Consider the following 144179-nt stretch of genomic DNA (forward strand, 5'->3'; position numbering starts at 1 on the left):
CTCTTTTACCTCCTTCATGCTTTTCCTTTGATTGTCTGTCCATGACTATGTCTCTCTCTTTCTAACTGTCTCTTCTACGTGCATAGAAGTAAATTATAGAAACAGACTAGACTTATTTAACTCAAGGAATAGATGCCCTAACAATAACAGAATGCAGGTTGCACATGTTCGATGTGCCTAAGTTAATTAAAATTATTCAAATAAACAAAAGTGGTTATGTTCACCAAACAAAAAATAAAAATTAAGTTTTCTTATCATTAAGAGATAAGTTGAAAGAACCCCAAACTCATTCACTTCTAATTGATATAATTTACATAGCAATTATCTCAACAGTGACAGTTAAAAATATTTTCTCTTTCACTGAACTTTTGCCCTAAGAATTAAAAATCAATTTAAAATTAATTTTAAATATAATAAAAACAAATCAAATGCATAATAAAAAGGGAAAATAAAATTAAGATGTAACTTTATAAAATGTGGACAATATGAACAATTATACTACCATTGACAACAAATATTAGACAACAAATGGGCAGGCAGACAATATAATAAAGTTGTCATATTCCTTCACAATAATTTATACATACAATAAAATTGAAAAATAGTTTGTATTTTAATGAATTTTGATAAATTGATTTTAAATCACATTTGGACCTATAAATATGGAAGGAATTTAGGAAATTGTTAAAGACAAGCAGCAGCTTGGCCAATGTGGCTCAGTGGTTGAGCATTGACCTCTTAACAGGGAGGTTATGGTTCAATTGCCAGTCAGAGCATGTGCCCAGGTTATAGGCTTGATTCCCAGTAGGGGGCAAGCAAGAGGCAGCCTATCAGTGATTCTCATCATTAATGTTTCTTTCTTTCTCTCCCTCTCCCTTCCTCTCTGAAATAAATAAAAATATATTTGTGTAAAAAGTCAAGCAACAAAAAGAGATTTTCCTGTTACAAAAGCATGAATTAAAGCTACCAAAATTTAATAATATATTAGTAGAAAAATATGCACTCAGCTTAATGGGACATAACAGGGAAAACACTAAAGTACGAGAGAATAAATTATATAGTAAATATAACATTTAAATTAGTAAAAATAAAATTTGATAAATGGTATTAAGAAATGTGGCTAACCCTTTATTAAAAATGAAATGAAGTCCCTCACAGACAGAATGAGCTCCTGAAGACTTTTGTTTTACTGACTAGTTGTTTTTATTAGTGTTACGGTCTCTGTGAATTATTACATAAACCATGATTCCTTTTATGCCTTTAGCATTAAATCCTCAGAGACAAGTTCACCTACTTTTAAAATGTATGCAAGAAACTCAGGCTTTGCATTTTTCTATTAGTATCATTCCTGTCTCTATTTTGTGTCTCAGCTCTTTATTTACTTTTCTTTTTATAATGTATTATATATATATATTTGTCTAATATAGACAAAGCTTTTAAATCTCTCTTTTTACAAGTGATATGCAAATTAAAGTAGGTAAGTAATAAGTACCTACCAAATGTTATACATGCTTTATATTTACTTCATGTGTTGTTGTGTGTTTTTTAAGAAAATCTTGAGATCTATATTATTTTCTATTTTATCAAATGAGGATATGGGTCCTCATAGGTGTTAAGCAGCTTGTTCAAGGAGGCAGAAGATTCTGCTGGGTGCATGCCAAAAGGTCTCTCTCATTGTGCGAATTCTAAATTGGCCAACTCTTTACCATTATGTGAGGTTCATTATATCTGAAGGTCAGTAGTAGTCATAACCTCATATTATTATAAATTACAATGATGAGGTACCTTTCAGCATGTTTTGTTGGATTTCTTTGCAGTCCATGCCATATTGTGTCTTTAAATGAAAGCCTTTTAACATCACATGCAACCCATCATTAGCTCTTCACAAAAACCAAAGCTTCTTGGGCACTGCTATCATGCATTCCCAGGGCTTTGATCACTAAATTTCAAAGCCATGCCAACTTTCTCTCTCATTGCATGGCATTCAGCTCTTAGTAGCTTTTCATTTTTGCCTTTATGCAAATAAACAAATGACTGGAACAGAAAAGCAAGTCAAAGATGAAAGTCTGTTTATAAGAATGCCAAAACAACGTGTTTATCTTTGTTCCTATCACTCCCCTTAATTCTTCAAAATGGCACTGAATAGGAGTAATTTAATCTGAGTATTAGAAATAACAAGCAGATAGATGGCTCTGCAGAATAAACATGCATAAATCTTAGGGAGTCTAACACTTGATTAATTTAAACCAAATTAATAGCAAGCATTCACTAAGGTTATGGATGTCAGTCATTTAACTGAGTAAAATTACACACACACATATATATATATATATATATATATATATATATATATATATATATATATATATTCCACTTCATTCTTTTTTTTATAACAGTATAAAACAGCTACTACTATTATGAACATCTTATAAATGAGAAAACAAAGGGAGAGTAAATTGTTACCTGTGTAAAATAATGCTGCTAGGATATGGCATCATCAGAACTCAAGCATAGACATACCTGAATCTATATTATTGTGATATCCAATTCATTAGTATTTTTGGAAAATACCTTATTGGTACTCCTGTGCATTACCAAGGGGAAATATTATTGTCGCAAGATGCAGTGAATTAAATAATGTGCTTATTACCTACCTCTACTTTGTCATATTTTGTTTCAAATTTTTAATATTCCTAGACTGTTCAGATTTACCTTGTTTCTCCATACCATAATAAATCTATCATTCTTTTGTTCCCCCCCACCAAAAAACAAACAAACACATCATTACATTTATCAGTTCTTTGATAAACATGCAGGTATACATCCAGAGATTCAAATTTCTTTAGATCCTTGATGTGAAAATCGAAATTCAAAGTCTTCCTCATATGAAATAGTCAAGTATCCGCCGAGACCCGTTTGGCTCAATGGATAGAGCATCGGCTTGGGGACTGAAGGGACCCAGGTTCGATTCCGGTCAAGGTCATGTACCTTGGTTGCGGGCATATCCCCAGTAGGGGGTGTGCAAGAGGCAGCTGATCGATGACTCTCTCTCATCGATGTTTCTAGCTTTCTATCTCTCTCCCTTCCTCTCTGTACAAAATCAACAAAATATATTAAAAAAAAAAAAAAAGAAATAGTCAAGTATCCTATCTAATAAAGAGGGGGATGCTAATTGACCATCATGCCATCACAAAGATGAAGGCACCCACAGGCAATAAGGAGGGAATATGCTAATTAATTGTCACACCCTCAAAGATGGCGGCACCCACAGCCACAAGATGGTGTCAACCAGTCCCCTCAGCCCCTCCAAAGTGGCAGATGCCTGGCAAGGCTGGGCCCACCCCCAGGCAGGCCCAGCCGCTACACATGCCTGCCTCCAGAGTCTCCAAGTCCCCTCAGCCCCCCAGCTGCCCAAGGCTGCCAGAGGCTCAGGTAACCAGGGCTGGCCAAGGTTTGTGCTGTAGGCAGGGGCAGCAGCAGAGGTTTGATGAGGCATAAGCTTCCCCTGATCTCTGGGTCGCCTCCCACTCCTGAGGGCTCCCAGACTGTGAGAGGGGGCAGCCCAGGCTGAGGGCCCACCTCTCCAGTGCATGAATTTTTCATGCATTGGGCCTCTAGTTTTAAAATAATTATTCATTAAAGCAGATATAATTTCTCATTTTTTATTTGTAATTTTAAAATTAATCAAATAAAAAGTAATTGTGTGTTCACTGCTATTTGTTTGGTGGTTCAGTAGCTATTTCCTCATCATTCATTTCATTTTGTTCATATTGTGTAGCTGCCCTGAAGTGGGGTAGTATTGACTGTACTCCCAAATCAAGAGATGGACACTTCCTGGTCTAAAACAATCAGGATAACCCACCTGTCTTTCCAGTGATTCATTCAGGTTTTTTGTTGTTTTGTGTGTGGGTTTTTTTGTGTGTGTGTTGTTGTTTTTTTTTGCATGTTTTTTTTTTTTATTAATTTCCAAGAGGAAGGGAGATAGGGAGAGGGAGAGAGAGAGAAGCATCAATGATGACAGATAATGACAGATAATAATTGATTGGCTGCCTCCTGCATGCCCCCTACTGGGGATTGAGTCTAGGACCCTTCAGTCTGCATGCTGACACTCTATTGACTGAGCCAAACCAGGTAGGGCTGTTCAGGTTTCTTGAACTAAGATAATCAGTAACCTGTATGTTCTTTGCTATAAAAATGTGTTAAGCCTATTCAAGCAACAGACAACTGAAGACTTTTATGGAGTGGTGGTAGAAACATAGTCTCTCTATCTCTGCCTCTCTATCTTTGAAAACCCTTAGTGTTGATTACGGCTGTCAATCATTCTACAAACACAAGGAGAGAAAAATAGATTTGTGGCAATTGAACAAAGAGGGAGAAAGACACTGGATCCTTGATGATATCCCTAAGTCTGTAGTATCTACTAATCATGTAGATACCTACCTCAAGAGCCCTAGTTTGTAGAATCAATAAACTCCCTAATGTATATGTTAGTTTGAGGTAGGTCTTCACTCAGATTCAAATGAAAACATCTAATTTGTACTTCTACCAAAGTGATGGCTGTAGATGGTTATAGAATTTAAGCTAAAATCTTAGCTCTCTTATTTCAAGATGTATGATCTTGAAAAAGTGACTTAACTTCCCTGAGTTTTACTTTGATTACCTATAAAGGAATGCTTACTCTGGTTATTGTGGGAATTAAACAAACTACCATGTGTAAAGTCACTTGCACTACACAAGTTGCACAATAAATGGCTATCATATTTAATGGGGAAAGAAGCAATTTCATCTCCATTAATCTCTTCAAAGTAAGTTCATCTGGTTCCAGATACTTTGGTTTTCTGGCATTCCTTTTTTGTACTACAAAGCCATATTTGGTTGTATTTTTTCTTAGCTAGTATTTTTGAGGACTAAGTTTGTTTTTCCTTCTCTAAAATATTATTCTTTTTGAGAGGAACTTGGTCTTCCCTGTGCTGTAACTGCTCATGGCACTCAAAACAGTGTTCTTTATAGACTGGAGACTTGATAAATCACTGTTCCTTTCACATGTAAACATATAATGTGAGAACTCTGAGTTTAAGGGTAAAGCAAGCACTGAACAGACATTCAGAAAAAATATACACAGTGCCCAGAAGTGTTTATTAATTTCAAATTATTAACTAGGATGCACATGAAATCCTATTTTCAAATTGAGACTTTTCTGGGCATTGTAAAACTATACAGAAAGAAAAAGAGGTTAAATATAAAATACATTTTCAGCAATTGCAATGTACTGGACACTGATACCATACATATTTACATTTATTAACTCTCAGAACATTTGTTTATTTCTTCATTTATACAACTATTTGACATACTCTTATTGAGCCATAGGCATTGTGCTAGATGCTGATGAGTTGGTATTTTTAAGTTTTTATGTGATTTTCATAAACAAGTAATTATAAGAGATCTTTAGGAAGGTAAAACATATTTCTACTCACCTAAAGAAAAGTGGAAACCTTTGCCTTAGCTAATACAGGCCATAAATAGTAAAGTATTTGAATGCAGGATATTAGAAGGATACAATGGAAAACAATATGTAATCTTTTTCCTTGTAGCATAGATTTATATTACGGTACTTAACACATACTTGATGGATATTTGTTGAAAATATAAATGATTTGGAACCCAGGGCCATGTTCCTTCAATTTCTATGTTGTTTCACTATGCTAGGCTACATTCTAGTAATTCGCATTTTAGTCATTATTCTGTTAATATTAAGTAACCTACCATAGATGAATTATATATTTTGGCATGTTTAAGTTCTATTCTATTAATATATCCATTTAAATTAAAAATCTTCTTTTTAGAGTCCTGTATTTGTATATAAACCCGTTCAAAAGTATTTGAATGTTATTTAACTGTTTTAATTTGTTCCTGAAAGTATACCAGAATTTAGCTTACATATTTTCTATGTAAGAATAAATTGATGAATCACATCAAATAAAAAATAACATAAATCAAATAGTAATCAAATCATCGTAAAAGAGTAAATCAGAGTTCTGTCCTATCCCATCAGATCACTAACTATTATATTGACTCAAATTAAGAATAATCAGTTATACAAAGAATATTTGAGAAAATGAATTGAAAAAGGAGGAGAAATTATAGAGCAAACAAACAACAAAACCAGTCTGAATATCTCCCTAGCCCATTGAAGAGTATTGAGTAATTCAAGTGTCTTTCCCTAGACATACCTCCAAAGCTTTTATGCTTCTGCTACATACTAATCTACTTCAATTTTGTGGTGTGATTTTTTTATCTGACACCATTTATTTAATCATGCTTTAAAAAAGTTAAATCAGTGATTCTTTTTTTAAAAAATATATTTTTATTGATTTTTTACAGAGAGGACGAGAGAGAGATAAAGAGTCAGAAACATCAATGAGAGAGAGACATCGACCAGCTGCCTCTTGCACACCCCCCAATGAGGATGTGCCTGCAACCAAGGTACATGCCCTTGACCAGAATCGAACCCGGGACCCTTCAGTCCACAGGCCGATGCTCTATCCACTGAGCCAAACCGGTTTCAGCTAAATCAGTAATTCTTAATCTAGTGTCCACTGGATGCTTTACGGGATTGGCAATGCTCTGGATTTATGGATATGTGTGTATACATTCTCATGAGTATATATAGATTTTGTAGCTTTCTTTGGATTCCTAAGTGAGCCCGTTAACAAAAATATTTAAGAAACATCAATTTGCTTTCTTAGTTTATTCTTGCCTTTATGAAACTTCAATTTGAGTTCTCGCTACAGATTAAATCCATAAACTCTGCAGCCAGACTGCTTGGGATGCCAATTCCTATTCTAACATTAACTGTGATATAGCGTATGGTACCAACTGTGGGTATGTTATTAAGTATATTAGATGGATGTATTAATATTATTTATCTCACAAGATCATTGAAAAGATTAAACGATATGATGAGAGTAAAATGACTAGAACTATGCCTAGAATAAAGCATGAATTAATGTAAGAGTTAGTGTATGTATTATAAAAGAGGAGAAAGAATTATGTTAGAGAAAGTATTATGTCATTGTTACTGTGAAAGCCCATGATAACACCAATCATTAGAATGCTACTTCCAAACTATGCTTCCTAGAGTTATTTTCATCTCATGGCACATGTAAACTAATTACTAAAATTCTGCCAAAAATGTATTTATTTTCGAGCTGACAAAAAAATAGGTATAATTTTTATTCATTCACACTGGATGTTATTGTTGATCGGCTGTCGTCATTTTTTTATTTGACCAATCTAAGGAAAAGAGGTACAGTGCACCTGACTAAATAGTCAGGTATTGCATGTTTTAAAAATTGTATCATCCTGGTTGAATATTACTGCTGCAGAGCACTCATGCTCAGAGTTGCTATATTCTGTGAAAATTGTGTAAAAGGGCAAATAAGTTCGAGAAATAGTGCACATTTTTTTTCTAAATAAAGATTCATGATACATACTAGTGTCTTAAAAATAGGATTCCCTACAGAAACATTTAAATTTATTTAACTATATACTTTCTTGTGGAGTTTACAATGTAAGTAATGTTATTCTACTGGATGGTGGTTACTTCACTGCAGATAATGAGATGGTACGAAAGTCCAGTTTCTTCTTCAATTAGTATCATATAAGGATGCACTTAGCTATAGTATTTGATATAGTAATTTTAAGTTTAGTGGATCAACTTAAAGAGTTCTTTATTCTTAGAAAGCTGGGAAAAGTAGAGCAGCTTTTCTCACACAGAAAATGCCCACACGTAACAATTCCATTTTGAAGTTGCCTGTAATTAAGGTTCTGATCATATGTTATTTGAGGGAAGAACCAAGAGTCAAAGGTAATTGAATGGCAATCTGGACATTTTCATAAGTTCACTATAGGCACTTCAGCTATAGAATCAGCCAAACATCAGATATTTATCAAAACTCAACATCAAAATACGTGGTCAGAATGTTCTATTGTTTATTCTTTAGTTAGAGATATTTATACTTGCTTTACGTTTTGTCATAAGAAATAGATTTTGTAAATGATTCATAAAGATTTGTTAATATACAAGTTTATGAAAAAATTGTTTAAAACTTATCTATGCTAGTTTCCAAGGGCTTACTCAACAGATGACCACACCTTGGTGGCTTGTAACAATAGAAATTTATTATTTCAAGGTTCAGGTGGCTAGGCCTTATGATCAAAAGCTTTAAAAAGAATTATTCCTTGTCTCTACCAGCTCCTTGTGTTCCTAGTTATTCTTTGGCTTGTGAGTTAATAACTGATTTTTATTTTTATTTAATTTTAACAAAAGTTTTATTAATATATAGTCATATTCTTGGGATATAAGAGTCCTTCAAACACTGCCTCACAATAAAGACACTAAAAGTACTCATGTACTTGTCCTTCAATCTAGTTGTATAAAACCAGGTTTGTTGTGTCTCATCACATCCACATCCCCATGTGGAAAAGGGTTCCCCCTCAGTCAGATTCGGACGGTGACACTCATTGCCTCTGAAAGGTCAGGAGCTTCTTTTGATTAAACCAGAACAGAAAAAACTTAATATCAGCTGATCAAAGGAGATTCAGGATTTATTTTTCAATGTCACTCATTCCACTTCCCTCCAGGAAGGGCTGGAATGTCTTCAGGATGAACATAAACACACACACCCCCATAGTAATAATAATATGCTCATTATTATTTTTAATTAAATGTATTGGAGTGACATTGGTCAATGTGATCATATAGGTTCCAGGTATGGATTTCTATGTTACAATATCTGTATATTGCCCTGTGTGCCCACCACCCAAAATCAAATAATCTCCTGTCAACATATATAAGGACATCTTTCTCTCCCCACCCCCTTTCCTCTGTCAACCACCACACTGTGTTCATAAGTTTCAGCTTTATATCCCACATATGAGTGAAATCATATGGATCTTAGCTTTTTCTGACTGATTTATTTCACTTAGTATAATATTCTCAAGGTCCATCCATGCTGTTACAAATGGAGCTAAAACTTGATAACTTCAGGGATAATTTTATAATACTTCCAGATAATTTTATTATGTTCTAAATGTAATATACATATACAACATTACAGTTATATGCAGTAAAGTGAGATTATCTTGATAACAACTTGACATTTAGAGACACTAACATTTCAAAAAGTACAATAATGAGCCAGAAGATGAAAAAGAGGAAGAAAGAGGAGGAGGAGCAGAGAAAGATGAGAAGAAGAAGGAGGGAGAAGAAGGGGAGGAAGAGAAGGAGGAGGAGAAGGGGGAGAGCAGAAGAAGGAGGAGGAGGAGAATTATTATTGCAATGATTGAGGTTGCATTGGAGAATTTGGAGAATTTAGAAACCTAACCATCTTTTCTCCTCTCCTCCGTTAACCTAAGGACTTCACTAAATAAATTTAAACTGAAGAGAAGAACATTTATTAGATTGTTATGAGTCCAAAAATGTCATAGCTAGTCATGACACACATAAAGCCAAGAAATACCAAGAAAATTAATACAACATGGACAATCCCAATGGTAGTCCAAAAAACAGACAATCTTCAAAAGTCCATATGTTTTTCTTAGCTGAGAATACTATATTTTCCTTTTACTGGGGTAAAAAGTGGTTTTTGTTATAAAATAATTTATCTTAAACAAATAAAACTAACTTCTATTTTAAAAACATGCCCTATATTCATAAATACATTTGGCTTTAACCAAAATTTGAAGGTGTTGAAAGCAGAAGCTTATTTCTAAGGCATTAAAAATCATATTGAGTTTTAAATATCAAACAGGACCAAACATTAGGCAACAAAGACTGGGTGGTCTTCAGGCAAATATTTAGAGTCATTGTCTACAGATGAGGGACCATGGTTTTCATGTTCAGGGTGCCAAATATACTAACCAAGTACATACAGTTTTAATTTAGTATGAATCTATATGGCAGTTTCTGTTTTAAATTATGTTGAAGTTACTAGAACTGGGAAACTAGAAGACTGAAAAAAATTATTTGAGAACCTGCTTTCAGATAAACGATAATAATCAACACAAAACTGACTTCTTTGGAAGGGGAACAGATAAGTAAGCTTATTTTTTCCCCAGAGACACTTGTTCCATACTATTCGTGGAAGAATAAAAACACAAATATCATGGAAAGAAGTCTCACTGAGCGGAGAAGCAAAGTGTTCAGAGAAAACAACAGCCTTGGAATTTGTGGGCCAACATACTGAAGATAAAGGAGCTAGCTACTCAGAGAAAGAGTTCCCTAGAACTGCAGGGTCTATTTCTGAATACTAAACTGCACATGCTTAAAGAAAATCCATGGGACTGGGCAAAACTAGCCAACCAACCTATGTTCTGAAAAATCTCCAGAACATAGCTAGGGCTGGAAGACATTTGAATTCCAGCTAACCATAGCAGAGAGACTACAGCTAACATTTAGATAATTCAAGAGAGATCCCAGAGGTCTCATGTTGGTGGTAAGTCTAAAGGAGCAGGAGAGTAAAAGCTATACTAGAAGTATTTAATAGAGTTTAAAATCAAACTTCATAAGAATCAAGGTGATCTGTAAGTAATTTGAGAATCTACAAAAAAAAGAAAAAGAAAAAAGAACCTTTCAACATGCTTTGAAGGAACAACATAGTTCTTATATTCATCAACATAAACACAATGTCTGTCATTCACCAACATGTATTAAATCAGCAACAAAACAAGAAAATGTGACCATAGTAAAAAAAAAAAAAAAAAAAAAAAAAAAGAAAAAAAGAAAAGAAAGAAAAGAAAAGAAAAAAAACAGTTACAGAAACAAAACTGGAAATTGGAATTGACAGAGACAATGGAACTACCAGGAAAAGGCTTTAAACTGTTATAAATATTGTATGTTTAAGGAAGACTAGAAAACATATTGCAAGAAGAAAAATGGAAACTATAAAAAGAAGCAAATTATAGTTCTAGAAGAAAGAATATAATATCTGAGATTTATAAGAAAATTTGGGAAATGGGCTTAAAAGCAAATAAAACAATACTGAGAAGAAAATAAATTAACATGAGTACAAAGAATTAGAAACTACTTTTTAAGGGAGATAGAAGGAAAACAATGGAGTCTAGTGAATGGAAATCAGATTCTTGTGGGAAAATATTGAGCGGTCAAATATACATGGAATTGGAGTCCCAAAGTAAAATTGCAAGTGATAGGAAGTGTATAATAATAATTTGAAGAAACAATGGCTGGATTTATTTCCAAGTTTGAAGAAAACTATAAACTAACAGGTCTCAGAAGTTTAGTAAAGCCTATGCAGTATAAATACAAAAATACCACAATAAGGCATGTTATAAGTTGCTGAAAACTAGTAATCAAAACAAAAATCTGAAAAGCAATCAGGTGTGGGGGAACATTATAAAGAACACCAACAATAAAAATGATGGTAAACCTTTCATTGAAATAAATGGAAGCCAGAAACATTTAAAGTACTGAATGAATATAAAAATCAACCTAAAATCTTTATAGCCAACAAAAATATATTTTATACTCTAAAGTACAATGAAGGCCTTTTCAGGCAAACAAAAGCAAAAAAGATTTTATCACTGGTAGCTAACCTGAATATAGAAAAAGTAAAGGAAAATCTTCAGACAGAGAAAAATTCTTCATGATGGAAACTCAGAGCTTCAGAAATAAGAGAAGAGCAGCAAAATGTTAAATGTGATGGTAGCTATATTTTCTTTTGAATTCTAATTCCAATAAAATAATTGATTAAAACAATAATAATGGTGATGACTTGCACAGTTTATAAGATATCTACAAGTTAAATGTATACAAGCATTAAATACAAGCATTAAAACAAAGAATAGGAGAGGGAAGTCAATATATACTGTTGTTAGGTTTTATATTATATTGATATATGAAATGGTATGATATTATTTGATAGCTTAAAAATCTTGTATGTGTGTATATAAATAGTTGAGAATAAATTAGAGAAATTGTTTATTCTTCTGAGAACAGAACTCTTTCAAAACAATAATTAATTTATTAAAATGTAAAATTTGACATTGAAAAATACTCTTTTTTTAATATATTTTATTGATTTTTTTACAGAGAGGAAGGGAGAGAGATAGAGAGCTAGAAAGGTCAGTGAGAGAGAAACATCGACCAGCTGCCTCTTGCACACCCCCTACCGGGGATGTGCCTGCAACCAATGTACATGCCCTTGACCTGAATGGAACCTGGGACCTTTCAGTCCGCAGACAGACGCTCTACCACTGAGCCAAACCGGCTTCGGCAAAAAATACTCTTGAATAACTAGAGTTGATATTACAATTCATTCTTTGCCGATGTATAGCTATTTCCTTCCCTCTGGTTCAGGATGTTATCTAAGATCATGCCTTTTGTTTAGCTATAATATCTCATTAGTCTCTATTATGGATCACTTCTTCATGTTTTATTTTTCATCAGCTTGATATTCCTTGAGATTACTGGTTGGTTATTTTATAGAATGTTTCATATTTTAAACTTGCCTAATGTTTTCTCAAGATGAAATTCAAGAAATGCATTTTTGGAAGAAATGCCACAAAAGTTATACTTTCTTCTCAGTGCATAATAGCAGGAGGAATAAGATTGTTTCGTTCCCATGGTGGTGATGATAATTTTGATAATGTAGTTAATAAGGTGTCTGCAAATTTTCTCCACTGTATAGATACTGATTTTCTCATTGTATTAATATGTAATGCATAAAGATCACACAACTATGTAATTATCCTCGTTCTCATTAATCTTTTGCCAACAAATTTTAGCATCAAGTGATTATTTTCTAATTCATCATGCCCTCTCTATTAATAGCATTGCACTATAAGAAACTATTCAATTTCCTCAATTTCATTTTTATATTCATTTATTTCTCATGTAAAGATAGGCTTATAGATTTTGTTTTTATACAATGAGTTATATTTATTATGACAATGCTTCACTTAGCTCCTAGTGACAAATTCATTCAATATTCACTTATCTGGAGAAGTCTTTTTTTCCACCATCACTTTAAAAGGACTTATATAGAACTTAATGTTGATAATATTTTTCCATAACTTTAAAGATGTCATTCCATTCTCTTCTGAAACAAATTCTGTTTGAGAAGTGAACCATAATTTTCACTTTTTTTTTTTTTTGCCAGTGTTCTTGTTGCTTTTCTGGAGTAAATATTTGAAGTCCTTACAATGATTTGTCAGAGTACTTCTTGTCCATCCAATCTTGCATTCCATTTAAAAAGGAAAGTTACACCTGCCTTCCCTCCCCCCCCCCCAGACAGGACTTGTTGAAACTGACCAGAATGTAGGACAAGCAGAAGGAAGAAGGCATAAGTATAGTTTAGCAACATGAATTAGTTAATGATAATTAAATGTAATTATTTAATTCACAAAGATTTTCTAAGGTGGTGGCCTTACCTGAGACTCAAATCACTGAAGAATACAGAGTTAAATATAAGAGGGTGATTGTGCCCTGCCAGTTATGGCACGGTGGTTGAGCATTATCCTATGAACCAGATTGTGGGCTTGATCCCCAGTGTGGGGAATGCAGGAGGCAACTGATCAATGATTCTCTATCATCATTGATGTTTCTATCTCTCTCTCCCTCTCCATAACTCTCTGAAATAATATATATTTTTTAATAAATAAATACATATATACATAAATAAATAAAAGAGGGAGATTGTCCTGTGGAACATTATAGTCTTATTAAAGATATTTAGAAAGAACAAATAGACTTCTGGTTACTGGTTCTTCATATAAGAAGCTTGCAAGTTGCCACTCCATCCTAACAGCAAATAAAAAAAAAAAAAACTGAACTGAAAAATCAACAACCGGAAAGATGGACATGTAAATATGAGGAGTTGACGCTTACTGGAGCAGAGACCCCTGAGCAGAAGCCTCCATGGGAAACAATGATGGGATAGGAAGGTCTGAATGTAATTGATAAATTGCAAGAGACTGAGCATGGGCAACTCAGAGAGTTGACAACTCCAGTGGGGTTAAGAAGGGCACTGTATAAGGGTAAAGGAGTCAATTACCTTTATACAATAACTAGAAGCCTGATGCACAAAATTGAGCACAGGGGTGGGGGCGTTCCCCTCAGCCCAGCCTGCATCCTCTCCAATCTGGGGCTCCTCAGGAGATGTCCAACTGCCTCTTGCAATCTGGGACAGCTGGCTCCTAACTGCTCACCTGCTGGCCTTCCTAATCACCCCTAACCCCTCTGCCTGCCTGCCTGATTGCCTCTAACCAACTCTGCCTGCCTGATCACCCCTAACTACCTCTGCCTCCCTGATTGCCCCTAATTGCTCCCCTGCTGGCCTGATCACCCCTAACTGCCTCTGTCTCACCACATACCCAGGACCCAAGATTTCCTCCTATGACTGGTCACAGGCACCCAGGACCTGAGCTTCCCTCCCTCTAGCCAGCTGCAGGCACCCAGGATCTGGGCTGGCTTGAGCAGGCTGGCCACAGCTACAGGTGACCGAGAATGGGTGGCTTGTTTCTCAGGCAGCAGCTGCAGGCACTGGTGTCTGAGACCATGGATTAGGCGGCTTGTCCCTCTCCTGGGTCTCATCCTGGCTAGTCCTCATTCTTCTCTCCCAGTGTTAAGCTCCTGAGCAATTATGGCATGAATGTGTTAGGGTGTGATGACCATTTGCATATTAGCTCTTTATTATATAGGATAGTATGCTTAATGTGTATGTGCTTAACAATGGAGCATCAGAATACATGAGAGAGAAACTGATAAAACTGCAAGGAGAAACAGAGGAGTCCACTCTTATAGTTTGACACAGCAACACAATCTTTCAAAAATAGACAGATTCAGCAGGTAGAATAACAATTGCAAAAAAAAAAAAAAAAATACCCTGCAGTGGGTGTTAGGAGAGGGATGTGGAAGTAATAAAAAATACAGCTATTCTGGGAGGCAGGATATATGCCACCTGTGGCCCATTTTTATTTAGGGGGTAGCTCTGTTTCCTTAAATAATCTTTTCAGAGTTTAACTGAAAAGTAGTTCTTTGTAACTTTTATCCAATACATTATTCAGTCACAAAGAAAAAAATTGAACCTAGTAGAAGATGCCAATGTTGGGGTTAAAATGAAGCAGTAAATACTATATTTGCTTCACCTGTTTATGCATCTATCTGTTTCACTCAGATGACTACCTTAAACTTCACCTTCTTTAAGTGGTAAACTCTATGGCAGACTCAGAGCACATGCATGCATATCCATTATTACATCACCATCACCAGAACCACTTTCTGATTTTCTAATATAATAACAAGGCTCACATCTTATTTTTGGAAAAATATATCCATGATCTTATAAGAAAATGGCCAAAAGAATTCTCTATAAATTTACCCAACTAAATGATTATATAAGGAACACATTTTCTCAGCTTTTCTACAGTCAATGAATGTATATAATTCTTTAAGTTTCTGCAATGAAAATCAAAAGTAGCTTTTAGGCCCTAAGATGAGTTTTAATAGCAGGGTGACTTCTATAATATATACAGTTGCTTCACCACATTTAAATAGAATATCATGTTAAAATACATTTCATAGAATTTGCTATGAAAAGTTCTAGGTAGCCGAGACCGGTTTGGCTCAATGGGTAGAGCGTCGGCTTGGGGACTGAAGGGTCCAGGGTTCGATTCCAGTCAAGGGCATGTACCTTGGTTGCGGGCATATCCCCAGTAGGGGGTGTGCAAGAGGCAGCTGATCGATGACTCTCTCTCATCCATGTTTCTAACTCTCTATCTCTCTCCCTTCCTCTCTGTACAAAATCAATAAAAATATATTTAAAAAAAAGAAGAAAAGAAAAGTTCTAGGTAAATAATTTTACCAATTGAATTCCTTTGGCTCCTTACCAGTAATCTCCATTCCAGATTTATGATCTGGTATGTCTTACTGATAAATTTAATAATGGATTTTTTTTCAACATTAAGATATTAATCTTTTATAAAGAAGATTCATGTTTTAATGTGACAGTCAGGACACTGAATTGATCGCATTTTGATGCTATCACAAAGGACTTAAAATCATGTAAAGAAGCATACAATTTTACTAATAGGTGATCTTTTACATGTTTCTAATATAAGTGAACTAAAGTACAATGCAGATTGAACCAAATCAAACTAACTTATTTTTAAAATAAATTAGAGAATAATAGTGTCCATATGCCAGCAAGAATAAAAAAAATATCAAATATTCTAAAATCCCTGACTTTGCAATTCAGGAGAATTCTGTCTCCAGCACCTAATTAAACAAGGAAAACACATAACCTCTCAATGCCTTAAATTTCTCATTTGTATACTATAAACAATTATTCTTAATTCTCAAAATTGTGTGAAAATTGCCTGACTGGTGTGGCTCAGTGGTTGAGCATTGACCTATGAATGAGGAAGTCACAATTTGATTCCAGGTCAGGACATATGCCAGGGTTGCTGGCTCCATCCCCAGTAGGGGCATACAGGAGGCAGCCAATCAATGATTCTCTTTCATCATTGATGTTTCTGTCTCTCTTCCTCTCCCTTCCCCTCAGATCAATAAACTACATATATTTAAAAGTATGTGAAAATTAGAAATATGTATATTAAAAATACCATGGGTGGTTTTCATTAAGTATTAGATGTTATTTTCCCTGTAACATTTATTTAGTACTAATGAGTGCAACATAAGTAGTGGAGGAAATATATTATGGAATGAACCTATTATTTATGTACGTTGTATACTCATTATTCTCTTGACATTTTCTTCAAGGATGATTATTTTTGTCGATGCTGAACATGTATAGTATTCTCTCTATCCTTGATCTTCCATGCTCTTGTTATCACGACTATACAGTTTTTAGAATAGAGGAAGAAATCTGCTTTGTCAAAAGCAGCATACACACACACAGGTACACAGAGATGTACACAACTTGATGAAATCAACCTGAAGTTAAATACTTTGATTTGTTTACTCTTAGCAAAAAACACAGATTCCTATGTTTAAGGGGGAGAAGGGGAAGTAATTTATACTGAATGTCAAATATCTTATGTAGAGCCACTCATTGATGTGTTAAGTGGAAAGGAATGAAGAGCATAAGGATTGAATTTCCCTGAAAAATGTCTGGGTTTCAAAATAAGGAAGGAAAAGAGCTGAGAGGACCATGTGCTATATCTTGCCAAACCTGAAAGATTTGAAAAATCGCATGATATAAACAGAAACATGGCTACATTTTTTTTCCACTCTTATTACATCAACATTTTTATAAAAACAAAGAAATGGTGTTCTACCGGCTTTTTCCAATGTGCCTAATTTCCTTATAATTCTGAATTCTGTAATGGAAAAGGGAAATGTCATTTAAGGATAAGGATAAAGCATTTCAACTTCTCCTCCACACCTTGGAAAGTAATTCTGTCTTCAGCTTTGAAAGCCCCATTGAAGCCAGACCACAACTCTCAGAATATAGCTCAGAGCTTATCACAGTTGGTGATTTATTAACATTTTTTGTTAAGTAAACACAATATTGTTTTATAACATACATTTTAATAAAGAAATCAACCTGATATTGACTAGGCATTTATTTTTCTTAACCTTCGTATATTTTCCATAGCTATTTAACAATAAAAATCTGATTTTTAAATGAGTAGGTCTTTAAAATATATTTCTATGTTAAATTTTAAATCAAACCTTTAACATTGCATAATATTCAGTGTAGTTAATACAACGTACAAATATCTATAGTCCAGCCTTTTAGCAATTTCTATATAAAGCTGAATTTCACTCACAACTGGAAAATTATTAAAAGCATTGCAAAATACAGAAGTTTCTTTGAAGTTATAAACAGAAGAGGGTTATAAAGTTGTATGCAAAATCAACAAAATATTTACTGTAGAGTTTTCTAAACTTTCATTATTTTTATAGGGCAGAAAGTAATATAGATAGTTTTAAAGTTCTTGTAGCAGTAGTCACACTTGTTATTACTCTCTTGATCTGTTTTTCAGATGGTTACCATATGTTTGGCTTAGATACATAGGCATTTTGTTTTATTTACTACTCTGGCATATTAACTGTTTTGTGATAGAAAAATTTATCTTAGAACATACATTAGGTCCATTCAATGATCAAAAATATATGCCCCAAAATGTGAGATACTACATGGAAATGGGTAATGTGGTTCAAACGAATCAAGGCAAAATTTAAGGAGTCAGGTCCAAAGTAAACTGTTTTGAAATTCACAATTAGTCTAATAAACACATATCTGGTCCATTTCAGAGTAAACTGTATAAACAAAACAATTTAGGGTCCTGTGTATTTGATCTTTAATTTGTAACTATTTCTCAGACTTCTGTTTATGACATGAAATTTAACACTTGAAGAATGCAAGCAATATTTTTGTTTTGTTTTGTTTTGCTTTGCTTCATTTTGTAGAATATTTCTTAGTTTGAGTTTGTCTGATGCTTCCTTGTGATAACATCCAGGTTGTGCCTACTGGACCAGTCATGTGTAAGTGTTTTACTGTTTTCCTTCTTAGTGCATCTTATAAATAAATATAAAAAGCACAATATAGGTTTCACCCATTATTGGTAAAGTTGACCTTGATTGCCTAATATAGATGGTGTTTTTCAGGTTTCTTCACTCTAGTATCATTTTACCATTTGCAATAGTCAAAACATTTATGGAAAAACATATGGAAATTATTTAAGTACTAGAGGCCCAGTGCATGAAATTCATGCACAGGGGTGTGTGCCCTTCAGCCCAGCCTGCACCCTCTCCAAACTGGGACCTCTCAAGGGATGTCCAACTGCACGTTTAGGCCCGAATCATCTGGATTGGGCCTAAATGGGCAGTTGGACATCTCTCTCAAAATCCAGGACTGCTGGCTCCTAACTGCTCATCTGCCTGCCTTCCTGATTGCCCTTAGTCACTCTGCCTGCCAGCCTGATCACCCTCTAACCATTCCCCTGCTAGCCTGATTGATGCCTAACTGCTCCCCTACCAGAATGTTTGCCCCTAACTGCCCTCCTCTGCAAGCCTGGTCTCTCAAAACTGCTATCCTCTGCAAGCCTGGGTTATCCCCAACTTCCCTCATCTGCTGGCCTGGTCATCCCTAACTGCCCTCCCTGCAGGCTTGACCTCTCCCAACTGCCCTCCCTTGCAGGCCTGCTCCCTCCCAACTGCCCTCCCCTGTGGCCCATCTTGTAGCATCCATTTTGTGTCCACATGGGGGCAGTCATCTTTGACCACATGGAGACAGTCATCTTGTGTGTTGCAGTGATGGTCAATTTGTATATTACTCTTTTATTAGATAGGATTAGATAGGATAGAGGCCTGGTGCATGGGTGGGGCTGGCTGGCTTGCCCTGAAGGGTGTCCTGAATTAGGGTGGGGGTTGCCTTGGAGTGTGGGGCAGCCTTGGGCAAGGGGCCTATGGTGGTTTGCAGGCTGGTCATGCCCTCCACACACACACACCCCTCGGCAACCCAAGCACAGGCTTTAGTAGCTGGGATTTATTTATCTTCAAAGATTGAAACTTTGTAGTCTTTTTTTTTTTCTTACATTTTTTTAATTAAATTATTATCTGTGTACATATTTTAACATTGCCCCCTATCCCATACATACCCTCCCTCCCCAGAGTTTTGTGTCCATTGGTTGTATTTATATGTATGCATACAAGTCCTTTGGTTGATCTATTATCTCCCCCAGATCTCCCTACCATCCCTGCTGTAATTCAACAGTCTGCTTGTTGTTTTACTGTCTCTATATCTATCTTTTGGTTCATCAGTCTATAATGTTTTCTTTTTTATCCATAAATGAGTGAGGTCATTTGGTGTTTCTCTTTCATTGACTGGCTTATTTCAAAGCCATGGTTCTCAAAACAGCCTGGTACTATCACAAGAACAGACATATAGATCAATGGAATCGAATTGAGAACCCAGATATCAACCCAATTCACTATGCTCAATTAATATTTGACAAAGGAGGCACAAATATACAATGGAGTCAAGACAGTCTCTTTAATAAATGGTGTTGGGAAAATTGGACAGATACATGCAAAAGAATGAAACTAGATCACCAACTTACACCATACACAAAAATAAACTCAAAATGGATACAGGACTTAAACATAAGACGGGAAACCATAAAAATACTAGAAGCATCCACAGGCAGCAAAATCTCAGACATATGCCAAAAGAACTTCTTCACTGATACTGCCCCTAGGGCAATGGAAGCTAAGGAGAAAATAAACAAATGGGACTACATCAAAAGAAACTTTGTAGTCTTTAGTGGAGGCCTGGACCCACCAGGGCAGGCGGAAAGCTTGGCTTCCTCCATTGCCAGGAACACTCAAGCCTCTTGCTTTCTCCATGGCCTCAGCCATCTTGGTTGGGATAATTTGCATACTCACTCCTGATTGGCTGGTGGGCGTGACTTATTGATGCAGGTGAGGTACAGTCCATTTGCATATTACTCTTTTATTAGATAGGATCTTGTTCCTTTTCAATCTTTGACTACAGGCTTTAGTATCCATCTCTGATTATTTATTCTGAATAGTTTAAAAATAATCAATATATGAACTCCACAATTTCTTCTGTATTTATTGGTTGGCATTTCAATATATAAAAAAAGAGATAACCTTTTCTCTTTATTTTTTCTTTCTTTCTCATTGTTTTCCTTTTTTTTTCTTTCTTTCTACTTTAGTTCTCTATTTCTTTCCATTTCTTTTTATTTCTATCTTTATTTTTATTGATTTCAGAGAGAGGAAGGGAGAAGAAGAGAGATAGAAACATCAATGGTGAGAGAGAATCATTAATCAGCTGCTTCCTGACGCCCACACTAGGAATCAAGCCGTTGACCAGAATTCAGTTCAGAGGATGATACTATCCACTGTGTCAAACTGAGTAGGGCTTTGTTTCTGTCTTTTAATATGCACACAATGAACCCTAACTGGTTTGGCTCAGTGAATAGAGTGTTGGTCTGCAGACAGAATGGTCCTGGTTTCAATTTCAGTCAAGGGCATATACCTTGGTTTCTGGCTGGATCCCTAATAGGGGGCATGCAGGAGGCAGCTGATCAATTTTTTCTCTCATTGATGTTTCTAACTCTCTAACCCTCTCCCTTCCCCTCTGTAAATATATATAGATTAAAAAAATTATATAGATAAAAAATATGCACACACTAATTTTGTAATGTATTTCTCCATTATTTTTGGTTCTCAAATTATCCTAGACTTATCCATTCAAGCTGCCTCCTTTATCCTAATGATACCTCTTTAAGCACTTTCTTAAAAAGTGATAATAAAGAGCCAGCCACTCAAATATATGTGGCAAGAATGATATTGAGGCCAGATAATAAAAAAGATAGTAAAAAATTGCTTATAGCAGGAAAAATCTTGGTATTTTTAAGATATCACAAGAATTGAAGTGCTACTAAAAGATATCAATGAGGTGCTTAGAGAATAATAGAGAAATAGGTCCTTGAAGACTCTGAAAGAGTTTAAATTCATTCCAGTTGAAGTAAGAAGGCAATGGAAGCATTTAAGCATTTGAAAAAGATGATCAGATTGACCTTCCTGAGGGATCACTCCGACTGCTACTTGGAAATACGAAAATGTGATGAATGAAAACAGGAGAACAATGAAGGTCCAATTGCCAAAGCTTAGGGATATAGCATGGTGGTTTGGACTAGAGGGATATCAATAAAATGGGAAAGAATGTTAAATTCAGGAGCTATTTTATAAGTATACCCAATAATGGCTTTACTGAACTGGGTGATGTAGTGGATGAGGGAAAGGTAGGATTAAAAATGAGCCTTAAACGTTTGACCTGAGTTATTAGTTGGGTGATTCTGCCAATAATACAATGAGCCAAAGCTGGTTTAGCTCAGTGGATTGAGCGTCGGTCTGCAGTCTGAAAGGTCCCAGGTTCATTTCGGTCAAGGGCATGTACATTGGTTGTGGGCATATCCCCGGTGGAGGGTGTGCAGGAGGCAGCTGGTCAATGTTTCTTTCTCATTGGTGTTTCTAGCTCTCTATCCTTCTCCCTTCCTCTCTGTGTAAAAAATCAATAAAATATATTTAAAAAAATAATACAATGAATATTACTTCTGAAGGAATAAGCCTTTTTGAGGATGGATTCAGAAATTCTACTTGGGGAAGGTTTCAATTTGAAGTACTTAAGTATAAATGTTGGGTTTGGGATATAGCAATCTGAAGCACAAGGCAGTGTTAGTGGTGGGATTACAAACTTGAGAAATACAATCCGTATGTATTAAATTGGGGAACTAGATTAACTATGAGAAAGTTATGCTATCTCCAAAACACAGTAAATATTTACTGATTATCATGAAAATGTCAAAATGTTATTATTTGCTTGATAAGTTGATCCTTAACTAAGTCAATAATAATAAAAATTTGACTCTGTTACATTTAAACCCATCTTAAGTCTTTTAAATTTGTTCTCAAGACTGCTCCTGACTAATATCCCTTCTGATCTGAGAGTTGGAATGTAGTGGTGGTGCATCCTCATATTAATGTAGGCATGTCATCTGGTTCTTTTCTAAGGTGTGTCCCTAGCCTTTGTCTCTGGACTCAGCCTCTGTTTTGTAAGTAGGTCCAGTCTATGTTTTGTAACTAGTCCTTCTGGTCCTCTAGAGGCCTGGGAGCGGTATTGGCTGAGGCATGGTCATCCCCCTGATCATTTAGCAATTGTGCTAATACCTAAGCTTGACTGTGGATCTTGCCTCTGCTGTGTGAGCAGCTTTCTTCCTGACCCCAGACCTCTTCCCAGTCATTGTTTCTCAAAGAATATCTGACTCGGCACTCTCAGGAATAAAGAAATATCTGATTCATTACTGCAGGGGATGGTGTGCACTCTTCCCTGTGCAGAAGCTTGGGGGTCCCAACTCTAAGCCTTTCTCCAGCCATGGCAAGGAGACCTGGTCAGTGTTGTGGTAAATTCCTCCACTTTAAAAGCTGGTATTTCCCCCAAACTCTTGTCTTACTCTTAGGTTAATCCTCTAAATTATGGTTATTGATATGTAAAAACCTATCTCTAGGATATCCAAGAAATCCCTCTTTTTGGATTTGAAAACATGGCTGAAAACTTGGCAGTTGAGGTGTCCTAAAAGTCATGTGTGTGATTCAGGTGTGCTGTCAGATTCCTCTTCAAGAACAGACTTATCACCACAGCTGTCAGCAGCTGCCTCACCATCATGGGTCGGCCTGTGTCAAAACCATTGTGAGGGCTTTATAGCCACAGCTCCCTGGTGGTTGACTTATCCTAGGCTTTCTCTGACCTTCATAGCAAGCCCATTCTCCCTCTCCTGATCCTGCTTCTGCTCTCTCTTTTCCAAAGGTGTGAATCCCTAATAAATTTCTCACATGCTAAACTCGCTCTCTCAACATCTTCCAGAGAACTCAACCTGGGGCATTTAGTTTGAAGTTCAAAGCTGAGCACTGATTTTTTATTTTGGTAGGAAGTACCTGCCATATATGGCAATAAACCTAATCCCCCGGCCCATATTTAATTGCAAGATCATTTCAGGGAGAAAACATGAATGTTTTTAAGTTAAAAGTACTTTGGATGATATTTCAAAACCTTAGCCTTTCTACTCCTTTACTCGGCTACATTGACCTCAAGGGGATCAAGGTCTGAGATATGACTTTTCGTCATGAAACTTCTGTGGTAATTAGTGACTTTCAGGAGTGTATGAGAATCAAAATAACAGAATGTAAATGTGTTCAGCCATGTTCCTCATAGCCTTAAGCTCACCAAGAGCCATAGCTAAGACAAGTTTTGATCATTTCACTTAACATTTTCCCCAATCATGTATTAATTATGAAGGATAGTAGTAACATTTCAGCAATCACGACATTTTCCCTTCATACCCAAAGATTGTTACCCTGGAGAAACCTGAGTAGGTTTTTATGATTCCCTTTCATTTACTTGTTCAGGACTTTGGGATGATTTCTGCATGTAAATTCTCCGGTTTGGGTAATGCAGCACTCATGATGTATCTTACCAGGAGGAAGTGCAAAAGTCAGCGATACCTCATGCTTCTGTTGTGATATACCCCCATCTTACAGAGGACGCCTCTTAACGGCTGGTGGCATATGAGGGAGCAAAAGTGTTTCAGACCTCCCAGCCCCAAACAGCTTGCAATGTCTGGCTTATATTGGCAGAATATCACACAAGTATTGATTACATCTTTGGGTCTGGAATGAGGATCCTGTTTCACAGTTTTACAGAAGTGAAACAGAGCAAGTTAGTTATCTAAAGTATCTATGAATCACTGAATCAACAGAAACCCATTATCTGGGACCACCTGAACAATTTAGAATAATTGTGCTGTCTAGATTCTGGGATCATTGAGTCAATAGTAATGCACTATCTGTAACTCCTGAGGCAATTTAGGGTCTGTTCTGATTCTGGGACCACTGAGTCAACCGAAACATGGTATCTGTAGCTACTGAGACAATTTAGGATAATTGTTCTGTCCTGGGCCCAGAAGAATATGCTTCAATGACCAGTGAGATCACAATTAATGGGACATTCAAACCATCATCAATGGAGTATTGGGATAGCATACATAATCAGAAAATCAAAATAACTTTCTATTTTTTTAGCAAATAAGTAGGTACAGAACCCAAACAGTACTTTCTACCTGAGATGATTGCTACCATACTTCACTTCTAGCACTTCCAGGGAATGACAGTTTCATGTCATGTATTATCCAAATTTCCAAAGGCATATTTTCAAGTGTGAAAATTTGTGAAATCATCTTAGATGAAAACAACTCTAAAAAGCATTTGGACTTTCTCTCTCTCTAGTCTAGAGTGTAACATTTAGAAGGTTAATAATAGTCAGGATTTTCAGACTATTTGCTCAAACTGAAGCCATCCCAAGGCTGTCTACCTAGTCTTACACTCCTTAATGCTCCTATTTTATATGTTTTCTGATCAAATGCATGTCTATTTTTTTAAATTTAATCAATGTATTTTGACATACAAGAAGCTGTGTATATTTAATGTGTGCAACTGAACAAGTTTGGAGATACATATACAAATGTAAAGCCATAAACATATCACCTCCTCTAAAAGCTTCCGTCTTACTTATAATTTTTATCATTTTTTGGTATAAAAACATTTAACATTCTATTCTCTGAGCACTAAGTATCCACTATAATATAGTTAATTATGGACCTCTGATATAGATATCTAGGACATTCATTTTGCATAACCAAACTTTATCCTTTTACTAATATTTCCCCATTTTCTGTCCTCACACACAGCGTTTTTCAACCTCTGTTCCGTGGCACACTAGTGTGCCACGAGATGTTGCCTGGTGTGCTGTAGGTGCAGACAAGACAAGAATTTTATAATTTTTCACTATTTTGTTTACTTAATATTTATAATAAAGTAATTATAAAATACTTTCTTTGTGTTTATTTGATTCCTATTCAAGAGAATTACTTTATATATAGTCAATATAGGCACAGAGTTAAATTTTTTAACATTTTCTAATGGTGGTGTGCCTCGTGATTTTTTTCATGAAACAAGTGTGCTTTTGCCCAAAAAAGGTTGAAAAACACTGCTCACACAAGCTTTGGCAATCCCCAGTTTTACTCTCAAATCCTCTGAGTTTAACTATTTTATAATCCTCATGTAAGTTATATCATGCAGCATTTCTTCTTCTGTGTCTGAGTTATTGCACTTAGCATAATATCCTCCAGGTTCATCCATGTTATCACAGTGATAGGACTTTATTTTTTAAGGCTGAATAATATTCCTTTGTATGTGTATGAACACTATAGTTTCTTTATCCATCTATAAGTTGATGAACATTTAAGTTTTTTTCCATGTCTTGGCTACCATGAATAAGGAGACAGATAAGAGTAATGTGCAAAATGTTTTAAAATAATCTACACTCGTGTTTATGCCTTTCTTTGATCAGGCTACTTCTGATTTCTAGCTTTTTCTAAATTTGATAAGCACATACTCTAATATCTTCTCTAATACTAAATTCAGTCTTCCTTCACCACTCCCTCCATGCCCTTTCCTATCTACCCCAAAGCCAGAGGAATGGGGCACTGCAGTTGCCACTCATTAACAAGTAATTTACCAGATATACATATGCTTCTAACTATTGTTATTGAGTCTACTCTCTGGTCTCCCAATTCCCATGATTTTATCATTTTATGATTTTTCTGATCATCGGTAAAGTTTCAGGAAAGCAAAATTAGATGCTTTATCTTCCATACTTTAATTTTCTCTCACATAACTATCTTCTTTTATTCTTTATTGTTTAAATTACATATAGTATTACATATGTCTCCTTTTCTACCATTGGCCTCCTCCACCCCCCAGCACATACCCCTAACCCCCTAGTATCTGTGTCCATTTGTTATGCTTATATGCATGCATACAAGTCCTTCAGTTGATCTCTTACCCCCCAACCCTACCCTCCCTTGCCTTCTTTTGACATGTTAAGAAAACGTGTTATTACTCCCTTGATTAATGGGTTCTTGTATCATATTTTCTTATACTTTACTCCCCACAGTGTACCTTTCCAGTTCTGTGAGTTTGGGAGCAAAAGCAATAGGACAAAAGAAAACAATAATATATAGCCATATGAAGGCAAAACTCACATCTCTAGAATAATGTAACTGGATGCCAACATGGTCCACATCTATTCACATGCCTACTTCTGCCACTCTGGTATGTGTTACTTTATATACTTGAGGGAGTATTTACTCTTGTTTTCAGCATGGCTGACTTCTACATGTTTCTGATTCGGCATTCTTTATCAAGAGACTCTTTATTCTTTATTCTCAAATATTTTTTATACCCATTTTTAACTCTGTAGCCAAAGATATACATTTTTTTACATAAGCTTTCTGTGGAAAATCACATTTTGTAAACTTAATTTCTCTGAAGTTCTAGTATGTAACCAGGCTGTTTTATGCTCTAGAATTTCTCTCGTAATATCCTGTAGTTCTCTTTTCTTAGACTTTCAACTTTTTTTCTGTTGTGTGGCTTAAAGACAAGCCTTCAGTCTTCAGTTCTTCAAGTACTACCAATATTGGTTACTGATTATCTTTTATTTCTTTATTGATCACCTTGAACACTCTACATAGGTACCATGCTGATTATTCTGTCCAACTTTCAGTACTAGTTAAGTCTGGCCATTTTATTCCTTTAATTTTGTTTGGTGTGTTTTATCCTTCCCCCTCCCCCCCACTAGTTTCACACTCATGTGTTTTGTGATTGTTGTTTTGTTTGTTTTTGTTTTTTGTTTTTTTGGTCTACAGTTTTTGTATGGCATGCAGCTTTGGGGCATAATTTTTAGAAAAAATAGCCCTTGTAAAAACATATTGCCCTTTGTTCCCCTTTGTTCATGAAAATGTATTAGATTGGTTTTCAAAAAAAAAGAAAGGCCTTTTTTTGTTTAAACCTATTCCTCGTTAAATTAATCATTTTTTCTTCTTATTTACACCAAAATGGTACAAAGTGTAAAAGTATGTAGGATACAAGATACAAACCTTCCCTATTTGTCATTGTTGTCTCCAAAAGCACTAGAATCAAATGATTGCATATATTTATTCCCCTTTGACTAATAAACAAGAGTTGAAGATCTATTGTGCAGGAGTTATCACTCTAGGTTCTGGGAATTCAAAGAGAAAACTTCCTCTGAAGGAAGATCACTGTGCAGAAGGGAAAGAAGGTGTGAGGGACAATTATTGCCATAGACAGCGTGACTGTCTTGCAGTGGTGAGAACAATTAGCAGGTAAGTCTGGTATTGGAGGGTCATCTGAACCAGAAGATGAATGTCTCCTATTCTTTCTGAATGGACTGCCACCTGCTCTCCTTCCATTTTGCCTTTTTGTTGAAAGATCAGAGTTTCAGAAGAAAAAGGAGTTCTGCCTCTCACTCAGCGATCCAAACAGTGACATCGCAACCCATTCACAAATGTGCTCTGACTGCTTTTGTTCCCCTCTCCTCCTCATTTTCATTTCCTGGACAGCAGCGTCAATGCAACGGCAAGCTCACAGCTTGGGTGGACGTGTTGCCTTCTGCCACCCCCAAGGCCTGCCTGATTTCAAGGCGCTTTTCCATGTGTTATTTGCTCAGGCAATGGATGTCCCACAAGCCACATGTCGTAAAATGAAAGCCCATTATATCTTTCATGATAAGAAGTAAACAATGCTTACCATGTTTCATATTCATCGGCATAATTTCCTTATGTTTCCATCATGTGGCCACGGGGGATTTCTTTCACGCTGAAGCCTGTTCTCTGGCTTCGCATACACTGTCTAGCTCCCAGACCCTTCTGACCTCAGCAGTCTGTTCCGTCGCTGCTGAAGCAGGGCTTTTCAAGGAAGAAAATATGTTCTGCTTTATTCTTCCCCTGTTCCTTGTATGAAGTTCTAATTATACATAATGGAAATGATGCACATATATAGTAGGGGGAGAGAACTTTCCCTGCTATCGTCTGTTTCTTTTCTACCCTCTTGTCAGTCTAACAAACATGTTTTCAGAATGCGAACTTGGTGCTAATGAGATGCTAGCAGAGACTGCAGGATATTGCCAGTTCAGTTTCATTGACCTCTCCTGGGATGAGGTTTGGAGGCAGTTTTATCTTTTCAAACCCAGCACATCATGTGATAAGGAGCTTGATTTTTGTGAACCATCCTGAATGGATTTTGTCTCCTCCCAAGAGGCTTTAAAAAGTTATCAACTCCACTTATCAATCTAGCCTTGCTATTTCAAAATCCTTTGTGATTTGAAACACTTTGCATGTGATGTACACTGCATATTTGCAAGGCAAACCCTGTACAATAGAAGTTACCACCAAATAACTTAGAAATGTCAGTGGCATAATATGCCTATTCTCTGGCAGGTCTTTCCATAATGCATATATGTGAATTAGTTACCTTATTGGCAGGGCCTGAAAAAGACTATAATTTTGAGGTTAGACATGTCTTGCATTGTAGACTTTGGAATAGCATGCAGTGAGGTGAACAGTGTATTATGAGGTTTTAACAGAGTTATTAAGCATTCAGAAGACTGATTCCTTTCATGCCCTTGATAATAAATTCACTTTTCTCATGAAGTCAATTCACTGGAGATTCATCGTCTCCTCGTAAACCTGGTAGTAAATGTTAACCTCAGATTTCAAACGCTATAGTACTTTTTATGATAATAAATATTGTCCCTTTGGGGTTGTGAATTTGGTGATCAGACATAGTGCTCCAGTTAGAGATCTGACCGCCCACATACACTAGATGAAGGTCTTGTGAGAGTGTTTGATTACTTAAATGTATCAAGATTATTTTTAACTACACATATTCGCCCTGCATTTCTGTGCTTGTGGATGGGTTTTTTCTTACCCTCAATATGATTAACTCTTAAAGATAGTCATGGTTGAAAAAAAAATTGGAATATGGCCTTTGCTGTTTCATGAATTGAGGCTCAACTTCACTGTGGAATATTTTAACATCTAATAAATGCTGGGAACATTTAAGAGTATTTTCATTTGAAATAAAGTTGTAGCTTTCTTTTTCTTATTTCTTAAAAAAAAAAAAAAAATCACCATTCTGGATTCTAATACAAAACCGCAAGCTTCAGATGAGCTTTTTAGTTAACATGGCAAGGAGGTAGTAACCAAAAAAATGCCTGGGTAACATTCTTCTACCTGCTATGACTTCCATGTATGTGCCTACATCAAAGAAGTTAATATATAGTCTATGTTATTCAAAAGGAATCCTTTTAATGCTGATAGTATTCATAAAGTGTACAAAACAATTGCCCTAAAATTTACTACATGCATGACCTAACTAATAAATAGCAATTATAAAATGTGACAAAATTCAACTCAAAATATACCTTGAATAATTAGCATATTGGGTAATCTTTGATTTCACTCTGATACAACTGATGAAATGTTGTATCAGAGTGAAATCAAAGGTTACCCAATATGTCAGAATAGCTTAAACAATGGAAATGATGGGGTTTGATAAAAACACAAAAGTAAAAAAAAAAAAACAAAAAAAAAAAAACGCAGTAAAATACAGGTTTTTATCTTGCTCTTTCTTTTGTCTCAGGTAGATTTCCAGGGGGATTCTATGTGTCAGACCCAGTCAGGGATTTCTGATTGCTATTCCAGCCCCATATAACCGTCCATGACAGCTGGGAGAGAGAGGGCTGAAGTGTCTCATACTTGTGATTAAATACTCTGGCCCAGAAATGACATATGTCATTTCCACCTAAAACTCACTGGCTAAAATAATCCCATGGCCACTCCTAACTTAATAGGAACAGGGGCCATTCAATCTTCTGATGAACTGAGAAGGAGAAAAACACCAGTGAGCACTGGGAACATCTGCCAGACACACAGAATCAATCGCCTCCATCCTGAAGGTTAATCGATACAGGCAAACATGGACATGGAAGCAATCACTAAGTCATTCATGTGAGGATGCACTTTTTAATGCTAGTAAAAGGTACAGGGAGACAGTTCACATGGAGCTTAACCCTCACAAGAGATAACAATTTTGCTAGAAAAGGTAAGCTTGAGGTGAAAATACACATTCCAGGTGGAGACAAGGATTGCTTGAATGTTCATGGTCTTATTGTTGTCCGGGAGAGGTATCTTTTTTCCTTTCTAAGGAAAACACTCTGCTATGTCACAGAACCTCTTTTGCTTAAAAGTTGGTCTTTTCCTTTCCTGGCATCAGTGGTATATTTTACTTTATCAAAAATGATGCACAATTCTCATGTAGAATGACTATTTCAATCAGTAGCTTTTGGATGAAACAAATATTGGGGAATCAATAAGTTATAATTGGGTGCTGAAAATGCAAAAATGTTGGGATTCTTGATGGCCATGGTTCTATTGTGCTATTAGTCATTTTCTGGAAATTAAAACTATTGAGATGGATAGTAAAGAATTTTAACACAAACTGAATCAGACTCACCGCAAGCAATATGTGAACTGTATGATTTGTCTCTTCAAGAGATCAGCATTTCCTTTTGAGTATCTTATTAGCAACAAATATAAATGTAAGACATTTGACTTCAGAGACTGAATGTTAGTGTTGGAAATGTCTAGGGAGATACAGTCCCTTTGTCATCACAAAGCAGCAGAGCAAGAAAGAAAATCTGAAATATGGTGGACAGGGTTGTGGCCAGCTATATGAAGTACCACATTTGGAGAGTAAGATGCAGTCAGAAACGATTGTAGAAGAAGGATTGGGAGGCCCCACAGTATAGGGGATAAGAGTATGGACTGTAAGTTTGTTTCTCAGCTGTTCTGACTCTGTCTGTCTCACTTCCTTCATCTGTAAAATGAGGACAGAATGATAGTCAAAAACAGGAGTGAGTTTATGTAAAACCACCTGCATGCTATGGTGCTTTCAAGTTCAATGGTATCTCCAGAAATCTATGTCATTTTGCTCCTTGCTGCCTAGAATGTTTCCACATTAAGCTTAAGACTTTAATACCCATTAGGATGTCCTTCTCTGCCAATAAATGAAGTCATTTTTAGTCACTGATAAATGAGTCTTTCACTTTCATGAGAGGGATTTAGATAAGAATAGAACAAAAGACACAGGATGTAGAGGATGAGAGAAAAGTTCACCCAAATGCTACTAAAAATAGAAATAAGATAAAACAAACAAATAAAATCCAATGGTCTCAAGAGAAGAGTTAGTTGGTGCAAGTTAGAAAATGAGGATAAGAGTACAAATTTTGCTAACAGCTATTCTAAAGGCAATTGAAACAAAGCAGTTCAACTGTAACATAATATGCCATGCTGGTATTTTTATACATTGCTATCCAGGTAACTATTTTTAGACTATTATATTTTTTCTGCTTACTCATTAATATAAATATCATTGTTATGAATCTCCTGATGTATAAAGGCTTGCTTGCCTGCCTTCATGATTATTGTCTTAGGATGGATGGTTACTTTTTCTCTTATTGCCCTCTTGGGCTGATGTATAATATAAACATCTTTCTCTACTGCACCTTTTCCCTCTGAGTGATGTAATTATTCTGCACTAATGTGAGTTTGGGGGCCTCTATGTGCTTCCATCTTCTAGTCTTCATCATCCAGGGTCAGAGTGCCTCCCTGATGGGGTCTGTGGGGTCTCCCTCATATGACCATATAGCACAGCAGTTAGACCTCAGATCAGGAGCAACCTTTCATTTGACTTTTGATTTGGTTTGTGTGATATTTCAAACAACCACATTATGAAATACATATGAATCTTAATTTGCTAAAATATTCTTGGCAACTAGGTTACTTTATGCATTTGTGTTATCTTGCTTGACACCTATAGACACTGGAATTTCTGACCTTCCTGTCAGTAAACTTAGCATTACAGTACCTACTCATGGTTCTTTTGTGCACAGACTAAACTGTAAGTTTCATGAGAATGGCAGACATACTTGCTTTATCCATCACTGAATGGCCTCTAGTACAATATCTATCACATGATGAAAACTAAATAAATATTTGTTGAATAATTTAATTAATTAATTTAGCTGATTCTTCTTTATTTCATATATATATGTGTGTGTGTGTGTTCTTAAATTCTGGACAGATGTGTATATGTTTCCTATTTTCATCCTCATATGCTAAGTATAAATAAAAAGTAGAAGAAAGGATCCTAGGAACCGATTTTTTTTGGCCATAATATTGTTCAGAAAGCTCTTATAAGATGCTAAATAGTGGAAGTAATGCTATGCTTAAAAATGTGTTGAGCCTGGCTGGCATGGCTCAATAGTTGAGTGTCCATCTATGAATCAGAAGGTCACAGTTTTATTCCTGGTCCGGGCACATGCCCTGGCTGTAGTCTCAGTCCCCAGTGGGGAGTGTGTAAGAGGCAACTGGTCTATGATTCTTCCTCATCATTGATGTTTCTATCTCTCTCTCCCTCTGCTTTCTCTTTGAAATTAATAAAATATATATTTTTAACAATGCTAAAATGTCCCAAAGTAACCCAATGAATTCCTTTCTAACTTACACTCACTGCAGTCATTATTACCTTTGGGATCATGGTCCCGTAGAACCTGCATAACAATATCTTCTCCATTGCTATCAGCAAACACTAACTCCTTATGGGTTGTTCCAGTCATGCAGATATTACCTTAAAATATCAAATTTCCTCTTATCTATGTTCCCCAGACATATCTTCTCCTTAACTAGATTAATTTTTCCATCCCTTCTCACTGAGCTAACTTCTAAGTACTATTTACAACTTGGTGTAGGTAGTTATGTATAGAGCTAGAACTCAAGCTAGTTGACTTTCTAACTCCCAACAATCATACTGCACACACTAGTTTTCACTTTTAGATATATTTGTTTTTCTCCCCAGTTGGTCTAGATGAGTAATGAGGGTGTTAGCCATTATTACATTCCTGACACCTAGCATAGCACCTGATATTTATAATCCCAATAAATATCAAATGACAATGAGCACATTGATGTTCTATGTTGTATTACCTCCAGAGGCACACTATCACTTAATTCAAATGCTCATCCTGTGATTTATAATCATTGTTAATCAATGCCATTCTACTGGGTAAAGGCTACATGTGAAGTTAAACTATCACTGAGAAAATATTAATATCTAAGTATGCAATTGGTAAAAATGAAATACTGCTGAATCCACACTGATATATATACAGGTAGATTTTGAATTGGATTGTTTAATTGAAAGTATAGATCAATTCTTTAGGTAATTCTTTCCCCCTCCCCCAGTTTTTATATTTACCCGTATTTTCCGGCATATAAGACGACCCACTAATTTTACAGGTAAAACATAGGTTTAGGCCTATATTCCCTGTATAAGACTACCCCCCACTTCAAAGAAAAGACTTACTTTGCCGTCAAGATCTGCAGGTAATTTTTGTGCAATTTTGATCTTTTGCCCCCGATTTTCGGTTGACTTTTTTTCGTTTCAAAAGTCATCTATATGCTGGAAAATATGGTAGTTGTTATTGACGTATAACATATGTAAGCTTAAAGTATACATGTGATGATTTGACACAAATATATATTGCAAAATGGTTGTCATAATAAGGTTACTTAACACCTTCACTCTTCACATAATTACCACTTTTAATGTGTGATGATAATATTAAAGATCTATCCTCATAACAATGTCAAAGTATGTAATATAGCATTGCTAATTATAGTTACCACGTTGTACATTTAATCCCCTGAATTTATTGTGTTATAGCTAATAGTAGTGTGTGTACTTTGATCAATATTTTCCCATCCCCCACATCTCCCAGCCCCTGGCACCAACAATGTATTTTATATTTCTATGAGTTTGTCTTTTTAGATTCCACATATACTGGTAAGTGAAAACACACAGTATTTGTCTTTCTCTACCTGACTTATTTCATATAGCATAATTCCCCAAGGCCTATCCATGTTGTTGGAAAAGGTAGGATTTTCTTCTTTTTTAGTGGCTGAATTATATATATACTAGAGACCCGAGGCACAAAGATTTGTGCAATAATGGTCCTTCCTTCCCCTGGTGGCCCGCACCATCTTCACTCTGGCTAGAGCAGCCTTTCTGCCTTTGCTGCAGCTGGAGACACATTTCTGCCTTAGCTTCAATCCTTCCCACACTGCCCAGAGGCCTGGAGCCACTGGGGCGGTGCAGAAAGCCTGTGTCATCGCCAGCATCGTGCCCCCAGCCGCTTGGTGCCTGTGTATGCAAATTAATCTACCATCTTTGTTGTGTTAATTTGCATACTTCTGATTGGCTGGTGGGCGTCACGAAGGTATGGTCAATTTGCATCTCTCTCTTTTATTAAAGTGTAGATAGAGATACATATATGTCACAATTTCTTTATCTGTATCTGTTCATCTGTTGATGGACACTTAGCTTGTTCTCATGCCCTGGCTACTGAGAATAATGCTGCAATGAACAAGGGAGTTCAGTTGCCTCCTGAGACATGATTCATTTCAGAATTAAAATTTCTGGATCATATAATATATCTAATTTAAAATTTTTAAGAATCTGCCTATACCGGTTTGGCTCAGTGGTAGAGCGTCAGCCTGCGGACTGAAAGGTCCCGGGTTCGATTCCGGTCAGGGGCATGCACATTGGTTGTGGGCATATCCCTGGTACGGGGTGTGCAGGAGGCAGCTGGTCAATGATTCTCTCTCATCGACGTTTCTAGGTCTCTATTCCTCTCCCTTTCTCTCTGTAAAAATTCAATAAAAAAAATATATTAAAAAAATATTTATAAAATTTTTAAGAATCTCATACTGTTTTCCATAGTGACAATACAAATATGCATTCTCACCAATAGTGCAGAAGGGTTACCCTTTTTCCACATCCTCACCAATATTTGTTGTCCCTTGCCTTTTTTATAATTGCTCAAAGGGTATCAGATGATATCTCATTATGGTTTTAATTTGCATTTTCCTGATGATTAATGATGTTCAGCAAATTTTCATGTGTTATTTGACCACTTGTTCTCTGCCTGTTTTTTAAGTCAGTTTGTTTTTCTGCATTTGAGTTACATGTTATTTATACCAATTTTTTGAGAGTTTTTTTTTTTATCATTAAAGGATATTGTCAAGTGCTTTTTTCAGCATCAATTGAGATGATCGTACAACTTTAATTATTCATTCTATTAATGTGGTGCATCATATTTTATTGATTGTCTCGTGTTGAATCATCCTTGTATTCTAGTGATAAATACTGAATGATCACAGTGCATCATTTTTTAATTGTGCTGTTGAATTTATTTTGCACTGAGGTAGGCCAAGAGTCTTGGTCTGTGTGATCCACCCTGGTGGTGGGGTAGGTTGAAACCTTGCTCCATGCTTGAAATCTTCATATAGGTCTGAGCCTGGAACATGGGTTCATGTCTGCCTGGATATAGGGTTTGCATAGGCTGATTGGGACCTTAGGGCCACAGGAGTTTCCCAGGCCATCTGGTGCCAGGTTCCCAGAGCCATAGTAGCCAGTAAGTACTGGGGAGAGCTGGGATCCTGAGGGGCAGGAGCCTGCTGGGAGCCTAGTGCTTTGGAAGCCAATCAGTGCTAGTATGGTCAGGGACAATAGATTTGTGGAAGCTTGTTGGGAGCCTGCATCCCCAGCTGTCACCCAGGCCAAAGGAGTTGGCTGGCACCATAGTAGAATGGAAGTCTTGGATTGCTAGAGTCCTCTAAGGTCTTAGTATCATTAGTATTTCCTGAGACTCAGGGAGCTGACAGGAGCTGGAAGCCTGGGTTTATGAGAGCCCATAGGAATTACTAGGGCCATGGGAATTGGTATGGAGTCATGAAAAATGGGTGGGCCAGCTTTGGGGTCTAAACTAAAGTCGGGTGCTTACTTCACTCTCCTTCACCCAAGAGACAGCTGCCTATCTCTGCACTGGTCTGCCAGAGCTTGCTATTGGGGGGAAACCAGGGTAATATGAATCTATATTTTTTTGACTTCCTAAATGCATATTTTCTTATTTCTGTGCTTTACCTTGGTGCTTTAATCCCACACTGGAATCCTTAGCTCTTGTGAATGGATTTTCATGTGTTAAATTGATGTTGGGGAAGGAGTGTAGACAGGTGCTAGAAATTTCTATGTTGCCATTTTGCTGATGGCTCTTCAGGAAATTCTTAAAGGGAAAAAAATGAAACATTATCAGGACACAAAGCTATTGCTGTTAGCAATGTAATTGATGTGAGAACTATTAATTGACTGGATCAAGATAAGCAACATACATCTTAAGAACATGAATATAATAGGGCTTAATAAAAAGTTATGAAAAATGAAGTTTGATAAATGGGAATTTTTGCTATATTCTAATAGTTAAATATTTAAAGATATGTTTTAAGATAAAGCATTTGTGCTTTACAATGGATAAAAACAATGTGAAATACCCAGGATTTAATTACCTTTCTTCCACCTCAGAGCTGTAGAGCAGTCATTGATATAATTAAATTCTTGTGGGGACTACAAAGCAACCAATGTCTGTTTCACAGTGTGATCAGCAGTAATCACACAAGAGAGTATAGGCATGTTTGGCATAAATGACAAACTCATATTTTTCACCCATTACAAATAGAAAAAAATATTTAAGGAGGAAGAATTTTTTCAAAATTATGGAAGACTCCTAAGATTTATTGTCCTTCAAAATCCACACTTAAATGAATCATATTTTTTTCAAATATATTAATGCATTTTTATATTTTTCATGGTTAATAAGCTATGATAAATTACTTTGAAGGAGAAAACAACATATAGATGGAATATGATATGTATTCTATGAATAAGGAACAAATGTCATATTCTAGTAATTAATGGTAGATAAATAGTAAAGAAATAAAGATTGGAGTGGAATTAGGAAACCATATACTGACTTGTGTGGATGATTGAAAAGCTACCACACAAACATATTTTTCACTTCCTACTTTAATCCTTTACCTGTAAATTCATCATTGTGGGAGGAGCTTCAGAACACAAATCAGGGCACTGGTCTTGGCTCATCCACCAACCAGATCTGGGAGCCTGGTCAAGCCTCAAAAACCTCTCTAAGTTTCCCTTCCTTACGTCCAGCTTATTCAAACAAGTTTTTCTTGAGAGTGTATGCTCAGATAACACAGAGCACCTGCTGCTTAGAAATCTTCCATCTATGTAAAGGAAAGATGAAGCAATTATATGCCTAACTGCAATGAGATTTTGATCAAATTGCCCACTAGCTACTACTGCTGATAAAGCCTTACTCATTGATTCCTAGACACTCACATACCTCCAAAGCAAGAACTCAGATGGCAAACAGAATTTCTTGGAATTACTTCCATTGACTCAGAAAAAATACATCAACTCTCCAATTTTTAATTGCCTTATCTATAATAATAGGCAAAATGATAACTATTTGATTATCTTTTTATATAGGCTAAAACAAGCAAAAATCCTATCTAAGAAAAAGGTAATATGCAAATTGACCATCATTCCAACAAACAAGATGGCTGCCCCATGTGGTCAAAGATGGCTGCCCCCAGGTGGACACAAGATGGCCACCACAGGATGGCCAGCAGGGGAGGGAAAATTGGAGGGACCAAGTCGGAAAGGGAGGGCAATTGCGGGGGATCCAGGCCTGTGCAATCATGCTGGCAGGGAGAAGTTAGGCATCAATCAGGCTGGCAGGGGAGTGGTTAGAAAGTGATCAGGCTGGCAGGCAAAAGTGATTAGGGGCAATCAGGCAGGCAGGCAAATGAGCGGTTGGGAGCCAGCAGTCCTGGATTGTGAGAGGAATGTCCAACTGTCTGTTTAGGCCTGATCCTACCAAGATCAGGCCTAACCAGGCAGTTGGACATCTCCTGAGGGGTCCCAGATTGGCAAGGGTTTAGGCTTGGCTGAGGGATATACAACTCCTCCCACGTGCATGAATTTCATGCACCAGGCCACTAGTCTATATATAAAGCACATAAAATATTGTCTGGCACAAGCAATAAGTAGCTTTCATTATTGGTATTTATCATCATTATCATTATTATCATTCTTTCCTCTTTGAACAAGATTTGCTTGATGAAATTAATTATTAATCTGAAATAATTACTGAATCATCTAACAAAATCATGGTTCTGTCAGTGACTAGCCATGTGACTTTGGGCAACTTAAACTGTCTCAGTTTCCTTGTTTACAAAATAAGGAAGATGATAAGATTTACCTCACAGGTTAAAAGAGATAGTATTTATTACCGACCACAGTTTCTAACACATGGTAAGTGTTTAAAAAGGCATTTGATTACTATTAATATTAAATTTGTTTATTCATTCTCTTTTGAAAAGTAACAAAGAAATTAATTGCAGTTATTACTACTAATAGTAATATATTTATTATCAGCATGAATTGCTGAATATTCTTAAGAAAGGGAAATAGGTTTAATAACAGTAGCCATTAGTAAGGGGGGTCATGAAAATGGTCATTGTAATATAAAGATGAAAGGGGTCTAATTAGATTGAGTTGTCCCTTTATCACAACTGATGAGGATTTCTACCAGCAAGAGTAGCCCCTTGCTCAGAAAATAATCCCTAAAACAGATAAGCTGTAGGTAACTAAATGAGAGACCTAGAAATGTCAGTAGGGGTGGAGGGGAATCTAAAGGTTTTGAAAAGCAATAAGTGAAGAAAAATAAAAAGTGACAGTCCCTGCTGGATGGAGGAGAAAGTAATACTGTCAGATGGTGAGGAAATAGAAAGTATTTCTGGGAAGTAAAGTCCACTGATGATATTAGGCAGCTGTGTGGAGCCTGGGAGACTGAGGAGTGTCAAGACCATCAACATGAATAAATTGGAGGTCAGGGGATCATGCTGCTCATCAGTCAGTGTCACCAGTGATGAATGTTTCCAGGGGAAAGGTCAATGGATGAGAGGTGACTGGAGTATTCCAGGGAACAGTGCTCTTCTGTTAAACAGGAGGCTCTTGGAATACTGACACATGATCGTTAAACCTGCCCTGTCACTGAGCCAGGGCCCAAATCAAATCACAATGAAGATTCCAGGAGTCTTAATATGCTGAAAAAGATGGATAAAAATTAAATTTTTCTGCAGAACTATTACCTTTACACGATTTACATGAAAATGCCAACTGCTGGTGTATAACACATTTCTTTTTTAAAAAACATAAATAAGACAACTTTTGCTTTATTTTATAATTATTTAGATATGTACGATGAAAGTAAGCATGTAAGGAAAGTTATGACCAGAGAATTCAATCTCGGGTCAAGAGCTTTTCTGACCAGGTATTCAGCAAATGGGTACCTATTGTTTGTGTGAATTGGCCTGAGTTAATTTATAAAGTCTTTGAGTGGCTGTATTAACTCATTTTTAGATCAAGTGCCAATACATGTATCTGGTAAGGCATTATGATGAGCCAAATGGCCAGGAACCACATAGACCCAGATCTAAGCATTATTAGCTGTGCACCTCAGTCTATGTCACTTAATTTTTCTGAGGCATAGTTTCTAGACCTGAAAAATATGAACAATAAACCTGATATCAGATTTGCTGTTATAATTAAACTAAATGATGGATATAGAGTATCAAGTAAATTGTGATTGGTTATCAATAAATATGTGATTAGTCATCAATAAATACATGTTAATCCTAAAACAGTCCATCTAAGTTTGTGTATGTATAGATGTATATATGTAAGTCATAAAATTTGGCCTTATCTCATTTTAAATCCTCATGCTGACTTTATGCATGGATAACTTTATTATTGATATTTCAACAAATATCTATCAACTCTCAGGTATTGTCGAGGTGCCACAAATACAGCAGTGACCCAAATAGCCAAAGTCCCAACCTCATAGAACTAGTGAGAGGGAGACAGATGATAAACAAATATACAATATGCTAAAGTGTATGCTAATATATCAAAGTACATGAGATGCAGAGTGTCCTCAGAGCAAAGATGGAAGAGCAGTAGCATTAGAATTTTTTTTTCCATTGCAATTTTAGAGGGAATGGCCATCAGTGAAAGCATAAGCTGTGTATAAAGAGAGAACAATGAGTGAGGGAGCCATGAGTGCAACAGGAGAAGCACATTTCAGTCAGAGGGAAGAATCCCTGGAAAGGCTCTGAGTTGGGACCACAATGGGAAGAGTGTGGCTGAAGCAGAATGAGCAAGTGAACTATAGAATGGGAAAGGGAGATGGCAAACTATTGAACATTACAAGCAAATCAGTGGCAGGAATTGACTTAACATTATAGTTACCCTTTCAGACATATCCTCAAGAATCTTGATTTAAAATTAATTTCAATAACGAATGAAGAAGTTGCTATTCTTTTTTAAAATTATTTTGTTGATTTTTTACAGAGTGGAAGATAGAGGGATAGAGAGTTAGAAACATCGATGAGAGAGAGACATCGATCAGCTGCCTCCTGCATACCCCCACTGGGGATGTGCCTGCAACCAAGGTATATGCCCTTTAACAGAATCAAACCCGGGATCTTTCAGTCTGAAGGCCGATGCTCTATCTACTGAGCCAAACCAGTATCAGCAAAACTTGCTGTTCCTCTTTTTTTCTTTTTTTCTTTTTTTAATATATTTTATTGATTTTTTACCGAGAGGGATAGAGAGTTAGAAACATCAATGAGAGAGAATCATCGATCAGCTGCCTCCTGCACCACCCCTACTGGGGATGTGCCTGCAACAAAGGTACATGCCCTTGACCAGAATCGAACCTGGACCTTTCAGTCAGCAGGCCGATGCTCTATCCACTGAGCCAAACCGGTTTTAGCAAAAGTTGCTGTTCTTATTACCATTTTCCAGACAAGGTAATGGAGACTTGGAGACATTAAGTAATTCACCAAGGCCACATGGCTAGGAAGTGGTTAAGTTAGGTTTCAAATCCAGGCTGGTTCAGCTTCACATCTGCTTCTTTCTCCATTTACAGTTGTGTCCATTCTATTCTTTGAAGTGCCTCATCTACACCTTTGTTTGGTAATAGTATTTTCTGTTAATTTCTTCTGTTTTGCAGTCAGTATTTTCAACCCATTTTCTTATTTTAGCATCTTACTGTGAAGTACTGATTCACTCATTTTAGATTAGAATCTTAACAAATTCTAATCTTTTTGAAACACTCCTTAGGAAGCTACAATTTTCCATGGGTTTTCTTTTATTCCTTTCAAACTATATTTTCCCTTGGCCTTTTTTTTTTATCATCTCCCTCAAATCCTCTCTTTTTTTCTTCTCCTTCTTCTTTCCTTCCTTTTTCTGACTCTTAACTTTTTAAACTTTCTACATTTTTTCTAAAATAAATTAGGTATTTTCCATGTATTATGTCCTTTGTCCAACAGTATTTTGTGTCATATCCCCTTCCTCCTCCTCCTCCTCTTCTTCTTCTTCTTCTTCTTCTTCTTCTTCTTCTTCTTCTTCTTCTTCTTCTTCTTCTTCTTCCTCTTGTATTTTTTATGTTTATTCATTCTAAGACAGTCCATCTAAGTTTGTGTGGCTCTTCACACCAAAGTATGGTCTCCAGCAACAAGAGTGTGGAAGCTTATCAAAAGGACCCTAGGCTCTGCCTCAAGACCTATAGTTTTGCTAAATGGATAGGTAATCCATTGACACATAGTCTGCTAAACACTTCCCTGAAATAGTAGGGGACATGAGTTAGGACTTATTAGTCTTGCTATCTGCTGGGATTTTAGGTACAATCTCTTTTTTCAGATTTATAATCCCAGGAGGGTTCCATTGAAAAGATAGTCCTATGGTCATTATCATGAAGAAATTTACCAATATAGCAGAGTAGGAGATTCAGCCTCTGCCCCCCACAAAGATCAATAACTAGCTATTAACAAACAAAAATAATTCTAGGGCAGCTTAAATGTCTGCTTTCAGCAACCCAAGTCAACAAAAACCTGAGAATAATTACACAACTTTTTATATAGAAAAGCCTAAAGATTTTTCCAAATAACTTTTAGAACTAATGAATGTAGTACAGTGGCAGGATACAAAATCAACACAAAAATTAGATGAAGGTCTACACTCTAATAAATAACTATATGAAAGAGAAATAACATTTAATTTATAATAGCATCAAAAGCAATAAAATAATTTTGAAATAGAAATTAAAAAGTATCCTAAAATTCATTTGGAACCAAAAAGACTGCAAATGGCCAAAGCAATCCTGAGAAATAACAAAATTGGGTGGGGGTAAGGGGAAGAGATTAACCAAAGGGCTTGTATACTGCATATAAGCCTAACCAATGGACACAGACACGGGGGGGGGGGGGGGGGAGGGGCCATGAGTGGGGAGTAGAGGGCAATGGGGGGATAAGGACACATATGTAATACCTTAATCAATAAAGAAAAAAAAATCATTATAATATGCAAATGAACATTTAAAAAATTTTTTAAAAGAACAAAATTAGAGGCATCACACTTCTTAATTTTAAACTAGTACATTATGAAGCTGCAATTAAAAACACACAGACACACACACACACACAAATCACACATGGTACTAGCATAAAAAAAACAGACACATTGACTAATGAAACAGAATTGAGAACCTAGAAATAAATCCGTGCATTGCTAGGCAACTAATATTTGACAAAGGCATCAAGAATATCCAATGGGGAAAGGTTAGCTTTGTAACAAGTCATGTTGGGAAAACTGACTATTCACATGCAAAAAAATGAATTAAATACAAAAGTCCTATATCTTACACGATTCCCAAAACTTAACTTAAAATGGATTAGGGACTCAAAAATAATACCTGAAATCACAAAATTCCTATAAGAAAATATAGGGCAAAATCTCCTTGACAGCAAAGGCATAAGCCACAAAAGCTAAAATAAGTGGGACTGCATCAAACTAATAAGCAGTGCAAAATAAGTAATCACCAAAATGATAAGGCAGACTATACCATGTGAAAAATATTTGTATATTATATCTGATATAATCCCATATCAGATAACCCCATGTTATACCTGATAAGGGGTTAATACCTACAAAATATAAGAAACTTATTTAATTCAATAGCAGAATAGCAAATAATTTGAATAAAAAATGGGTAAAATACTTGAATAGACATTTTTCCAAAGAAGACATACAAGTATCCAAAAAATACACACAAAAAGTGCTCAGCATCACTAATCTCAGGGAAGTGCAAATGGAAAACACAAAGAAATACTACCTTGTACCTGTTAGAAAAGACAATGACATTAAATATTGACAAGGCTATGGAGGAAAGGGAACCCTTGTGTAATATTGATGGGAATATATATTAGTCACTATGGAAAAGAGTGTGGAGGTTCCCCAGACACGTTAAGAAGTAGAACAACAAGAGTCAGCAATCCCTCTTCTGGGTATTTCTCTGTGGGAAATGAAGGCAAGCCATTGAGAGGGTGTCTGTGCCCCCATGCTCCCTGGAGCATCACTCACAATAAGTAAGACTTGGAAGCAACCTAAATGTTCACCAACAGGGGATGGGGACAGAAAAATAAAAATGATACACACAGACACACACACAATAGGATGCTATTCAGCAATAAAAAATAAAAATAAAAAATCCCCCCCCCCTAGTCAGGTGTTGCTCAGTGGTTGAGCATCAACCTATAAACCATGAGGTCATGGTTTGATTTCTGATCAGGGCAGAAGCCTGGGTGGTGATCCCCAGTATGGGGTGTGCAAGATGTAGCCAATCAAAGATTCTCTCTCATCATTGATGTTTCTCTCTTTCTCTCCCTCTCCCTTCCTCTTTAAAATCAACAAAAGTATTTTTTGAAAATAAGAAAATCCTGATATTTGTAACATGAATAAAATGAGGCAATATTTTAAGTGGAAATTGTACCATCATACAGAAAACTGTATGATCTGACGTGCATGTGGAACCTACAACAGCCAAACTCATGGAAGCAGAGCTTAGATTTTGGCTGCCAGCAGCTGGGAGGTGGGAGAAAGTGTGAAAACATCCCATTTAAGAGGGATAAGCTCGGAGGATCTAATGTACAACATGCTGACTACAGTACACTTGGAAGTTGCTAGGATAGGCGATCTTAAATGTTCTTACCATAGCAGCAACAAAGTGGTAATTATGTGAGGTGTAGGACGTGTTAACTAACCTTAGTGCAGTAGACATTTCTCAATATATATGTTTCAATTCATCACACTTTACACAATGTCACATGTCCTTATAGTTCAATAAAACTGGGGGGAAATAAATTTATTTAAAGGAGTCTTTCTGAGTAAATGTGGAACCATTTCCATCTGCACTCCCAAATTTTGTACACAGAGAAAACATAAATTCCGCCTAAATTATACTCAACAGCTTACACTCCTTCCAGAATGCTTTCATTTTTTGCTTCACTAATTTTTTTCTGTAAATGCACATTTTAAGGATGCAATAAGCTAAGCAGTTTGTCTCTTTCATCCTATCCTGAATTATTAATATGGAAATCACTAAATATTCTTAGAACAAGAGCATGGGTGGAAAGAAGTATACTCTATTTTTTCTAAAAAAAAAAATAATAATAATAATAATAATACACACAGTTATTCAGTCTCTGAGACAAGACCAAAGAAATGGAGGAGAAATAGCATACCTCCCCCATCTTCTCGCCCAGCAGGTTTACTCCATTTCTGATGGCAAATATGCACTGGCAACCAGCTGTGCTTCTGAGGTCACTGCTATAATTAGAAAATCTTCCCAGGTTCTGGCAAAATCTAGCTCTGAGAATTAGTTTTCAGTGTTCTCATGAGGCTCAGAGAAGTTAAAATACCTGCCCAAATTTCAAACTGATCTAGGCAAGAGCCAAGATGATTGCAGGCGTGAGAGCACACACACATACACACACACACACACACACACACACACACACACACACGGACTGAGTTCCATCTAATGCCTTTCTATAATGAGGATCCTGTCCAATGACAGAATCACCCTTCATTTCACATTTCGCTATCATTTTGCCTCCGATGTGGCTCCACATCTTCTAGCTACATTCCCAGATCTCAGACACCAGGAACATCTACAGACCACCTACCCCCCTCAATCCCTCCCCCTTCACCCAAATCTAAGGTGTTTCAATCTGGCATCCTCCTTCCCATTTGAACCCCAGCTGTTTGCATCCTGCTGTGAGCTATTGTGAGCTACTGGTTGCTGGACAGCTGGGACCTCTGTGAAAAGAAAAGACCAGCCCTGGTCTCTGCTACTGTAACCTTTGATGGGTTTGTTCATGTGTTGCCTGTAGGCACAAAGAGTATGTATTGCTTTCCAAAATATGTGCACATCTTACTTTTATCTCATTGTGTGGCGCCGTAGACTTAGCAAGTGTGCAGCAGCAACCAGCATATAAAGTCAGAAATGTTTTTGTTTAATCCGAAAGAATTAAATTGCATTCATTTTATGTAAATGTTTAAGCCACAATGGTATTATTCATAGATTCACGTCCAGCTGCTCCCTGTTTGCCAAGCCACCATTCCTTGTTCTTTTTTTTTTTCACTATCCAGTGCTTTACTGTAAGTCTTATAGATCCTGAAACAGTCAAGGACTTGAAATAGCAAATGAGAACTTGTGGGGGGGGAGGGGGGGCATTATATCAGCCAAGTCATTATTGTACTTGGAAAATTTAACTTAGTCCAACCAAACAGTAATATAAGATGAAACCCATGGGTATTCCACTGCCAAAAAGCCTGTTTGTTTTAAATGGCTTTTATATCCTCTAATAACACTCCTGGAATATTGCTTATAGTGTGTTCTCCTTTATAATTGCAGTACTTTTAGATTTGAATGTCCTAAAAGTATCTATAACTAATTAGTCCTCTGAGCATATTGATTAAATTCATTTACATTGCATAATTCTAAAGCAAGAGGGGAAGACACTGAAAAGCTATTCTAGAATAATGGAAATGAATTAAAATGAGAAAATGAGTTAAAAGTAACCAAATGTTCTATGTAAACTCTTATTGTCAGTCAATTTTAATATATTCTGGGATAAATCATCCTGCTCTTACAACTGTGCCCACAGACATTTTTTTCCTCCCTTTAGTAATTGTCTTTTATTTTTCCAGCAATTTAACATGGTGAATATATTAATATTACTAACAGGCTTCTCCATTATGCTGGCCTATCTTTTAAAAGGATCTGGTCTGCAAAAGCTCATTCTCAGACCTGTTTATAAATCAGGAAATGCTGTGGGTCAATTCAACAAGCAATAAATGCTAATTAATTAATCTGGCCATAATTATGCAGTGGGAATTCTATGCCAGGCCTGATTGTTAGACTCTAGAGAGGCAGAAATGAAATGGCAGTTAACCTGAGCTCTTTGACATTGGAATGAGATAAGAATATTGATGATATGGAAGTGGTAAAGCATAAACATTACTACCAAGCATAAAGCATGGATCTGTACCCTGTGATACATACAAAAAGGCTATTTATTTATTTATTTATTTATTTATTTATTTATTTGACAAGGGACCATTTACATTTACTAGGATAATACAGGGTAAGTTACATTTGTACCTTTTTTAAAGAGCATTGGATTTTCCCCCTAGTAAACCTCTCTACCAGAGGGGACAAATGCCATATTTTCAGAGCCTAGCCAATAAACAGATATCATTTTTGTTGTTGTTTTTGCCCCAGAGTGTCAGTATTTTTGTGGAAATTCTGGAGGGATGGATGGTAAATGGTTTAAGGGGGGAAATCATATTAGTTTGTTAGCTGTATCTTTCTCAGAAAGTGAATGATCTCATTACATTCTGGTGTGATTGTCCACAGGGTAAATGTAATGCTCTGTTGGAGAGCTTTTTCTGTAAAAGGGTTTAGTATTTCTGGTATTGATCCTCTGCAAAAGATTTGGAGGCTGCATTCATTTCCGATTGCTGCTGTAACAAATTACCACACATTTAGCAGGCTGAAAATCACAGAAATGTATTACCTTACAGTTCCAGAGGTAAGATTTCTAACATGGGTCTCACTGGCTCTAATCAAGGTGTCCACAGGAATGCATCCTTCTGAAGGTTCTAAGAATCTGGTTCTAGACACAAGCTGAGTTGGTGACCATTCCATCCACCTTTAAAGCCAGCAACACCACAGTGTGAAATATCTCTGACTCTGATCTCTTCTGTCTCTCTCTTCATATGGTGATGATATTGAACCCATCTAGATACTATGAGATAATCTTATTTTTCAATCAGCTGATTAGTAAAATTACTTAAATTTGCAAACTTAATTCCCAACTGCAATGTAATCTATTTAGAGGTTCTGGGATTAAGTTATGGATATCTTTGGGAAGCCCTACTTCTGCCTATTAAAGAGGTTTGACTAAAAACTTCTGAGTGCCTTCTCTTGGCTATGAATTTCAACTGGGTTTGACGAACTCACAGATAAACCTATTACCACCTTTGCTGAATAGAGGGAGATCTAGGGGCCAAGTAAAAGGGTCCCTGCCTAGATCATAAAATGTAGAGGGGTTAGATTTATATTGATACTTTCTTGGGCTGCTTACCTTTAGTCATACTGAACCCTTAGAGAAATCTTGTCTACCTCATTCTTCATCATGATGGTCATGTTTGCAGGCAGTAAGAAAACAGTTGTGAGTCCAAATTTGAGATAGAAAAACAGCAGGACCTTGAAACCTAAGTTGTATTGATTTCCCAAGGAAAAGGTTGTTATTGGCAAATAACTTTTGAGACTGTGAGATACCAACTTTCATCTATACCTGGTATTATTCGCTTGTCCATATTGGAGAAGGTTGGCTTGTTTTTGTTTTTTATTTACTTATTTATTAATAGTGACCCAGTGTACAAATTCCTGCACTTTGAAAGGAAATTAATTAGAAGGTGGCCAGTGGGGTGGTAGTGGGCCAGATGGGCTGGACATGCCCTGGAACCAACCTCCTGTGGTCCCTACCTGGCCAGCTGCACCTGGGGTGGCACCCTGGCTTGGAAGGCATCTGTGGAGTGAGCAGGATCCCTCAAGCAGGTGGGGTCCCTTAGCCTGGCCTGTGGGGATCAGACTGAATCCAGCTCTGTGACATCCCCCAAGGGGTCCCAGAGTGTAAGAGGACACTGCAAAGTTTCTGTAGCATAGGATGTGGAATGCAAGTGTGCAGTAAACCAGATTCGGCCGACAGTGCCCCAGCAACAACATAACCCACGGCTGAAGGTGGAATTGTGCAAGGCATCGGGCTCCTCTCTGGTTTTGGGGTGTATCACCTGAGAAATGCTGCTGCCAAGTCACTGCAGCTCAGCAGATCGTGCGTTTAGTGTCTGCCTCCTGGTAGTCAGTGTGCATCATAGCGACGGTCGGAGGGAGGGAGGGGCACTTAGCATACTAGCTATATATATAGAGCAATCTTTTTGACATAAAGTAGCCCCAAAATTAATGCAATATGAATTTGATATAGGAAGCTTCAGAAAACAATGATTTCAAAGTACCATGAAGTAAAAATAATGTTTTGTGGCAAGAAATATACCCAGTGTGAAAATTTATAGTATTTCTTCCTTCAGATCTACTCATGGATATTCTTATTTAATGTACCAACATGACTATTGTAGTCAGTTGGGTCATTGTTTCCAATTCCTCACTCCCATCTATATATTTGAATTGTATATCCATGTCCTTTGTCATATGACTATATACATAGTGCTTCCTGGTATGAGCAGTGTATGTGTGTTATTGCCCTATTGATGTTGGATTTGACTATTTTACTCACTGTGACTAATGGCCAGCAGGGGAGGGCAGTTAGCGGTGATCAGGCGTGCAGGGGAGGGCAGTTGCAGGAGACCAGGCCAGCAGGGGAGGTAATTGGGCTGGCAGGGAAGCAATTAGGCATCAATCAGGCTGGCAGGGAAGTGGTTAGGGTTTGATCAGGCTGGCAGGCAGGTGAGCAGTTGGGAGCCAGCAGTACTGGATTGTGAGAGGAATATCCCAGTTTGGAAAGGGTGAAGGCTGGGCTGAGGGGCACCCCCCACCCCTTCAATGCATGAATTTTGAGCAGCAGGCCTCTAGTTCTTTATATAATGTAGGTCTAACAACCCATTGCTATGGCATACTCAGCCCTGAAATATATTATTTATGTTTATCTGACAACCATATTATTCTCCCCTATATTTTCTATGCCTGAGCCCAACATCAAATTTATTCATCGGAAGTCCTTTGAGATGTCATATGTCTATATAGTGCTTCCTGGTATGAGCAGTGTATGTGTGTTACTGCCCTCTTCAAAGACAAAATTTTCTTACTTCATATATTCATGGTGAGCAATTAGGCATGCTCTCAGACTCAGTACAAAAGTCCTTGCAATAGTAAAATACTTTCTGACTCTCTCTCCCCAGGAAAAATCAGATGTTCAGTCTCTAGTTATAATCCCTTGCACAGATCATGACTACAGCACTTATATTAATGTATTTGAACATATTTAGAGCCACTATAAAGTCCTGAGCTTATTTTTGTCATGGTCTTAGTGATTTGAACACTGCCTGATGGATTACTGTGTGTATTAATTTCCTCTTAAGTTAAAAACATTACAAATGAAAAGTCTATATGATAAGCAATGCTTTAGGAATTGTGACTACAACAGAAAATGGAATTTAACAAAGTACTTCCACTACTTTATTAGTACAATGTGTAAGCACAGAATTAAATAAATTACGTATATTTTCCTGATTTAATTATTTCACTCTGGAAATTATGCAGCATCCTCCCTTCATAGGTAAAGACACTGAAGCTCCAAGAGTTTAAGAAGCAGCTAGGGATGAAATTCCTTACTTTATTTTATTACTTTTCTTCAGTTTTGTTTTCTCACCAGCATGGACTAGTCGTTGAGCTCTGTAGAGGCTGCAGTGGCTGTGAAGGACACATGTTTCAATTATTTGTTGTGGTGAAACAACTCTAAAGATTTAGAGCAGCAATTTTACCTTTGCCCTCAATTTTGTGGGGAAAGGAATTCAGATGGTTCATCTCTGATCCACATGGTGACAATTATGGTGGGAAGATCTACTTTCAAATGACTCCTTTACTCAGGATTGTTAACTCTCCTCTCCTCTCCTGTCCTCTCCTAAGCTCTCCATCCCTCTCTCCATCTCTCCCTTTTTCTCTCTCTGAGACATATCAAATTCCTGGCCTCTCAGCACTTCTTGGGGTTCTCAGAGCATGGCAGTTTCTGAATAGTACATAAAACTGACTTCTTCCTATCACGCATATATCAGCTTCAATATCAAGACATAGAGGTCTTCCATGAACAATTAATCTTGACTATGTCAGTCACTATGGATTCTTTCATTCAGTATCAATTCTCTGCAAAGTATTTATCAACATCTCGTATGCATTTATTAGTTCATTTATTCTTCACAACTTCATTTATTTATTCAATAAATACTTATTGATCACCTATTTATCAGCAGCTAATGTAGAAGTTTATAAAGCATGAGGAGGTTAAAAAAGAAGCCACTAAAATCCTTGATGCTTTGAGTACCCCCACGAGGACATCCAAATCCATAAGAACAGGAATCTAGTCCTTCTTACTCATTATTGTTATCCAAGAGCTTGGAAACATGCCCGATATGTAATCAATGCTCAATAAATATTAATAGTTTTGACTAACTAAATGAACAAAGTTATAAGGGTGGGGTTGCATCTTAGGGTGGTAGGAGAGACAGCAGGATTCATTATCAGTTGATGATCATGGGAGAGCTTCTTACAGAATTGCTGTTGAAGCTAACACCTACAGGTTGACATGAAGTTAGTGACAACAGCAACATCAGTGGAGACAGTCTTTTCACCAGAGTGATTTGCATCCCAGTGATAGACACTAGAGAGAAAAGGGGCAGAGTAATGGAAAGAAATATGCAATTTTCTCGGGGGATTAAAGGTAGGATATATATTTATCTTTATATTCAAATCATTGTAAATTTATTTCAAACTCCTAGCTATTGGAAGTATATTTTATAATTGTATAGTAAGATGATATTCATAACCACCACCATACATTGAGTTTTCAATGAGTGTTTATTCTTATTCATATTCTTATTCTTATTCTTATTCTTATTCTTATTCTTATCCTCACCAGAGGATTTTTTCCATTGCTTTTCAGAGAGAGAATCTGGCCTCCAAGAAGATGGTATGTATTTTGGTTCATTTTTGCTCTTAATGGTAGGTTTATTGGTAAAGACTCACTCTGGGGGTGGGGTAGGGTGCTACCTGTCACAAGGTAAGCCCTGATTCTGGGGAGCAGCCTTATGTTATCACCCAGTGACCCATGTTCTCCAGCAGCTCCATCAATTATATGATACTTTAATCTCCACATGACACACTTCTTTATATACAAGATGAGACAAAAGTAGGTTTATAGTTATGAATACACAAAACACAGTTTATTCTTGTATCATTATTAACTAGAGGCCCAGTACATGAAATTCGTGCACAGGAGGGGCGTGTCCCTCAACCCAATCTGCACCATCTCCAATCTGCCTTAACTAGGGCACCATGCTTCCAGCAAATATTGAGATTCCTGATAGGACTTTGCAAATAAATATTTGAACACCATTCCACTAGATTTTTTTATTTTATTATTTTTATCATCTCTGACACAGTGTGGCTCCATGTAATATACATAAGCAATAACAAGAATTATGCAGGCTTGGGACAAAAGACAGACCTAAGTTTTTATCTTCACTCTAACATAACACAATAACATTAGACAAAATGCTCAATGAAGTTGTTGGATGAATGAATAGATAGATGATATATAGGTAGATAGATAGATAGGTAGAAATTAGATAGATAGATAGATAGATAATGTAGTCATTGTTTTTTACATTAAAAGGAGTAGCAAATGAGCGATTCCTAAAACCATAGATTATTCAATAATTACTGAGTTATTTCCATTCTGCCTCTTTCCATCTTTCAAAGGGGAAGCCTGTTCAATAATAACATAAAATATTTATACAGTGCTTTAAACCATTTTACACATGCCTTGTCTCATTTGATTCAGATGAGTCTCCTCTATGAGTCTGCATTAATTTCCTCAGTTTTAAAGTGAGGAAACCAGCTCAGTGGTCTGCTCAAGGTCATGTAGCTAATAAATGGCAGGTTTGAGGTTTGAATTTGGGCTCTCCAATGCTGAATCTGTGAGAGTGCCCCTGGACTAATAAGCCAGCTCCAGATGAGTCATACATATTCGGTTTCGCCTATCATCATCACTTTTTCTGGTTCAACTCACCCATGAGCCTCCTGTAAAATGAAATTGGCAATTGTTTATGACATCGGCAGTGGGTTGTTATGTCAGCTCATCTACTGAAGCAGCCATTGTGAAATAACATGTGCGGTGACCCCTCATTGTGAAGTCTAGCACCTATGTCATACTTGTCATTGTTCAGCATTAATATCTGCCCTGCTACTTCTTGAATGCACTTTACAAGTATTTGCTCTTTAAGCGATTTGACTTCCAAGTTTGAAAAAAGTAGACTGAAAAGGATATATTTTCATGTGTGAAATCATTGTTTGATATTTATTCTAGGTAAAATACTGGTACTATTAAAAAGGTAACATTTCAAGGAAAGGTTTTAGATAGCCAAGCTGTTCTCTTGAAGGATATTTTGTAGAGATAATTTGTTGATTTGGTTACAATAAGCCAAATCCATTCCAATATGCAAAGGTTATGGCTTCAACCTCCGGTCAGGGCACATAGAAGTATCAACCAATGAATGCATACTAGTAAATAAGCCGAATTCCACTAAAAATAAAAACAAGTTAATGCTTTTTTTCCTTAATTTCCGCTCATGTAACAGTAACTGTTTTCTAGGTGATAAACAAAACAAGCACTCAAGTTCTGCTTTCTTTAATATATTTTTTCTTCTGATCTGCTACAAAAATAGTTCTTTAAAAAATATATATTTACATATATATCTTTGAATTTCTTCCAAGTTCTAAATAATTTCCCTCATCCTTCTTACTCTTCTTTCTCAAACCACTCATGCAAAACAACTAATAAACATAAACGAAAATAAGCCAACAAAAACAATAATATATAGATAGGGCTAGAAAGAAAATAAATGAGGGTTATATATGACCTGTTACCTTTTAAACTTGTATTCATTTGTGCCTGTTTTCCTTTCATACACCTCATCTAGTCCTTAATCAAGTCCTATCATCTGAACCTGAAAGAGATGTCTAGAATTCTATCCTGTCTCACTACCTCCTATTTATTGGCCACACCCACCACCATGGATGATTTCAATGGCATTAACTGCCAGTTCTATATCTGTATCTGTCAACAGAGACTCATCTCAACACAATAGACTAGGTATTATTCTTATAATATCAACCATCACTGACAGACTATCTCACTGAAATAGCCAAAATATTTTAATATATTTTTATTGATTTCAGAGAGGAAGGGAGAGGAAGAGAGAGAAAGAGAAAGAAAGAAACATCAATGATGAGAAAGAATCATTGATCGGCTGCATCCTGCATGCCCCCTACTAGGGATCAAGCCAGCAACCAGGGCATGTGCCTTTGACCAGAAATGAATCTGGGACCCCAGGTCCACAGGCAGGCTGATGCTCTATCCAGTGAGCCAAAACAACTAGGGCCAAAATCTTTATAGTACCCTTGCAGCCTTGTCAAACCTGGCCCTTTGTACATTTCTTGCCACTTATCCTTTATTATTTCTGCATAATGACCTTCCTATTGTTCCACACTTGTCCCTAGCACCAGGAACTCCCTGCTGAGGGCTTTTGCAATGCAATGGCCTTTGCTTGAAAAGCCCTTCTTTAAGTTCAAGACCTCAGGGTGGCCCTACTGGTCCTCTACTGCAGATCATTAGCCAAATGCTACCCTTCCAGTTAGGCTTTCTCTGACCACTCTAAATTCACATATTGGTACTCTTTATCCTCCAGTTTTACTTTATATTGCTTTTGAGTCCTTGCTACCACTAACAGACTATATATTTTGCTCATTAATGTTGTTTATTGTCTGCCTCTCTCATCCAGAAGGCAATCTAGGTAATCTATAAAGACATGACTGTGGCTAGAATTGTTCAGAGCTTTATCCCCAAAACCAAAACCAGTACCTGGTGCTGTGTGATTCTCCATTAAACAACTGTTAAATGCATGGTTCTCTCTCACATTTACTTTGCAGGTTGAGCTGTAATCAGTTCAAAGAAGGAAGGTCTCTCTATATCAGGTTCTACAGTTTGCCCACACGGTTGTATGACTTGGACAAGCTTTCCTTCCAAACAGCTGCATTTCCCTTTTTAGTAAAATGAAAATAAATTCATATGCAAGCCACTAGTAACTGTGAAATTTAAGTGAGACAATGTATATATGAAAAAAAAATAAAGTTTGATGTAAATATTAAAGTTGTTATCATTGTATACATTTTTTTTTTCATTAGTTATTCACTTCTGACACAGTGGTGTGAATGATTCCCAAATCACATTCTGGGGGAACTCCTTTAGTCATAACCCAGGAAAATTTTAAACCCCAGTAGTTACAGCATTTACAAAAGGGAATTTCAAAGTGGAAAATGAGTTCAGGGTTGGATATTCTGAAAAGTCACATTGAAAGGATTTTGATCTTGGGTCAGATTACTTTTTACTAATGTTGCCGATTTTAATAAACTTGTTTCTTTTCTTCTACCATTTCTTATTTCCATTCAAAAACTATTTACCTTTTAGGTTTCAGCCAAAAACAAACAAACAAAAAAACATTTCTTCCACAATGTCCTGTCTATCTTCCACACAGATTATTTTGGTTTTCTTTTTATGTGCTTCTGTCAGACTTTATCATATGTGGGGAAGCATGAGACTTGTTTGGAAAGTTTGTAAAGAGAAAATTCTAATAAAAGGGAAGTATACAAAAGGCCACCTGCCCTGTTTATCAGAACTCTGACTTAGGGGAGGGCCAAAGGCAGTGCCCCTAATTATTCCTTGACCTTTCCAAACAAGTCTGTGCACAAGCAGACCCATAGGTGTTTACTATAATAGAATCCTTATGCTTAATCTTTTGGGTGTCCTTGCTTAAAAGACACTAAAACACATGTGTCCTCCCAAGATTACTTACCTTACTAATTATATCTGAAAGATAAACTTTATATCAAACTTCTATTACAATAAATGCCCAACTAGACAGGCAATCGAGGCTGTCTGGTTCCTTTAGCCAGGCAACCCCTTAGTCCTCTCTTTCACAATAAACACTTATATTGGAGTAATCCATTCACCCGACACTCAGGGTCTGCTGGTCAGCCCCGGCAATCATCTTTATATTCCATTAAACTTTATCATTGTAATATTCCATCAATGCAAATGATTACTTATTATTCAATGTGTCTTCTCCATTGTTAAGCACCACCAGAACATAAACATATATGGCTCCTATTGTATTTCTAGCGCCTACACCAATGCACTTTTTAGAAAAATAAAAATGATGCTAATATATCTTAATAATACACAATGATATATCTCTTATTATACAATTTGTCTTTCCTAAAAGTATTATTTTTTAACTTTTCATTCAACCTTTTTTGTATATGGCTTATCTACTAGATTCTTATTCTCTACGTGCCTTATCAACTTCATGTTATCCTCCATATATTTAGGAAACATCTACTATGATAATATTTTGAGCACATTATGTACTACATGGTATTCTAATCTATTTAATTTTAGATATTTTTATGTTGCATAAGGTAATTTATCTGATATAACTGACCCAATTTGTATAAGTTATTTTATATTCTTCTCTATTTGCAGAAGAGGAATTTGAACTATAAGAAAGTCAAATATCTTGCCTGGGTCCACAAAGACAGAAAATGCAGGGCCAGAATCATAACTCTGTGGTGATTTTCCAGGACCCACATTCTTTCAGGAACAATGGAAGATGAGTAAGAAAGTTTTCCAAGCATTAAAATCTTTGTATTTAGTGGCATGGAAATATGACTAAATTGATACTATTGATATAATTATTATTGATGATTGGACTTCCCACTGAATATAATAAAAGTCTGGATCCTAAGTTGGTTTCAAAAAAGTTTAAATAAATAATTATTTTATTTTAGCACATAGCTTTTGAACTATTCATACGCCACACCAATAAAAATGCATTGTAGATATCTCAGCAGTTTTTACAAATTTTTGACATATATATATATATATATATATATATATATATATATATATATATATGATTGCATGTATAAAATTTCCTGGAGAAACATATGTAGTATGTATATATGAATTTCTGTTGTATATGTAAAATATTTCTTTAAGACAATTTTAAGTTAAAAATAGACATTTTTAAATTATAAAAATTTACATTTACTTACACCCCCTTCTGTAAATGACATTGTTCATAATAGTTTAACTTCAGTGTACTTAGTTACTGTGGTAAAAAGTGTCCACAAAGTATCTCAAGGGAGTTGTTAAATTTCCATAATCAAAAAAGTAAGTGTAGCATGAATAGTCTGTATTCCATAGAAATATGGAGCTGGAAAGGACCTTAAAATATCAGCAGTCTCTTCTCAGCTGAGAGGATAAAGGTGCAGAAAGGTTAAGTAACCTCGCCGGCATCACACAGAGCATTGGATTCCCAGAGGTGTGCTTGAACCAAGTTACTTCTCCATTAATTCTCCTGTGAATTATTTTATGGCTTGAAGACTCCCTATGCAATAAAAGTTTATTGGCCATATGTCAGGAACTTTTCTAGGTGCCGGAGTAACTGTGATTTATGAGACATAGCCCATGCCCTAAAGGATATCACAGTCTAATGGCAAAGGTAGGCACAAATTATTCTATAGAATCTGATAAGTAAAATACATACAGAAGAGGGACACATAAACCAGCCTAAAAGGGTCAGCACAGAGGCACTGGAACAATGGACCTCTAATTGGACTCTTAACGAATAAGCAGGAGTCGAATTTTTCTAGGCAGGATAAGACTGAGAAGTAGGAGAAGGCCTATACATAGGAAAGGGTTAAGTAGGCAGAGACAGGCATAGCAAAAGCAGTGTGATAAATAAGGGAGAGTTAAGGTATAGAGAAAATAGAAGCTGGAATATCAAAAATGAAGGAGATAGCAGGAAGTAAATGTGTATGAGTGGGTCCAAACCTCAAAATGCCTAGTAAGCCCAATTTAGAAAATGTGGAGTGGCTAGAAAATTTTCAATAGAACTAACCCAGTGGGATTGTATTTATAGAATCCTGCTACAGTATGATCTAGGGTAGGGGTGTCGAACTCAATCAGAGAAGGGGCCAAAATCTAAAATCCAGCCTAAATCGCGGGCCGAATGGTTTACTGAACAGTCATAAACTGACAATGTCATAAACTGACAGCGGAGTGCAGTGATGACAGCGCGGTGCGGGCCACATTGCAAGGCCTGGCGGGCTGGATTTGGCCCGCGGGCCTTGTGTTTGACACATGTGATCTAGGGAGTCAAGAATGAAAGTGAGAGATTAGCTAGAAAGTTGGTGTAATAATCCATTATTGAGTGTTTTGGGACATGAACTTGTGCAGAGAAATTGATATGAGGGCAAAGGAGTATAGATAGATGATATAGATATAGATGATACAGATGTAGATATAGATATAGATATCTTACCTAATAATAGGCAAACGTAAATTGACCATGCCTCCACTACAACCACAGCCAATCAGAGTGAGTATGCAAATTAGAAGGCCAAAGTTGGCAGTTGCCCAGCTGCTCCAGGTGCAGGGTGGCTGGGTGGGACAGGACACCTGCTATGAAAGGGAGGGCTGGGTGTGAAGGGATCTATAGGAGCAAAGTGCCACAGCAAAGACAAGACTGCAGACTCCCCAGTCTGCAGGGAAGATGAAGAAGGCAGACTCTGGTCAGAGTGAAGGCCTATGTCCTGGGTGCCAGCGGAAAACCCGATGCTGGAAGCCAAGGGAAGGAAGGCCTATTGCACGAATTATTTCATGCAATGGGCCTCTAGTAGATATATAAATGTATAATGTAAAATATATATATTTATATTATATATATTTTATATAAAAATTTAGGACTTGGTAAATAATTGAATGTGGGGGATGACCACTAATTTCTTAAACAATAACTTAGAGGTGGCCAACTCAAGTGGTACTACACAATTAAGTAGAGATTGAATTTGTACATGATCAATATATAAAGATTAAAGCACATTCAGGTGAGGGGATCCAGCTGAGTTTGATGTGGATATGTGAAGGTGGCTTGAGCAATATATATGAATTGATTAGCTTGAAACTATTTAATTCAGTATCCTGATCTTCAGAAAGTACATATAAAAAGAAGAGCATAATGGGAAGAGGAAGAGGAAGGCATGGATGAGATAGAAAAGGTGTCTTCAGAGCAATAAAGATAGGAAAGATAGCATTAAAGAATCAAAGAGAAGAAAGCATTTCAAGAAGGAGGGGGTTACCAATCAAATACATATTAAATGTTAAAGAACAAAAGAGTACGGAAATTAAATTTGAGAATGGGGGTTATTGATGATGGTGTGGCAACAATTTCAGTAGATTTTATGATTCATTGTGTAGTGAATGAGATGGTAGAAAATGGAAATAGAGGCTGTAGATTACTCTTTTGAGAAAAACATGGATCAGTGTGGCTTGGAGAGAATAATATATTGAGAGTAATGTGATTAAAAAATGATAGGTTTAGACCATCAGATATTTATAGGCAGATGGAATTATTAGACTACATAAGAGGTTGAAGAGAGAAGAACAAGGGAATGGAACACTGATGGAACAAGATCCCAAAGGAGTCAGGGATTGGCAAGGTCAAAGGCCTTGGGAGAGTCATAGATTAGCTAAAAATAGGAAGAGGGATCTCCTTCTATGGAATTACAGACAAAGGAAATAAGTATAGGTGGTAATATAGATGAAGATCAAACAGGAAAGTTGAGTGAAACTATGCATAATTACTTTATTTTCTAAGAGATTCAAGAAATTGTATAGTTACTTTGTGATATTGACTTACATTGTTAGGCTTCAATTAAGACCACAGAATAAAAGGGAGGTCAACAGATTGATGGCCTTGGTACTTTAATTAGAAAGTTTGGTGAATATGAGAGTGTGAGATTCTTGAAAGAAAAAGACTTTGTGGTCAGAGAATATGTTGTTGGATTTAAGATTTCTGTTATAATGTCATTCTGTCTAAAAAAGGTTCAGGAAATAGAGAGGGGAACAATAATAAAGAAGATCATAGATGAAAGCCAGTCTGGGAATGTGGAACTTGGTTAGTTCAATGGATCTTATTCCTAATTATTGATGTCTCCTAGATTTGGGATAAAGTATGAAACTTTACAACAGGCACAGAACTCTTAATTGTGGAAAGAGGATGACAAATGGTAGGAATGCTGAAAGCCAGGTGGAATTATCCATGAACTAATTGGGTAAAATAAACATCTTTTATTAGTTGTTGGTGTAGAGGAGGTGGTGTCTTCAGGCAGTCTCAAGATTAAGAGAATGGAAGGAAGCTGAGGGGAAAAATAGCCCATGAAAAGGTGGAGAAGTACATTTGCCCTCTTTTTCTATATGAAATAGTTGAAAGGGTTCAGAAAGAAGGTAAAAATGAATATAAATCAGGTTAGAGAAATATAAACGTAAAATAGTAAAAAATTATCATATGAAGAGTAAATGATCTTTTGAATACTCCAGATATCAGAATAAGCCAAAACCCAAAATTTGGTTCAGATGTCAATCTTAATGATGTCATACAAGCACTAAGAAATTATGAAAGTTAATTATTCACATAATGAGGCTTTCTGGGGAGAGTTCCCAAGATGGTTTGAGAATAGCTTGAGAGAACATGAAAACAAGATTAACTTGGGTGTGAGGGTAGATAGGGCCTGAGACTACAATAGAAGTGAGGATTTCTGTGTGCTAGCTGGAGTTTATGGGATTTGATCTGCCCCTTAGTACCAAAGGAAAGAGAAAGTAGGTGTTCTTATTGCTAGCTAGTCCAGATGTGGAGTTAAAAGAGAAAAGGGTGGTGGAGCTTGAAAGCTGTCAGCGATCAAACACCAAATATGAAATCACAAAGGGATTGCCTTTCCTTTCATAGCCAAGGATTACATGGCTATGAGACATGACCAGAAATGCCAGAGTTAAGCCACTTACGTTTATTAAACAAACTATTCACACAGATTCCAGTGACCAGAAACACTGAAAATAGGAAATCAAGGTGGCAAAGGGCAAGCACACTAGGGTTCAAAAAAATATTTCCATCCAAAAGGGCAGTGGAGCACTGTTCTGCTAGTGCTGAGGTCCCGGGAAAGCCCACTGTATTGTTCTTGGATTCCAAAAGAAATAACCAGGAGGACTGGCTGTGAAAGGCATGACTTTATTAGGAATTACATGCGCACTGGTGGCAGCCAACTTGTGAAGTTGATCAGCACCTAGGCTGTCACCAGTGAAGTTGAACCACTAAGTCCCATCAGGCCTGCATATGATTTGCAGGACAGCTGTGGGGTCTTGGGGTGGAGCTTGGCTGGCTATCATTTCCTTGCTACCCAGTCTTTTCCAACATGTTTTATAGAGTACAGAAAACAGAGAAAAATAGGCGATGCAGCGGGAGCGGAAACATGTATGTGTGGGATCATAACACTGTTTACAATCCAGGCTCACATCTAGAAGCAGTTTTTCTTTGGCCTCTCTTCCAGCCAGTTTCCCAAGGTCTCACAGTCCGCCTAAAGATGGCCTTCACTATATTTCCCACAGGATAGGAGGGGGAGTTGGAACATGGGAAGGAGCCCATGCTCCCATTTACCATACAAGCACTGAATCCGGAAACAAAAGCCTGGATGTATACAACCAGCCAAAAGAAGAGACACAAGGTATGATCCAAACACCAAAGCTGCTGCTGCTGCTGAGAAGTTCACAAGTGTCAAGAATTTGGCTAGACTGAGCCTGCAGGTGAAGGTTATTATTGACTACAGCTGGGAGATGCCAGACTCATGTCACATTTTCAAGATTTTACAGCCTTGTTAGTAGAAAGGAAAATAATTCCTCGGAATCAATAAATGACACATCTTACCTGTAGGAGACAACCAAGGCTGTGGTTGGAATGAAGCCTAGAATTATCCAAGTTCAAAATTCAAGACATCAGGCTTATAAACCACATGTTTTATCCTTTTGGTTAATCCAAAGAGGAAAGGGAAGAGACTTCTGGGTTCTCTGGGTCAAGCAGCTGTTTGAGAAGGCTTAAGAAGAGAATAACGATTTTTACAAGACTGTCTGGACAAGACATTCTGTTATTCAGAGCTGTTATTCCACCCAAGTGGAGCTTCGTTTTCTATTAAGCTATTTACTTATTTTTGTCAGAAGTCACAACCTGACTCATTAAATTCCTGCATTCATTTAGCAGTTCTCCGTCTAAGCTGACATCCCATAATACAAGGCAATTTTCCAAATATATTAAGCACATAGTTGAAAAGAATTCCCACTAGTAACACATTGTCAAGATATCATCAGTGAAACTAAGTGTTTTACAGAGTCGAGTTGTCGAATGTCGAATCTTAGCAGTTTACTTGAGAGTCTCATGCATACATTTGTACTTCAAATGTTTTAGCCTTAAGCAAGTTCTTATTAACAGAAGATCTAATAATGTTACTATAGTCTGGAAGGGAGGCTAATGTTGATTAGGATGACTTTTCAATAATGGAGAACAAGTGTCATAATAAAAGGCAGAGGAGTTTCAAAATATGACAGTGTGCTCTGGAAGCTAAGTGATAGTTAAAATCTTTTATTCATAATCTCTGAATGGCCAAGTGTAGGAACTTCCAGGAAACACATTCTTCAAACTACGGTTCTTGAAAGTTCTTTCCTTCAACATAGTGTTCAAAATCATAGACACTGGAACTAAAATGTTTGGGTTCAAATTCTGGTTCAGACATTGAGCAGATCTGTCTCTCATTTATAACAATGTGTAGAAGCAAAACAGTACTAATTGGACTTGCCTTGAGGGTTTGTTAGGTGGATTAAATGAATCCATGTCATAACTTTATGAGAGCACAGCTCAGATCATAGCAACATTGTACAAACTACATTAGATGAGCACGATATACAATTATTCATGGGAGTTGGTTCTGATAGGTATGTTCTTTCATCTTTCTGTCCTAGGGCTGATCATTGAGTTTCAGACCTTTCACTTTATTTACTCGTGTACTGAAATCAAGGCAATAGCTATTCTGAGCCTTATAAATCCTCTCAATTGTTGTCATATTACTTTAGTTTTAATTATTCTGTTAATTTTCCAAATTGGCTCAAATTCTCAATCATCTTTGTCACGATCACCTAATTCCATAATTAATTCTTGACAGAATTTGGTTCCTGATGCTATTTGCCTTCTAAAAGAGTCAGGAATTGGAAAGCAGCCCTATAATTGCCTTGGCAGCATTTTGCTTGGTTTCATGAATCTTGTTTTGGATATATGCTAAGAAGAAGGATCCAAGATTTGTAGAATTAGAAATTCAATCTTGGCAGCAACTAGGTTTGAGTTTGCACAGATTGTTAAAGAGGTGAGGTAGTTTGCTCAGCAGGTGAGAAAATTATTTCTGTTAGCCATTATGGCTGTCATGATTTGGGGAAGCAATTTGAAATCCCCTTTCATAATGCTTAAAAGGTTTCCTTGACTTTCAGTAAAAGAATAGGGGGTATTAGTGAAATTAATTTCGTTGAAGCAAAGTGATAAGCAATGTAATCATTTCAGGGAGATTACATAATTCATTGTCAATTATTCATTCAGCAAAATTGATTAGGTGCTTTCTATGTGTCTCTCACTCTTTTAGTCCTGTAATAAAATGATGAATAAAATCTGGGGCTGATATTCATATGCCACTGTCTAATTGACTTTTAAAATATGGTTTGGGATGTTAAATCTACAATCTCTGGCTATAAATGTGAAAGCATTAGTTCTTTTGCTATTCTAGCCAAGTGCAATATTCTTGCATATATAATACAATTAATGTTCTTAGTTGGATTTTAAACCTAGAAATTTAGAATGAAAGGTGATTTTCAGAGGAAATTTTTCCTCAACCATTGTATATATTTCTATGGCCAATTGTTCCCTCTCAGTGCAATGTGTAAAAGGGATCATTATTCTAATTTTACTTTGTGTTTGTAACTGTTCTAGAATGAAAGATCTTATAGGTATCTTTTCTTATTGATGTTTATATTCCCAGTACCAAGAAACACATCTATAGACTAGTTGTTCTTAATTCTGGAGTGTATCATTATCTCATTTTCTATATAGTCTTCATAATACAGTTGGACCTACTGCAGGCTTACTGATAAAAAATCTTTGAGGGTTCAGATATGTCTGTTTTTAAAATAGTCCAAAGAAATTTTAGTTTCTAAATTAGGGTTGAGGGTTGAGTCCCACCAGTATAGAATTATATATTTTAACCTCACCTGATGATATATTTTTATTGATTTTAGAGTGGGAGGAAGGGAGAAAGAGAAAGAGAGAGAAACATCAATGTGAAAGAAACATTGATCAGTTACATCATCTTAGCACCCCAACCAGGGATTAAACCTGCAACCTAATTATGTGCCCTGCAATCTTTTTGTATATGAGACAGTACTCCAGCCAACTGAGCAGCCCCCCCAGGGTAGAATCATTAATTGAATGAGTGTGTGAGTGAAAAAAATGAATGAACGAATGAATGAATGAATGAATGAGTAAATATATATAAATATACATTATATATATATATATATATATATATATATATATATATATATATATATATGCTTAAACAACCATTCAACCAGTAGCTATGACACAGGCTGACCACCATGGGGCAAATGCTCAATGCACAGGCATAGAAACATAGAACAGACTGATTAATCTCAGAGGAAAGGGCAGGGGAGGGTGGAAAAAGATTAACCAAAGATCTTATATGCCTACTAGAGGCCCGGTGCATGAATTTGTGCACCAGTGCAGTCCCTTGGCCTGGCCTGCAGGGATTGGGTTGAATCTGTGCACTCAGCCTCCGAGGGGTCCAGGATTGTGAGAGGGCACAGGCCAGGCCAAGGGACCCCAACTGGTGCACAAATTTGTGTAGCGGGCCTCTAGTAAATAAATAAATGCTATCACAATTTAGTACAAAAATCATATTTGCGTAATTCTTTTATTTGTTTAACCAAATTCAAAACCTTTCAACAACAGAACTAAAATTGAATAAACAACTCATTATACCAAAGTTCTATTCTCAATTATCCAATTTGTCAATAATTTTTTTTCTTTCCTTATACCTCTGTATTTCCAAAGGAAAGCTGACTGTAAACATTAGAGAGTGGGAAGCTTGCTTTAGGCTGACTCACAAATTAGAGGAAATGTTCACAAGTGGTGAGCTAGTTGTTGATATTTTGGCCAAGCAGGATGAATTGGAATAAAATTACTAAGAGATCTGGGATATGAGAATCACTCTTATCCTAGGAGTCAAAGATGCTGAGAGTAAGAACAGTTAGTGTCCAGTTAGTAACCCACAAGTTTCAAGAGACATTAATGATTCAAAACAAGTATTTGTAGTGATATTTTATCCCAGGGTCCTCAATATCTATTAAATATTTATACAAAAGTTAATATTTAAATATAGGATCTCAATAAAGAGTTAGTAACCTGATAAATTACATAGATTTACACAATTTTAAATGATTTCATGATTCCTTTGCAAATGTTGGTGTGTTTAGGACATGCCCATCATATGTTATTTTTAAGTCTTGTAATACTGAGGAAACATATGGGTAAGAATAAGCTTTGCCAATCATTTTTAGCTCTAAATAGTAGCTCTACAAGAAATGATTAATTACAAAGTTTTAATACTAATTCATTTAACTCCATTTATTTTCTATATCACACCATCTCTAATTAGCTGATGTACCATTAAAAACAACTTATTTGTGTCAAGAATTATACAGGAAAAGAAAAGGAACATGCTGTCATTTGAATTTAAGTGCTAATTTACAACTAGATCCTAGGGAAAGAAATACATTTTGTTTTTAAAAAAAAATTAAAGTAAGACAAGCAAAAAAATCACTGCTAGACAATAGTAAACATATATTCATTAACTGCAAACATCCTCCTATATAATGAAAGCCCAACAACCGAAACGGAGGGGCAACCAGAAAGACCAGAGACCAGAACAACTGTGGCCCCTTGCCCAGGTTAGCCCCATCCCCCAGCAGGACCCCTACCCAGATCCAGGGTCCCCATCAGGGCAGGTTGGCTGGCCCCTATTCATGCAGCAGGCCTCTATCCTATATATAATAAAAGGGTAACATGCAAATTGACCTATATGGCAGAATGACCAGAACAACTGCTTAACTAGTCACTATGAGGTACACTGACCACCTCTCAGTTCCTTTTCCTGGCCGGCAGGTTCTGATTGACTGATGGCAAACAGGGAACTGGAGTGGGTGGCAGTGAGGGGCAGGGGCAGGGAGTGGACAGAATGGCCGATCTCTTGTTCCCTCTCCCCAGCCAGCAGCCTCTAATCACTTGATGGTGAATGGGGAACTAGAGGTGAGTGGTGGGGGACATGTCAGTGCCAGGCCAAGGCCCCTGCCCTGCCAGTGGTCCCACACACAGAGGTCAACTTCTGGTGGGGGCAGGGGCAGCAAGCAGGTTGGAACGGCCAACCTCTTGGTTCCTCTCCCTTGCAGCAGGCTCCAATCACCCGATGGTAAATAGGGAACCAGGGGTTGATGGCAGCAGAGGGTGGAGCCAGCTGCAGGTAGCCAGGGAAGATGGCCCTGATTGTAGGCCAGTCCTATGAACCATACCCACACATGAATTTTGTGTGCCAGACCTCTAGGACCTCTAGTATATAATAAAAGGCTAAAATGCAAAAGGACCTAACAGCAGAACAGCCGGTCACTATGACACACAGATGCTCAATGCAGGAGCTGTCCCCTGGTAGTCAGTGTGCTCCCACAGGAGGAGTGCTGCTCAGCCAGAGGCCCTGAGCTGGTGAGAGCAGCAGCAGTTGCAGGAGCCTCTCCCGCTTCCGCAGCAGTGATAAGGATGTCCAACTGCCCACAGGGAGTGGGCCTAAGCCATCAGTCAGACATCCCTTGAGGGTTCCTGGACTGCAATAGGTCACTGGCCAGGCTGAGGTATCTCCATGAGTGCACAAATTTTGTGCACTGGGCCTCGGGTCTTCTATAATGTAAAGCTTTTAGAATGGATTGCAAGTAGAGGACCAACATTTTAGCAGCTGTTTTACCTTCAATCAAATTTAATATAATTATAATATTTTTCAAAAGCATTTTTCCTTCCAATGTTTTTATTGCAGAGTAAAAACGTATTAATCTGACTGTTCATGACATCACTAATTCCTAATATTGGATCATTTACTTTTTTTACAATAGGTAGCATCAGATTTCCAGTAGAAGTAATCATCATTATAGGGGAACTTAATTGAATACTTGACCTCAACTTAATCTGCAGGGGTTTTTTTAGTTTTTTTTTTTTTAAGTATATTTTATTGATTTTTCACAGAGAGGAAGAGAGAGGGATAGAGAGTTAGAAATATCGATGAGAGAGAATCATCGATCAGCTGCCTCTTGCACACCCCCTACTGGGGATGTGCCAGCAACCAAAGTACATGCCCTTGCCCGGAATCGAACCCTGGACCTTTCAGTCCGCAGGCCTATGCTCTATCCACTGAGCCAAACCGTTCCCGGCTTAATCTGCAAAGTTTTTAATGAACCAGTTTTTATGTAAATTGACATTGGTTTGCTACCTTCTTTGTATTTATATAAAGGGCATTGTGTTTTGAACACCTGGGAAAGGAGTTATGATTAAATAATTTCAAGTAATCTTTTATTCCTTTACAATTTACTTTTCTGAACTGTAGATTGTTTAATAGCCTGTATGCTTCCTCTTTATAATGCTCTCAACACAGAAGTGTGTTCATTAAATATCAATGTTAAAGCATATATCATTGTTTTGTAGTCTCTGAAGATAGATGTCCTTTTAGTGGTATAAATGTGAGTCATTATATGCTAAAAGTAAAACAAAACAGAATTCAGGATTTCTTTGGCAAAGTTAAAATGGCACATGCTATATTTCAATCTAATATTAATCAAGAAATTGAAATGGAGTGTGGCTCTATATACTAGAAGTACTGTAATATACCAACAGAGCAATATTTATTGTCCTGTCACTTTGCCTTTCAATTGTGTTATTAAAATACTTCTATTAAAGATTTATGGAGAAGAAAACATATTAGTGAACATATTATCAATTAAGTAACATCAATCATTTTTTAACTTTAAAAACAAATATAAAAACACCTTGTTTAAAAAGTACTAGTCTTTGAAAATATCTTCAAAGGAAAACTGTTACCAGCTTCTATAACCATTCAGGTTATCTAGAGGCAAGATCAGAGGCTACAGTACCAAGATGCTGTGGAAGGGGAAGATCCAATCATTTTCTTACCGGTTCCCTAAATGTACTGAAAAATGGTCTTAGGTTATGGCCTGGCCATATAAAGGCAACAAAAAACTTTGGAGATGAGGGATAGCTTGATTTTAGCATCACCTCTCCTACATTGTATAATTCTATTTTTATTTTATTTTTACTTAAGCAGGCCAAATATCACCATTGTCCCTGCTTTTCAAGTACTCATATATAGCATATGCTACCAGGTGTGATCCAGCTGTCACATGGGAATAAAGTTGAATGTGCCAGGATCTGCTTTGAGCTCATTTAACAATTGTAATGGGTATACCGGCAATGCCACCAAGAGTTTTATATGAGAAGTCACCCACTGCTAAGCCCATGGACTGAATTTGCTGCAGTTGAATTTAGAATCTGGATAATTATCAGTGGACCATGGGACAGTTAAAGTAACAACGACAACAACACTGCAATTGACATCATGAGAATTACATTTCTCTCACTTATTTCTATACTATATAGCTAGGTGGTTTACAGGAAAAGCTTTGGAATCAGACTACTGAATCTGACTAGGAGTTTTAGCTTTTAATACGTGAGCTTGGGCAAAAGCATTGTGGTGAAACCTCTGTTTTCTCATCTTTAAAATGGAAGCATAATAGTACTTCTAAAGAGGATTGTGGAGTAGATTACATGAAATATTGGCTACTTTAGTTATTCTATTATTATTACAGTCATCAATGCAGTGCACTGATAGTGCTCATCAGGTAGTCCATTGAAAGTTACTCAGACCGTGTGATCACTATTGGCAAATGAGATGTGAGGGACAATAATGTGAATCACTTCCACATTGAGGCAAGTAAGAGCCAGGCACTTCCGTCACATCTCTCTCATTCCCTCCCACTGTGACCTTGGAGAATATGTTCCAGATAATAAAGCTATAAAATGGAGGTGGTCCCATAATCTAGGTTAAATTTTACATGAGTGGGAAATAAACCAGAGCCATGTGGTTGTTATTTTCTTTTTTTGCATAACATAGCCTACCCTCAACTGACAAATACACATATTTTGAGAGAATAATGACAAGTCTAATCACTCCCATTTTATAGTAGGAGAGAGTAAGACTCTAAGATTTAACCCAATTTCCCTAAGATTCCAGAAATAACTAGTGATTCTACAAGAATTAGATTTCAAATCTTTCTATCCCATGGAATATTTTACCATGGAAGCTAGGGTCTAGACACCTTAGGTCATGATTACTGTAATCAGACAACATTTATGGTAAAGATCTGAATCTATGCAAAGGCTTCAATCAGCTGGCATTGCATTAAAAGTCTCTACATTTACTCCTCATCAGAGTAGATACTTATAGAATAGCAATCACACAGGAAATTGAGCTCTTGGTTTTCTTTGTAAGAAATGTATATTTTAATATAGTAGGTGTCACTTGATGATAGGTTAATTATTAAAATATTATCTGCTTTACAGGAAAACAAAATCTCTTGGGTTGATTTTTCCAACATGTAGTGTTTCACAGGCTTCAGTTAGTCAGCAATTTAAGGCAAATGAACTTCTTTTCTTATTTTATTCCTAAGGGAACTGGCTTTTTGAAGCCTCATTTCTTTGTTGAACCCAAATGGATCTAATAGTTCTTTAAAATGAATGAACTAAACTGTGCACCAAAATGTTTGCTGTCTGAAGTTTACTGATCTCACTGATGTCATCCTCATCCCCAGCCCCGCCCACCAACCTCATCTCTTGATTTGCCCAGTGGAACATAAATAATGAGACTTAGCTCTTGTCTGTGATTTCAAGGAAATCCCTCACATTGAGTTGTTGTTTTACAAATTGATATTCATTGTATTTCCTCTGGAAAAAATAGCTTTAAAATTTTTTAAAGTTCTGAAAAACACTATTAGCAGGCTTAATTGTCTTTTTCAATACATATTCTAACAATTTGTACAAAAGCATTTAGTGTTAATGTGCCAGTTTTGAACAGCAATAATGTTTTTAAAGAGAAAACTTTGCTTTTAACAATTTCAGCTGAGTTCTCACCAGTTTGTGAGTAAATTAATCATATAGTGAGAGCTGGATATTTCAACAGGCCTAAGGAGCTATTTTTGGTTGTTCCAGGATTTCTAGTTGAAAAGACAAAATTCACTCTTTTTTATTTTAATTTAAAATTCAGAAGTGTGGGAAGACAAAGATCTCCAGAGTCAGTCCATTATTAAGACTATTATACATTGGTGTATGCCTGGTGCTTTCATTTAATATTATTTAACCCAGATTTGTGCAAAATATTCCTAATTAATCTTCTATATCTAATCTCTTATCCATCACCCACCCAAGAGTTATCTTCTCTGCAGCTATTTATCTTTCAATAGCTTTATTAAGATATGATTGACATACTATAAAATATCCCATTGCAATCATACAATTTAATGATTATAACCATATATAGTTATTTAACGATTACCACAATTTAGAATATTTTCATAAGCCTCCAAATATCAATTATATGTAATCCTGACTTTTGCAACCTGTTTACAAATAATCCTGACTCTTGCAACTAACTCCACCCACTGTCTTATCTGCTATTCATTTTTGTAAATTAGCTTTTTCCAGGCATTTCATAAAAATTCAGTTTTACAATATGTAGTCTTTTGTGTCTGGCTTTTTTCCCTTAGCATAATGGTTTAAGTTTCTACCATATTATAGTATGTATCAGCAGTTTATTTCTTTTTCTTGTTGAATAGTATTGTTGTATATGGATATTACCATATTTTGTCTAACCATTTACCAGTTGATGAGAATTAGCGTTGTTTCCAAATTTGGGCTATTTTGGATAATGCTGCTGTGAATATGTGTGCACATGTCATGTGGGAAACAGAGGTCTTCCCTTCTCTTGGCTAGATCATTAGATGCAAACTAGCTGGGTCTGATGGAAACTTTAACCCTGTAAGAAATTGCCAAGTGGTCTTCCAAAGTAGTTGCTGAAGAATTCAGTTTTCTACATCCTGGTCAAGCCTTGGTTGTGTCTCTCTTTTTTATTATAGCCATTTTAGTTTGTGGATAGTGACATCTTATTGTGCTTTTATTAGAGTTATTCTTGTAGCTAATATTGTTGAGCACTTTTCACCTTAGTAGCTTTAGATTGTCAAAAAAAATTAAATATATTTTATTGATTCTTTATAGAGAAAGGAAGGGAGAGGGATTGAGAATCAGAAACATCGATGAGAGAGAAACATCAATCAGCTGCCTCCTGCAAACCCTCTACTGGGCATGTGCCTGCAAACAAGGTACATGCCCTTGACTGGAATCGAACTTGGGACCCTTCAGTCTGCAGGCTGATGCTCTATCTACTGAGCCAAACTGGTCAGGGCTAGATTGTGAAATTTTTCATGAAACCTCTATTCAAAGAATTTTCCCTTTTTAATTAGGTTGTTTGTTTATTTGTGATTAAATTGAAAGAGTTCTTTATATATACTATGGGTATTTTAGATATATGACTTACAAATATTTTCTTGTAGTGAGTGGATTTCCAAATATGCTGTATATCTGGAGATATATATACTAGAGGCCTAGTGCACAAAATTTGTGCACAGGTAGGGTCCCTAGGACTGGCCTGCAATCAAAGCAAATCTGTGGGGTCCCCCGCCAAGCCCCACCAGCAGAGGGGTACAACCTCAGGTCCCCCATAAAGCCCTGCTGGGCAGGTGGCATGGCCTGAGTTCCCCCAACCCAGCACTGGGTGTGCACCTTGAGGTCCTGCTGGGTGGGGATCATGGCCTGAAGTCCCCTGTCAAGCCCCTCCAGGTAGGGATTTGTAGCCTCAGGTCCCCTGGCCTGGAGCCAAGGCATGGGGTGCGGCCTGAGGTCCCACAGCTTGTCGCCAGAGTGGGGGGCATGGCCTGAGGTCTCTGTCAAGCCCCATGGGGGGTGGGGGAGGGCATAGCCTCAGGTGACTGCTCATTAAGGTTCCTTAAGAGAACTTGGCCTCAGCTGTGGGTGCAGCCAACTTTGTGACAGAGTGATGGTCAATTAGCATATTCCCTCTTTATGAGATAGGATATTTGCTTGGAGCATGTTAGTAGCTTTTCTTTTTTCTTAGGATAAGAGCTGTCATAGTCTTAATACTTAGCATCTTATCTAAGGCACTTCTGTAAAACTATTACACTCCCTGCTCCCTGATCATTGTGGTGTGGCTCACTGGCCCTATATGAAGCATGGTGTCCCCTTCTACCAAATAAATTGCTTTCTCCCTCACTCCCCCACAACACAGTTAACTCTTTTTTGGCAATCATATTTTAGTTCAGTCATCAATTCATGACTTTTCAAGTAGTCTCATTGTCCTATTAAATACTCTTGAGCAACAGATAATCATATCTCTTAGTATACATCACATTTATTTTCATTTATTTATCACAGTCTAATAAATAATGATTCATTTTTATTATATTCTTAGTACTTGACAGGGTGTGTGGTACTTGTTAAAATAAACAGTTGAGGATAATTTTTAAAAATATTTGTTAAATATAGGGTCTGATTACCCAAGCTGGTAAATAAAGGTTAAATATAATTTCTTTATATCTACTATGAATCAGGCATCTTGTCAGGATACAAAGATAAATTACATTCATTAATGTCATTTTTTATACATATAAATGCAAATTGGCATTTTCTGCATTAATATTATTATAGTTGAAATACTGTCCCTTGAACTGGGCCAGAAAATACTTTCCATAAATTATCTTGACATAAGTAAGGTAGTGTATGCAAAAATATATCATCAGACACAATGTATTAATAGTCTGAAATTAAACTTTAATGTTTCCCAGTTTTTCTTGTGTTTAATGTACACATTTATTTTATCTTTCATGGTTGGTATAAGCAAAATAAAATTGTACTAGTTTTATATTATAATTATTTTAATGACATTATGATTAAAGTAAATCAATTGTTGAAAGAAGTCCACAGGTATACTTTTCCTGTAAAATTGAACTTTACAAGATTGAAACACTATTTTTTATAATATTCTGTTATTAGAAGTAGGGAGAAATAGGAAAGCAGGAAGATAAAATCAAGGGAACTAGCAAAAATCATGCTCAGGTAGACATCACTTTCTTTTTTAAAAATATATTTTTATTTATTTATTTCAAAGAGGAAGGGAGAAGGAGAGAGAGATAGAAACATCAACGACTAGAGGGAATCATTGATTGGCTAACTCTTATACACCCCACACTGGGAATTGAGCCCACAACCTGGGAATGTACCCTAATCAGGAATTGAACCATGATCTCCTGGTTCATAGGTCAACACTCAACTATTGAACCATGCTGGCCAGGAGACATCACTTTCAATTATAGTCCATTGGCCAAATCAAGTCACCTGGCCAAGGCAGAGGACTATACTGCTCCCTAGGAAGATGCTAAAAATTACACAGCCAGGAGTAGACAGGAATGATGCTCCAATAAAGGGGGCAGATAATTGGAAACAATAATATACTTACCCATAGTATCTATTACATAATATTTGTTTCTTGCCCATTACATTTCCCTTTCCCTTTTTTCTCTTTCCCCTCCTCCTACTGAAGAGATGCTCTCTGAATTCCTATGTGATTTCAATAAATACCATGAAATGAATGTATTGCTAGAAAAGGTTGCTGCTTTGTGTATTAATAGTTTAATTATGAGTGTTTTTTTTTTAATGTTGGTATTGTCTTTTAACTAGATTGTAATAGTGTTTTAAATTAAACACCATGCTTCTCACTGAGTCTAGTGAAAACTCAGCAACTACTGGTTGTTTGAGAACCAACAAAAGTGCTTTAATTATTCCTAGCTAAATTAATTACTTCAAATTTTATTTCAAGTAATTCTGAGCAACTTTTATAAAGGTCTTTGACATTAACATTAACACACACACATACTTTATTGCTGATGTAGAAGAACATGAATTGAGAACCAAATGGGTTACATAAAAGTAGATCAGCATGGAATTCTGACAAAGGTAAATCTCTTAATTATTTCAGGTTAATAGATTTAGCTAATGAATAACCAGTGTAGATTTGAAATAATTTTTGGAAGTACAAAGCATATAATATTAATATTTTCCAATGCGCAAATGTAGTTAAAGCATAATTAACTTTATGTAACATTATGATTTTTAACCTCCTGAATTAATCCATTTCAATGTTTTTGTATAGCTCCAATAATTTTTAAGCCAGAATATTTCCTAAATCACATAGTCGTGTGTGTGTGTGTGTGTGTGTGTGTGTGTGTGTATAAATATATTTATTTAATATATTTTTATTTATTTTTTTACAGAGAGGAAGGGAGAGAGATAGTTAGAAACATCAATGAGAGAGAAACATCAATCAACTGCTTCCTGTACACCCTGTTCTGGGGATTTGCCCACAGCCAAGGTACATGCTCTTGACCAGAATGATTCTGGACCTTTCAGTCTGCTACCCCACACTCAATCCACTGAGCCAAACTGGTTATGGCTCATGTGTATATTTTAATTAAAAATCATTGCTACCAGATTAGAAAAGCAGATTAATATTTGTGGTAGCTTGGTTGTATTAATGGCTTTAATTCTTCAACTGCTCTTGTTAGAATACCCTATGCTAAGTAGCTTTCATTACTCTCAAGTTCTGATTCTGAGCTTAACCATATGATTTCTTTGGTGCACTGAGATATTAGCAAATGTGGCAAAGCAGACAAAGAGGAACTATTTGATTGGGCTTGTTCACACTTGCTTCTCCACATGATCAGGAGAATATTACTGGTCAGCATACAGAGAACAGAGCTGAATCACTCCAGACATTCTAATCAATGCCATCCTCAATCAGCTAATAGTCAGCCAAGCACTGGACTTTTGAGTAAGCTAAGCCAATATCAGTAGAGCCTCATAGCTGATCTTTAGCTAAACATAGATCATGAGCAACCTCAGCAAAGACAGCTTGCTTGCCCAGACTGATCAGCTGAACCCGGTCAACTTATTTGTGTGACACTGGGGATTTTTGGTTATGTTATATATGGTATTTCTTTGGCAATGCCTAACCAATGTACTGAATAATTTGTTATCTGAACTAGCACACAGTGACAGTAAAAGGAAATGCCATTTGTTATTATAAATAGGCTCTGTCCTACACAAATGTGAGTGTATCTTTGTCTTACTTATGAGAAATCTCTGAGTTTTTTGAAAATGGGTATTTCAATGAAGGTCAAAGATACCATATCTCAGTAACCAATTTCCTAGGAAAGGAACAAAACTAACTAAATATAGTCCACATAAGGTGACTGCTGGTGATATAATTTAGGTATAACATGTACTAATATTGAAAAATGAATTATATAAATGCATTAAATGGATCAATAGTTAAAAATGATTTGAATAATCATAAATAGCTAATGGTTTTTGGTTTCAGTGTGAAAGATAAAAGGAAGGGTTTAGTACTGAGCTCAATTTAAATTGCAGCTACTTAGCTTCTATTGCCTGTTGCTAGGTAAAGTGTTGTTGCACATTTCATTATGACCCATAATCAGATTTATATGAGCACTGCAAAGTTTATGTTTTGTTTTTTAATGCTAAATATTTTAATTATTTAAAAAAGCCTGTGTACTCCACACATGAAGCAAGTGTGCAAGTCAAATTTTTCTCACTGGCTACCATTTTTGACCTCACACCTCTTACCTAGAGAAATGTATAAGTAGAATAGCCTCTAAATATGGACTTCTTTTTAAATTAAACTTAATTTTTTAATTTAAAAAATTTAATGTTGACATAATTGCAAGTGTCCTCCTTTTCCCTGCCTTTTGCCCACATCCACCTACCTGCACCTCCCCATCCCTTGACCTTCAACAATACCAAAATATTTCACTTTGGTCTTGGTTGAAGCCATATGGTACTAAATTAAAAATAATACCTTCTATTGAGTTTCTGCCATGTTACTATTCTTGCTTTTTGATTAACTTAAGTGTCAAAGACTATAAGTACCAGATAACCAGGTTAAAAAAAACAACAAAAAAAAACAACAGTAAATCTTTGTATTATTCATTTATTACTATCTTACCTAATAATAGAGAAACATGTAAATTGACCTTGCCTTTGCTATGCCCACAGCCAGAGTATGCAAATTGACCCAATAAAGATGGCGGTTAATTTGCATACATACCTGGGTCACTCCCAGCTGGCCATCCATAAGAGGGGCAGAACCTGCAATGGAGGGCCAGGGTAGGATGGTGGGGATCTTCCCATGCCTAAAGCCTGGGGCTTGAGAAGGGGCCCAGCCTGCAACCAAATGGAGACCATCTGGAAGTCAGCACTGCATTGCCCAGCTGCAGCCTGGTGACCCAACACTGACTACTCAGGTGGCTGAGACCCAGAGAGTGAGTCAGGGTTTGATCTGCAGTCTCAGTGGAAGCTGTTGATCAGTACTTACCTCTCTGTTTCTCTCCCTCTTTCTTTCTGATCTTCGCTAGCAGCCAGGCTTTTCTTTCTCTCCCAGCCTCTGCAGGGGCTGCTGGTAAGCCCCACCTCTTTGATCAGGCCCAAAGATAGGCCTAGAGATGCTGACTAACATAGGAACCAACCAATCAGAACCAAAGGTGGGTGCTGTGGGGAACCAATGGCTATCTAGGAGGCAGAGTTTTTGATGTTGATTGGCATAGGAACCGACCAATGAGAACCTAAGGTGGGTGCTGTGGGGAGCCAATGGCTGCCTAGGAGGTGAAGCTTTTGACACTGACTGGCATAGGAACCAACCATTCAGTACCAAATTGGCCAGCAAAGTAGGGCAGTTGGGGGAACCACATCAGGCCTGCAGGTGAGGGCAGTTAGGGGTGATCAGGCTGGCAGGCAGAAGCAGTTAGGGGCAATCAGGCAGGCAGGCAGGTGAGCAGTTAGGAACCAGTGGTCCCAGATTGTGAGAGGGATGTCTGACTGCGGGTCAATTGGCAGTCAGACATCCTGCAAGTGGTTCCCAATTGGAGAGGGTGCAGGCTGAGTTGAGGGAATCCCCCTTCGTGCACGAATTTCATGCACTGGGCCTCTAGTGCATGAAATCTACAATATTAAAAAAAAAATCTACAATATTAACACAAATTTTGTAGTTTAAAACAACACATATTTAATATATCACAGTTTCTGTAAGTCAGGAGTCCTGACATAGGTTAACTGTGTTCACTACAGTACTATAATCAATGCATTGGCCAGGGATGTGATCTAATCTGTGGCTTGCCTGCAGCAGGATCCACCTCAAGGCTCACCAGATTGTTGGCAAAATTTATGTGCAAGACTTTTAAAAACTATCAAACCAGTCTTTATACTTAATGACACCATAGTTCAGAGAAAATAATATAATAGTGATTGGATAGCTTCTTCAAAATGTGGAACTATTTGATTGGGCTTGTTCACATGATCAGGAGAATATCAAAGCAAATCACTCAATGCTTCATACAGATGGCCTACTGTTCACTATATTTTACTTGTTCGGATTCCCTACATGAAGCATTGAGTGATTTGTTTTGAAGATTACAGACTGTGTGCTATGACCTACATGTATTTTTATTATAGGGAAGATTTTGCTTTATTCATAACCCCTATAGTTTTTATAGGTCTTCTTAGTGATATTTTTTTATGTGATATTATCTACCCTGGCAATAGAAAACAAAAGAGATACTTTGTTTTATCCTGGCTACCACGTGATCCCACAAAATATATTGAGTGACAGGGAACTGTGAGAGCCCAATGTCAACATCATTGACAAGGGGGCATGATCTTGAAGATTACTGAAAAATGAGTGAATTGTTCAATTGCATTTTCTGCTAATTCACCTCTGATATAAGTAACCACTTGGCTCCGACTGAACCAATGAAGCAAATTGTTGTCTGCTGGTATGAAATACAAAGATAGCCTATTGGTTCTTGTAACTTCTTCCACTGCAAAACTAACCATCTTTCCTATCTTTCATTTATAAAGTGAAAACTCATTACTTTTAAAAATTCAATGCAGTTATACAAACCACTTTGGGAATTACCTGACTGTTTAAAACTAAACCAAAATACACAGGTAATAAAAGTAAGCCTTGTTGATATAGAAAAATTGCTCAAATAAGAATTTTGGTGTATATTGTTTTTCAGTGAACCAATTACAGTGCCTAAAATTGGAACCAACGTGAACAGCTATTTCATGCTGCTATAAATGAACGAAAAGAGTTCTCCATTTCAAAGTCACTTGACATAAAACTTACACATTCCAGACTTCTGAAACTTTCCACCTACTTATATCGCTGCCACTTACACATATCGTTAATCCATCAATAACTCTCACGGTTGCACAGCTGAATGGAAAAATGGCTAAGGTTCCCCCATTTCATAAATCTCTAAGTGCTTATGATTCTTAAAAATACGGCACATATTTTTATTTGCAGTTTCAGAATGATTGAAATAATTTAGAAACAGATACTCTTAACTGGTGAGTGATTTAGTCTGGGGTTAGAATTAATATTCCACATTTTCTCATTTTTGGAAGGAGCACTATTTACTAAAAGCATTTCAAGCAAGAGAAATTAATACACATTTTTATGTTGACTTTCCACTTTAATATTAAAAAGGAAAGCATTTATTGGGGAAAATATGATTTCACATTTACTCTACATAGTTTTGTATATTGAAAGTTTCATGTAGAAGAATATATTGAAGTTTTAAAGTTATAGAGGTTTATTTTACTCTAGCACATATTGCGTAGTTTATATCACAAAGACTGGGTTATTAATTTATTTGGTAAACCTATCCCAAAAGTGAGAGTCCCTAAAGAGAAATACTGGTACAATTCTTATAGACTGACAATATGAAAGTGGAAATTTATTTAGAAATCAAAATTAATTTTAAATTACATTAACTCATGGTTTCTGAAAGTATACCATATAGTAACACTATTTGAACAATTAAGAACAAATACTCTGTGGTTAAAGAAAATTTAAATGAAAAAGAAATGTTAAATAAAGCTAGAGCAACAATATATATCTCTAAAGAAAAGACACAATAAAGAACACGATTGTTATCATCCTTTTTTTTGATAGAATTAGCAAATAAAAGCTTAAAGAATCTTTTAGAAAGAAGAGGAAGCAGTGGTAACTCATGGCCATTGAAATGATTACATTACAGTTTAAAGAGGATAATGAAAAGTGGAGAGAGACTAGCCCATCTTAGGAAGTCTCTAGTATGAGTTGCTCTTAAAAAAATAAAGGTACAAAGGAAAAGAAACAAATGTCCCCTAGGGTGTGGGCCCTTGCTAATAAAGGCTGTTTCCCCAGGGAACTTCCCAAGAGCCCTTGCTCTAACTATAACTCTCTCCTAATTAAAAGCTTTTTCTCTCATGCAGTTGTCTGTAAGTTCCTTGACCTTTGCTTTGGCAAGGAGATCACTTGTTTAATCTGATTGTTTGGAGCCCAAGTAGATATAAAAGCCCTTCTGCTTGCTACGCAAGTCTATTTTTAACATTCGCTTCTCTAATATAAAAACCTTGACCACTTCACCTGGCAAACATAAGATCTTGAAAACCTTCCTTCTGACAATGAGTGAAAATGTGGAGGAACAAATGGATTAGGACACTCTACACAATGATTGATGCAGAGGCTTTGTTCATTAAAGGGAAATGGTATACTCAATACATAAGGCAGAGGAGGATTTTAATTAAGTAAGTAATTTTTTGGCATTGTCAAATTGGTCTGGCAATAAAATGTCTGTAGTTTTCAAGCCATCTAACATCATGACTGACATTTGGAAATGGCTTCATTTGGCACCTCTTTATTGCCAAAAGAGTTCCTTCACACACACACATTTTTGCACTATGGTATTTGATAATAAACAATATGCAAGGCCTACCTCCCATTCATTACAATAGTCAGGCAACATATACCGGTAGCTGAGTTAAGTATGATATTTTAAATTCAATCTGAGAATTTTATATGAGGAAGTTTTAATACTTCTACACTTATCATCCTATCAGATATATTTTGTCGTCATACTTTACTTTTAAATGTATTTTATGCTTTTGTAATGTTGTACCAATTTTGTTACTTGCTCTTCAATGTTGTACCAATTTTTGTTACTTGCTCTTCAATTATTTTTCAAATTGCTCTAGCACTTTGAAAGACACAAATCTTATTCTAATTTATATTCTCTCTTACCTCCCTTCCGTTTGCATATATACTCAAATACCTGACATAATTACGCCCTCATAATGTGCTTGGCATCAGAATAAGGGGTTAACTCACAATAAGTTCTCTATTCATTAATTCTATGACAAAGGTTATTTTTTCCCCTTACTTTACATATGCTGGATCATTTATGCTAAGTAATATACCCCAATTCAGAAAGTATAAGAAATGGTAGGAGTGGAATTGAGGTCTGTTGGAGCTTGCATTTTTAATGTTATGATTACATATATAACAAATGTTTCTCCATTTATAATTTGTTTTACTTTGCTTCATGATTTATTTTTTATTACAACTGCAATACTTCTAAACCATTTTATTTTTAATTTCAAACTTTGGCAATATTTTCAAATATTTCACATTACAGAGGGTAAAGGGGGGATAAATGATGATGGAAGGGCACTTCACTTGGGGTGTTAAACACACAATATATAGGTGATATATTATAGAACTGTATTCCTGAAACCTATATAATTTTATTGACCAATGTCACCCCAGTAAATTAAATAAAAATAAAATTAAATAAAAATGAAATACTCATCTATGCATTCTTTTCTAATATTTATTTTTACCATTTTAAATGAAATGTTGAATATTTTCAGCATTTGCTTTACTATATGATGTGAAATAACGTCTAACATTGAAAACTAAATTGCTATGTGATTTTTATAGAGAGAGAAGTATATATACTGTGGATCTATTTCTTGAGTCTATTGATCTGTCAATAATCTGGTACCCCTCTCATACTAATTTTAGTTATTTTAGTTTTATAATACCTTTTCATAATGGTTGAAAAAATCTTCAATTTAAAAGTTTTCCTTTATATTCTAGACTATGAAATCTACTAGATACACTAGAACATTAATTTGGAGGATCACTTTAGAAATTATTACAAATAGCATTTTTAGTGGAACTTTAAAACATTTTAAAAAACATTAAAATCATTTGACATGTTTAATAGGTATTGCATCAAACCTAGAATTTAATTTAGAAAAAATACATAACTATAGTTACTTTCTTTAATGATAAATGTTATTGAATTTAAAGATGACTTATTGTAATCCATAATATTATCATTTCTTATCACTTATATTATTAATATTATTAATTCCATTATATCAAGCCCCTCTTTATATGCCTCAAGATAAAGCTACATATATGGTGGGCAAAAGTAGACAAACAATTGCATTGTTACATCCACTGGAGTTAATAAAGCTATTTTAATAATCATAACCTGCATGTATTTTAACATATCAAAAACTGTAAACCTACTTTTGCCAGCCCCTGTAGTTTTCTTTTAATGTACACTTATCCTTACATATTCACACACACACACACACACACACACACACACACACTAGTGTTCTAGTGCACAAAAATCGTGCAAGGGGAAAGGGTGTCCTTCAGCCCAGCCTGCACCCTCTCCAATCTGGGACATCCCTCTTGCAAGCTGGGGCCGCTGGCTCCTAACCATTCACCTGTCTGCCTGCCTGATTGCCCCTAACCACTTTGCCTGCTGGCCTGCTTGCCCCCACTGGCCTGGTCACCCACAACTGCCATTCCATCCTGACCTGAGAAAATCTTGCCAGGAAAGCAGAGTCCAAATGGCCTAGCCATCAGATAGAGTTCAGTGCAGCTCAGTGCTTGAGCTTCAACCCAATAACCAAGAGATCACCAGTTCATTTTCTGGTTGTGGGTCGGAACCCCAGTAGGGGGCATGCAGGAGGCAGCCCATTAATGTTTCTATCTATCACTCTCCTTTCCTCTCTCTCTCTAAAAAAAAATAGAGACTGGATTAAAATCCTATGGTTGAGGACCATGTGGGGGAGAGATAAGGGCAGAGGGTGGGGCAGGAACTGGGTGGAAGGGAGCTATGGGGGGAAAAAGGAGAAACAATTGTTATAATCTGAGCAATAAAGATTTATTTAAAAAAACTAATTAACTGACATCAGTCTCTCTCTCTCTCTCTCTCTCTCTCTCTCTATATATATATATATATATATATATATATATATATGTGTGTGTGTGTGTATACATATATATATATACATATATATATACACACATATATATATATATATCCAACATACATATAAATGTATAATAGATGAGTCCAGATAGTGTTGAATGCTCAGTTGGAATTTTATACTATGTTTCCTAGTTTTTAAACATTTGGTTTTGTTTTCTCTGTATTCTTTTCTTTCTGTGAGTAGGGCTATGTCATAAAGAAAACATGTTGTATATATGTAGCCATGCATATGTTTAATATTTGTTCATTGTGTGGTTTATGAATCTCATAAAATCGTTTTCACTTTCTTAGACATGCCATCTAATTAGGCTACATATACATACTTTTTCCTCAACATTTTCTCCTTAAGACTTTAGTTTGGACAGTGTATTCTTAGAATAACATAATTTTGTTTTTGTGGGTATTATTTTCTTGTTAATAAGTTAATACAATATTTGATTGTTCCAGGTATGTCTCTATTTGTTCATTTTACCTGGCACAGGATCTCTTTTCACTATGATTAAATAGCTCTTTATTTTAGGAAAAGCTTTAATCCACTAATCTACTATATTGTGATTTATTATGGAAGAAGCTATGAAAGAGTGGGAATAGTTATTAGCCTGTAGTTTAAATCTGAGCATTCTTCTTTATATATGAGCAAAATTCATCTTCTAAACAAGAGGTTCTCAAGTCTGGTATATATTAGAATCACTTGGAGGACTCGTTAAAAGACAATGTCTAGGTCCCATCCACACTTTATATTCCGGTAGGTTTCAAGTTGGACAATCTGTATTTCTAAGGAGCACCCAGAGGCCATTGATACTACAGGCTTGAGGAGTATACTTTGAGAACAAGTGCTCCAAGGCATTAAATTGTTTTGCTTCATCAAATTGGAATAAGCAGTAAGGAGATAAACTTTGATGGCAGCATTAAAACAATTGCACTGAAAAAACTTCCAAAGGATATATTAATTCTTCCTCATTTTGAATGTAATTACTTGAGGGAAACTTTACAGAGAGGCTAAGATTTGCGCTAAGCCTTGAGAAAGATGCATGAATTTTTTTATGTCATTTATTCAAGATGGGAATGGTCTTGGAAGGAAGAATGTGTCTGTTTAAGGTGATGTTGAGGAAGAGATGGGATGAGCCATTGGTATGGATGTTATTGGTAGAGCATAATCAAGTATCAGACATGAGGCCCTTTTCAATGTTGTTATGCACTTGTTTGAAGAAACAGGTGAACATAAGAGTTAAGTAAGTAGACTAGAGTCAGACAGGTCATGATTCAAATCCCAACTCCACAACTGATTGCTTCTGTAAGATCAGAAAAAAAAAAGTATTTCATTGTGCTTAATCTTCTTCTACTACTTTTATAAGACTGCCATACAAACTGGAAACTTAAACAACAGAAATTTATTGTCATAACTTCTGAGGTTATAAGTCTGAGATCAAGGTGCTGGCAGAACTATACCCTCTCTGAAGTAAGGGTAGAATCTGTTTTAGGCTGCTCTCCTCATTTCTGGTAATTCCTTGGCATGTGGCAACCAACATGGTATTCCCTGTGTTTGTCTATGAACAAATTTCCCAGATCATAACTCTACTCCATTATTTCCTCATCTTAACTAATTTTATCACCCTATTTTTAAAATACATTTTTAAAATACATTTTTTAAAATCACCCTATTTTTAAAATGCATTCTTTAAAATCACCCTATTTTTAAAATACATTTTTATTGATTTCAGAGAAAAATGAGAGAGATAGAAACATAAATAATGAGAGAGAATCATTGATCAGCTACCTCCTGCACAGACCCCTACTGGGGATCAAGCCCACAACCTGGGCATGTGCCCTTGACAGGAATGGAACCAGAAAACCTTCATTCCACAGGCCAACATTCTATCAACTGATCCAAAGCAGCTAGGGTTGCAATGATCCTATTTTTAAATAAGTTCACATTCTGACAGGGGGTTAGGGCTTTAGTATATGAATTGGGAATTGGGGGACATAATTCAACATATAATATTCCTCCTGTGAAAAATATTTAAAGTTACAGAAATAAATTGTTATATAAATTAAAGTAGGTAAAGTTTATTTTTAAGTGTTTTTTATTGATCTTTAGAGAGAGAGAGGAAGTGAGAGGGATAGTGAGATAGAAACATTGATGAGACAGAGAAACATTATTGATCAGCTGCCTACTGGGAATCAAGCCTGAAAATCTGGGCATGTGCCATGACTGGGAATAGAAACAGTGACCTCTGGTTCATGGGTTGGTGCTCAACCACTGAACCACACTGTTTGGACACGTCATGTGAAGTTTTATCTCATAGAAGCTTTTTAATATATAATAATAATAAATGCCTAAAATGCTAATTAGACTGGTGAGCAGAACGAACTTCCAGATATCCTTCCAACGGACCTTCTGGATGACGCTGGGGCTGCTAGGGCCTAGGCAAGCCTCTGCAGCTGGGAGGACCAAGCTTCTTGCATGAATTTTGTGCACCAGGTCTCTAGTACATTATAATATTATTAATTTAAAATATATCCACTAATTTGCCAGGCCAACATGGCTCAGTGGTTGAGTGTCAACCAACCTATGAACCGGTAGGTCATGGTTCATGGTGGGGTGCTTCTCCTTTTTCCGTGTCCCACATGGAAAGGGAGAAGGACAGTTCCTGAGTGGAGGAGCTGAAGATTAAGAAATAAAAGAAAGAAAAACCAAGAGGCAAAAATAGATTCATAAGCTGGGTGTTGGGTGGAGGCTGTCACTCTGATGGAGGGACAGTCAACACCCACCACAGACAACACAGTGCATTTATTGATTTCCAGAGGGGGGTTTAAGGTCAAAGAGGTTTTGGGTGTGCCCAGGTCCTATTCATTCCCTCATTCCTGGGATTTAGCATATCAAGACCTGTGTAAGTCAAGGTCCTATTTGTTCCTCATTCCAAGCACAAGAATAAAGATAAGAAATCGGTACTGATAACAGTCTCCCACATTTTGGGAGGATGTTTCCCAGATGGCCACGTCAGTCACCTAGGATTCAGCTAACATTAAAAGTCATCCATGTGCATTCCCAAGGAGCCCTCTACATATCTCCAAGGCAAAGGGCTACTGTCTCTTTATATTAGACCAGCACTCACTTTTTCTCTCCTTCTTTTCTATTTACCTATTTAAGTTTGCTGTCTTCTGTTTGCTGCCAAAGGCATGGGATGATGAGAGCCTGCGCTGGGCCTATGATCAGCAGGAACAAAATCAATGCTGAGAACACACTCTAGCAGCTGACTGGGCAGCTCACCAGTGGTAATGACTTTCAGTCACGATTTATGCCAGGCCCAGTGACATGTCTCAGCCTGCTAGTCTATTACTGATTTCCCACACTCTCAGTCTATTACCAATTTAACTCCCCAAAATTCCCTTTCACTTTCTCTCTTGTTCTCTTGCTAATTCAATTACAGTTACTTTGATCAGGTCCTGAATGGACGTTTGGTGCAGCACAAAGCAAAATTGAGTTGTTGTTCCAAGGCCACCTGCCTCTGCAGGCATTTGGAGTGAAAAAGGGTTTGACCACTCACGGACATGCATTTTTAACCTACAAATGCAGCATTTGTTCACCTTTCTAGGGCACCTGATCTTATAATTTCTACTCGGCAAAAGGCCATTTGATAGATAACATAGAGAACCCCTGTGGGTTTGATTCTAAGAGTTGTACCAAACATCCCCCCCCCCCATATGTCCCACCTCCATGAATAGAGATAAGCTAATATTACCCCAAAGAGAAAACAAAACAAAAATCTAAATGAAGATGGAGGCATTTTTCATATATACAGGATAGGCAAAATTAGGTTTATGGTTCTGAGTATAGAAAACAGAGTTTATACTGATATTATTATGTATTAATTATTGTATTGTTTTCCATAAGAACAACTATAAACCTACTTTTGTTTACCTATGCATATACTGTTGTTATATTTATAAAAAATAAATTGATGTATTTCTCCAGAAAATAACTATCACTTATTAGGCATCTACAGTTTATGTACTCCAAACCCTGAAAGTTTACCGTATTTTCCGGCGTATAAGACGACACTGTGTTCTAGTAAAAAGCCTGCTCAGATTGGCCAGAGTCAGAGAGGCGGTCTATTAAAAAAAGAACTGGTGTTGCCTCGGAAGTGGGGGGTAGTCTTATACAGCGAATATAGGCCTAAACCTATGTTTTAACTGTAAAATTAGGGGGTCGTCTTATACGCCGGAAAATACGGTATGTATGATTCATTTTTATCAGATAAAAAACAGAGATTTATCAAATGCATTTGGGACTAACCTACAGTTCCACCACTTTTAACAGAAGAGCCTGGATTTCACCTTAAACTCCAGGATGAGTTTCCTGGAAACCTCTGCTCTGCTATATAACCTAGCATTTATGCATATATATACATTATAGATGTGCAGAACATATGGTATATTTCATTTTACCTAAACTCAGTACTTTCTAGGCAGGGCAAAGATCCATTGCAAGCATGTCAAACTCGCGCCCCATAGGATGCATGCCTTGTTTATTTGGCTCATGTTAGCCTTTGAGTTTGAAATGCTTGATCTACAGTGTTTCACCAGGTATCTTCCCTTTTAACTCATCCTCCTGTCTAAACAAACTGGAGAAAGGAAGGTGAGATCACTGAAATTCTGCTCCACTGTATAACCATGCTAAGGAGGAAAGTACCCATCACAGCTGTCATTTTCACACTTCTAACAGAGCCCAGAATACAGGAGTCAATTTAACCTGCTTTCAGATCAGCTACTTTGCTTCCTGAATCCCACATTACCTGGAAACATATTTATGTTTATTAAATTTTATCTATGCCAATAAAAGGGTAATATGTAAACTGGTCAGGAATCCATCATAGTAATGACTGAATAGCAAGCTGTGTTGGTGCAACCAGGCTGGCAGGGGGGTTTAGTGAGGGATGGCCAAATGATTGAACAGCAGGCTACATGGGGTGACCAAGCCAACAGGGGGGTTAGTGAGGGGTGAACAAATGACTGAACAGCAGGCTGTGTGGGGTGACCAGACCAGGAAAGGGGGTCAGTGAGGGATGACCAGGCCTTCAAGGGCAGTTGGGGGTGACCAGCTGGTGGTGGGGGGGAGTTAGGTTCAATCAGGCAGGCAGGCAGGTGTGCAGTTAGGAGCCAGTGGTCCTGGATTATGAGAGGGATGTCGGACTGCTGGTTTAGGCCCAACCCCAGGATCAGGACTAAATAGGCAGTCAGACATCCCCAAGAAGTCTCAGATTGGAGAGGGTGCAGGCTGGACTGAAGGAACTCCCTGTGCATGAATTTTGTGCTCTGGGCCGCTAATATACATATATATATTTTTTGAGTGATATTCTATATATATTATTTATCTATATAAATTTAGGGATATTGTCTTCACAATAAATTAATATTTTTGTAAACCAGACTTTTATTCAGATTCTATTCAATTCTATCCCAAATCTGATCATTTTCAGGGAGACCTAATACTTGAATATCTGTGTTTTCTATTTTATTTTAAAAATTGATGTGAAATAATTTTCATTATAGCATTTGATTGTGTTCTATCTTCCTCTATAGTTTGTGAATATATCATAATCAAAATCACAGACTAAATAATAAGGTAGATGATGAGCAGGAATTGGATTATCATGATACTTCTTATGAGAGTTAGCACAGTTATAAGATTATAAAATTTATTAAATATGAATTGAACATCTTTATTCACATGACTAGGTATCTTTTCTTACTCATTTTGTTATTTTATGTCTGCAAGTTCATACTAAAATAAAGCTAGAACCGGCCGTCAATGATGAAGGACTCTTGGTATTAGCTGGTTTTTCCAAGTGGAGAGTGAACATGGAGTACCCTAACAAAGACTGAGACCATTAGGGACACTGTTGAGTGAGGAAAGGGGACTACCTAGATTCTTTCATCAGCCTTTCTAAACAGGGGCTCCACAAGAGAACTAAGCCCTGAAGCTTTAAGGGGCTTTTATTTTACCCAAATAGTTTTCTTCTTTTCTATGCATCTAGCATCGTCTTTGAAGGAACTGAGACAATAGTCACCTGCATACTAGTATTTTCTGGATGGTGCAACATAGATAACTCCAACTGCAGAGCTCAGGAAAGCTAGAGTACATTGCTATTATTCTTGCACTCTCAAAACAAATATGGGAAAGATTATTTGAGCAGCAAATACTGATCCCCAGTTAAGGGACAGGAGAGATGGTACACCTGAGAATTTGTTTCTTTCAGTTTAAGCTCAGTTTTTGAGAATCTTACTCCTAGGAAGGCTACTTGATTGGTCTTCCCATTCCACATTATCTTTTATCCCTATATAGATATATGCTCACATATTTTGTCCAATAAAGATGTTGAATGTCGTCTCATTGGTCATTGTCCGTGATGCTGGATTATTGTGAAATAATATAAGTATATTCATAGAGAAAAAGGAAACTTGCTAAGTAAAGACTTAATAGTAGACAAAGTGTCATAAAACAGCATTGGCCTTTAAAAAAAGCAAACTATGTATAGATTAAGATATCCCTAGACAGGCTGTTTTAAAGTGCTTTCTCATTTTGAGTAAAGGTCACCGTTTGACAGTTATGGTTATTCCTCCTCTTGTCATAGTAAATTTTACAGGTTTTATTAGGTGAACTCGTATAAATAATGAAACAATAGAAACAATTGATCCTAGATCTGGAGAAGCAGGCATAGTTTCAATTCCAGTTTCTAAATCATCTTTATTAGCCATATGACTTGAACAATCCCCTCAATTTCTTTGAGTCTCAGTTTCTAGAACTATAAAATACTAATCTTCAGTCTCAGGAGCTCTGGTGGAAACCAAGAGATGAGCTATAAATAAATCCGACGTATGCTCTGAAGAAATAATTATGAAGTCCACCCAGATTTGCTAGTTAAAGAAGAAGTATTTTTACTTCTGTGTATTTTGTGCTTTACATTTTATCCAGTTCTCATAACACCAGCAAGAAATAAGCCCAAGAACATTATGCAACTCGCCTGGGCTCAGAAAACAAATACATAGTTGAGCCTGGACCCTTCCCATCTGCCTGATTCTAAAGCCTAATTTGTGTAGTGTCTGCATCATATAATTCCTGTAGCTGTCTAATCTTTAAAATGTCTCCATTGATTTAACTTTTGTGAATCATCTGCACTGAAAAGTATACCGTGAGGACCACCGATTGCAATGCACAAGGAGGGACAGAGGCAGAATCTTGGAACCAGCAAGATCTGTCAAAGTCATCTGGGTGAACTTCCCGCCTTACGTGAAGCTCGCAAACCAGTCCAGACACATTGGCAGGGGTGGAATTAACTGCTCTGCTAACTCCTTTTCTGCTTACCCATGCTTTCTACTCCCTGAGTTCCTCCTTACATCATTTGCATTCCCTCCAGCTGCAATTCATGCCCTTCTCTGAATTTTGCATCATCAGAGAGTGAGAGAACAGCTGGTCACCATCCTCCATGTAATCATGCTTGGGTCGAGAAGTGGTTATTGAGTCACTCGTCAACCATTCCAGTCAAGGTCTTTGGACACAGACCTATTTTCTGGGGAAATGGCCAAAAGGGCAGGTCGAGGAAAATACATTCAAAACCTATTCACACCCAGTAAAATGCTGAACAGGAAAACTGATTTAGGAGTGAATAGCCTTCCTCGTTATTGTACCGCAGCTCATGTTCTGCAATTGTTTTCAATCTGAAGATTATTCCATAATGGCTAATGATAGGATTTTTCATAGAATTTGGATCTGGCTTTATCTGAATTTGAGATAATTAAGTCAGGAAATCCAAGGTGGAGGGGGAAGGTTGGACAGGGGCCAGCAGGACATTTGATCCAAGGTACATGGTCTGAAATTAAATTTGGCAGTTAGACTATGCTGTCCTTAAATCATGACAGCAAATGAAGGGGAACCTTCTGAATGCTAACAAAAAGGAATAGGAAGGCCTATGCCTTACGGGAATTGTAGGGAGCAGGGATATTTCCCAGAAACCAGCCAGACTGACTGAATGGCTGCTTGGCACACAGAGTGAGGGAAGAAGGATGGAAAGCTCCCTGTAATTACCTTGCTTAAGTTCTTGAGAGATTGCCTATGTGCCCAGTGGACTGGGGGTGGGTACAGATTCTGGAGTGTGCAGCAAACAAGGCTTTGCCTAAACGGAGTGATTTTTAAGGGGGACAGGGCTTCCGGTTAGAAATCAGTGAGATATATATTGTTTCATTCATTCTAGGGTTTTTTTGTTTTGTTTTGTTTTGTTTTTGTATTTAATTTTTTTTACATCTGCATGTCCCTTATTGGAGAAATAATATTCTTGATTACCAAATCAGTGAATAGCATCCTAAAAACCTGATTCTGCAAGAAAAGGAATGACATTCAGGTTTCATTTGTAGTTCTTGACAGGTTGGAGAATAGTCACACCATTCACTCAGTTTTTTCTTTCACCCAATCAGATCTCAGAAAAAATGGTGATAAAACAGAACTCACCTCATAGAGACTAGCATTAAATAAGTTAGCACCGTGGTCGGCAAACTGTGGCTTGCAAGCCATATACGACTCTTTGACCCTTGAGTGTGGCTCTTCCACAAAACACCACAGCCTGGGTAAGTCTATTTTGACGAAGTGGCATTAGAAGTTTAAGTTTAATAAATTTGGCTCTGAAAAGAAATTTCAATCATTGTACTTTTGATATTTGGATCTGTTGACTAATGAGTTTGTTGACCACTGAGTTAACACATGCATGATAGTTAATGGTGACAGTAACAGCTCATAGATGTTGTTTATTATTACCTAGTATTATTAAAGACAGAAAGGCCCACAGATCTTGAGGAGGACATGTATGAGCACCCAAAGCTATTGTTTAATGTGAAAAGTTCTTTAAGACAAATATCTAGAGCAACAAACACCTTAGTGATTAGCTATTCAGAAGGATGGAGCGTTTCAGAAAAAAAGGGGGGATGGCTAGTGCTGGTTAGAGTACATTAAAAATATTTTGATTTTCTGGACATAACACTTGAAAAGAATATTGATGAATGTGATTATATCCATGAGAAGCAATCCAATAGAAAATAGGTTTTCAAACTCATTTGATTGGGGAAATACTGAGAAAATTTCATGTATTCAATTTGCAGGAGAGTTAGGCTGAAATATGCCAGTGCCCTTGCATGATTGTCTATGGAATATAAAAGCTTCCCAGAGAATAAAATCAGAACCACATAGAGTGGGACATTTCAGTCATTAAATAATTTTTTCTAACAATGAAATATGATCATAATATGATTGAGCCGTCTCAAGTGGTGTGTGGGTGACTAACCGTGTGGAGTTTGGGCATCTATTGAGAAGCATATTTAGAGATTGGTTTATAAACCTCCCTCAGGGCTTTTTTATATTAAAAATTTTATAACTTGATTAAGTATATTCTTAACCTTGACATTACTATTTAATGATGTTTCAAAGACTACATGGGCAGAAGACACACTCACCAAAATAGTGATATCTATGCAAATCCATCTACCTGAAGGTAAGTAAAATGTTTTTACACAAACCAAATTAAAAATAAATAAATAAAAATGATCTTCCTGTGATTTTATGCTTTAAATATTAGTGAAACAATTGCCCTTTAATTCACCAGTGGAACTTACAGATATTGTACTTTACAAAGTCCCACTAGCATTGTCACCAAATAGTGAAAGTCAGCTGTGAAACAGGGAGAGTCCATGTTCTATGAAGATATGTTGTTAACCACAATGAATGCCATGTCAAGCAATGAAAGGAGGTTTCTGACTGAAGGCAAAGATCAGATGTACTGATCAGAGCTAGTCATTTTACCCACATCTTTATGAAGAATTTAATTCTATATCTTTTTAGTGTGATTGGATAAAACCCAAACTAACCATAATCTGTAATATCTTGAGCTTGAGACTTATATGACCTCTACTATTTTCACTTTCATTATGCTTCAGACATACTCTTTGCTGTGTCTTGGTCAAGCCAAGGTCATTTCTAGATGCTTTTGGACTATTTCTTCCCTCTGTTCTTTCCCTGAATCTTTGCATAGTTGTGTCCTCATGAGCATTCAAATCTCAATTTGATATTCTTCCCTGATCATAGATCTAAATGTATTGGTGACCAAATCCATTCTTCATTATCACTTTCTATACAATTACTCCATTTTATTTTTCAAAGAAATTGTTTTGTAACTTCTATAATACAAGTACTTAGGATAGTGTTTGGCATATGATGCATTTAATAGAAAATTTATCTCAGATACTCTTTGTGGAGACAGAGACCCCCCTTTTTCCTCATATTACCTGGTACTAGAACAGTTCTTGAAAGAAAGTGACACCCCAATAATTACTTGTCCACTTGTAGGTGTTCACTTGTTCATCACTTTTCATTTAAATGCACTTTAGTAAGTAGATGGTGTGATTTTCCTTTTGCCTGGGTGCTTTTTATTCTTAAGCATCTAAGGTGAAAGCCCTGGGCTAACAGAGATGGAAGTAGAGTCAACATTCTGTTCATGATGATGGGAAACCAAGGGTGCCAATCAAACCCAGGTACTCAGCCCTCACAGCTCTCTTTGTTCTCTGAACTATTCTAAACAGGACTCACTCCTCTGAAGATTAAACTAGAGGCTGTGCCAGAGGTCAGCTAAAGAGCAGTTATGAATATAAACATGGTCCTAAAATGCTGGAGAGGAGTCATACAGGGTGTGAGTAAAGAGAATAATGTAGGACTCAAACAATTGAGTATTGTCTTTGGTGAGGTATAATAAAAACCTGAAGCATAGGATGCAAATAGAACTCAAAGAAGTAAAAGGAGAGACCAAATTGATTCTGGTGGATGAGGACATCAGCAGTATAATCCCTCTTGAAGATCCAGAAGCTGCTATGCCAGCTCTTCTACATGGAGCCAGAGATTTCTGATATTAGACTCTATTATCTAATTACGTGTGGTCATTTATTTCACAAAAGTCACTCTTCTGAATATTAAACAAGTATAAAATAGAAGTCAAAAATAGTTACAGAAAATAGAAATTCTATGTCTTTTGGGACATATAATCCCATATCATCTTTTATATTATTATCACAGTTTACTGTTATTTGGAAGAATACTTCTTTCATGTCATTCCTCACCTCAGTCATCTTTGCACTGTATCAATGGACTGACTGAAATTAACTCTCTTTTACAAAAAACAACAACAACAATAACAACAACAACATTCTATTGTCTTTGAGACTTTTTTAATTTGTGTAATCCATTCTTTTTTATTTAATGATGAAAATCAAAAGAGAGATAGAGACCTCAACTACTCATATGAATTCAAAATTATTTTCATTACTTTAATGCCAGCATCCAGGATATGAAACCATCATCTGTTCATCTGTTGGAATACTGTGATATCTGTAAAATAAAAATCTTACAATGGTGGGAGCTAGTTCTCCATTTCATGAGTAGGCTCTGAGTACCATTGTGTAATGTATCAGTCTTGAAATAATCTAGTCCCTTTATTCTTTTCTTTTAGAAATGTCAAAGGAAAACAGTATTTTAATATAATTCTCTCATATGATGCATGTAATACATATATATTTTCATTAAATTGTCATCAGAATCATCATCAGAATCATAACTTTTGATGTAAAGTTAACTGCCTTTTCATGTCAAGTTAGATTTGCCATAAATTTCCGATAGTTGTATATTATAGTTTCTTGTTCTTTGTTTGCTTGGGTTTTTTTTTTAATTTTTTAAAATATATTTTATTGATTTTTTACAGAGAGGAAGGGAGAAGGATAGAGAGTTAGGAACATTGATGAGAGAGAATCAGCTTCCTCCTGCACACCTCCTATTGGGGATGTGCCCGCAACCAAGGTACATGCCCTTGACCAGAATCGAACCCAGGACCTTTCAGTCCGCAGGTTGGCGCTCTATATACTGAGCCAAACCGTTTTGGCATGCTTGTTTGTTTTAATATCAGGTAGCACTAGGATCTTTTATTAAATTAAAAGCTTTAAACACATTTTTCATGGTTGTTAATTGAAAGCCCTTTTAAGACTCATAGATGATCCAATGTATTTGGGAAAGAGTAAGAGATGAGATTAACCCCAGGTAGGATGATTCTGAATTGAAACCTTTGTAACTCTTCCTGGTACTATTTATTGAACCACCAACACCAGTGTGATTTGATTATATTATGTTTAATAACCTCAATAGCTATTTGGAAGAATGTTACCCTTCTGAGAAGGTTTGAAATAGCATGTGGGTATCATTGCTTTCTGCTGATCTGTTGTGTACTCAAATGCTAAATTGGGTTAAGAGAGGAAAAAATGAAGAAAATGCTGCATTTTTTAAGGCTCTTAACAATCTATTAGGCAAGAAGCCAAAGTTTTTCAGGGCAGGAATTATTCCAGGGATTCAGGTTTATATTAGGAGGTGAAGTTGACCACACTCATAGACTGTGTTTGGACAGTTTTGGACAGCAAACAGGGCTCAGTATCAGAAAAAGTAGATTTAATTCCAAGTTCTGCAAGTCTTTGTTCTCACTGACCATGGGTTTCCTGATCTCTTAACCAGGATAATAAAAGATTCTGACATCATAGAGTTGTTTTGAGGTTAAATAGGAAATGCATGTCAAAATGTCTCCTAAACTCTAAAGCAGTTTAAAAGTAAAATTTTATTTCCCTGGGTGCAAAAGGCATCAGGAAACCCAACCACAACATTTCCGTAGGCTATGTAAAAATTTTTGTGGTGTTCTCACACCATGTTTTAATAGTTAAGAGCTCTGTCCCTGCAGTTTTGAAAGACACCATTACAGTACCTTGGGGGTCCTGGTTCTATACCAAGGTCTTCTATGAGAACCCTAGTTGGTTTTGGAGATTATTTGCTATTTAGGGTTTCTGCTTTGGCTTCTCTTTGGGTGTCTGATTTTTGCCTGTTTGTTTTCTAATAGGCCTGCTGAGCAATGCAATAAATGAAGTTTAAAAAATATTTTACTTTCAAACATTATCTTGGTTTTATTGAGATGATCATGCTAGGTGTATAAACTATCATGATACTAGAAATAGAAGTCTTTCCATAAGTCAAAACTCAAAAGCAGAATACCTTCTTGTGCAGAGATCAATACATATTTGCACCCACATAATCATCTATATGTATAAAAGCCTAAGCAACTGGCTGACCAATTGGCCAGTAGCTATGACATGCAATGACCACCAAGGGTAGTCACTCAATGCAGGAGCTGCTGAGCTGCAGGGTCACTTGGCAGCGGCAGTTCTCAGGTGATGCACCCGGAACCAGAGAGGAGGGAGCTTGATTCTGGGGTACATCACCTGAGAACTGAGAACCACCCTCTCACAATCTAGGACCCCTTGGGGGATGTCAGAGAGCCAGTTTTGGCCCAATCTCTGCAGGCCATGCCATGGGACCCCATTGGTGCATGATTCTGTGCACCAGGCCTGTAGTAATCTATAAAAGCCCAAGCGACCTTTCAAGCAATTGACCCTTCAACTGGTTGAATGGTCACTATGATGCAGACAGATTACCAGGGGACAGAAGCTCAATGTAGGAGCTGCCCCCTGGTGGTGAGTGTGCTCCCACAGTGGGAGCACTGCTCAGCTGACCTAGGGATGCCAGCCTGGACACCACAGTGGAGCATCAGGGAGGCTACTGAGCAGCAGCAGGGCCAGGATGAGCAGGAGCAGCAAGCAGAAATGCCAGGCAGCATTGGATTGTTGGTTTTGGTCCAATCCCACAGGCCATACTGAGGGACCCCACTGGTGCACAAATTCATGCACTGGGCCTCTAGTTTTAAATAAGGTCAGTATTTCACTATTCAGTGGCTGATAATTGGCTTTACTGAAGGTAGCACATGTTCAAGGAAATACATTTTCCCTTACTATGTTATTGTTATGCTCTGAATTGTGATCTCTGCTCTATTTCTGTGTTTCCTTCATTCCTTGATTTCAAAATAAGTCTTCAACCCTAAAATGTATCTACCTTCTAACCACCTTCAAAAATCCAGCTGCATATTTTATCACAGAATATATACAATCAGTTTAATAAAAACTAGGGGTTAAAGGGGTTATGGAGATGAGCTTGTCACATTAGGTTAAATTCTCATTATTGCTTTTTCTCTATATATCATTTACTTGACTAAATACGAAAATGACTCTACATTTTCTGTCTATGAGTGTCTTTGTGGATATTTTACCAGAATTTCATCATCTCTGCTTTACATATTTGCTACAAAGATAATTGCTATATTTTGTAAAGTGTGATTTTTATTGAAATTTAGGGTAAAATTAAAATTTCAGAAAATTGCATTCTGGATATTTATAACATACTAGAGTCCCAATGCATAAAATTCATGCAAGGGACTCAGCCCTCACAGCCCCAGCTTCATCCAAAAGGTCGTTCAGAAGGTCATTTGGCTGTCTCGTCTAATTAGCATATTATGCTTTTATTATTATAGATATGCAAAATAGCATTTGAGATTAAATTTAAAACATCTTTTAATATACTCATTCATCCTTCTAGTTAATTAAAACAACATCTTTTAATAACCTATCCATCCTTCTAGTTAACAGACTGAGAAATACCTTTATGGACCACCAACAAGACTAGCTTTTTTATCTCACACCTCATCTTCCTGCTGTGTTACCCATGCAGAGAACCACAGCAGATATGTGCTAATGAAAAAGATCTGAAACACATTTGCTCTTCCATTTTCCAATGAAATACATAGGCACCTAGTGACAAATTTTCATGCCCCTAACCTTCATCATGCCAAGTTACCACATGTCATTGTCCATGTCACTTTTTTAAACTCGCTCTTCAACTGGCCAGAGGTGTTGGCTGATGATGGCAAGAAAAATGATTTTCAATAAATGAATTACTTGTTGGAGGAAGAATAGTTCCATAGATAGGGGGGTTCTGAGGAACTCCACAGCAAGGCTGTGAGCTGCCTCCCAAAATTATCTCTGCATTTTACTGTTTTTCAGCCAATCTATTCTCACAATAAATAGATCCCCCATGCCACTTAAAAAGGCCATGACATTCATTTCATTCCATTTCACGGTATAGGAGCAGCTTGTAAGTTAAATGAAAAAGAAGTTAGCCCCGTAATAGGATGCTTTTTACTCTCCATTTGTAACAAGGTGATGGAAGATTTCATAGCAATGATCTCTTTGTGCATGTTTCCTGATATTACTTTTAAAGTCTATTGAGTAGAAAATTTTCTTTTTTCCCTTCAAGGAAGTCAATGGAGGGTAGTTATGTACAATACCTCACATACATGTGCTTTGTTTGCTACCACTGAGACCTACAATAAATAACTCTTAACTCCCCAGTGAATGTTTCTTCTAGTCTGTCATCTGCAGAGCTTCCCGTCATCCTGACACTAGCAGGGAAATTCAAACTAGAACATTTTATATTATTCAACTTGAAATAGTCTCTGTTTCTGGACCAAAGGGATTTGTATGTGTGTTGAGGGTATATGTAAAACTTTACTGTTTTGAATGAAAATACAAGACCAAAATTCTGAATAAATCACTGACCAATGTTCCTGGTTGGGAGAGTTGATAGTTTGCCTTTGATAAGAAGAGTTTACCTCCACATCTTTTTTAAGATGCTATCTTGTTATACTAAAGCAGTCAGGATGTGTGTTAAAGAATACTAGCCCTAAACCAGTGGTCGGCAAACTTATTAGTCAACAGAGCCAAATATCAACAGTACAGTGATTGACATTTTTTTTGAGAGCCAAATTTTATAAACTTCTTCTAATGCCACTTTTTCAAAATAGACTCGCCCAGGCCATGGTATTTTGGGGAAGAGCCACACTCAATGGGCCAAAGAGCTGCAGTTTGCTGACCAGGGCCCTAAGCCATTACCTGATATAGCTCACTCCACTGCTGACCTGCTAATACCTTAACTGCAGCTACTGGAGTGAAAGATTAAACCATGAGGACAGAAAAAAAAATGACATCATGATCCCTTTATTTAATAACTCTCAGGAATGGGCCCTGGCCAGTGTGGTTCAGTTGGCTAAGCATCATCCCTTGTACATAAATGTTGCTGGTTAGATTCCTGGTCAGAGCACATACCCAGGTTGTGGAATGGTCAGGGCACATACCCAGATTGCAGGTTCAATCCCCAGTTGGGTGCTTAAGGGAGGCAACGGATTAATGTTTCTCTCTCACATTGATCTTTCACTCTCTCTTGCTCTCACTTCCTTTCTCTCTCTAACATTAATAATATATATATTTACAAAAATAACCCCACAAACTCTCAGGAATGGTATTGGACCAAATTTCATAAAACTAACTAGCTGCTCTGTTCTTCTAACTAACCATGTTCATTTAAGGTATTATTATATTACTAGATGCCCAGTATATATATATATATATATATATATATATATATATATATATATATATATATATATATATATATATATATTTTACATAGCATAAAAAATCAATTTCAAAGGAAAAAATAAAGTTCAACATCTTTGAATTATAAGATATAGGTTACCCCCCTGCTTCTTTCACCAATTTGATATATTTTACCATCCTCCCAACAAAAGTGAAGGCAATTTGGTGTACAACAAAGCATTGCTATTCATTCCAATTGTAAAATGGGCTGATAAAAAAGATTAATGGTTGGATGAAGCTACAAATGTACACTGGATAAAACTACAGACTTACACTTTGATGCTCCAAACATTTATAGATTTTACTGAATCAATAAAATCTATTGATTTACTATCATAAAATAAAGCTTTATATACTGCATTCTAATTTTGACCATGACTTCTCTTCAGGGCACAATGCTCTTTCCTTACAAGCTATTAGTTTTGTTTTATTTTTGCCCCATTTGCATGGCTAAACACCAAAGGATTATTAAATGGTCATATAAGTATGAATTTTTTATTTACTATCTGTACTGGAGAAGGGTGTATTAAATTTTACCAGTAATTGTAAGCTTTCAAACATATTTGAATGTTTTATGCATTTGTTGGATCATATTTGTTTAATATCCAAGGGAAAAAGTTCTAATGTTTAAGATTAAACTATCAATTACAGTTTTCCAATCAGACATATCATCCATTCTCAACATCTCTCCCAGAACTGGTGGGCTCACAGAAGGACCACCGACACTTTTCTCTGAAGGAATGCCACTTAAATGGGGTTTTCCTTGCTGTCTCTGCTCAAAAGAAGCTTGGCATGCAGATTCCTCCTCCCAAATCATTTGATTGGTAAAATGCACATTGTGGCTGAAATGCCTATTTTGGTCCCTGCCAGGAAGATTCCATCCACTTCTGTCTGTGTCACGTACCCTCTTCTGTTGACTTAGCATTTCCTGAAATCCAGACTTCACTGACCTAGTACTCCAGGAAACACCAATTTAGCATGGTAAATTACCATTTTCACTGCTGCCTCTGCGTTTCCGGCAAAGGCTATGTTTTCCTGCCTAGTCCCTTCTGTCAGGAGGCTCTGGTTTTGAGGTGGATTTAGGAGTTCAGGCCTATTACAGAACATAATGACAGGATGCCCTCAAGTGGTAACAGCTACTCTACCCAGAAAGCTCTAAGTGCTTTACAACATGAAGGCATAGTTCTTCCTGTGGCCTCCTTAAAAGAGGTGGCTAGCATCCTGACAGCTCAATAAATGGGGTAGCCTGCAGGAGCTGAGCACAAGAAATTTAGAATATTTTAAGTGAATGTGAAAGGAGATAACATGGATTTCTCTGCATGTCTTAAATTACTGTGCCTTAAAATATTGATTGAATTATTCCTAACTGTTTGCCATGGAATAGTAACCGCATCCAGTTGGTTATGGGAATTGTTGAAATATATTTACCAGGATTATTGACCTAAAAAAGGGCACATTTCACTAGGTTTTAGTAATAGATCACTCTGAAACTCATTTTTCTCAACTGTGAATTCACAACAGAATAGATATGCCAGGTTGAAATGAATACACAACTATTATATAGAATGCTGTGTGATGCAAAGAAGGCAATCAAGGAAAGATAATTTAAATACCATTCTATTTCTCCTATTTCTCATCATTAATGATAAGAAACACTAGCTCAGACCTCAGATGAAAAAAAAAAATAAAAAAAATGGATGCTTGAAAAAGGCCAGGCCTGGAATGATGGACTGAAGCTAATGTGATGACATGGAATAAATCACTTAGGGCCTCAAACTGGACATTTTCCAAACTCAACTTCTTTTTCTCGTCTCCATAACTCTGCCTTGTTTCCCCTTCAAAGTCCTCTATATTTTATTCTAGTGAGTGGATCCACTCTGTTTAAAACATTCAGTTACTCTGGTCTGCAATCTCAGGTCACCCTTGAACCATCCTTTTGATTTCCCACTTGAATTATGTAGTTTTCTGAATGCTTCTACCACCTCCTTTCTCTTGCCTTCATATCAGCCTCAGTTCATGCATTCAGTGTTTTTTACTTAACTAGTCTTTATAACCTCTCTCCTTTTTGCTATAGTTATTACAAGTTATCTTTCCAAAATACAGCTGTGGCCATTATTCTCCAGGTAAGACCAGCCAATATGTACATTTTACTTTAAGCCAATGGCAAATGTGATAATAATGAGGCATAGAAATAATGAAATTTCTCTTCCATCCAATTAATGTAGAAATTTGACAGTATATCTAGAAATTACCTTGCAGTTTACTCATCCTTTGTGATGGTTAATTTTGTGTGTCAACTTGGCTGGGCCATGGTGCCACATACTTAGTCAAACATTATTCTGGATGTTTCTGTGAGGATGTTTTTGGATTTAAATCAGTGGACATTTAGTAAAACAAATTGCCCTCCACAATGTGTGTGGGCCTCATCTAATCAGGTGAAGGTCTGACTAGAACAAGTCTGATCTCTGGAAGCAAGAGGGGATTATGCCAGCAGACAGCTTTTGACCTTATTCTACAGCATCAGCTCTACCTGGTTCCCCAGCAGATGTACAGCCTTTGGACCCAAACTGCAACTAAGTCTTTATAATCATGTGATGTGAGCCAATTGCTCAAAATAAGGGTGTGTGTGTGTGTGTGTGTGTGTGTGTTTGTATACATATGTCCTGGTTCCATTTCTCTGGAAAACCTTCACTAATGCAGGTGGATATCTTCTGGTTATTGTGTAAATAAAAGAGTCTTTATCTCTATACTAATTTCAGACACTTCATTACATTTGAGATCCTATGAGGATAAAGAAGAAAAACGAACAAGAAATACACTGTTCTACCTACCTATTGTTTTGTAACAACCCGTTATCTACTTAAAACAACAGCTATCATTATGTTATCTGTCAGGTTGCCTTATATTCTGTTGATCAGGAAATGGGGAGGGAATGAGGAGGGCAGTTCTGGTTTGGCTTCTCTTACACTGTTCAAGTCAAACTTTGGCTGGAGCTGGAACATCAGGTGATCAGTATCTGGTGAGTGTATGGTGTGTGGGGGATATGTGTTTGGTGTGTGTGTGTGTGTGTGTGTGTGTGTGTGTGTGTGTAGTGTAGTATGAATGGGTGGCCTCAAGTCCCCTTTATGTGGTCTCTCCATTTGAGATATTTCAGCTTCCTCGCAGCTTAACAGCCCCCATCATATTTTATGATCTAGCTTCACAAGTCACAGGATTCTATTTCCTATTGAACTCTTTTGGATGAAAAAATCAGAAAAATATATCCACTTTTAAGCAAAGGGAACATAGATCCCCTACCCCAATAAAAAGAGCACCAAATAAGTTTTCAAACAGTATTTGGAATTCCTCTCTCTCTCTCTCTCTCTCTCTCTCTCTCTCTCTCTCTCTCTCTCTCTCTCTCTCTCTCTCTATTTCTCTCTCTCTCTCAATATATCCAGGTTCTGTCTGTAAAGCCAATAAGGGAACACAACCCCTTCCTCAATCAGTACTGGTTACCCAGTTGGTACATGTTGCATTATATACTAATCAAGAAACTATTGGGCTCTTAGTGCCTTGCAGATAATGTTAATAGCAAGAATAGGAAAGTATATAGCCAGTTCCCTGAGCTCAAAAGCTTAGCACTTAATTGTAAAGTATAAAGTCTCCCTATTCTTTCTGAACCCTCATCTATTTTTTGAAAATTTTAATAGCAATAGATTGCCTAGTGGTTATTTGGTTACTGTGTTCATGATTCTGCAATAAATCCATTCTCTTCAAATGAAATTCCAAAAATTTTTCCATGTCTACAGTTTTTAAATTTGTCTTCACTGTGAAAGAATGAGCTGCATGAACTTCCAGATAACTACCAATTACTTGGCTTTCCACTTCATGGAAAGTTACCTTCCAGAAAGTAACTTTAGCCTATTTAAACTTCAACCCCACCGCTGAATGACAAAACAGATTTTGAAGATTTTTTTATAATTATTTTAGCCTGAATAAACTACATTTCTGGTGATATAAAGAAATCAGTTATGCAAAGGCTGAAAATTTATCAGTGTCTTTGCCCCCTGTGAATAAAGAAAGTCGTCTGTTGGTCAGCTGTAGGAAATCCATGTGTTAGGACATTTTTCCTTCTTCTGTTTTCCAAAATCCAGAGGTCAGGAAATACTTAAGGCATCAGTGTCACCTCTGTGTTGAAAAAGAAAACAAAATAAATAAATAAATAAAAACACACATACACACACAAAAACAAACAAACAGACAAACAAACAAACAAGAAAAACACAATGCCTATAAGGCTTAAAAGAGAAAAAAAAATGGATGAGTGGATTGAGTGATATAAGATAGGAGTGTTACAAAAGGCTATTCTTTTTCTATGTCTTGGGTTCTTTAAGAGTTACACCAAAAAAATGGTAATGTTTTAGACATGTGACTAGTTCATCACATGGTGGGTTTTTTGTTTGTTTGTTTGTTTGTGTTATTTTGTTTAGAATTATGGTTTTTGCAAACAAAAATGATTGGCTTTATTAAAAAATAAAACTTGTGAGGCATTATCTGGGACACCACTTGATCAGTGACAACTGCTAATCATGTCCAAACAAGTATATAGAGACTCTAGAAGGTAAGCCACCTTCAATAGAATAGACTATAGCTAAACGTGGTTCTTCTAGGAAATGCAGTTGTACTCTTTAAAAGGATAAGTTGTGGAAACCAGTTTGGCTCAGTGGATAAGCGTCAGCCTGCGGACTGAAAGGTCCCAGGTTCAATTCTGGTCAAGGGCATGTACCTTGGTTGCGGGCATATCGCCAGTAGGGAGTGTGCAGGAGGCAGCTGATTGATGTTCTCTCTCATCGATGTTTCTGACTCTCTATTCCTCTCTCTTCCTCTCTGTAAAAAATCAATAAAATATATTTTTTAAAATTTGAAAAAAAAGATAAGTTATCTGTTGTAAGTTTGAACATTGTTTACAGAGAGATTTCAGTGAAGAATTCCCCCCTCCCAAAAATGAGAATATAGTGTATTTGTGTTTTAGACTGAGGACCCCTAGGATATAAGGATTAGAAGAATCCCAGGAAGACATTTATCTCAAAGGCCCAAACAAAATATTCCTTGATACTGCTCTGACAGGTAAAGAGCTGGAAGTTATCACTCCTGTGTTTACAACAAGAAAAACTGAACAAATCTGGGAGTCGGAAGAACCGGGAGGGTCACAACCCAAATCACCTTACCTAGAGAAGAAGCTGCTGAAGTCACAAATTCTTGAGAGCACTTACATGGAAACTGTGACAGATCGTGGGAGACTCGGTGTACACTAGAATGAGAAACTTCTGGGGGCTATAGCCTTAGAGGTGTCCCCTTACTTGTGTTTATTTGACTAACCAGCATCCCATTAAGTTCTCACCATAAAGAGCCAACAAAGATCCCATTATGGGTCTGGTAGGGATAGGGGATGAGTGATCATGTGAAATACTTTCAGTGTATTTTTCGAAACGAAGTGGGGGAGACCTTATCAGAGCCTTGTTTCACCCAGGGAAAAGGCACTTCTCCCACTCTAACCACTCTAACTTTCCTATGTGACCAGGTTGTATAAGGATATATCAATGGGTAAATACTTGTAAAAGCCATAGTTCCTCAACAGGGTCCAATAAAACACTGTGATTTAATCAATAGATTATACACCACTTTTCCTCTAGTCTAGATCTTCCCACCAGACCAATGAGGTTACAGTATAATAACAGTTGATTACAAATGAACAAGGATCAAGGCATACTCTGTGTATAAAAGGGAAAGCTGAAAACAATGAGAGGAAAAAAAAGAAAAAGAAAAAAGGACACTGGAGGAAACCCAAAGCTCTGATATCTACTGGTAGACCCATTTCTACCCAAATTAATGTATATCTTCTCACTGAAGACCTGTTTACCTCATTTCCTATAACTTCTATAATATGTCTGGCTTTCAACAAAAAAATATAAAGCATACCATACCCACCACCCCCCCCTCCCCCCAAAAAAAGAAAAAAAAAAGTCTTCAGGCCTCAAGCAAACATCTCAAATATGAAGGAGATGTTGAAATGATCCAGGGAACACAAAGTTGCTGTAGTCATTATGCAAAAGACTTTAATAATAAAAAATAGATGTGCAATTTAAGCAGAAAAACGCAAATTGAAGGCATCAAGGAAAATGGTAGAAATAAAAAACACTAATGTAAATGAAGAATGTCTTTAATGGGCTAGTTTAATGGAAACTGGCCCTGCCCACAGAAAAGATGAGTGAGTTTAAGTCAATTAAAATCTCACAAATTATAGTGGGGGAAATAAAATAATGAAAAACATCCATAAATTGTGGGACAATTTCAAAAGATATAGCATATAGGTAATTAAAATGCTAGAGAGGAAGGACAGAGTTGAAGAAATATTTGAAGCAATATGGGGAAGAATGTTTTAAAACTAATATCAGAAATCAAAGCAAAATCTAGGAATATCAGAGAATAGCAAGCAGGATAAATGTCACCTCAATGAAAATAAATAAACAGACAAAAAATCCCAACACCTACATCTAGACATAGCATATTCAACCTTCAGAAAATCAAAGGCAAAGAGCAAACAATGAAAGACATCAGAGGGCAGAGATAAAACTCTTTACCCATAGAAAAACAAGGATAAGAATGAAGGTATATTTCTTGTTAGAAGCCATACAAATAAGAAAAGAATGAAGTAAATATCTAAAGTTATGAGGAAAAGATCAATATTGAATTTTACCCCAGGGAAATGATCCTTTAAATGTGAAAGAAAATGAATTTTTTTCACAAATAAAAACTGAAGGAATTCATCAGACCTCCCATCAGCTGACCTGTCCTGAAAGGAAAGTTAAAAGAGGTTCTTCAGGTAGTAAGAAATATTATATAGGGCAGAAATCTGTATCTATAAAAAGGAAGGAAAATCAGTGGTGAAGAAATCAATAAAAGTAAAATTAAAAATTAATTTTCTTTGTCTTAATTGATCTATAAGAAAACCACTTAAGACAATAATGGTAACAATGTATTGTGTGATTGCATCATAGGGATAAATGAAATAAATGGTAAGAATGCCATAAGCCGGGATGGAAGAAAGAAATTGGAAATACTCTATTAGAAGGTACCTACATTACAAATGTCAAGTAGTATAGTGTTATTTTTAGATGAACCTTAATTAATTAAATGGTTTTTGAAACTCTAGGATAACCAATACATATATACACATATATACATACATATATATACATACATATACATACATATATATATACATATATATGAATATGATATGTGGTAAGCGAGAAGATAAAATATATTGAATAGAAAGGACTTTTGGATATAGAAAGGACTTTTGTTTTAATTGAGTGCACAGACATTTTCATGGGCAACTGTTGCCCAGAATCCTATTGTTAGGAAGTCTTCCTAAATCCAGGCATGTAATGGTACTTTTATCAAACACCCATCCATTGAGGAGAAAGACTACTTTCTGACTATGCCTGATAAATTCTATTCTTTTTGACTCTTCTTAGAGTTTCAAGCTTGGCTAACTCAACCAGTGGCAGCTTTCTAAATTCTGCTTAGAGAAAATCATTTGCTCATCTACATCTTAGTCATAGATAATTGTCTCTTTATCTGAATCTTTCTGTTTTGAGCTTTTATTATTTTTCCCCCTCCACTTTGGTCCTCACTCAGATTTTCACAGCTTCTTTATTCTTTTCTCTCTCAAAGCTTCATTGACTGAGTGTCCTCTCTGGCTCATTACTCACTCAGTAATCCAGAAGTCCATGGAAGTCATTTTCTTTTTAGAGATTTAAGTTAAAGTTGGTGTGACATGATCTTAAGAAATGTTGGAAATATTTTCTTCCCCCATATTTCTTTGCACATCTAGTGATTCTGAATTTCCAGTTTCTGCTCAACTCCAAGTCTCATTTTTGTCTCACTCCCTAAAACTTTTCTCTCTGTTTTGAAAGACAGAAATATATAATAGGTGCTTGTACTCAATTTCACCAATCTACTGTTCAAGTGCAGATGTCTGAGTCCCACCATTTTAGAATTTAATGATTCTCCTAGACTTTGTGCTTTTAAGTTTAACATATATCGTCTATGTATTCTTGGTATTTTTAAGACACATAAAATGCAATGATTTGAAACAACAGTCTTAGAGGAATGGGAAGTTGTTTTCTAAAATTGGTCTGGAATCCATGGTTTCCCATACATTATTGTTTTGGTAATGTAATTTTCATTTCTTCAAAAATTATAATGCCCAAATTGTATTGCAATTTGATTTATAAAGTGTAGAGTAAACCTATTTAACCTATGACATTATTATCACTAAATATTATATTATTAATAAATATTAAGGTTTTCTATAATTAGTATAAACATATTTAAAATAGTTATTTTTATCAGTTTTATTGAGAAGAGTAACAAACTAATTTATTTATTTTTCTCTTCAGAACCTATTTGCTTCATACATTTTCTTTATGGTCTTAAATTAAAGCATGAAACAGTCATTTGATAGAGTATCATGGTTAAATTATGATTTAGAAGAGCTCTTACTCACACAGTGGATTTTTATGAGTATCTTAATTGTGGGGCTAATGCAGGCTATAGATCTATGCTGATTAAATCCAGATGGCTCTCTCTCAATCCTTAAAAGTTTAAGTTGTCAGTTACTGATCCTCCTTTTCCTACTGTGTATTCTTAGTAACAATATCTTTCTTCCTTATGTTGAAAATATAACTGACTCTATTACATTCGGACTAAATTTTCTACATGTTAAGTTAATAATTTTTAATTTGTAGAAAAAGGAAAGTATATTCTAAATATCCAAAACCTCCCTGAATACCAAAAGCTCTCACATTCATGAAAAGGTTAAACTGTCTTCTCTTTGTGGTTCACACAAATTATTTAATTTGGAGAATAAGAAAATGAACTTGCTGAATAATCCAACTTTATCTGTGTTTGTATTGACAGTATTTGATAAAGTTGTTTGAAAATAGTCTTACTGCTTTAGCTAAGTTTAATTTTTAAAGGTGTATATGTTAAAATGGTATCTGGTTCCTAGTCATGTAACAAAACATATAAAGAGCAATAAATCAATCAATTAATTGATTAAAAATCAGCAGTCCGAAATGGATTGTCTAACTGGAGCCCAGTCACAGCTCAGAAATGCCTTGGTGAACTCTGAGAAAGACAGGATGATTATAGCAGATTCACTGCGCTGCTTTTCAAAAACTAGTCACTAGTGTCTTCATACCCACTAATATGTGACAGCAAAACAATGTGGCATTCTCTTGGCATTTAAATTATACAAAAAATAGAAAAAGTCACATAAATGCAGATAAAAAAGAGTTAGCTTAAACCAAAGTGTTGTTACTTTTCTACAGCTCAGGCAAATATGGAACCATCATTTTCATGATGTTCCCTATGATGAACTATGTCAACACATAGTTTGATTTCCTTTTTTAATGCATTAATCTCATCTCCAAAAATGCTTTCCTTGGATCAGACTGGCCTAGTCACCTATTCATTCTGACTTCTGCCTTGGAGGCCATTGGATGAGGACTGGAAGATGATAAGAGAGATTTCATCTAGTGAGCAACATGAAAGTAGAAACCATTTTTCTGTCCTGAAGTTTTTTTAAAATTAAATTCAGAGACTATGTTCTATAATGAGAAATCTCAAATTCTGATGACAAATACCTTATAACAGTAATATATTCTAATCATATTTTCTGGAAAATAGAGAAAATATTTTTAATTGAAATCTCATGTAAATGTATTAGCTTAGGAAAATGTGTCAACATTGTAATGAAATTTTTCTTTCACTTTTTTGTATGTAATCAGATAAAAGGTCACACTATATATTTCGTGTGCTATATTTTCACTTTTCTTGTACTTGATCATATTATTGTGTCATGGCTAATGTTTGAAAATACAGTTTTGATGCATAAAATACAATTTTGTAAAGATCTATTAATTGCACAATTTTGGAACATTTCGGGGGGTTCTACTTTTTATATTTTTATGAATAGTTATTAAACACGAAATACTTTTAAAATCATATATATGAATAGTTTCTTGGTAATTATAACATCATGGTTGAGAGTGTGGATTTGGAGTCTACTATCTGGATTAAAAGATCAGCTTTGTGATATATGAGCCAAGTGACCTTATACAACTTACTAGGCTGTCTATATGTGGAGTTGTTTATTTGTAAAACAGGCATAATAATAATATGTATTTCATAAGGCCATTAATGGGTCTAATGGGCACACTACTAGACACCTTCATTACTATTAGTCTTTAGATACCATTTACATTTTTACTCCTTTGAGAATCACAGTACAAGTCAATAAAATAAAGGCTTTGAAAGATCTCAAAACTGAGTAACTTAGCGTCTACTCAACACATTTTATTAGAGAGTTCTTTCATGGATAGCAACTCCTTTTGATTAGCATTTAGCAGGATAGGCATGAACATTTTTACCCTAAATAAAAATACTCAAAACATTTTCTCCTGGACCTTTGTGACTGCCATTTATCTAGTCAAGCGCTGATTTTCACTGTTGCCACTCCATTGCTGTCGCATACTTCCATGATAGTATTTCTGAGCTGGTGCACTATATTCAGTTTCTAATCACCAAGATCTATCCTGACAGATTGTCTATTGACAGATTAATATTCCAAATGTCCAGTTCTAATCACAGAAGAACCTTGGGTAGTCTTCTTTAAAGCTTTCACTCAGCACTCTTCATTCTTCACATTCATCCAAGAATTTCCATGATACAGTTAAGTAATTTCCTAACCATACAGCTTTTGATGAAGCTATTTCTACAGTCCTAGAAACCTGTGCTAATGATCCTTGTGCACTGTTGGTCAGAATGCAAATTGGTACAGCTGCTCTGGAAAACAGTATGGGGTTTATTTAAAAATATTTTAAAATATATTTTTACTGAGTTTAGAGAGGAAGAGAGAGGATGAGAGAGAAATAACAGTGATGAGAATAATTGATCTGCTGCCTCTTGCATGCCTTGCACTGGGGATTGAGCCTGCCACCCAGACATGCGCCCTGACCAGGAATCAAACCATTACCCTTGGTGCATAGGTCCGCACTCAACTGCTGAACCACAATAGCCAGGCCAAATATTTTTTTTAAAAAAATAGAGCTACTTTATGACCCAGTAATTCCACTTCTAAGTATTTATTTGAAGAAATTCTATCATATCTTATTCATTTTTTTTGCCAGAGTTGTTTTTTACATAAAAAATATTCCTTACATTTTTTTCATAAATTTGCATCCTGTCTTTCTATTTAGAACTTGCCATGTTCTTCATGAAATTATTCTTATATTTTGTAGGAGGAAAAACATTCCTTGTTTTACTAGTAACTTCAGTAGCTATTGTTCACCAATGTTATCATTATGTTCTTTTTTGTGTTCTTATATTACTAGTAGGTGTAGTTAGGGTGATTTTACATTAATTCTGACTATTATTAGAGTTATTTATGTACACATTTCATCTCCACTATCAACCATAAGCTTCTAAGCAATGTTTCTGGTCCCTATGACCTTTGTGCTTGTCACAGCTGCACCAGCACAATGTTTACATATGCTAATTGCTCATGTAGTTGTTAAATGTGTAATGTCCTAGCCCTTTACCAATGTCACTTTTACTTCTGTTGGAGATCCTCTAGTTCACTCCACTATCTTATCTCCACAGTTAAAAAAAGTGGCAAGGGATACTTATCTGAATTCATAAACTGCTCCAAAGAGCAATAATCTATTAGCTTGACTTACATAGCAAAAATATTTTTATATGACATAATTAAACTGACTGAGGAGCTAAAGAGATTTTTTTTAAGTAGTAGATTTGGTATGAAAGGACCATCATCTCAGTAAGAGCAGAGGTCAGAGTGTCCTTTATCTACAAAGACAACGAGAAATCTAACTAAACCTTTAGTGCAATTAATGGACTTTAAGAGCCTGCTGTGTCATTTCTAATGTAATTAAGAGGCTATACCAGGAATATTGGATATCATAACTGCCAGTTAACATGAAGTGTCAATTATTACTCATAATCTCTGTTTACACAAATTGTATCCCCAAGACTTGGTTTTTCCATGAATTATAGAAGTTGAGTTTATTTTTAGAGAGTTCTGATTTCCTGGATTTAAATTTGTGATAGTTTGCTGTGCTAAAATAAGTATATAAATGACATATGTTGAGGAAATAATTTGTACCAGACAAACAAGACCAAGTCTGAAGTCTTGCCAATGCACACCCCAGAAAGGGAAGCTGGGAAGGAAATGCTGGGGATACTGTGTCTCAAACCTTGACCTCACCACCTACCTCATATTGTGAATCCTAGTCCTCCTCCAGTTTCTTTGGGTATAGTGTCCCTGTCCCTTCAGAGGGTCAGAACTCAGGAAAATTCCAAATCCCCCCACTCCAGAGCCAGAAGAAGTCAAGGGTGCCTGACATTTGTCAAGTAGCTCCCAAAATTCATGTCATTTCATTCTTGCTTTTGATCAACTTAAACCCTAATACCAGTTTCTGTCCTAAGTAAAATATTTGTTTTGGAAAATAAAAAACCTCTTTGTTAGTGCATTAGTGAAAATAATCATAATAGTAATACATTATCTCATATAAAAAATGTTCTTTTTTTCTTAAGCTCTAAATCTGATCTTTGTTCCTGGGATTTATTTTGTATGCACTTGAAAAACTCAAAGGTCCATATACTTCAGCATTAAAAGGAAGAGATCGAGGTACAGTAGAGGGTATGGAAGACTGTAGATGTGGTTCAGGCTCTTTCCCTGGCTCTTTTCATGCATTTGCCAAATCCTTTCTCCATTTGAAGCCCCTTCTCCTCCCTCAGTCTGCTATTTCCCACTCCGGTGATTGAGATGGACTTTTAATGATGACTTTGTAATACTTCTTTCTTCAATATTCTAAAAGGCAAGACAGTGTTTTCCTACTTTTGTCTCTTACTGAGATGTTATTAATGCAAATTGTCTGCTGAGCTTGCTTCTACTACTCCTGCATTTTTGGCGCCTTCATTGAGTAACTGATAGAAAAAAATGTATATATACTATTAGAATACCCCTAACTTTTCTTTCTCAGGATTAACATTCCCAGCGAGGGCCCTGCTTGTTTAGCTGAATTCCTGTTCTTCCTCTGGAACCAGTTTTCATGCTGGAGGCTCTGTTTGAATGGAAGTACTTGAATTTGTAGGAGAGGCTTGGAAATTTTGCAAGAACTGTCTTTCCTTTTAACTTCCCAGTGCTTCCTGTTTTCTGTCAGTTTTCAAGCACAAATCCCTTAAGTGAAGAAAAAGAAATTGTGTTTGTTTAGGAACCTTTCTTCCTGTGTAATTCTCCTCAAACCTGATAAGAGAAATCTTGACCTGTTCACTTAATGGGGAGCTTAACAGTCCCTGCTTACCGGCCAGATGATGCATTATAAGGTAATACTTCTTTCTTGCTTTGTCTTTCTCTATTCCTTTCTCTAGAAAATGCAATCCTTTCAAATGTTAAATTAATTAAACAAGGAGGCCATTAGACTGAGATGGACCTGATACCATGGTGGCCAACATGAGAGGACCCAAATCTAAGCTTGTAAATACATTAAGATTCTAAAATCAAAACCTAAGAACAACCATCACAAACAGCAAACTAGGCTTTAAGCTATAGCCAACCAATGATTTTCTTTGCTTCTGCCTTTTCTCCTTAAAAGCCTTTCCCCAGCCCCTAGAGGTGAAAGGTTCCTCGTCTCTTCTGGTTTGGTGCTGCCCTATTCAAATACCTGCTCAAATAAACTCTTCAACAATGCTAATATGCCTCAGTTTATCTTATAATGCAACCTATATTTTCTACTTCCTCTGATCTCTCATAGAGAACTTTGAGCAAGTTTGATATATATTTTTAAAAATATATTTTATTGATTTTTTACAGAGAGGAAGGGAGAAGGATAGAAAGCTAGAAACATTGATGAGAGAGAAACATCGACCAGCTGCCTCCTGCACACCCCCTACTGGGGATGTGCCCACAACCAAGGTACATGCCCTTGACTGGAATCGAACCCGGAACCTTTCAGTCTGCAGGCCGATGCTCTATCCACTGAGCCAAACCAGTTTTGGTGCAAGTTTGATATTTTTAATATCCCCTCACCTCACTAGACCTCTTTGATTCCACCCACAGTCTTAGGAAAACAAAACAAATTCCTCTTTAGATATATGCATAAATTAAAATATATGAGTCATCAGTGAATCTCCCTTGTGAATCATACACATGAGACATGAAATATTATTTTGTAGGTGAGGTTATTTTTCTACTGTTGTTATTATATAAATATTTATGCCAATTAGAAGCTTCTGGGTAATAAAACATAAATTTTATTCTTAAATATAATATATATAGACATTTTTTCACCAAAAAGGGAAGCTAGGCCCAGTTATAGTTAGATTGACCAAACCTATTCTGTTTTTTGTTCTTCTACATTTATTTCTCTGTTCTCTTCCTTGGTGATGGGAGTTTCTTCCATGGTTCCCTTTGTCTCTTATCTACTCCTTTTCTTTGTAATATGCTCATTGAATACATATTTATCAAGTATATTCTATGCATATTATTTGTTTTATTTCCTTCCTTCCACAAATAACAATCAACATTTTATATGGGGAACACATTGTGATAGGTTTAGTGTACAGTAATAAAAAAAGCAGACATAGAACTCATCCTTAGTAAACTTGTAAGCTATTGATGGAGAGAGCTAGTAAATGGACAAGTAGACAAAACCATGTGCAATTACATAAAGGATTAGTGCTATGGGATAAAAAAGGGTCACTGTGAGACAAACATATGCAAAGTGGTAGACTGTTCCATCAGGGAAGAGCTCTATGAGGTGATGAAATTGGAATAAAGTCCTGAAGGATGAGAAGGGTTTTCTAAGCAAATTAAAGAAGATGAATAGATTTAAAGCCACTTTGACAAGACTTTCACCAAGGGACTGTTACAACGAAAAATGTATTTTCCTGGCACTGAGTTATGTCAAATTTTCACATCTATGTGGAACACTCAAAGCTGTATATTTGTAAACTTGACTTTCCCCTTGAGCGAAGGTTTCAAGGTCTATCAAATCAAAGTTATCATCTTTAAATTTTTAGTTTTTCATTTAATTTCATTTTATTTTTCCATCCCCACTTATTCCCTCTATGCCCTCTTCAATCTTCACCCCACAATCATCATCACCATGTACATGATTTCTCTCTCTCTCTCTCTCTCTCTTTCTCTCTCTCTCTCTCTCTCTCTCTCTCTCTCTCTCTCTCTCTCTCTCTCTCTCTCTCTCTCTCTTGTTTCCTAATCCCTCTTCTTTTCAAAGCTGTTCCCTCAAAACTTGCAAGTGAACCCAGGGATGGGATGGTCTAGTCTCCTTGAAAGTCTCTGTTAAAATATTTTCTAAGATATGTAAAAAATGTAAAAACTTACAACACATCTATCCATTAAAAACTAGGAAAGAACATGTGTTCAATATGGATAAATCTTCTGTTGGTACTGTGAATGTTAATAGATTGAGAAACACATAATTCTACAAATATCATACATTTCAGTCTAACACAGAGCAGGATGTACTATCAAAGAAATAGGGAAAATTATTTGCCTTTTTCTTCCCATTGTGTTTAATTATGGAATAGAGAGAGTATACTTGACCAGAAGATTGGACTCTGTTGGGAGGTGGAGAGAGTGCATTATACCTCAGTCCTTAGGAATTTTAAAAAACTGTATTTGACTCTTGTTCAGTCAGAAAATCTAACTGTGGGCAGAAGGAAATACCCACCCAAACACAAATAGCTCTAGAGCAATCAAGTATTTGTTGGGTATCAATAATTTAACTAAAACCTGTGCACATGAGCTTTGGGCTTACAGTTCTGCTCTAGCTACACTGGCATTCTGAAGTTTTTCAAGCAGGCCAACCTCGATGACTTTGCACTATCCTTGCACATCCTATATAAGAAAAGGCTAATATGAAATAGACCAAACGGCAGAATGACCTGTCACTATGACGTATATTGACTACCAGTGTGAAAACGCTCAATGCAGGAGCTGTCATTTAGGCATCCCCCGAGGGATCCCAGATTGAAAGAGGGCACAGCTGGGCTCAGGGACCCCTCTCCCCCAGCCAAGTGCACAAATTTTGTGCACCAGGCCTCTAATTTTCCTATAATGCTCTATGGCCACATGCTTCCCTTTCTTTATCTAGGTTTCTGCCCTAGTCCATTCTGTCTCTTCTTTATTCCTTATAACTCTCCAGCCCCTTATTCTGCCTTATTTTTCCCATGCAAACATTATTTTATACTAGAGGCCTGGTGTACAAATTTGTGCACTAATGGGGTCCTTTGGCCTAGCTGGCGAATGAGGCCTATTGGGGGCAAGCTGGGAAGGGCCACAGAAGGTTGGCTCTGGGAGTGCACTGACCACCAGGGGATAGCTCCTGCATTGAGTGACTGGTCAACTAGTTGTTCTGCTCATTTGATTGTTCTGCTCATTTAATAACAGTCCATTAGGCTCTTATATATATAGATGTGTATCTATTGTATGTCAACTATCATATGAACAATAACAATTTTTTTAATTTTAATAAATGCAATTTTTATTTTTATTTTTTTATTTTAAGAGGAATAGTAACAGCCACAGTGCATTGTGAACTTTCTGTATATTTTTCTTCTTTAAAAAAATTATTTATTGATTAAGGTGTTACATATGTGTTCTTATTCCCCCATTACCTCCTCATCCCTCCCCCCCACACACACACACTCATGCCCTCACCCTTCTGTTGTCTGTGTCCATTGGTTAGGCTTATATGCATGCATGTAAGTCTTTTGGTTGATCATTCCCCCTTACCCACACCCTCCCCTACCTTCCCTCTGAGATTTGATGGTCTGATTGATGCTTCTCTGTCTCTGGATCTGTTTTTGTTCATCGATTTATTTTCATTATATTCCACTTCTAGGAATATATTCCAAGAAACTAGAAACACCAATTACAAAGGATATATGCACCCCTATGTTCATAGCAGCACAACTTACCATAGCTAAGATTTGGAAACAATCTAAGTGCCCATCAACAGATAAGTGGATTAAAAAACTGTGGTACATCTACACAATGGGATACTACACAGTAATAAAAATAAGGGGTTCTTACCATTTTCAACAGCATGGATGGAAATTGAGAGCATTATGCTAAGTGAAATAAGCCAGTCAGAGAAAGATAAATATCAAAGTAATCATTTTGACCCATGCTTCACATGTTCCCTTCATCTAAAGCAGTTTCTGCAAATTAGTAAGTGCGCAATATATATTTTCTTGGTAATTGAATGAATATTTGATAGGAAAAAATATCTAACCATTTTTGGATATTGAAGAGCATGAGGGATGAACCAATTTTCTGTGTGAATAGATGAAGACTGTAACAATATCACAGATGAACACAGTTATTATTTCTAAGGCAATCTATGAAAAGATTGCCCTAAAATTGAGGAAAATAAGGTACTCTGAAAAATAATTGTTTTATTTATTTTAAAACTTAAACTTTTAAAAAGCATTTCCTAAGTATATAAAAATATTTTTAAGAAGATGTGTTTTTAATAAATATAGAGTAAGATACCTTATAGAGATATAATGAATTAATTTCAGAGGTGGAAAATAATTAGATTAATATATGAAAATAATATAAGGACATACAAAATGAAATAGTGAAACAGAAATATATTTGCACTCAAGACCACTCCTTTCCCCAGAATGCAGAAGCAATAGGAAAGTAGTTGCAGAAAAGAAATATATAGAACACAGAATAATTATTTAAGAAAAGGAATAATGGAAATAATAAGTATTGTCATTAATATACTATCAGACATTATTCTACTTATTAACCTATAACACATTCAAGAACCTTGAAAGGCAGGTAATACTGTTTTTTCCCGTTTACAGTGGGAATGCTGAGGCACAGGGAGATTATGTGATCTGTTCAAGATGGCAGAATTGGAATGAAAAATAGACCATTTGGTCAAAGTACCCAATATGTACTAATTCCATTAGTTGGAATTTTAATGAATATTATTTGCCTTTTATCTTTTATATGATCATTTTATGAACAATTCTTGAGGAGCACATGAGACTTGGTTGGAAAGTTTGTAAGGAGGACATCCAGAGAAAAAGGAAGAGTGAGGAAGGCCACCTGCTCTTTTATCAGCATTCTGACTTAGGGGAGACTGAGGGGAGTGTTGGAGGCAGTGTCCCAATTATTCCTTGACCTTTCCAAACAAGTCTGCATATGTGCAGAACCCCAGGGTGGTTCCTAGAATCCTATGCCAAATCCTTGGATGCCCTTGCCTAGAGGACAATGTAAACACATGTCTCCTCCTAGATTACTCACCCTACTAATTGTATTTAAAGATAAATATTCCAATAAAGTCTAATGAAGCAGACACAATCAAGGCTGCCTGGCTCCTTCAGTCAGACTGTCCCTTAGCCTTCTCTTTCACAGTGAAACTCTTTTGGATTAGTCTGTTCCTTCATTGTTCAGGGGCTTCTGGTCATCCCTGGCAGACAATTAAAAGTATATTCTCTATATTGTTATTAATTTTTGCTTACTTCAACTGACAAGTGAATGAAAAAAAACCCACCATATTTATACCTTATAATGATGTGTTTTGTCTAGGTTTCTTTGTAGTTTTTATATTATTTTCTCCTTTTTTTCCCCTCTTTTAATTTTGAACTTTTCTGAATCATATTGTTTCCAATATTTTTTGCTTCTACATACAGTAGTATATGCTTTTTTAAATTCATTATTTGATATGAAAGATGTGTTTGATCTTGCCCTACTACCTTGTTTAAGACACATTTTCTTCATTTATTTTGGGACCTCTTGGCAGGAGAATTGAGCAAATACATCTTTAGTTATTCATAAGAATCACTCAGCTATTTTTTTGGCAGATATTTTCTTTCTATTTTACTTTGATCTGAAATATTTAAAAGCAAAGAGATACTCTCCACCAATAATGCACAGAATAAGATGAAGAGGAAATTATTTAATAAGCATATTACTTGTGGTTGATTATGTCAGAAGCAAATCCAGGATAATTAAGAAATTATCTGTACTGTAATAAGGGGGAAAATCACTCTCCTTGAAATAATGGGCATAGAATCCTCTTTTCTGTTGTTTCTTATTAGTCTCTACAGAGTGCTCTGTCTAGAATGTCTGCTACCAGAATGACATCTCCATCATCACTCAAATGTTAAACAGAATTTCTGCATACATGCTGGTAGCTCTCATTAAACTGGTCTCTTAGACACACATTTGTTCACTAAAATGCTACTGCAATCCAGAGTTTTAAGTCTGAAAGAAAATCTCACTCTTGTTACTCAGTAAACATGAGAAGAAACAGATAATGTTTAGATGACTTACTTCTATTTTGTTTTATGGGAAATTTCTATGGAATTTTAACATCAGAAATGTCTTAAAATAAAATTAATTAACCTATTATTACCCATTTTTGAAAATAAGAAATTATATAAAGTTTAGTGAACTTGAGTCATTTGTCTTTACACAAATTTATAATCATGGTCAGAAAACAAAATTGATCTTATCTAAGTTTTGAAATGTAGTTTCTTCTATTTCTCTGACTATTTATACTTACTTAAAAATTGTGAAAAGCTGCCTGAATAATCAGAGTGATTCACTTACTTACCAAATAACTTTAAAAAAAAAAAAAAAAAACAACCTGTTGCTGCTGCTGCTGCTGCTGAATCATCTACAGATGCTTCCACCCCTATAAGATTATAAGGTATGTTGAGCAGGTCCTGTGTCTATCCTGTTCACTGTTTATTCCCACCTTCTAGCATAGTGTAGAGCACATAATACAAGCTAAAGCTAAATAAGTATTAGGGGATTAAAGGAACACAATGTAGAAGGTAGTCCGGATTGCAATAGTTTATTGAACAATACTTGTGTGTGTGTGTGTGTGTGTGTGTGTGTGTGTGTGTGTATTTCTTTTACTTATTTATGTGTTGTTGTTGTTTTAATATTCTACAAAAGGGTTTTTTTTTCTTCACAATAACTATTCAATCAGGCTTTCATTCAACAGGTAAATAGGACCTAAATAAAGGTACAGAAAATAAATTTAATGCTTTTAATGACCTTAAAGAAAATTTACAAAGATGTAAGACATTTAATATGAAACATTTAAGATGTCAGGAGAGTTTCTGTTTTTTAAATCTAAAATAACTCTGAGAATTGGACAGGGAAATTATTATGGTTTCACACCAGAGCAAACCAAAGCTCCAAGGGTATGCTATTGACTTTAGCAATATCATTAATGAGTGGAAAGGAAGGAGTTGAGGCCAGATCTCCAGATCCCAAAACCCATAGAATTTGACATACACAGAAATGCAGTTCTGCTTCTTTAATTAATTCAGAGCAGGAGCTGTTTTTTATTATTGGAGGCAAATTGGGGGAGATATCTTTCTGGAGATGTGATAAATATGAATACAGTTTTCCAGATTCCAAACAATTTTAATAATTTAAAAAATGTAACAAAAACACCTGCAAAATTATTTTTAATCATAGATTTTTAGAGGAAAAATGAAATACCCTGGCCTAAAATTCATTCCTCAAATATCTATTTTATAGAAATGTTGGAGTATGAAAAAACAAAGATATTTAATGTTTTAAATTAAAACTATACCTTCTACTAACATCTTCTGCTACTTAGGTTGGTCAAAGTTTTATGAGTCTTTTAAATCCCTATATAAGTTTACAAAAATACCCTGTGGAAGTTATACATAACCTTAGAAATCTCACATCTCTTCTAAAGGAAGTTGTATCATGGATTTTGTTTGTTTCTTACATCATATGTATTATTTAATTTTGCATTACATTTTCCCATATTAAATCTTATACCATGTTCAATTGCAAAGCCTCAGTAGTACAATAGATTAAGAAAAATAATACTCACTGTACACGGTTGTTGTGAAGAAATAAAACAAGAGCCCTTTCCAGTGTGGCTCAGTTGGTTGAAGCATTGTCCCATTGTCCCATGCACCAAGAGGTCATGAGTTTTGATTCCCTGTAAGGGCATATATCCAGGTTGTGGCTTCATTTCCTGGTTTGGAATGTATAAGGCAATCTCTCTCTCTCTCTCTCTCTCTCTCTCTCTCTCTCTCTCTCTCTCTCTCTCTCATTAATTTAAAAAATAAAAACACAGGATATTCTTGTAAAGTGTTTGCCCACTACTTGATCTCAATACTTTATCAATGAATAAAGGAGGTAATGCCTTGTTGGAGTTAATATCATGATTTTTTAAAACAAGAAAACTTAGGCCCAGAGGTCTAGAAACCTTGCTGAAGGCCACACAGACACCAAAAGGCAAAGCCAGGACTCAAGGGCATTGCCATTCAAGTTGGCAAGTAAATGTTCTGCCAGTGTGAGGAGGAGGCAGGACTAAGCTTGTGCGACTCATACATATAACAGAGAGAGGTGATCACAGGACAAGCTGGGAGGGAGTTGGGGAGAGAATGAAGCCTCAGGCCTTTATCACCAAGGACTTTGTCCAATCAGCATCCAATGGGAGTCTTTGAGCCTATCCCCTGTGGATTAGGGGACACAGCCTTATTAAATAGTTGCTGAATGACTGAACTAGCATTCAACTTCCAGGGACCTGAGTTTTGCAGCACCAATCAGGAATCACCCATTGTGTGGTCTCAGATGATGACTTGGATATCTCAGAGCCTTGTTAAATGAGAATGATAAAGTTTGCGTCAGAGCACTGTAGTAATGAAAGGAGCAGTGTGCCAAGTGCCTAACTCTATCCCTGGCAGGGCTCTGGACTTCTTAGCTGCTGCTCACCCTGCACATGCCTGCCTCTGACCCTTAGTATAAATTACAGAAGCAGAGAATTAGCATGAAATGCACAGCCTACTCCATGGAAATGGATCATCTTGTCACTGGGAGTGTGTCTCCTCAAGAGAGTTTACACAACTAACTGTTTGACTATATTCATGGCTCACCTTAGTCAAGCATGATCTCAATCATGAATTTTCATGCCTAACATATATACTTTTAAATTATCAAATATATTAAAACACTGGCTGGGAAAAGCTTTCTGTCCTCATCTAGAGGGAATTAAGCTAAGTCACAGTCAAATCTTCCCCATCAATAACCAATTTAAACCATTATCCCAATTAAATATCATTCTGAAAGCAATCTTAATCAATCTAGAGTTGATAGGCTTCCTGAATAGATTGCCTAATTAAACTCCCTACAAAATAAAATGAGTGTGCCTAGTCAGCCCAAGGGCGACAGAAAATCAAGAAACAGAGGAGAATATTTGGAAGTTAACCTGCTAAGAACATCCAACAGAATTTAGAGGCAATGGGGCTAATGTCACCTTCGCAGGGATATTATGAGGGCACAGAAATAATTTACATGAAGCATTTTTGAGCAGTACTCTAAAGTGAGAGTTACAATCATTGTTTCTGGAGTGTGGTCTCCATGCCATCTGCCTCTTATTTCTGCAGTTCTTTCTCTTAAAGTTCTGACTTTCTGTAAATCCAGAAACATGTTCCTCCCTTCATTCTTAGGACTGTCACCTACAGTGGTGCAGGTTGATCATGCCACAAAAGCATCTTTTGAAGAGATAAGTGGAGGCTACAGTCCAGCCCAGGTAACTTCCTCACCCTGCTGGTTGACTATAAAATATTAGCCATTCAGAGAAAGAAGTCCTATCCTAATTTGCACAAAGTATGTTCTAACCTTACCCCTCCCACCCCTTCTATCCCCCTGGGCACCTGTCTTACTTCCCCAGGGCTGCCATCATGAATTCCCAGAAACCGAGTGGCTTAAAAAACATAATTATGTTCCAGAGGCTGGGAGTCTGAAATTAAGGTGTGGGCAGAGCAGCCCAGTCTGTGCAGGCTCCAGGGTAGAATCCTTTCCTTGTCTGTTTCAGCTTCTAGAAGTTGTTGGCATTTTTTGGCCTGTGGCTGCATTCTCTTCTGTGAGTCTATATTGCCCTTGTTATAATATTATAATAACCCTTGTGATGGCTTTTAGAGCCATTCTACATTATTGAGGATATTCTCCTCATCTTAAAGTTCTTAATTATATCTGAAGTGGCCCTTTTCCCAAATAAGATCAGATCTACAAATTCCAAGAATTAGGACTAGATATTTTTAGATGTTCATGATTCAGGCTTCCTTTCTCCCAAACTGCTTCCTGATCTCAGGAGCAGCGTGATTGACTGAGCACAGTGTTTTTCAGACAGAGGAGGGTTTAAGCACAGCCAGGTCTTAGTGCCATTTAGAGCACATGTGTCAAACACAAGGCCCGCGGGCCAAATCCAGCCCGCCAGGCCTTGCAATGTGGCCCGCACCGCGCTGTCATCACTGCACTCCGCTGTCAGTTTATGACATTGTCAGTTTATGACTGTTCAGTAAACCATTCGGCCCGCAATTTAGGCTGGATTTTAGATTTTGGCCCCTTCTCTGATTGAGTTCGACACCCCTAATTTAGAGCAAGGGAGTAAGATCTAGACGTGATGTTGTAAAACATGGGGGGAATGTATATACCTAAGCTATTCAATAAAGCTTTCTGAGATAATTTATTTTGCACAAGTATTGTAGAAAAGTATGTATGTTTCTATTATGACTACTTAGATACCTCCTTAAAAACACCTTGTATTCTTTCCAGTTTCCCACTTTAACATGTTGTCTTCAGTGCAGGTCTTTTCTACAAGTGATGACATAGATTGCCTTTTTGTAAGGTCAATTGATCATTGTATTAGTTAAGCAGCTTTAGAAGGAAATTATGATGATAATCTTCTTTCATAGCTGTGGATAATATAGTACTGAAAATATTTTGGACCCCAAAATGTAATAGATTGTATTACTAATGCATGACTATGACTGTTCATTTGTTCCCTTCACTTGTTATATTTTCCAGTAGACAGATTGCCTTTGGGCTTGGACATGTAATTTCTTTTGGTCCAATTTCTATCTATCTATCCATTTATCCATCTATCATCTGTCAATATATATATATATCAATATATATAGGTAGCTTCAGATATAAGTCCAGAGATATCTACATTATAATACTGACTATGCTGATAAATATATGTGCTACGTTGTATTCTTGAGGAGAATTTCTTCAGGGATCCTTAATCTTTGCTTCTAACATCTTCAACTGATTTACCGAGGCCCACCCACATTATAGAAAGTAATCTGCTTTCTCAAAGCCTACTGATTTAAATGTGAATCACTCCTAAAAATACCTCTGTAACAACATCTAGATTGATGTTTGACAAAAAAAAAAAAAAAAAAAAAAAACTGGGCACCACAGCCTCGCCTGGTTGACACTTGCTATCAAATTGATTTTGAGTTCTATTTCCTTATCTATTAAAATAGGACTATCTCACATAAGTCTGCTGATGATAAAACTGTTAATATATGCAAAGGACTTGGAATAATCATTGCCTAGAGCATACAACCCCTGATTTTTATTAATTGTCACACTACCTGGTCATACTAACAGGTGTTTTCTGTTTTTTCACAGATAACATTGTCAAGTCAGTTGATATGTGTGTCTCAGTTTCTTCCACCAAAAATACATATAACAAAATGCCATTTCCAGAGTTGTGATAATTACAAATTTTCCATGAAAAGTACTTGCCACAACATATGGCACAGAAGAAGCACTAAATAAATAAATAAATAAATACATAAATAAATAAAGCATTCCTCTTGGTGCTGATGTCTTAGCACAGCAAACTCATTAGTCAACGGAGCAAAATATCAACAGTACAATGATTGAAATTTCTTTTGGGAGCCAATTTTTTTAAACTTAAACTTCTAATGCCACTTCTTCAAAATAGACTCACCCAGGCTGTGGTTTTTGGCCCCACACTTAAGGGGCCAAAGAGCCGCATGTCGCTCATGAGCCACAGTTTGCTGACCACAGTCTTAGCATGATTATGCAAAGAAATTTCCCCTTCTTTTTAGATGTCTGTATCATCCCAGAAAAGGGAGATATAGGAAACACTTTCTGACAGAAAAGATTAAATGTAAAGCCCAAGAGAAAGAGTCTGTGGGAAATAAAAAAAAAAAAAGCAGAAGCAGTCTCAAAAATTAATGAAAACCAAAAATATACAAATCCCAAGTCTTAATCATTTGTTCTTAGTAGAACTGTGCAGTTTAGAGTCTTTATCTCATCAACCATCCATCAGGTAATGAAAGGAAGAAGTAAGAGAGGCAGGAGGCAGGCCAAAGTCAAGGAGATATACTCCATGCAGAAGAGAATCACTTGTATGTGTTATTTGCCATTTACTCATCCTCCACACTCCCTTCCCACCTTTTAAACAAGTCTGCTTCCGCTCCTGTCTCTGAGTCCTCTCTTAGTATTTATTCAAATCCCCAGCCAGGCTGTCCAGAGAGAGCATTGATTTGGCTGGATCTCCATGGCCACAGGTGGTAAAGCCATCTGCAAGCACTTTGGCCCTCCCTGGACAGAAACCGGATCTTGGCTGGTTTGAGAGTCGAGGTGGATAGAATAAGAAAAATGGTGTGGCACAAAAAGAACAGGTGACGGCCCTGCCAGTGATGTGACATCTCTGGCTTCATCAAGCTGAAGGCTTGTGGCTTTGCCATGGCCTTCTTGGGCAAATTCATATCCTGAGGATGTTTGCTTAGTCAACCATGACATTAATAGTGAACACCACACACTGCTGAGGAGCCAGAAGGGAGTCGGAGGGCCTTGTTTGCTTTGGCCAAATGTTTCTATTGTGAATGTCCCGGTTTTGTTATGTTTGGGCCTGACCCGTTGCTGGGTTTCATATACAATTAATATCAAAATCTGTTTTTCTTTTTTTTACAACTCTTGGCTTGCCTCAGCCTTATCTCTAAAAAGCTTGTGCAAAGCTAGAGTGCATCTCCAAGAGGAAACAAAAGGCATTTTTGATGATCACAACCATCTCCATCTTTTAAAATGACTTAGTTTGTTTTGTTCTCTTCTGAATAAGCAAACTGAAACTTTCCCCTACAAAGCCATTATTCTTTAAAATTCACAAGATTTCTCTTTTAAATTTATCTTTGTTATTGAAAGTATTACAGATGCTCCCTTTTTTATCCATTGACCCATGCTAGCCCGCACCCACCCCCACCCCAGATCTTCATCACACTATTGTGTATATCCATGGATTTTGCATGTATGCATATAAGTTTTTTGGTAGATCACTTCCCACCCACCCCTGCCTTCTCTATGAGATTTGACAGTCTGTTCCATGCTCCTATGTCTCTGGACCTATTTTGTTCATCAGTTTATTGTATTCTTTAGATTCCACATATGGGTGAAATCATGTGATACTTGTCTTCCTCTGACTGGCTTATTTCACTTAGCATAATACTCTCCAGGTCCCTCCAAAGGGAAAGATCCTTCTTTTTTACTACTGCATAGTATCCCATGGTGTAAATGTACCACAGCTTTTTTTATCCACTCATGTACTGATGGGGACTTGCGCTGTTTTCAGATCTTAGCTAGTATAATTGGGCTACTATGAACATAAGGGGTGTGTATATTCTTCCTGATTGGTATTTCTATGTTTCTTAGGATATATTCCTAGAAGTGAGATCACTGGGTCAGATTCATAAGTTTTCTTGATTGTTTTGTGCTCTAAAGTGAAAAATGAACATTTGGATTTCCTGGGACAATCATTGAGCTTTGGAAGACAGCATTATTCTCAAAAGCAGAGATTCATGACTTCTCAAGGGTTAAGGAGAAAATTTCAGAAAAGGGGGAAATTAACTGAACTATGAAATAATTTGAAAGTGTGTGTATATGTATATTCTCTATGAGATATGGTCTCTAACTTTTATCATATGCTCAGTGGAGTAGATACTCCACAAGAATGAAAGGGTCTATGCTTTTAAATTTGAATTATGATGCAACCTAAAAGGAGAGTGCCAGATCTAAACATTTTATGAGGAAAAACTTCCCTTGAACTAGAAAATAGCTAGAATTACCCTTATCTGGTGTATTATAAATTTGAAGAATTATTGAGTCTTTTCATTAGACATAAAAGCTTTCATGCTATTTTCTCAAATGAAATGCAAGATATTTTGATCCCTAATCAAACTGTTATAATGTTTGCTATAAAATGTAGCATGTGCAAAAAGCCCACCTTTGATGCAGCGCATCTATACGTCCTTATTGTAGGGAATTAATCTTTTTGAAATTCATTGGGGATTCCTTATACTCTTGATCCCCATTTCATCTAAGCTTTTCTATAAAAAAAAAAAATGAATGCCTGTGATGTTATAACTCAGCTGTTCATTTCCTCTTCTACTTTCCTTGCTCCTTGTTCTCCCTCCAAAGAAATGAGCTGGACCATGTTAAAAGCATGGCAAGTAAACTAAGTTATCAGACTATCTAGATAGCTCCAAACAAGGTCAACTTTATGGATTTGAGATTAGCTTTTGTCTTTGCCAGTGATGGTTTTCTATGATTTCTTACCAATTAGTCATCAATAAGTCATAGCCACTAGGAGAATAATATATGTAATGAAGTGTGAACATTGCACTTCTCTTACCTGAGATGTGACAGGAGAGAGAGAGAGAGAGAGAGAGAGAGAGAGAGAGAGAGAGAGAGAGAGGTATGTATTTTTACTTTAAGAGTTTTTAATTATATAAGGGCAAAGTTCAATCTATTTTTCATTGCAGTTCTAATTTGGGTGCATAAACATTGCATTGAGTTGCAGAGTTTTATAGTCAGAAAAACATTTCTATTATTCATGAACTAGAGGCTCAATGTATGAAATCCGTGCAAGAGTAGGCCTTCCTTCCCCTGGCTGCCTGCACCAGCTGCCCTCTGGCACCACCTTCCCTCACAACCCTGGCTTTGTCTGGAAGGACATCTGATCTAATTAGAATATTGCGCTTTAATTATTGTAGATAACTGGAAGACCAGTGCACAAAATTCATGCATGGGTAGGGTCCCTAGGCCTGGCTGGCAATTAGGGCTGATCTGTGGGGTGACCAGCAAAACCATCTGGGGGCGCTACAACCCACCTTGGCCAGCATTATCTTGCCTGCATTCCGTCCCTGTCCCCTACCACCACTGCTAGTCGCCTTCTTCTGCAGGGTGACCTGTGGGGTGATTGGGGATTACTTGCTCACACCCACCTTGGCTGGCCTGGGGCCTGCCAGCTGGGGGCAGTTCCTGCATTTTGCATCTGCTTACTGGTGGTCAGTGTGCATCATAATGACCAGTAGTTCTTTTTGGTCAATTTGCATATTAGGTTTTTATTATATGGGATTATAACTGGAAAATTATATGAGACATTAAGTGGAGAGATCAATTCTAAGTACTTAGTGCATCCTATCTAATAAAGAGGTAATGTGCAAATTGAACATCAGTCCAACACACAAGATGGTTACCCCCATATGGTCAAAGGTGGCCACCCCCATGTGGACACAAATGGCTGCCACAATATGGCCAGCAAGGAAGGGCAATTATGGGTGGTCAGGCCAGCAGGGGTGGGCAGTTGGGAGGTACCAGGCCTGCAAGGGAGGGAAGTTAGGGGTGATCAAGCCTGCAGAGGAGGGGGCTGGCAGAGGAGGACAGTTAGGGGTGAACAGGCCAGCATGGAAGGGCAGTTAGGGACAATTGGGCTGGCAGGGGAGCAGTTAGGCGTTAATCAGGCTGGCAGGGGAGTGGTTAGGGGGTGATCAGGTTTGTAGGCAGAAGCAGTTAGGGGCAATCACACAGGCAGGCAGGTGAATGGTTGGGGGCCAGCAGAGGGATGTCTGACTGCCCGTTTAGGTCCACTGGGATCAGACCTAAATGGGCAGTTGGACATACCTCAAGTGTTCCCAGATTGGAGAGGGTGCAGACTGGGCTGAGGGATACCCCCCTCTCCAACATGAATTTTGTGTACTGGGCCTCTAATAATGATAATAAAAAACATGATTGCGCCCTGTGCTAAAAACCTCATGTGCATTATCACCTTCATTCTCAAAACTACTCTAGGAAGTAGGCAATACATCATTATCCTTCCTTTATAAATGAAAAACACCTTATCTGGGAGAGACAAAAAATGAAAGTCACCTTGAATATGTTTAATCAGTTGACTCTGCTTTCTCAATAGGAATGTTAACAGACATGTGAATAAGAGAGTGTAGGGAGAGGAAGCAGAAAGGTTGGTGAATAGGTGTAGGTATTAGACAAGATATCCAGAAGCAGGAACAACAGGAAACTCCACAGATGTTAGTTAGTATTACACCATGATTGGTTCTCAAGGCATCTAGAATATCACTGTAACCATGGGGATGTTTTTGATATCTAATTCAGTCTGTTGTTTGTTTGTTTGTTTTTCTGCCAGATGATATGCTGCCTTCCACTTTATTTTAAACTCATTCTATAATTATTAATTTGCTTCTAACAAACCATGATATTCATCCTAAGAAAAGTATAGCTAAAGACCTCTATATTTTTTTCTCTGCAGCATTAAATGTCAAATATGAATTGCTTAATTATTCATTTACTAGTGGCTCAGTGCAAAAAAATTTGTACATTGGAGGGGAGTTTGTCCCTTGTCCCTCAGCACAGCCTGCACCCCTCCAACCTGATTCCACTGGGATCCAGCCTAAACAGGCAGTTGGACATCCCTCTCACAATCCAAGACTGCTGACTCCTGACTACCCTCCCCTGCAGGCCTGGTCCCTGCCAACTTCCCTCCTCTTCTGGCTTGGTCCCCCCCAACTGCCCTCCCCTGCTGGCCTGGTCCCTTCCAACTGCCCTCCCCTGCAGGCCTGTGTTGCCCCCAATTGCCCTCCCTTGTTGGTCTGGTCCCCTCCAACTGCCCTCCCCTGCAGGCCTGGATCCACCCAACTTTCCTCCACTGCAGGCCTGGTCCTCTCAACTGCTCTCCCCAGCTGAGCTGGTTTCCCCCAACTGCCCTCCTCTACTGGCCTGGTCACCCCTAATTTTCCACAAATGCTCTCCTCTGCAGGCCATCTTATGGCAGCCATCTTGTGAGGCCATCTTGTGTCCACATGGGGACAGCCACCTTTGACCACATTGGGGGCAGCCATCTTGTGTCTTGGTGTGATGGTAAATTTGCATATCACTCTTTTATTGGATAGGATTTTGAAATAACTATTTTATTACCAAGATATTATAATTCACCCTGAAAACTGATTCCTAATATTTATACTTCTCAATAATTTATTTTGCTTCTAAGTTAAAACTGTGACTATTCATTGTTCAAACACTACTAGGCATCTTTCCACAATTGCTATTTGAAAACATTCAGGATTTTATACTCCCTGCTCAGGGTCACCCTGTTGTCCAAAATTGCCCCCTAACTTCTGGAACCTTTGCTCATTCAGTGTGATCTTTGGTTTTGTTTTATCATTAATATTTTATTTGTTCACATAATTATTCACGCACAAAGCACTTGGAAATTAAAATCAAATTAAAAATTCTAGTTCAAAATAGTCCTATATAACTTGTGGATCAAATATTCCATAAAACTGCAATTGCAATGAATTCCCACATGCTCCAATAGCTCTCATACTTGCCATTTCTATATCAATTAGTACATCATATTGCCACTGTCTGGTGACTTGGTGTTCCCTCTTGCTAGACTTTAGACTTTTTGAGGTCAAAGATTATGTCTGTCTATTATGGATTCCAAACTCCTGAGAATGGAAGAAGTGCTCACTTAACAATAATGGGGGAAAAAAATGAATGCATCCATGGCAACAAAAACTTCAGGGCACACAATATTCTCTTTATGTGATATGCAAATATTCTGCTCGTGATCGTATGGAAATTCTCCACAAAGCTGCATAACTACAAACATCTGGTCTAACATTGTGACAGGTTTCTAATTGCACTTTTATCTTGATTCTCTTGGTTTTATTTCATTTTATTTTGTTGTTGCTGTTGTTTTCATTGACTTTGGAGAGAGAGGGAGGGTTGGAGGGAATAAATATCAATGTGAGAGACAAACATAGATTTTCCTATATTCACTGCAACAGGGATTAAACCCACAACCTGGGCATGTGCCTTGACTGGGAATCAACCGAAAACCTTTTGATGCAGCTGGGCCACACCAGCCGTTGCTTTTCTAAATTATCTCTCCTTTAAATTTCCCCCTATTCTATTGTCAGAAGAATAATTCGAATCCATTGCTTTACACATGTCACCTTCTACACAAAAACTTCAGGCTCTAACCTATATTTACTACAGGATACTAATAACTTGATTTATCAAAACCCTTCACTTCATAACCACAGACTATCTCTTCAGTCATAAGATTGGCTTCCACACTACAGGTCCAATTGATCTAGGCTTTGTCAATGCCCCTTCTATCACTACAATATTTATTCCCCTTAGCCCTTCTACCTTTGTCTTTTCCTATTCTTGTTTTATTTATTTATTTATTTAAAAATATATTTTATTGATTTTTTTTGAGAGGAAGGAAGAGAGATAGAGAGCTAGAAACGTCGATGAGAGAGAAACATCGACCAGCTGCCTCTTGCACACCCCCTACTGGGGATGTGCCCTCAACCAATGTACATGCCCCTGACTGGAATCGAACCTGGGACCTTTCAGTCTGCAGACCAATGCTCTACCACTGAGCCAAATCGGTTTTGGCCCTATTCCTGTTTTAATATCATCTTTCTTATAAAGTCCATTTCTTACAATGATCCCTGGATGTCATATCATCTTCTAAGCTTCCTGTATCTTGTACATGTGTTGGGAGTCAGGCCAATCTTTTAGCATCAACTTTTTCAACTTGCCAGTTGGATACCATTGAAAGTCAGCTCATTTGTCTGAATTTCAGTTTTCTCATCTGTAAAATGGGTATAATAATCTTCCCTCATAGAAATACTGTTAAGAGTAAAGTAATAAAATACGTATAAAACACTTCGCATGTCTGGTTTTCTTTTCTAAAGCTTGGTTATCTTTAATATATAGCTTGAAATGTTTCAGCATTTCCAATCCAAGAAATTGAAATTAAAGTATGGCTACTCTATTATTAGTAAAGGTGGAAATTCTCTCAATATCATTTGGCACATCTAATTTTTCTGTGGAATAAGTAGGATTTTATTATTTTAAAATATTTAAAAATCAAGCACTATCATAATAAGTTACAGCTTATGGGCACAAATATTCACATAATAAAATAATGTGTTCAATGGTTTGCTTTGAAAGGTTTAGAAAACTGGAATGGTAACTCAATATGTTTGGCCTCTTTCCAATTTTTCTGCTTTTATCCCATGGATCTCCTAATGATATGACCCCCACATGCAAAGGAGAAATAACCAAAAAAAGTTCATTTGCAGAAAGAAAAATAGGATTGAATGTGATAGTGTCTTCAGTTATTTATGTAACCTTTTAAGAATTAGATATGTTTGAATAAAGCCCCATCACTTGCTTTCCTAAGATGATGGTTTCATTAAAAAGTCCTTCTCCTGAAACCTGGAATGCATCCCTTGGATAAGCAGGGCAGAGTTCACAATTGAAACTGCTTTATGCAATGCTTGTTCAAAACTATCAGAAAAATTAATAATAAAAGTGTCTGTCTAGTCTGTGTGTGTGTGTGTGTGTGTGTGTGTGTGTGTGTGTGCGCGCGCGGGTACTTTAGGAAAACAAGAAAAAGAAATAAATATGAGGAAGATGGGATGCTGAAATGGAATTTAAATGAGTATTTTACATAGTTCTGGACCAGTTTTGTAGTGACAACCTAAAGACATTTATGGCAGTCTGGAGGGAGCTAATCTTTAGCAAGAGAGAGACAAGCAAACTCCATTTATCTCTGATGATTTATCAGATACAATACCATCAATCTTAAACCAGAAGACTCAGGGAATTTCTTTATCTTTTGAAGCAGCAAAACAATGTGTCTACCTTTCCTACGTCCCCTGACTGAAAGTAAGGCTCTGCGCTACGCTGGGTGATAGGAGGAATCACAGAGACTCATACAGGGAGACTTGTTTGTGAGCCAGACCGCTGGCTTCTTCCTCTCACTGCATGTGGAATGCTGACCAAGATGAATGGTGCCCTAAGTAACTGCCTTGTTAGCATTGGGCATGAGACAAGGAATTGTCAGAATGCCTTACACAAAGAATTCCAGAAAAGCAGATTTCTCTGTTTTCTTTCTTTTCTTCCTCTAGTATTTGTCCTAAGATGAAGTAGAATTGTATGTTGTTAGTTCATTAAATTATTTATAATAATTTTTTAGTCAATTTTTATTGCACATTCCACTTTGGTGAATAAAATATACAAAACAACTGCTCTCATGGAGCTTGAATTATAGAAAGAAAATAATTAACTACACAAAGATGTACCAATCCCCATGATATATACAATGATGAAACTATAAGCAGAATAAAGGGATAGAGGAAGAAGAAGGAACTAAAGCAGTCAGTATAGTATGGTATGGGAACATTTAATCCAACATCTGAACAAGAGAAGGAAATACATCAATATTTCACTTGGTATAAGATTGTTTCAGAATGAGAAAACATCATGTACCAAGTCCCTGAGTCAAAAGCATACCCTGATTTAAAAAAAAAAAAAAAAAAGTGGTAGAGTGTAAGTTTGATAGCAGTTGGCCAGATCACTAAAGTGTTTTTATGTCAAAATAAAGCCTATTTATGTAATATTAATGAGATGAGAAGGGATAAGAGGAGATTAAACAAAGAATAAACTGAATTTTGCCTGGAGGGAGGAAGAAAGCTCTATCCCAGGGGTCTTCAAACTTTTTAAAGTGGGGGCCAGATCACGGTCCCTCAGAGAGCTGGAGGGCTGGACTATATGAACTACTAATTCCTACTGTAACACCTCGGCTGTGCTCACTGCCCAAAAAACCTGGCGGGCTGGATCAGACTCCTCTGCGGGCTGCATGTGGCCCGCGGGCCGTAGTTTGAAGACCCCTGCATCCTATAGAATTCTGCTTGTACCTTAACTAGAGGCATGGCGCATGAAAATTCATGCACTGGAGCAGGGGGTGCCTCAGCCCTGCTCACCCCCTTTTATAGTCCAGGAGCCCTCAGGGAAATGAAGGAGGTGGCCCAGTGATCAGGGAAATACACACCCCCATCACACCTCTTCTGCTGCCACTGCCAGCACCGCAAGCCTTGGCTGGCCCTGGTTATCTGAACCTTAGGTGGCCCTGGGCAGCTGGGCAGCCAACATTTGAGGCTTGCCTACAGACAACCATTATCCAAGGTACAGGCAAGCCTTGGGCCAGCCCTAGGCAGCTGGGCAGCTGACATCTGAGGCTTGCCTGCACCTCGGGCTGCTGGGGGCTGAGAGGACTGGGGGACTCCGAAGACAGGCATGCGGAGTGGTCGGACCCACTTGGGGGTGGGCCTGACCATGTAGTGCACCTGTCATCCATGCATGGTTGTGGGGACTGGGCGTTGCTATCTTGTAGTTGTGGGTCCACCATCTTTGAGGGCACGACAGTCAATTAGCATATTCCCTCCTTATTGGCTGTGAGTGCTGCCATCTTTGTGAGGGCATGACAGTCAATTAGCATATTTCCTCTTTATTAGATAAGCTATCCAAAACCTGATCATATGAACATCATTAGCTATATGTAGTCTGAGATACTACTGATTTTTGTTGTTGCAACTGTTTGGTTCTTTTCTCCCCCAATTTGTACTGAAGAAAAAAATCATGTACCAAATAATGCATGTTTGATTGAGAGTAAAATTTGATAAATTTTTACAAATGGAGCATACCCAATTTGTCCAATCTATATCCAGATCAAGACACAAAGCACCATCAGCACCCTATACAATTATCTCAGCCTATTTTCCAGTCACTGTATCCTAGAGGGAGTGGAATAATTTTTTAGTGGACAAACTGCTGACCTAAATACCTTTAGAAATGAAGAGCAGATGTCAGATATGAAACCAACAGTGTTTGCTGCAGAAAAATAAGGACTAAATTGCAAATGGGGAATGAGGGTATAAGAACATATGAAACCTGGATATGATGGGAGGTTGTCATGGATAAACCAAAATAATGAACGTTTATCCAAGCTCATGGATATGGAGGCCTAAGAAGCATAAAAGATGAGTAGGTGGGATGTCAATTAAGAGCTGAGATTACTTCCATTGGAAGTGTGCATCAAGAAATAGTGCACTGCTCTCCAGCCTGTGTGATTCAGTGGATTGAGTGTTGTTCCATGTACCAAGAGGTCAATGCTTCAATTCTGGTCTGGGCATATACCCAGTTGCATGCTCAATTCCCAGTAAAGGGCACACAGGAGACAGCCAACCAATGTGATGTTTCTCTCTCTCTCTCTCTCTCTCTCTCTATCTCTCTCTCTCTCTCTCTCTCTCTCTTTCTCTCCCTTTTTCTCTAAAAATTAATTAAACATTTTAAAATAATTGTGCACTACCAAGAGGGACTACATGTCTTAGGACTACATGTCTTCTCTGTAAAGACATTTCTTGAATGTAAATTTTCTAATCTCTAATCCAATAAAGGGTAACAGCTAAAACATGGAATTGTGCAGTGAGAAAAACATAAGAGTTTAAACATTATACAGATTCCATCTCTGAATTAAACCAGCTCTCTGACTTAAAGGTATGGGGGTATTTCAAATTTCTCATCAATAAAATAGCGGTGATAAAATTTACTTCACAAATGTGTTAAGAGAATAAACTAGATGGGACTGGGCAAAAATTGTGACGATTGGTATGTTTTCTCCAGTTGCCAAAGAGAATTGAGTACATTCCTCAGTAGTTTCTTCCCCTTCCCCACTTGTCCCTATGCCTCTTCAAGAAACAGCATTCGTTACTGACAGTGAGAAGTAAGGCTGATTGTCATTTAGAAGAGGAAAGAAGGGAATGAATGTCAGGAGAAAAAACAATGTGGAAGAAAACATAAGTACTAAATTTATGTACCTTGGTCTTAGAGTAGATTTTATGAATTTGACCCTTTAGGCAAGGGAAGTAAAGGCAAAAGTAAATGAATAGGACTGTATCAAACTAAAAAACTTCTGCACATAAGGAACCAACAACAAAAAGACAATCAACTGAATAGGCAACAGTTCTGACAGGGGATCAATTTCCAAAATATATAAAGAACTCATACAATTGAGTACCAAACAAACAATCTAATTAAAATATGGGCAGAGGACCTGAACAGTCACCTCTCTCAAGAAGTCATATAAATGGCCAGCAGACATATGAAAAGTTGTTCAAAACATTAACTATTATGGAGATGCAAACAAAACTACAATTAAATGCCCCCTCATACCTGTTACAATGGCTATTATCAACAAGACAGGCAGTAACAAGTGTTGGAGAGGTTGTGGAGGGATAGGAAATCTTATTCCCTGCTGGTGGGAATATAAACTGGTACAGCCGCTATGGAAAAAAGTCTAGCCGTTCCTCAAAAAGTTAAGACTAGAGGTACCATATGACCCAGAAATACCTGAACAACTTGAAAACATTTATTCACAAAAATATATGCACCTTTATGTTCATTGTTCATGGTGGCCAAGACATGGAGACAGCCAAAGTGTATTTTGATAGAGGACTGGATAAATAAGATGTGGTGCATATATACCATGGAATACCAATCATCCATAAGAAAAGATGAAATATCGGCATTTGCAACATCATGTATGGACCTTGAGAAAATTATGCTAAGTGAAATAAGTAAGTCAGAAAAAGCTAAGTACCATATGATTTCACTCATATGTGGGATATGAAACTGAAACTCAAAGACACAGACAACAAAGGGAAGGGGTAGGAGATGGTAAAGTGTAAAGGAGCCAGATATATAGTGACAGAAGAGGATCTTACTTTGGATGGTGGGCACACAATGCAATATACAGATCATACATCATAGAAATGTACACTTGAAACCTATATGATCATACTAACCAATGTCACCCCAGCATATTTAATTTAAAAAATCAATGTGGGTCTTGGGGCCTTGTCCTGAGAAGCCATCTGAGGCTACTGGGAATAAGATGCTCCAGAGTCATGGTGTGGTAGAAGTGAATTTAAAAAGGGGAAATAGTTTATATATTCTTAGATAACGTATTTGTGTCTCTTGCTATATTTAAAAAAAAAAGTAAATGTTTGATAATATTTTGCAACTAGCTTCTTGTTTTTGTGGTTTTTAAAATTTATTTTTGTTGTATTGTGTTTATTTAACTTCCACAGTCTTCTGAGACTGAATCTTACAGACCCCTACATTTAAGACTTAAAGGCAAGAAATAATAGTCTTAGATAAAAGAGTAAATAAATGCTATTAAAATGACTAATTCTTATCCAGCTGGCATGGCTCAGTGGTTGAGCATCAACCTATGAACCAGGAAGTCATTGTTCGATTCCCTGTCAGGGCACACACCAAGTTGTGGGCTGCATCTCCAGTGTGGGATGCGCAGGAGGCAGCCAAGCAATGATTCTCTCTCATCATTAATCTCTCTCTCTCTCTCTTTTTTTCTCTCTTTCTCTCTCTCTCTTCTCCCTTCCTCTATGAAATCAATAAAAATATATATTTAAAAATGACTAATTTTCTTCTCTCTGATTAAAGATGTTTTCAAATAGCAGTAGTCATCATCATCGTCTTCATCATCATCATCATCCATTGAGAGCTTTCTAAGACCTAGGCTCATTTCCTCCTCACAACACACTAAAATCAAGAACAATTATTATTCATATTTTACTGGTGAGGAAATTGAGGCCCAGAAAATGTCAAGTAAGGTGATAGAGGTCACGCATCTGATAAAATAATATAATTGGAACTTGAACCTAGATAGCTGATCTCTAGAACTTGTACTGTTTAATAACCATCCTGTGATTCTAACAATGATCTCATCATTGTAAATAGTTACAGCCTTCCCAGGTAACAGCAGGTAGAACAGCTGTCTGGATGTGTGCATACTGTGAATTTATGAAAAACCTGCTTTATGTCCTTAAAATGGTTGCCAATAATAAAGTTAACTTAACCAAAATCAAACTAACTTATTTAGAGAAAATTAAAATTTTGATCCAAGGTCCTTTTTCTATTATTGATTGCTGAACTATTTGAAACATATGATTTGGCATTGTTATTTTTGATAACTTAGAATAAAGACATTTTTTACCTAATGTGAAGAGAAAAATGTATGAACAATAACAAAATTTGCAACCACATTGGACTAAGAAGCCGGCTTTCCCTATTCGACTCAAGAAGATACAGAGAAGATCAGGGTCAAATTTACCAGGAGACAGTTACAGTCCATATGAAATCGCTTTGATCAAAGGGTCTTTGACATTGCTAAAGGAGCTGGACCAATTTTTTTTTTTCTGAGGCCCTAAGACAATGCCCAGGAGCCTTTTGTTACCCACTCCTTTGTGAATAAAATATTTCTCATATCTTTTCTCAGTCTTTCCTTTTATCCCAAATTTGTAGTGATTGTTGACATTGAAAAACTAATACTGAAACAAATAGAGACAGAAATGTCTTTTTCTTAGTGTGATTCCCTTATCTCTTTAAAATAACTTTCATCTATGAAACACCTATTTATAATCATTAGTGCCGTGGAGAGGACATGCAGAACCACAAGAGTATTGCTTTATTTTCCAAGTGAGAGTTGTTATGAAAATAAAAGACTTTCAAGGATAAAACATAAAATGGAAATGCAAGTGGGAAAAACAGCTAATTCATAGCTATCATTAAATTAGTAATTCAAAGGTGCCAGAAAGATCCAACATTTATCTTCCTATTTTAACAATGTCAGTACAGAGGCTCATGTTAAGTTATCATTTTGCCCAAGATCATGCCACTAGGAGAGAGAGGTCATTTTATGAACCCAGGGCACTGTGACGCCAAAGCCTATGATCTTGACCATTCTATAATAACTTGCAGTAACTCATTCAGTGCTTTCAAAGCACAAGTAACATTTTACTGTATCCAAAAAGAACCCTGCTATAGGCTACCTTTTATTTTTTAATTGAAAGTAAAGACTGTTGAGCAGCATATTAAAAGTTCTAAATTCATGAATTCATGGCATTAGACATTTGGGTAGTTCACTCAACTCTGTAGAGAAGTTGGTTGTTGTTTTTTTGTTTGTTTGTTTTTTGTTTTTTTCTCTCTCTCTCCGGTCTCTATAATAATCTGCACCTGTGAAATCGTTTCACCTACAAACTCATTTGTCTTTGAGACTTGTTTGGCCTTATCCATGGGACAGAGACACATTATCTTCGATAAAGTTTTCCTAAAATTTGAAGTAACATGTAGTACAGTAAAATATCTTCCTCTGAAGTAGAACACTAAGCTTGTTAATGAATGGAAACATTTAAATTAATGTAATTTATCAATATATCCTCAGGATCAAAATTGGTTATTGGGACTTAGTAAATGTGAAGAACTTTTTCAATGAAAACTATAAAATGTGAAGGAAGTCATCTCTTAATGTAGACATTTTCCTAACAAAATTTTCTAAATTCAATTTTTAGGAACTAATAGCTAATGAAAAAAATGTGTCATCAAGGTGCTCAGGATTTCAAGCTTCAGTCCATATCATGGGAGGATAATTTCTATAATTTAAAAACATAGCAGGGTGGGAGGCGATAATCCAGGTCACGAGTTTTTCAAAGTATAGAACAATGCCAGGCCCAAAGTTAGTGCTAGAGTCCTTCAGTTCAGACTGGAGGTCTTCCCAGGTTGATGTCTATTGTGTTCATTTAATAAAATGTAGAGCTGTTTATTTATTTATATATGTTTCTATCTTAAAATTGATTGATGAATAGATAGTACTTGACACAGCAATTTCCAATTGTTGGTAGGTCTTATTCTATTTGTTGCCAACAATGACAATACTGGGTACTGCTCTGTTTAACTATTTGATGAGTATACATTCACCCCAAAGCATAGAGGCTTACAAAAATAACCATTGCTAATATCTCACAATTCCATGGATTGGCTGGGGCTCACCTATGTTGTTTCTCCCCTGGCCTCTCGGGGGTAGGGTTTGTCACATATTTCAGTCATAGCTAGTGTTGAATATCTCACTACACTGCACTCCTCCATTGAGCCCCTCTTTCTATATGGTTAGTTATACTCCATTGTCTTTTCATGTGGTCATTCTCTCTGAAAGCCTCATTCAGGCTTCTTCTGTGGAAGTTCAGGGTTTTAAGAAAATTGAAGAAATGGCCCAGATTCAGAAGTCCTAAAATATCACACTTTCCACTTTCTATTGGTCAAGTCAGTCAAAGGGGGAAGATGTAAGTGCCTTCCCTAAAGAGTCTGTCTACCATGGATGTAATTTGTGTCAACTACAAGTGCTATACACACTGGTTATTGTCTATCATATTAGAGTTACAGGAACTGTGCCATCCAGGTAGCAGCTCTGTGATGGTTTGGTACCAACAGGAGTCATTTAGTTACACATTCAGACTGCACTGTGCATCACAAAAGGTAAACAGGAAATCATGAGTCTGTAGCTGGAATTAAACATATTGGTCCATGAAGTACAATGAAAAAGGCAGTGGCTTTGACTTAAGGACAACTGAAGTGAGTACTTGCTCTGGTGCTCACTAGTTCTGAGAGAGCAAATGCTGAAATTTTCATAGACTCAGTTGGGTCATCTGTGCTGGTGGCATTCCAGTTGTGGGTCCATGACAAACTATTACAATACTGAGTGGCTTAAAACAAGAGAGCATGATTTACTCATGGATCTGCAATCTGGACACAGCTCAGTGAGGGAAGTTCTTTCCAGTATTTTTACCACTAACTTGTGTCTGGAATAACTGAAGTCTTGCTCACTCACATGCTGGCACTTAGGTGTGGGCTGCTGTTGGATGGAACTGTTGGGGCTCCTTGAGCTAGGGTCTCTATCTCCATATGGTAGAGTTGAATTCAGCATAGCTGACTTCTTACACAGAAGTGCAGTGCTCTGAAGTTGAGAGAGCAAAACAGAGAGAAGAGATAATCAGTCAAAAATTCTAGAGAATTTATACAGCATTTTATTCATTAGAACATTGCTATTTAATGTTAATGCAAATTTAGTGGGTAAATGAATTAGATCTCACTTTTCGAGGGAGGAATGTTAAAAAAAAAAATAGTGGGCTTGTTTTCAAACTGAATAGCAAGGATAAGATGATGTCTCCTTAAATAGTTTTTGTTTCAATAAACATCAGTAGAAGCTCACTACACAGTCATTTCCTTTTTCTTACCACTTGGTTTACATCTTTCTTCTATATCCCTACTTCAATTCCTCAAAGTAATCATTTGAAAGATTCAGATATAGCATCACTTCAAGTTTCCCTCTATTGAAGATTTCCCTAGGTCTTCCAGAGGTGTCCAAGCCAATTCTTCTGGGTTGGTTTAGGTTATTTGCCTAACATCAGTCCTCTCAGAAGGCTCAGGTACTCCTTTAGAAGAGTTTGTTTGAGTCTCAATGAACCAGATACTGGTTTTCCTACTGAGAAGTCTTTCTCTTTCCTACTTCCTGGCAGGCTTCAACTTGCTGTAGATTAGGGTCTTGATTCCAGGTAGCTGCAATATTGAAATGAATCCCTTAAAGTTCTAAGAACCACCTGGTGAGACCAAGCATAAGAGTGTGTGTCAGAAGGAAAGACAATCTTTGAGGTCTAGAGAAGGCTCAGGATGATCCACAGTGGATTCTGCTTTAATTCTGTGGCTAGTTTATTATGCAAATTGGGGCAGATCTCTCTGCCTCTCTGAGACTCAGTCTTTTTATTTTTCCTTAACTCCACTACATTGGCTTCCTCATCAGCAACATATCGTTAAATATTCAGCTAAAATATGGTTGCCTCTATTTTATTTTTTATTTATTTATTTATTTATTTATTTATTTATTTATTTTTACAGATGTCTTTTTTTTTAAATAAATTTTTATTGTTCATATTATTACAAATGTTCCTTTCTCTCCCCCCCGCCCCACCATTGCTCTCCTCCACCAGGTTCCCACCCCACCCTCTGCCCTTTCCCCACTCCCCATTGTCCTCATCCATAGGTGCACAGTTTATGTTCAGTCTCTTCCCACATCCCCCTCTCCCCTTTTCCCCAAGAATCGTCATTTCACTCCCCTTCCATACCTCTGATTCTATTATATTCAACAGTTAATATTGTTCATCAGATTTTTTTTTAAATTTCCTTGGTTTTTAGATTCACTTGTTGATAGCTACATATTTGTTGTTCATAATTTTTATCTTTATTTACTTTCTCTTCTGAAAGAACCCCCTTCAGCAATTCATATAATTCTGGTTTGGTGTTGATCAACTCCTTTAGCTTTTTTTAAATTAGTGAAGCTCTTTATCTGACCTTCGATTCTGAGTGATAGCTTTGCTGGATAGATTATCTCTATTTTAATTATATTCTCTCAATGTAGGGTTATCTTTTCCCTGTCCCCATAAAAATGCATACAGGCTTCTATTATGAAATTTGTAACACTTTTAACAATTATCTATATTTTCTTGTGTGTTTTCCCTACTAGGCAACAAGACATCCTGTTCATCATCCCATCTTCAGTGCTTAGCTCACCACTTTTCACATAGCATATGCTATATCAAAACTTATTGAATAGATGGGGAAAATAGTTATACTTATGCCACCTGCCTTTCTATCTCTTATGACTGCTACAATAATAACAATAGAAAAACATGGATCAATATGCTTTAATTTTTTAAATTCATCTCTCAATACAATGTGATTTTATTATAATTAATCTTATGAAGTGAATGTTAAGAAAGGAATAGTGGAATCATCAGGTGAAAATATAAAATAATAAACATGTCTTTGTGTGTTTCTGCTCTTTGTTGGAAAACAACCAAACATGGAGTAGCAATTTTCTTAAGTCTCTATTTTCATTGGAGCCTAAATAAAGTGATCATGGCTGTTAAGGGACCAGTGAGCAGTCTGGCCAAGATTTGAAATAATGCCACATAGGAAAGTACTGAAGGGCTCAAGGATTTGGGCATGGGGTATTTGGGTTGGTTTTATTTTGTTTTATCCTGGAGAAACAATGGGTCTACAGTCAAACATTTAACGATAATTGTTTTGAATTATGTAGAAGTATGTCAAATGAAAGAGAGTTTGAATAATTTTGTTTATGTCTAAAGGGAGAAGCCCAGTCAATGGAAATAAGTTGAAATGAGAAATTATAAGAAAATAATTATGAACCTAGGCTTTGGCATCAGACAGAAGAGGTTAAAACTTTTAGCTCTGTTATTTACTAGCTATATTGTTTGAGACAAATGATGTAACCTTTCTGAACATAATTTTCCTGATTTCTAGAATGGAGATGATAATAATATCTCATAGGGATATTTTGAGGATTAAACAAAGTAAGACAAATTGTACAATGCTGACCCAAGTGCCTGGTCCGTTGCAAAGGCTCAATCAATCAATGTGAGGTTGAACTTAATTACAATTATAGATTAAAACTTGGACCTTATTTGCTATATGGCATGTGGGATTAAGTGAACACTTCTCTGAGACTGTTTTCCCCATCACTAAAATAAAAACTAAAAAAAAAAAAAAATGGAAAACTAAATTTTGAGTATATTTTTCAGCTGAAAAATGTTATTGTTCTCTTTTCTAAAATAGCAAAACCCAGATCAATGTATGGCATTTGAATTATGTATTTTTTCTACAAATGTGGGTGCTCTAGAATCTCAAACAGTGGAAATACCATCCACAAACAGAAACATTTGCAATTCTCATGTGGATCCAGTTTAAACTCTTTCCATCTATAAACTTTGGTGATAGTTTTAACTAATCGTTATATATTTTTTTTGTTTTGATTGAATATTCTGGCGAGAATTTTAAAATAAAATACAATTTGGACTCTTTGGAATTAGAAGCAGGTGACACAATATTTTTGCTCCTCAAAATAACTTTGATGGGTATTTTGGTACAACTTGCTCAAGAAATTGGCTTTAACATTAGAGCAAGGAAATATGTTCAACTGCTACCAGGAAAGTGTCCCGTGAGGGTTATATAAAGTAAATTCAGGCTTAACAATGTTTGAAGAGAAAATCATTTTAGAGTGTGCTTCTTTAAATGCAAATGGATTTGAAATTGTACGTTGGCTCTTTCTATCCCAGTGGAATTTTATATTATATCCTCTCGTCTGCCATATATCAGAGCACCCAGGCAACCAAATGATGAGAATTGTTCCTCTTTATTTTCCAATGTCTAAAGCAAGGCGGTCTTTTTGTAGGAGATAAGGCAAATCACAATTTCAAGGCTTTTTAAAAAGTCCATTCTTAGTTCTTGATGTTTACACATGAGAAGGTTTGGACAATAAAATACCATGATAGTCTGCTAAAATGCATTCTTGTGACTTGGGAAGAAAGTTTATTTGCTCCCTGTCTTCCTTCATTAGCATTCCATCAGGCTGTTTTTTTGTTGTTGTGGTTTGTTTGTTTTTTAATTTCCAGACACTCACAGACACATAATATTGTGTTACATTTTTACCTACATATGTAATTGATAATCTAAAAGAGAACTAAACTAAAATGCTTGGTCTATGGACAAAAAATAGACATCATTGAACAAATTAATTGTGTGACAATATTTTATTGTAGGAGACATATTTAACCTTATGTGAACAAACTGTCTTAAATTCCCTTAGATATCTTAATTGTTTGTAGCTACTCCTTTGTCTATTATTACTCAGTTACAATAAGTCATGTATCAATTTCTTTTGATATGAGATCGGTAATGTTATTAATATAATAAAGCTACTGGATAGACCATTTTAATTAATCAATTAGTCAATAATTATATTTCCTAATTTGTAAACCTCTTTGTATTGGTAATTTGGATGTTTATTGCAATGCTTTTATTCTAATTTTTAGCATTTTGTTATTCAATGTGGGGCAGGGATTATATCTAAATCTATCTAAGTGTTTTCTAAGTGAAAGAAATCTGATAGATGAGACATAATTTAAGAATAATGAAATATTAAGCTATTAGAGTTGAAATAAGAAAAGCTCAGTGTAGGCATTTTGAAAAGTAAAAAGTTCTTGAAAAAAGTAAGCCTAAAAGTGAATCATTTTAATAAAAAATGGGCTATAGGTCAGGAAAAAAGAGGTAAGCAAAGACAGTGGGAAAATAGTCAGGGATGGGAGCATCAATAAACACAGAGATTTATGGGAAATGATGTTAGTTTAACTGAAAACACATAGGGTGGGGCAAAAGTAGATTTACCATTGTGAGTACATGACACAGAGTCCATTCTTTTAATTAATTATTATGTTATTTTTCCATACAAACAACTCTAAATCTTCTTTTGCCAAACCTGTATTTTCAAAATCCTAACTTTATCTGGCTCAGAAACAGCAATGATAATGTCCATGTTATTTATATATTTTCCCTAGGTCATTTTTAAAGGCTAATGTATCACAAAATAATACACTCAGTGTGTTTCATCTAAGTTACCAACATCCCCATCCAAACATGTGGACGCATGTTCCCTCACACATACAAATTGTACTCATACACAAATTATCCTGGACTCTGGTATTCCCTGGATTTCCTC

The sequence above is a fragment of the Pipistrellus hanaki genome (genome assembly GCF_964339955.1).
Source record: "Pipistrellus hanaki genome assembly, chromosome: 1".
Classification (NCBI taxonomy): Eukaryota; Metazoa; Chordata; class Mammalia; order Chiroptera; family Vespertilionidae; genus Pipistrellus; species Pipistrellus hanaki.